Raw genomic sequence first — 144,179 nt, forward strand, 5'->3', positions numbered from 1 at the left:
GATGAGTCCACGGATCATCTTAATTAGTAATGGGATATTCACCTCCTGGTCAGCAGGAGGTGACAAAGAGCACCACAGCAGAACTGTTAAATAGCTCCTCCCTTCCCTCCCACTCCAGTCATTCGACCGAAGTTAAGGAAAGAAAGGAAAAGCCAAGGTGCAGAGGTGTCTGAAGTTTACAATAACCCACAACCTGTCTTACAAGAACAGGGCAGGCCGTGGACTCATCGTGTCAAAAAAGAAATACATTTATCAGGTAACCATACATTTTCTTTTCTTTTTTATGACACGATGAGTCCACGGATCATCTTTATTACTAATGGGATTCAATACCCAAGCTAGAGTACACAGATGATACGGGAGGGACAAGACAGGGAACCTAAATGGAAGGCACCACTGCTTGAAGAACCCTGTCTCCCAAAAACGGCTTCAGCCAAGGCAAAAGTGTCAAATTTGTAAAACTTTGAAAAAGTGTTAAGAGAAGACCAAGTTGCAGCCTTGCAAATCTGTTCCACAGAAGCTTAATTTTTGAATGCCCATGAGGAAGAAACAGCCCACGTTGAATGAGCTGTAACCCTCTCTGGAGGCTGCTATCCAGCAGTCTCATATTGCAAAACGTATGATACTCTTCAGCCAAAAAGAAAGAGAAGTAGCCGTAGCTTTCTGTCCCTCACGTTTTCCTGAGAAAATAACAAACAAAGAAGAAGACTGACAAAAGTCCTTAGTCGCCTGCAGGAAAAAATTTAAAGCATGGACTACGTCCAAATTGTGCAGAAGTCGTTCTTTCTGAGGAGGACCCAAAGAAGGAACAACAATCTACTGATTAATGTTCCGGTCAGAAACAACCTTAGGAAAAAATCCTATTTTAGTAGTAAAACTACCTTATCAGAATGAAAAATAAGGTAAGGGGACTCATACTGCAATGCCAAGAGCTCTGACACTCTGTGAGCCGAAGAAATAGCAACAAGAAATAAAGCTTTCCAAGATAACAACCTAATATCTAAGGAATGCATAGGCTCAAACGGAGCCCCTTGAAGAACTTTAAGAACTAAATTCAGACTCCATGGAGGAGTAACTGGTTTGAACACAGGCCTGATCCTGACCAAGGCCTGACAAAATGTTTGTACATCTGGTACATCTGCCAGATGTTTGTGTAACAAAATAGATAGAGCAGGGTCGGAGCTTGGCCACGCAGGCAGATGGCTGTGTTCTAAAAGAGCTCCAAACCTCTAGGGCAACATAGCTCTAAAATATGGCATAAACCCCCCAAATATTCACCCCCTCTAACTACTCTAATACTCCCCTGGGAACGCAGCACAAATTTTTTTTAAAAAAAGTGACCAAACCAAAATTACAGAGAACACAGCGGCTAGAGTGTTAACAGAGGGCAAGGCCCAGACTACAGGGAGCGAGCTGTCGGCTCGGTGCGACACCCACTAGAGTACAGACTTTTGGCTCAGCAGAACCGGATCCATATATCAGCCGCAACGGGAGGAAAATACAGATCGCTGCACTTTAGTAGCTGGGGTGCATGTGTCGCTTGCGGTTGAAGACCCGGCAGTTTAAAAAGAGTCTAAGTGGATAGCATTAGCAGTCTGGAGACTGGTCTGTAACTTGTGGGAAATCGTGAGCAACCCCATTATCAGACAGTTTGCCGGTTGGCAAGGGGGAGCAACAGAGTATAAATACGCAGGAGGAGCTGATACAACGATAGCACTTCTTTTTTTTTTACTCTTGGGGCCATTTTATTGCGCTGTGGCGTAGCTGTCAATTCAGTAATACAGTCTAAAGGTGAATACAGCTCAGCAGTAACCTTAAAGAAGTAAACTAACTCCACACACAATATCTACAAGAAGCCAGCAAAACAATATACCTGCTCCCCCTGCACAATTTCTACTTAATAAAATTAACAGTACATCTCTCACAGACCCCCTTTCCCACATGGTGCAGTGTACTATATAGATAAAGCCACTGTTGTCAGCTTTGCATATCATGATAAGAGGAACTGATGCCACTATATTATTAATCAAATCTATAGCACTGGGCACTAGTGAATAGGCATACTTAGATACTCTCAACTACCTGGTACATATAATCAATAAATAACTAATAGACTGCATACAAACTTTATGGTATAAGTCCATAGACTGCGGCGGAGCTAGTTAATAACTGCTTGGAGGACTTTTAATAATTGAACACCAGGGGAGTGTCTATATTCCTTATAAAGATAGCAAAGTAAGGGATTGCAAATATTATACAGAGAAGCACTTTGTCAAACAGACACTGGGGCAGTGAACTGGGTGATGCCTGGTAAAAAATCTGCTAAGGCAGAAAAAAAGCACTCCAGCTAGACGGCTGAGTAAATACCTCAAACAGTTAAACTAAGCTAAAAATTCACCAGCAGAAGATATGGCCACCCACCAGCAAACACAGACAGTACAACTGCACCAAACAGAGCCACAGGTTCAACCTTTAACTAAGGATTACCTGCAATACCTATCGTCAAAGGATGACATTAAAGGAGTCATGCAGGAAATGCGCAGTTTGTTCTGCAATCTCAGGAAGGATATAAATACCTTTAGAGACACGAGTGCAACAGGTTGAGGTTGCGCAGACGTCGACTGCTACTACAGTACAACAGAACCACTCAGACTTACAACATCAAGGTGAAATAATTCAGGCTCTGTCAGACAAGCTAGAAGACCTGGACAACCGGGGTCACAGGAACAATATCCGAATTAGAGGCGTGCCTAAAACCATACATCCACTGGCTATTGAGGGTTAGCTACAATCCCTCTTTCGTACCATCAAGGGAACTCCCTCATCGTCTGAGATCATTATGGAGTGGGCACACAGAGCACTGAGACCCAATCCCCCGCCTAAAGGACCACCCAGAGATATTAAAGTTTTTAAATTTCAAAGACAAAGAAGAACTTCTCAGATGTACTAGAGCCAAACATCCGATATATCATGTTAGTGAAGAGATCCAGATATTCTCAGACCTTTCGCCAGTCACACTTCAAAAAAGAAGAGAACTTGATCCCATCACAACACAATTGAGAGCAAATAAAATACAGTATCGCTGGGGCTTTCCAGCGTAACTGATCACATCAAATAATAATAAAACTGCCATATTCCGGCCAGGATCCGGCTTGCAGAGGTTCTATTCAGAACTATCACTGGAACAGCTGGGGGATCCCTCCTGAAATAATCGGGACAAAGAATCCTCAGGAACCCATGTACCAACTGTATTAGAATCTGGAGGAAATGAGTCCTGATGGAGACAAGGAATCTACACGAAGTTTACTGTCCACCTGTTTGTCAAGTTTCGACTTGACATGGTATCCTTTTCTGAAATATCTTTCCTACTCATTTAAGGTCGGCAACACATGGGACTTGTAAGATAGTACCTGAATTCCCATATTTGTATTTGTTATGTCAAATTGTTGTCGGAAGTTAGGTAATTGTACCTGTTTTTAATGTTACATTTATCAAATGGTTACTCATAATGAGCATTAAAATAGATTAAACAATATATATGTATATATATATATATATATATATATGAAAAAGGACATATATATATATATATATATACATCATCTTATAGGCAACCCTTCAGGGTTTAATTAAGCAACAATGCACATGCCACCTTAAAGATATGCTCAGAGTAGAATAAAGAGAATATCAATGTTCCCATTGTCCCTTTATACCCCTTTCCCACCCAAAACTCATCCATACTTCCCACCCCCTTTTTCCTCAGCCATCAATCCCTCTTACCCCCTTTTACCCTTTATTGCCATATATACTAGATATCCCGGATATCTTTTTTTTCTTGTTTATAGTCGTCTAGGAGAAAGTTCTGTTTTCAAGGAGCTATGTTAGCCTTAGGGTTACTACCCCAGTAGGTACTGGTTATGTTGATACACAAGCTTTTCCATTAGGGACACTTCCTTAGACGGTTTTGTCTGCAGGAGAGCTTATTTTTTATATTTGCTTGTTTTTATTATTTGTACTATTTATCGGGGACAGATCACTGTGTGCTAGACCTAACTGAACCTTTAATCCTCCTCCTTTACTCCCTTTCTTATTTTCCCCTAACTTTCCCCCTTTTTTTTTTTCTTTTTTTTTTTCCCAGAATGGATCACCACAAAAGTAGGTGGGGATCACATACACTCACACTCCCTACCGTCAACACCAAGGGCCTCAACAGCCCAGGTAAGAGATCCATTGCTATCAGAGACTTTAAAAATTCACATAGTCACATAGTATTTGTACTATTTGTACAGTAGACTCACTTTTGCAGGGGTAAAGAACCCAAGTGGGTTAACACTGCATATCCAACAGCATATTTCTCAACAGGTCCCACAAAAAAATGTGGAGTAGGTATATTGATTAACCATGCTGTACCGATTAAAGCCACACATATTGAGAGAGACTCCGAGGGTAGATACTTGGTCTTGGTGGGCACACTATATGAGCACCCTATCACTCTCAAGACTATATATGCACCTAATGTGGCACAACACAGTTCCTAAAGAAAATATCTAAAGTCATACTAGACCACGCAAAAGGACCGGTGTATGTGGCTGGAGATCTTAATCTCCCTTTGGAGCCCTACATAGACACATCGACAGGCACTTCCAGCATTCCTAACAGGGTTACTAAAAAAGTTAAAACTACTTTATCTGACTTATTACTTCACGATACATGGAGAACACTGAATCCGAACACTAGTGGTTTTACATACTATTTATCCCCACACAACAAATATTCACGCATTGATTATATTATTACTGACACAGGGGGACTAGATTTGGTGGCTACGTGCGATATAGGCTCAATAATGTGGTCAGACCACGCCCCAGTAACGTGCACAATCCAGTGGCCAGATGTACCTCCAACTGTGTATATTTGGAGATTGGATGAAACACTGTTAGAAAATCTGTTGATCACATCAGATATTCAGAAATCCCTTGCAGAATATTTTAATCTTAATGACCCGACCACACTTCAAGGTCAAACGTTTGGGAAGCACATAAGTGCGTAATACGGGGTGAATTCCTGAAACATAAAGCTAGATTGCTCAGGCAATATAGAGAAGTCCACACACAATTACTAAATAGTATCACTAACTTGGAAAGGAAACATAAGCAGGACCCCACGTATGAGACTACCAAACACTCACTTATTACAGCTAGAACTGAGCTTAAACACCACCTAGCGGCAGCATATCAGCGTAAGATGCTCATGATCAAGCAGCAATATTATGAGGGATGGAATAAACCAGGCAAATTGCTGGCTAGATCAATACGCAGAACACAACTCAAAACACATTCATTACTTGGAGCTGGCAGATGGTACCAAACTTAAAAGTAACAAACATATAGCTACAGCATTCCACTCCTATTATGATAAACTGTACAATATCTTGAATATATTAGACACAAGTGTACAGGCAGCACAGACAGCTACAAGAGGACAAGCAATAGATGAATATCTATCTAACATAGGGTTACCTAAGTTGGACAAAGCTAATTCAGATGTACTAGATGCACCCATATCACAGGAAGAGTTGACACAGGCAGTGAGAGAGCTGCCCAGCGGAAAAAGCCCTGGCCCAGATGGGCTCACAGTAAAATATTACAAAACATTCCTCACAACTTTGGCCCCACAAATGTTACAATTATTTAACAACTTAGGAGACAGTTCCACATTGGCAGACACAATGCTTGAAGCACATATTACGATTCTTCCCAAGCCTGGAAAGACACCTACGACCCCGGGCAATTTCCGACCGATATCTTTACTAAATACAGATATAAAGATCCTGGCTAAAATACTAGCAAGAAGGTTGAATACATACCTTCCTGATCTTATTTCAATGGACCAGGTGGGATTTGTGCCTGGGAGGGAGGCACGTGATAATACCACAAAAGTGTTGCAGTTGCTCAATTTTGCCAGAGTTGAGGGAGTGCCGATGGCTCTCTTCTCGACCGACGCGGAGAAGGCCTTCGACCATGTCGATTGGCTTTTCCTGCGTTGGGTTATGGAGGTGATGAACTTTGGTAGCTCTTTTCTAAACATGACATTTGCGCTATATACATCCCCTAGTGCTCGGGTACGGGTAAATGGTACATTATCAGAAGCATTCAAATATTATGAACGGCACCAGGCAGGGGTGCCCTTTGTCCCCCCTCCTGTTTGCCCTCTCAATAGAAGCCTTGGCTCATAAAGTCAGACATAACACTAAAATAACGGGAGTAAGGGTTGGAGACACAAAACATAAACAAGCTTTATATGCTGACGATATCCTGTATACTCTCACAAATGTTGACACGTCGGTCCCGGAGCTCCTTTCAGAAATAGAAACATATGGGAACCTTTCCAACTTCCATCTTAATCTAACGAAATCGGAGCTTCTTAATATTAGCATGCCCCCTGAACACATACAGCGGCTAAAATCAGAATTTAAAATCTTGATGAACACCAAACAATTACGATACTTGGGTATATACCTTACATCTAGGCCACAAGACCTATATAAAGACAATTATATGAGATTGCATGAGGAGATCACAAGAGATCTATCATCCTGGAAAAATAAGCCTCTCACATGGTTGGGTAAGATAGGAGTGATAAAGATGAACATCCTTCCTCGTAGTCTTTATTTATTGCAGACTATTCCGATCTCCCTTCCCAGGGAATATTTACCTCAACTACTAAAAAATAATGGTACAGTTTGTGTGGTCGAGTACAATACCAAGAGTTCCTAAGAGAACAATGTACTTACTAAAGGACATAGGAGGTCTGTGTTTCCCTGATTTGTCGGCCTATAGACAGGCCATACTATTACAGGCGCATAGTTGACGGCACACTGGCGTGGATTCCACCAACATACCGCCCCAAAATGCTAGGCAGATACCAGATAATCTCGGAAATACTACACGAATGGGATAAAGTAATAGCCACTAATGCCCATATTTCGTCTAGGACCTCCCCACTATTACCAATTATTGAGAACCCTGAGCTACCATACTATAAAATAAGAACTCGGCCCGGTAGACCATACCATCTCAAAACAGGCTGCTTATATAATATTCTAGAGAACGGGAAGTTATACACTCAACAACAGATGATTTCAGTAAACTGCAACATTTTCTCATCATGGTTAAGGTATAACCAATTGGTAAATTTTTTAACACACCACGCACACAAAGATAGACTGGGAAGGGACCTCACTCCATTTGAACACTTATGTATAGCAAACAAACCACAAAGGCGGTTAATCTCACTCATATACAAACAAATGACTGGAGCATCTGATAACCCTCTCCCTACATATACTAGAACTTGGAATACTTAGAACTTAATACAGACATCGAACAAGAGGCATGGCTCAAATCGTTCACACTGACAAAACACTCTTCTGTATCAGCAAATGTGCAATAAATTCACATGAAACTGTTGACTAGATGGTATCTCACAGTGGCCAGACTCCACAAGCTATATCCTATGGCCAGCCCATTGTGCTGGAGAGGGTGTGGGGAGACTGGTTCACTATTACATATATGGTGGGCCTGTCCGAGGATCTCGGGTTTCTGGTCTGGGGTAATAGCGCAGGTATCAGAGAAGTTGCATATCAACATTCCTTGCACACCTGACACAATACTTTTTCTACATATCCCAAAAATCAAAGAACCGCACGTACAGGCGCTCATGTTGATAATGCTCACTGGAGCTAAAAAACTAATCCCAAAAAAATGGAAAACGACAAATATACCAACATTAGAGGACTGGCGGGTGGTGGTGGATGACTTGCTGGTGTTAGAGAGATTACATTTAAAGACAAACCAGATGGTCACCTATGAAATAATGCTAGCCAGTTGGAAGGGAGCCCCTGTATAATCTGCAGGGTAATTGCGTATGCCCACATAGATCAGGTTTTTTTTTGTTTTTGTCCCCCCCCCCTCCCTACTGAAGATCTTTCCCTCTATTCTTCCTCATCATTCTATCAAACTAATGCCTCACGGAAATCTATCTAGCATGCTCTGACAGTCATCTGATTTGTTTAATGTTGTAAAATAACTGTTGAATAAGAAAAAAATATTGAAAAATCAAGCTTATGGATGAGACACAAGTACCTGGAAAAGTTAGACACCAGGATTGCATCTACATTGGGACTTTGCTACAACTCACAGGACACTAGAATAGCCAATTCTCTGGAATAAACCAGGCTGTATGGATTTTATTTTACCCATTGTACCAATAACATTTGTTGTCTCCTTTTTTTTTATTCTGTATTGCCAAAAGTTATGAACAATAAAGCTTGTTTGAAAAAAAAATAAAAAAATAAAAAAACCAATAAAGCCTTTAACCTTTTAAAGCCATTATGCCATTCTATTCTGTCATAATTACACTGGGCTTTAAAGCCGTTATGACGGAATAGAACGTCATAGCTAATGGCTGTCCTGAAGCCTTCTGTGCTTTCAGGATTTGATCGTGGTCTGGAGGGCATTCCTAGGGTTGTAGGGATGCCCCCCAGACGCAATCCAATAATTGAAATCTCGCGATCGCGTGCACAATTGCGTGGTTTCAATTTGTCTACATCGGAACAGTTGTTCCGATGTAGGCACTTTAGCCCCAACACGAAAGGGTTAAGCATTCATCACAAAAAAATAAATAAATTATGCTTACCTGATAATTTCATTTCCATCGTGGGGAGGAGAGTCCACAGCTTCATTCATTACTTGTGGGAAATAAGAACCTGGCCAGCCAAAGGCTTAAATACCTCCCCCACTTCCCTCATTTCCCAGTCATTCTGCAGAGGAAACAAAGAACAGTAGGAGAAATATCAGGGTGTAAATGGTGCCAGAAGAGCAAACTAAATTTATGTCTGCCCACTGGAGCAACGGGACTCTCCTCCCCAAGATAGAAATGAAATTATCAGGTAAGCATAATTTATATTTTCCATCTAAAGGGTAGGAGAGTACACAGCTTCATTCATTACTTGTGGGAACAAATACCCAAGCTCTAGAGGACACTGAATGAAAACGGGACGGCAAGAGGTGGACCCTAATCTGAGGCACCACAGCCTGTAAAACCGTTCTCCCAAAACTACTTCTGACTAAGCAAAAACGTCAAATTTGTACAATTTTGAAAAGGTATGTAAGGAGGACCAGTTAGCCACTTACAAATCTGCTCCATAGAGACCTCATTCTTGAAGGCCCAAGAAGAAGCCACAGCTCTAGGTGAATGAGCCATGATCCTCTGAAGAGGCTTATGTTCCGCTGTCTCAAAGGCCAAGCGAACCATGCTCCTCAACCAAAAGGACAAAGAAGTTTCTGCCCCTTGCGCTTCCTTGAATACACCACAAAAAGAGATGTAGTCTGTCTGAAATCCTTCATAGCCTGAAGATAGAACTTCAAAGCTCGAACGACATCCAAATTATGAAGTAACCTCTCCTTAGGAGAAGAGGGGTTAGGACACAAAGAGGGGACAACTATTTCCTGATTGATGTTACGGTTAGACACAACCTTGGGAAAAAATCCCAAACCAGTACAAAGAACAGCCTCATCAGAGTGAAAAACCAGATAAGGAGGCTCACATTGCAAGGCCGCCAACTCAGATACTCTACGTGCTGATGCAATAGCCAATAGAAATAGAACCTTCCAAGAAAGAATCTTAATGTCAACAGAGTGCATAGGTTCAAACGGAACCCTCTGCAACACCTTCAGAACCAAGTTCAAGCTCCAAGGAGGAGCGGATTGTCTAAAAACAGGCCTGATTCTAGAGAGAGCCTGAACAATAGACTGAATATCAGGAAGCTCAGTGAGCCTCTTGTGCAACAAAACAGATAATGCAGAAATCTGTCCCTTCAAGGAACTGGTGACAAGCCTCTTCTCCAGTCCATCCTGGAGAAAGGACAGAATCCTGGAAACCTTAACCTTGTGCCAAGGATATCCATGCTTCTCACACCAGGACAAGTAAGTCCTCCACACCTTATGATTGATGCGATGAGTGACCGACTTCCTGGCCTGAATGAGAGTATCAATCACTACTTCAGAAAACCCTCTCTTGGCCAAGACTAAGCGTTCAATCTCCATGCAGTCAGCCTCAGAGAATCCAGATTTTGATATTGAAAAGGACCCTGTAACAACAGATCCCTGCGACAGGGTAACCTCCACGAAGGAGACAATGACATCCCTACCAGATCCGCAAACCACGTCCTCCGTGGCCACGACAGAGCAATCAGAATAGCCGAAGCTTCACTACATGTGGCAACTGTGGAAAAATGTAAAAACTAGGTTAAAACCCCAAGGCACCGCCAAGGCATCTATCAGCTCTGCCTGGGGATCCCTGGACCGCGACCCGTATCTGGGTAGCTTGCAATTGAATCTGGACGCCATGAGATCTATCTCCGGAGTCCCCCATTCATGACAAATCTCCGCAGACACCTCGGGTGGAGAGACCATTCCCCAGGATGGAAGGATTGCCTGCTGAGAAATCCGCTTTCCAGTTGTCCACACCCGGAATGTGGATTGCTGAGAGCGAGCAGCTGTGGGACTCTGCCCAATATCTGAGAAACCTCCCTTATCGCTAGGGAGTTTCTCCCCCCCCCCTGATGGTTGATGTAAGCCACCGAGTTAATGTTGTCGGTCTGGAATCTGATGAAGCTGAACGACCCCAGAAGAGGCTACACCTTTAGAGCATTGTAGATCGCTCAAAGTTCCAGAATATTGATCGGGAGGAGAGACTCTACTCAAGACCATTTTCCCTGTGCCATCTTGGCACCCCAAACAGCTCCCCATCCTGCCAGACTCGCGTCCGTGGTCACAATCTCCCAGGACGGTCTCAGGAAGGGTGTCCCTTGGGACAGTTGTTCCAGACGGATCCACCAACGTCCGTTCATCCAGAGAAATCTGCTGGGAGGTCTGAGATGGAACCTGGCGAATGGAATGACATCAACGCTGGATACCATGAGTCCGATCACCTCCATACTCTGAGCCACAGAGGGACTGGAGTAGGACTGAAGGGCGAGACAGGCGGACGCAACCTTCCTGCGTTGCTGATCTGTAAGAAATATCCTCATAGATATAGAATCTATTATCGTTCCCAGGAACTCCACCCTGTTGCTGGGAATCAGGGAGCTCTTTCCTGAGTTTATCTTCCAACTGTGAGATTGGAGCAAAAGAAGAAGGGCCCTCGAGTGATCCTCTGCGAGACTGAACGACGGCGCCTGGACTAGGATAGGACGCCACAGCAATGCCTCTGGATCTGGCTACTGCAAGCAGCGCTCCCAGAACCTATGTGAAGACTCTCTGGGCTGTCGCCAGACCAAAGGGAAGGGCCACAAACTGGAAATGTTGGTCCAGAAATGCAAATCTCAGGAACCTGAAGTGATCCCTGTGGATTGGCACATGAAGGTAGGTATCCTTCAAGTCTATTGTCGTCATGAACTGACCCTCTTGAACTAGGGGCAGAATAGATCTGATCGTTTCTATTTTGAAAGATGATACAGCCAGAAACTTGTTTAAACATTTTAGGTCTAGAATCGGGCGGAACGTGTCCTACTTCTTTGGGACCACAAAAAGGTTTGAATAGTACCCTAGACTCCTTTCTGCTGGGGGTACTGTACAATAACTCAGAGAATAGAGATCCCTCACACATTCTAGAAAAGCTTCTCCCTTTTCTGGTCTGGAAGACAGATTTGACAGGAGGAATCTGCCCCTGGGTGGATGAGTTCTGAACCCTATCCTGTATCCTTGGGCGACAACCTCCAGAACCCAAGGGTCCTAAACTTCCTGCAACCAGGCCTCTGAGAAGAGAGATAATCTGCCCCCTACTTGGTCCGGAGACCGGTCGGGGGGCGCCCCTTCATGACGACTTTGTTTTGGCGGGCTTCTTGTTCTGCTTGGACTTGTTCCAAGACTGAGCTGGCTTCCAAGCACCCTTGGACTGATCCACATTTGCGGTGGGCTGCTGACGTTGGGCCTTGTCCGCACGAAAGGGACAAAAATTAGATCCCTTAGGCTTAACCTTCTTATCCTGCGGTAGGAAAGCACCCTTGCCTCCTGTCATTGTGGATATGATTGAGTCCAATCCTGGACCGAACAGGATCTTTCCCTGAAAGGGAAGGGATAACAGTCTGGACTTAGAGATCAAGTCCGCAGACCAAGACTTTAGCCACAGAGCCCCGCGGGCTAGTACAGAAAACCCTGAAACCTTAGCATTCAGGCAAATCATTTGCATATTGGCATCACATATAAAAGAATTAGCTACCATCAAGGCCTTAATTCTCTCTTGTATTTCATCGAGGGGAGTCTCCCTCTCGACCATATCAGACAGAGATTCGCACCAATATGTCGCAGCTCTGGCAACCACTGCTACCGCTGCTGTGTGCTGAAAAACAAACCACGTGCATTTTCCTTAGCATGCTTTCTAACTTTTTATCCATGGACTCTTTGAACGACGAACTATCCTCAAGAGGAATCATCATCCGCTTTGCGAGCATAGAGATAGCACCATACACCTTAGGGACGGTCCCCCATAGCTCGAGCTGAGAGTCCGGAACGAGGAACAGTTTCTTAAAGGAAGAAACTAATCTCTCCCATTCATTCTTAATAATGTTAGCCATCTTAACAGGAACCGGCAAGATCTGAGGTACCACCCTGTCCTCATACACTTTATCAAGCTTAGGAATCGATGGTTCCTCCGGACGTTTTGGTTCCGGAACCTCGAGAGTAGCAAGCACCTGCCTCAACAAAAAGCGCAAATTTTCCATCCTAAACCTAAAGTCTGGCTCCTCTGCAGACGGAGCTATAGATGACATGGATTCCGAGAAGAAACATCCTCCGAAGAGTCGGAGTCATCCCTGTCAGCGGATAAGCTTTCCGAGATATCCATAGGAGTATATGACTCCTGGGCCGGATCGCCATGTTTTACCCTACGCTTGCACCTAGCAGAACGTGGTAAGGCACTAATCACCTTAGAGACCGCCGTTTGTAGTTGATCCGCAAAGTCTGACGACCAACGGATTTCCCCTGAGGGAGAAATAGACATGACCTGTGGCACTGCATTTGTACTGGGAGATGAATGTAATGGACGCACCTCATGGGACGGGGAGCCCTCAGAGGTGGACGACTCAGTAGTACTAGAAATTCTCTACTTTCGAGAAGTCGAGACCGTATCAAGGCAAGGGGAACATAGTTGAGCAGGTGGATCTACCGGAACCTCCTCACAATAAACAGAGGTACTAGACTTAGTTAAAGAGGGAGTACACTCTAATTGCGTCAGAGTCTTCCATAGCTTGCGACTTTATTATGGATTAGTTATAAAATATAAACAATGGCACCTTTATAACCTCCAATGGCCGGGGTACTCACCACCTCCTAGGACCCGGACCACATAAACCGTTACGTCTCCTGCACGCCAGTCAAGCAAGGAAGTAGATTAGGCCACACCCGGTCAGAAGGAATGCCTCGCAGGACTGCCCCTGCACTAGGGAGAAAACGTGCCAAAACAGCCACGCAAATACTCCCGGAAGGAAACTAAAGCTCACCCATTGACACAATAAACAATATTATGTATAAACCCCCCCTGTTCAATAATCCCCTTACTGTTAACCCTTGATTCTATAAAGATAAGAGGCATCACACTGTGACCCTGTCTTCTGCGTTCTCATTATGTGTATAAAAATGAAACAATCTTAGCAGAATCTACGCCGTGGAACAGGAACACGGCCTCTCAAGTGTGACAGTGTAGTAGCATCGCTCCTGATATGGACTTGAGTGTAGGAAGCAGGCAGCGAAACACGTCAAGGATGATTGCTTATGGAGCTGTTAAAATGAGTTGGGATGGTTTCTCCCTGCATCTCCGGACTCTAACTTTCACCCAAGCTCTCACTGAGAAGCTGACAGGACTACTTAAAACTCCAGTCCCATTCTGAAGAGTACTATCTTCCATAAGAGACTACTCCAAATCTTCAGACACTTCTCTGCCAACCTCCTGTGACGAAAGGCAAAGAATGACTGGTGGAAGGAAGTGGGGAAGGTATTTAAACCTTTGGCTGGGGCTTCTTTGCCTCCTCCTGGTGGTCAGGTTCTTATTTCCCACAAGTAATGAATGAAGCCGTGGACTCTACTCCCCTTTAGATGGAAATATATATATATGTGGTAGCCGGTGGCCCAGCACTCCTTCCACATCAATGTTTCCAGTGCCTGGGTGCAATCCTCAAGTAATATGTATAGAATACTAGTAGAGAAGGAGGGCACTCACAGGACTTCATACATAAGATAATCTTTTATTGTAGTTGTAACATAAGTATAGTGTCGACGTTTCGGCCTTTTCTTAGGCCTTCTTCAAGACAAATTTCATAATCTAAAAACATAAACAAAAAGAATATGATAAAATACATTACCAAAGTGCAATGTCCAAGTATACACCAAATTGTGACCCTCCACCAAGAAGGACCATAATAAACCAAGTGAAACTTAAAAAAGGCTTCAACTGAGACAAAGAAGCCATGACATCCAGCTGCCAAGGGAGACGTGAGAAAAAGGGGAATGGAACAGACAATAGAAGGAAAAGAAAGCGAAAAATAGATGAAAGTGTGACAAAAAGAAAAAGAACCACATATGGAATTACCATAGTCCACATGGTACATAAGCTTCCCATATCAGTAATATGCTATAAAACACCTATTGGCTAGCTTATATCATTGTACACTAGCATATGAGTTAAAAACCATAGTAATAGTTCGATTAATAGACTCAATGGTGTCGGGACAATACATTACCAAAGTGGTTAATTGTTTCTATAAAGGTTACTGCCGTCACTGTATGACGGATCAATGTCGGTGTTTTGTGCACCGCTATTGTTATTTTTCCTAAAGGAGGTGTGATAACGGTGTGGGTGGTCCGTGGGTGGCGCCCACTATGGTACCTATCAATTGTCCTGACTTTATTTTCCACATGGGCATAGGCATAGGATTACACCTATACTGTATATACAGACTAATTCTTGCTCTGTTTGATTGGTAGGTTTATAGTTGAATTTGTTCTTTTGTGGATGTGGTACAAAATATAGCATCCCACTTATACTGATTCCATGAGGGATATGGATGCTATTACTGTATTGTTTTCTCTATGGTAGGTGTATAGACGCTGGAATGTGGGGTGAGTTGTACAATTTTGAGTCTTGGAGTTTGTTGCTTGTTGTCCCGACACCATTGAGTCTATTAATCGAACTATTACTATGGTTTTTAACTCATATGCTAGTGTACAATGATATAAGCTAGCCAATAGGTGTTTTATAGCATATTACTGATATGGGAAGCTTATGTACCATGTGGACTATGGTAATTCCATATGTGGTTCTTTTTCTTTTTGTCACACTTTCATCTATTTTTCGCTTTCTTTTCCTTCTATTGTCTGTTCCATTCCCCTTTTTCTCACGTCTCCCTTGGCAGCTGGATGTCATGGCTTCTTTGTCTCAGTTGAAGCCTTTTTTAAGTTTCACTTGGTTTATTATGGTCCTTCTTGGTGGAGGGTCACAATTTGGTGTATACTTGGACATTGCACTTTGGTAATGTATTTTATCATAAGAAAAGGCCGAAACGTCGACACTATACTTATGTTACAACTACAATAAAAGATTATCTTATGTATGAAGTCCTGTGAGTGCCCTCTTTCTCTACTAGTATTCTATCTATATATATATATATATATATATATATATATATATATATATATATATATATACACACAGTATATATTTATATATCACACACACATACATACATATACACACATATACTCAGGGCCGAACTGGGAAATGAGACCGGCCCTGGAAATTGGTATAGACCGGCCCAGCCACGCCCCCTCCAGCCCAGCCACACCCCCTCCAGCCCAGCCAATATAAATTCTGAAACTTGCCACTAAGAAATAATAAATAATGCTGCAGTGCTCCCCTTCCTGTTTTATTAAAACATTAGTACCAATGACAAAGCGCAGGGGGCATCAGGTATAGCAGCAGGCAGGGAGTGAGGAGGAGCACAGGGGGCATCAGGTAATTATGCCGCAGGCAGGGGGTGAGGAGGAGCACAGGGGGCATCAGGTAATGCAGCAGGCAGGGAGTGAGGAGGAGCACAGGGGGCATCAGGTAATTATGCAGCAGGCAGGGGGTGAGGAGGAGCACAGGGGGCATCAGGTAATGCAGCAGGCAGGAAGGGGGGTAAGGAGCGGCGCAGGGGGCATCAGGTAATGCATCAGGCAGTGGGCATCATGTAATGCAGCAGGCAGGGGGTGAGAAGCAGAGCAGGGGGCATCAGGTTGGTAATGCAGGAAGTGCAACAGTAACCATAACCACAATCACCCGCACCATATTAACCCCTGGTGTACCGGGTTTCCCAGCAGCAATTATTTCAGTACCTCCCAGGTCCCACCCGGTACATAATGTCCCCACATCATTAACTCTTCCTGCTCAACATATTGCAGATCATACTGCACATAAGGTCAAACGTACAGTATAATAGTTGGTATACTTGTACTCATCATTGGGGATTGTATTCTTTATAGAGACACATCACATTTCCCTTAGCAAAGTAACCGCAGGTTAGGCTGTACACTGGGTCGTAAGTATATTCTGTGGAAAATGTTACACTTATCTTAATGTGTATGTCAGCATTCACGTAGCCTTCAAACCTCTGACACTCTTATTGGGCATGACCTCTATAACAATTGAGTGGAGGAGTCCTCAACTGCCACGTCTTTTCTCATTGGTTACAGACGTCAAAGTCCGTTCCTTATTAGCCCACAAAAATCTTATGCTGAAGTAACAGAGTTATCCACACTCAATACAGTGTATCGGATCTTACCACAGATGTACCATAAATGTAACTTTATACATCCAACAGTCATATATAGTGTATAGCAAGTCTTACCACAGATGTACCGTTCTTTGCGATTGCTTGTGCTGCTGACTCTGCTGCGGATAACCACTGTGTCACAAAAGTCGAGAATCATGCATTATCCATAGTGTAATTCCACACAGCAATGTCTTGCTACAGGTGCAGACATAACAGCAAGCCGTCAAAATTTCAAAGCTGGTCAACCATGTAACTGATGGTTCCCACTCTTACAAGCCTAGGAGATAGTCGACTTACTCCATAGGTAAAGACACATAGGTGTCAAACACACAAAGAGACTGTCATTAACAAACACGCTGTGGGACCTTGTGTGCAGTTCTTACTGCGGTACAATTTCCTGTCTATTCGTCCATATGCATGAGTCCAGCTGGTTCTATAACTAGTTGATCTAATATATGTTTGCATTCTATATGGCTATGAAGTATCTGACCACATGCAGGCTAGTTACTAGTTGAAAATACCGTATATGTACTGTTTCAAGATTCCCCTGTATAGATATATGTATATATATGTTTGTTTGTGATACGCTTGCTCTATGCAGTGCTACAAGGCTTAAATGGGCGAATGCCAATTGGATTATTTAATAGTTTATTAAACTGATATTTATACTTATTTCTTGTGCTGCTTTTCCCTTCTTTCTTTAGGGTATCATTATATGCCCTAATTTTTCTTTCTTGGCTTTTACATATATTTTACAATATAAGGGAAGCACCGAAAAGAAACTAATAGCGGTATTAACTACTCTCTCTATTTCTCTATATAAATCAACATATTGCTTACCTCTATTGACGGTTGCGGTGGAGCAACCGTAACAAAGCACGCTAGGTGATACCGGTCAAACAGAGAATTACATACGTTAATTATTTATTCTGAACAAGCTGGTGGTAGGCACTATTCACGGACACTGAACTTCACTGAGACTCACTACTCTCTGCCTCTGCATGTCCTGTGACCGTCGTCTGGTCTAATGGTCTTCTTTAGTCTGTCCCTTCCACACGTGACCCCACGTGGCCTCTCGTTGCGGCTGATAATCACGCACCAAGGCTCCCTTCACTATATGTCACGTGGATGTGTGTGAGATGACTGACGAAAGACAGTCGACTCAGTGTGACGTCACGCCGGGCCGGCCCACCCCCGCATTGTGATTCCTCCCTGGCCGCCCTCATCCAGTGGCAGACTGAGCTGTGTGATACTGTGATTGACAGACAGACACACAGACTCAGTCTGATTGGCTTGCGTTGCGGTAGGTTGCGTTGCGGGCCGGCCCTAGCCAGAGGGGGTTAATTTAATATTGGTTACTTTGGTTAGACACAGTGAGAGTCAGAGTAGCGTGCCTCTAGACTATTAGCCATGTAACTAAACTAATGTATTACCGGCTTTGGCTTACTGCAAATAATCTCATTATCGCAAAATTTATATCAGTCACATCAAAATATTATTTTCTAATTAATTGCTGCTACTGCTGCCGGCCCACCAGGATTTTTCCCAGTATCCTGGCTGCCCAATCTGGCCCTGCACATACATACCGTATATACTATATATATGTGTATCTATCAATCAGAGGCGAAACTAGAATCCTCAGGGCCCGGTGCAACAATCCATGAAGAGCCCCTCCCCCTCATACATACACAAACATACATAGAAACACACTCATACACAGAAACATTCTCACATAGAAACACTCAGACACATACAGGCAAAAACATTCTCACAACACGAAACACTCCCTCTCTCTCACACACACAGAAACTCAAAAACACTCAGACACAGACACAACAAAATTCTCAAACAGAAACACACACACAAACATTGGAATTACCCAGAATGCTCCCTTTGCCATTTCGGATAGATAAGACTGGACACATATAGCCCAGCCGCCCCCCCCCCCAATTAGGGGCAATGGGTAGCTCAGGTTTTTTTTAGACTTAGGTTTTTTTATTTTGGGGGTTTTACTTTTAGGGGGTCTTTGTAATTTTTTTAAGGTAAAAGAGATGATTGCTTCATGGCAATGCCCTACAAAAGGCACTTTTAAGGGCTATTGGTAGTTTATTGTTAGGTTAGGGGGGTGTTTATTTTGGGGGGCTTTTTTATAGGGGTATTAGATTAGGTTTAATTGTTATTATTTTGGATAATTTTGTTTTTTATTTTTCGTAATTTTAGAGTTTTTATTTTTTTTGTATTTTTTTCTGTTAATTTTATTGTTTTAAAATAGTAATGTTAGGTTACTTTATAGTCTAAACAATTTTATTTCACAGGTAATTTTTTATTTATTTAAAGATAGTTATATTGTACATTTAATTTAAAATTTAATTTAATAGTTTAATTTAGTGTGTTGCGATGTGGGGGGCCAGCGGTTTAGGGGTTAATAGGTTTATTTTATAAGTAGCAATGTGGGGGGCTGGCAGTTTAGGAGTTAATAGGTTTATTTTGTTAGTAGCGATGTGGGGGGCCAGCAGTTTAGGGGTTAATACATTTATTTTATTAGTAGCAATGTGGGCCCCCCGGCAGTTTAGGGGTTTATAGGTTTATTTTATTAGTAGCGATGTGAGGGGCCAGCGGTTTAGGGGTTAATAGGTTTAATTAGTGTCAGCTATGTCGGGGGGAGCTGATTAGGGGTTAATCATTTTAGTTAGGGTCGGTGATGTTGGGGAGCGGTGGATTAGGGGTGTTTAGACTAGGGGTTTATGTTAGGGTGTTAGGTTTTAAGATAACTTTCTTTTCCCCCATAGACATCAATGGGGTAGCGTTCCGGCGATCGCCATTCTGCGATAGCAGGTGTTAGTTTTTTTCTAACACTTTCTTCCCATTGATGTCTATGGGGGAAAGCGTGCACAAGCACGTAAAGTCCGGCATTGGATTTTGTGGGTTATGGAGCTTATCGCACCATACCGCTCAACCCGGTTTTTCAGTAACTTGTAATGACAGCGCTATGGAAAGTGCTATAACGCTCATTTTCTGGCGTTATTTACACACCCAGTATAGTGCAAAACTTGTAATCTTGGTGCAATCTTGGAAAATAATATTTATTTATATTTAATTTATATTTATTTATAGCCTTCTTCTAGTGCATAATTAGAAATGGAGAATCACAAGATAAGGTTAACAACTCATAAACTTTCCTTGCTGAAGAGATTGCTAATAGTAAGAGTAATTGCCAAGGAAAAAGTAGATATCAATGTAATACAATGGTTCAATCAAAGAAGGTTGAATGCAAATGCATGGTTTCAGCTATTCACATACCAGGTGTGGACAATTGGGAAGCAAACTTCCTTAGCTATCAGTACCTTCACTCTGGCAAATGGTCTTTGAATACCTCCCTATTTCATGGCAGGTATAGGATTGTACATGTGATGGCTCATGGACTCTCGCCATCTTATGAAAAGAAAATGTATGCTTTCCTGATAAATTAATTTCTTTCATGATGGTGAGTCCACAAGACCCATCCTTGTTTTTTCCGTAATAGTTGGCGGCAATACCAGTTTTTACTTCTTTTATCCTGTTTTTCCTTTTCTACTTTAATTTTCTCCTTTCTGGTGGCCATATGTATAACTAAGGAATCCTGGGAAAGTGGGAGGGATTAAAGCTGTTTGTGGGGTGTTTTGCCTCCTTTTGTAGTACTGCACACGTGATGACTTGTGGACTCTCACAATCATGAAATAAATGAATTTATCAGGTAAGCATAAATGTTCTTTTAAAAAAAATACATTATCAAAAAATGTTTGCAGAAATACACAAAAAGGTATGACTGTACAGCAGTATACACACATATGCTGTGGATGCCCTGTGCAACTATATTCAAACACCACACGTTTATAGAGAGCTAATAGTGGCTTCTTTATTAAAAAATGAGCCATCATTATATAAATTAATCCCACTAACATAACCCTGGGTAGTTTTGGTGGTTAAAATCTGTAACACAGGGAATGCACAGAATATGTGCGTATGCAACTGATGTAACTTTTATTAGAGGCATTTCAGACAATACCAGCCAATGACAAAGCATTATATTGCAAATTAAAGGACACACAAGTTACATTTTATAAACAAATTTATTTTTTATTAATGTTTCACAAGGAATTATACAAAGTGCATTACAAACTCAAAATATCAAACAGTCCTTATTTTTGTCAAAGTGGCAAAATAATAATCATAATGTTCAGTAAAATAAACAAATACAACATAGCTTTATGTACATCATTGTTTAAGATATCCATTTTTAACCAAGTGAATGTTCTTTTTTAAAATATCTTTGTTCTTCACTTAGGGCCAGATTATGAGTGGAGTGCAAATGTCTGTATTTACCGTAAATATTTTACAATCCAAAGTTCTGCACATAGCAGAATATGTTCTAAGTATTTATACATGGATTTTCCTATATATGTATAGATATATACTGTAACAAGAAAATATCAGATATATGTAGAAATATGTATTTATGAATAAATGTAATGCAAAATATTAATATTTTCATGTTCAGTTAGCGCACATGAGAATATGTGATCGGGTTTGCATGAGAATGGGGTGTTAGGTTTATTTTCCACTTTTTTTTTCTTTATGGACTTCTATGGGGGAATACATGAACACGTACGCGAAATTCTAAGTTTGTTTTTTTGTGCTAGTCTGGATAGTGCACAAGCAAAAACAGTTTACTTTCAACTCATTATACGAGTGCTACCCGACACTTAAGTGTCCCTTTAATGTTTAAAATAACATTTTCTTTTGAGTGAAGAACAAAGATATTTGAAGCATTTCTTAACACACCTTCGGCTTTAGTGCAGTTGTCCTAGCGCAACTTTGGTTTAGCATGTAAACGATAATTGGATCCTTTTTATGCATCCCCCACACAATAGTCTATGGGGAAAGGGAGTTGGATGGTTGCGTTAAATGACCCCCAGATTTTAGTGCACCTGATTTTTTCACTTGAGCAATAACCTTTTACTTTCAACTTGTAATACAAGAGCAAGAATGCTATTGATTTAACTTGAGTAGAGTTAGAGCTCAATAGTGCTAATATTTTTGCGCTAAACTTGTAATCTGGGCCAAGATCAGCAATGTTCCAATTACCTTTTTTATTTTTTTTTCTCGTATTTTCCATTCCAGCTTGTAGAATGTTTACATTTTAGTTCACTGAAAGAGTTCAAACAACTTTTTAAAATACTATATTTTTTCTCTCTTCAGAAATACTCTGTATATCATCAAAACATATGTCCAAATGTCCTACCACTGAAGATGTATTAACATTCTGAAATGTAATCATAATCTTTGACATCATTAATAACAATTCATATAGATTCATTTAGCATGAATGGTGCAGCAGATACAATAGATGTGTGTAATGAAAAGAAAATCACTTGTTCTTGTAAAAAGAAAAAAAAAAAAAGGGGTCAGCGTTATGTTTACCATAATGTAAAGGTAAGTATTTTAAAAAATAAGTGTCTTTGTAAACTTTACTGAATTAAAGTGACCCTGTTTTTGAGATTATTTTTTTAAAAACAATTATTACCTGATCAGCCCTCGTTTACATTTAGATGGGCCAGAAACCTCACCGACAAATTAACCTCCAGTCACTTTAATAGGAATGCAAGAAAAGCACCTATATACAAAGGCTCTATTCCTTGTGGACATTGCAAAGTCTGCCAGTATATGGAGAAAAAAGAAATGATAAAAGACAGATTCAACAAAATATGGAACATTAAAACGCATATCAACTGTTAAAGTACAGATGTGATATATTGTTTATCATGTTCGTGTAACATCTATTATATTGGCATGACGACTCGCAAACTGGGTACCAGAGTGACTGAGCATCTTAGCAATATACGTAATGTCCAAAAAGATATGAACAAGGGCAAACAAATCACAAGTGTTGCTAGGCATTTTCACAGGTATCATGCAGGCAAACCTTGGACTTTTAAGTGCTGGGGATTAGAACAAATAAAGTCTGGTATAAGAGGTGGAGATAGTGAAAATATCCTACTTCAAAAGGAGACTAATTGGATTTTCAAATTGAACACCGTCATGCCTAAAGGCATGAACGAAGCCAATAACTATTGGGTATTTGTGTAATATAATAATTATCTCATTTCTGGTACTGATGCCCCTCATAATCCCCTTATAAGATGTGTCAAATCGTGAAAGCTAATCTATATACTACCCAGGTGTCTTACCATATACTCGTTCTCCCTGAATAAACCATCAGGTATTCGATCTGATATAGAATAAATATATGGAAATACAACTCTGCAATTCACACTGTCTATACACATTGCATAATGATGGTATAGGCTTTGCAAGAATAGTAGAACAAATGAATATGTAGAGCTATATTGATGTAAACCATTATCAAACAGTATATCAGTGTATACCTGAAAAGGTGATATGGGGATCAGTAGTATATAGAATTAACAATGAGAGAATATGTACTATATGGACTTATGCATAATGATTATTAATCATCATATAATTTTGTCCCGATTCTCTTCATTAATAGCTTATATATCGCAATAGAGTGCTGCCCAATATACACTGACTAATAAATCGAACCCTAAACATATCAGTGTGATATGTCAAATGAGAATATAACATATAGTGACCACCTTTGATATTTGTGTATTGACTAACCAGAGTTGTTCTAGCATTAATATAACAATAGACGAGTGGTTTCATATCTATTGAGGAATATACTAATAGATATGATTATTAGCACCCCAATTGGTTATGTATCAAATTAATTATGCTGGATAATGAATTGTTTAGTAAATGACACACATAGATACAATATCTACAGTAAACACTATTTGTTATAAAGAAACAATCTTATTCATATCGAATACAGAATATCCTATACACACTTAATCAATAATCAATTACTGACTTTTAGTCGCTTTAGTATCGATCTAACTATACAGATCACTTAAGTACATGCTGACTGTCAGTATTTTGAATCGTACAGAATAGGGAGGTATCAATGAGATGCCCCTTGACGCAATTGTAGCTAAGCCTATGCGATACTAAACACACAATATAGTTAACAGAAGCATGCTTGATGGGCTTATAGCGCAGATGTGTTATTATTTCTGATAAGCTGTGTTAAGGTGATGTGAGTAAGATTATAATAAGACAGTGAGTTCTATGACGTTTCTAACCCATAACAACACAAGGAAACCATGCCCTTAACTGTACGTCACTGACCATTCACGTTAACTTTACCATTTACCACACGCCCCTATCTTTTATGGACAAATATGATTGGGTATGAGAGGGGCTGGATCGGCAAACTGAGGGATTGAATAGTTTAATAATATCAGCTGTTTGGTTGGCGGAGCAGTGGGCGGCTTATGAACAGGCGTCCTTTGATTGGTTAGAACAAGAACCACAAAGTGTATATAACCGGGTGGCACCCAGGCTTCGGTTTGTCAATTTTTCTTACATTGAAAAAGGTTGCTTAAACAGCCGAAACGCGTTTTTTATTGTTATACCTAAAATATTACCTATGTCGCTCACCTGTCACCTGATGCCGACGGCTGCTGATATCGGCCAGGAAACAGGGGGTGTGATTGCACATAATTTGCTTTTAGTTTAACTCGACTTGGTACATATCCAGAGAATCTTTATTCTCCTTTTATTTTTAAATCAATCAGATTAAAAAGTGTATAGATTTTAAATAATCATTGTAATTTATCCTTTAGGGAAGAGTGCTCATTTTTAAACCCCTTCTTTTAGTTGTTTTTTCCCAACTTTTTGTATTTATTATTGTATTGTACTGGGGGGTAGCACCGGACCTGGTGTCTATTATTCCCTTCATAATACTCGCAACTAGTGCCAGCTATATTAAATTCCTTTTCATTAAAAAAAATATTGCACGTAAAAAGTTATAAGGGCTTAAAGATATGAGATATCAGGGGTTAGAAAAAAAAAAAGGTCAGGCAAAGGGTTTTAACATAGACATACATGTCTAAATATGTATGTATGTGTGTGAATATATACACACGCACACATATATATATATATGTGTGTGTATGTATGAAAAAACATATAAAAGCATATTTATACAATCATTCATATTTAATAAAGTGTTATAGTGTGTATTTACTGTGAATATTTCACATTCCAATGTTCTGCACATAGCTGAATATGTTCTATGTATTTATAAATATATATTCCTATGTATATTTATATATCTAGGTATAGATATATATTGTACCAAATTAGCATCAGATATACATAGAAATATGTATCTCTGAATAAATAGAACATATTCTTCTATGTGAAGAACATTATAATGTGAAATATTAATATTTTTATGTCGGGTTAGCTCCCTTGAGAATATGTATTTGGGTTAGTGTGACAGTAGCCCTTTTTTGCTTTATTGACCTCTATAGGGGAGTATCGCTTCTAGTGCAGTAAGTGCTCTAGCAAAAGTGCTAAATAGCGCTCCGCTTGTAATCTGGCCAATTATGTGCTTTCAGTCAAAATAAAAACAGAATTTATGTTTACCTGATAAATTACTTTCTCCAACGGTGTGTCCGGTCCACGGCGTCATCCTTACTTGTGGGATATTCTCTTCCCCAACAGGAAATGGCAAAGAGCCCGGCAAAGCTGGTCACATGATCCCTCCTAGGCTCCGCCTTCCCCAGTCATTCGACCGACGTAAAGGAGGAATATTTGCATAGGAGAAATCATATGATACCGTGGTGACTGTAGTTAAAGAAAATAAATCATCAGACCTGATTAAAAAACCAGGGCGGGCCGTGGACCGGACACACCGTTGGAGAAAGTAATTTATCAGGTAAACATAAATTCTGTTTTCTCCAACATAGGTGTGTCCGGTCCACGGCGTCATCCTTACTTGTGGGAACCAATACCAAAGCTTTAGGACACGGATGATGGGAGGGAGCAAATCAGGTCACCTAGATGGAAGGCACCACGGTTTGCAAAACCTTTCTCCCAAAAATAGCCTCAGAAGAAGCAAAAGTATCAAATTTGTAAAATTTGGTAAAAGTGTGCAGTGAACCAAGTCGCTGCCTTACATATCTGATCAACAGAAGCCTCGTTCTTAAAGGCCCATGTGGAAGCCACGGCCCTAGTGGAATGAGCTGTGATTCTTTCAGGAGGCTGCCGTCCGGCAGTCTCATAAGCCAATCTGATGATGCTTTTAAGCCAAAAAGATAGAGAGGTAGAAGTTGCTTTTTGACCTCTCCTTTTACCAGAATAAACAACAAACAAGGAAGATGTTTGTCTGAAATCCTTTGTAGCATCTAAATAGAATTTTAGAGCACGGACAACGTCCAAATTGTGTAACAAACGTTCCTTCTATGAAACTGGATTCGGACACAAAGAAGGTACAACTATCTCCTGGTTAATATTTTTGTTGGAAACAACCTTCGGAAGAAAACCAGGCTCAGTACGTAAAAACCACCTTATCTGCATGGACCAGATAGGGCGGAGAACACTGCAGAGCAGATAACTCAGAAACTCTTCTAGCGGAAGAAATTGCAACCTAAAACAAAACTTTCCAAGATAATAACTTAATATCTATGGAATGTAAGGGTTCAAACGGAACCCCTTGAAGAACTGAAAGAACTAGATTAAGACTCCAGAGCCTGAACAAACGCTTAAACGTCTGGCACAGCTGCCAGCCTTTTGTGAAGTAAAACAGATAAAGCAGAGATCTGTCCCTTCAGAGAACTCGCAGAAAATCCTTTCTCCAAACCTTCTTGTAGAAAGGAAAGAATCTTAGGAATTTTTATCTTGTTCCATGGGAATCCTTTAGATTCACACCAACAGATATATTTTTTCCATATATTATGGTAAATTTTTCTAGTTACAGGCTTTCTAGCCTGAATAAGAGTATCTATTACAGAATCTGAAAACCCACGCTTTGATAAAATCAAGCGTTCAAACTCCAAGCAGTCAGTTGGAGGAAAACCAGATTCGGATGTTCGAATGGACCCTGAATAAGAAGGTCCTGTCTCAAAGGTAGCTTCCATGGTGGAGCCGATGACACATTCACCAGGTCTGCATACCAAGTCCTGCGTGGCCACACAGGAACTATCAAGGTCACCGAAGCCCTCTCCAGATTGAACCTGGCTACCAGCCTGGGAATGAGAGGAAACGGTGGGAATACATAAGCTAGGTTGAAGATCCAAGGTGCTACTATTGTATCCAATAGAGTCGCCTTGGGATCCCTGGATTTGGACCCGTAACAAGGGACCATGAAGTTCTGACGAGAGGCCATCAGAACCAAGTCTGGAATGCCCCATAATTGAGATATTTGGGCAAAGATTTCCAGATGGAGTTCCCACTCCCCCGGATGCTCCTCCATCGCCAGGGAACTCCTTGTTACCCCCTGATGGTTGATATATGTAACAGTCGTCATGATGACTGATTGAAACCTTATGAATTTGGCCTTTGCTAGTCGAGGCCAAGCCTTGAGAGCATTGAATATCGCTCTCAGTTCCATTATGTTTATCGGGAGAAGAGAGTCTTCCCGAAACCATAGACCCTGAGTTTTCAGGGGTTCCCAGACCGCGCCCCAGCCCACCAGACTGGCGTCGGTCGTGACAATGACCTATTCTGGTCTGCGGAAGCTCATTCCCTGTGACAGGTTGTCCAGGGTCAGCCACCAACGGAGTGAATCTCTGGTTATTTGATCTACTTGTATCGTCGGAGACAAGTCTGTATAATCCCCATTCCACTGTCTGAGCATGCCCAGGTGCAATGGTCTTAGATGAATTCGTGCAAAAGGAACTATGTCCATTGCCGCAACCATCAACCCTATTACTTCCATGGACTGCGCTATGGAAGGAAGAAGAACAGAATGAAGTACCTGACAAGAGCTTAGAAGTTTTGATTTTCTGGCCTCTGTCAGAAAAAACCTTCATTTCTAAGGAAACTATTATTGTTCCCAAGAAGGGAACTCTTGTTGACGGGGACAGAGAACTTTTTTCTATGTTCACTTTCCACCTGTGAGATCTGAGAAAGGCTAGGACAATGTCCGTATGAGCCCTTGCTTTTGACAGAGACGACACTTGAATCAGGATGTCGTCCAAGTAAGGTACTACTGCAATGCCCCTTGGTCTTAGCACCGCTAGAAGGGACCCTCGTACCCTTGTGAAAATCCTTGGAGCAGTGGCTAATCCGAATGGAAGTGCCACAGGTAATGCTTGTCCAGAAAGGCGAACCTTAGGAACCGAAAATGGTCCTTGTGGATAGGAATACGTAGGTACGCATCCTTTAAGTCCACCGTGGTCATGAATTGACCTTCCTGGATGGTAGGAAGGATCGTTCGAATGGTTTCCATTTTGAATGATGAAACCCTTAGAAACTTGTTTAGAATCTTGAGATCTAAAATAGGTCTGAATGTTCCCTCTTTTTTGGGAATTATGAACAGGTTGGAGTAAAAACCCATCCCTTGTTCTCCTAATGGAACAGGATGAATCACTCCCATGCTTAACAGGTCTTCTACACAGTGTAAGAATGCCTGTTCGAAGATAATTGAGACCCGTGGAACCTTCCCCTTGGGGGTAGTTCCCTGAATTCCAGGAGATAACCTTGAGAAACTATTTCTAGCGCCCAAGGATCCTGAACATCTCTTGCCCCAGCCTGAGCAAAGAGAGAAAGTCTGCCCCCCACCAGATCCTTCCCAGATCGGGGGCCAACACTTCATGCTGTTTTGGTAGCAGTGGCAGGTGACTTGGCCTGCTTACCCTTGTTCCAGCCTTGCATCGGCCTCCAGGCTGGCTTGGTTTGAGAAGTATTACCCTCTTGCTTAGAGGGTGTAGAATTTGAGGCTGGTCCGTTTCTGCGAAAGGGACGAAAATTTGGCTTCTTTTTAGCCTTAAAAGACCTATCCAGAGGAAGGGCGTGGCCCTTTCCCCCAGTGATGTCTGAAATAATCTCTTTCAAGTCAGGGCCAAACAGTGTTTTACCCTTGAAAGGGATGTTAAGCAAAAGCGCTCTGCGCGCCACGATAGCAAACCCTGAATTATTCGCCGCTAATCTAGCTAATTGCAAAGCGGCATCTAAAATAAAAAAGAGTTAGCCAATTTAAGAGCTTGAACTCTGTCCAAAACCTCCTCGTACGAAGATTCTTTATTGAGCGACTTTTCTAGTTCTTCGAACCAGAAACACGCAGCTGTAGTGACAGGAACAATGCATGAAATTGGTTGTAGAAGGTAACCTTGCTGAACAAACATCTTTTTAAGCAAACCCTCTAACCTTTAATCCATAGGATCTTGAAAGCACAACTATCTTCTATAGGAATAGAAGTGCGTTTGTTTAGAGTAGAAACCGCCCCCTCGACCTTGGGGACTGTATGCTATAAGTCCTTTCTGGGGTCGACTATAGGAACTAATTTCTTAAATATAGGGGGAGGACAAAAGGTATGCCGGGCCTTTCCCACTCCTTATTTACTATGTCCGCCACCCGCTTGGGTATAGGAGAAACATCGGGGGGCACCGGAACCTCTAGGAACTTGTCCATCTTACCTAATTTCTCTGGAATGACCAAATTGTCACAATCATCCAGAGTAGATAATACCTCCTTAAGTAGTGCGTGGAGATGTTGAAATTTAAATTTAAAAGTTACAATATCAGGTTCTGCTTGTTGAGAAATTTTCCCTGAATCTGAAATTTCTCCCTCAGACAAAACCTCCCTCCTGGCCCCTTCAGATAGGTGTGAGGGTATGTCAGAACAGATATCATCAGCGTCCTCTTGCTCTTCAGTGTTTAAAACAGAGCAATCACGCTTTCTCTGATAAGTAGGCATTTTGGAAAAAAAATGCATGCAATAGAATTATCCATTACAGCCATTAATTGTTGTATGGTAATAAGTATTGGCGCACTAGATGTACTAGGGGCCTCTTGTGTGGGCAAAACTGGTGTAGACACAGAAGGGGATGATGCAGTACCATGCTTACTCCCCTCATTAGAGGAATCATCTTGGGCAATATCATATCTATGGCATTATTATCCCTACTTTGTTTGGACATTATGACACAAATATATCACATATATTTAAATGGGGAGACACATTGGCTTTCATACATATAGAACATCGTTATCTGATGGTTCAGACATGTTAAACAGGCTTAAACTTGTCAACAAAGCACAAAAAACGTTTTACAATAAAACCGTTACTGTCCCTTTAAATTTCAAACTGAACACACTTTATTACTGAATATGTGAAAAAGTATGAAGGAATTGTTCAAATTTCACCAAAATTTCACCACAGTAACTTAAAGCCTTAAAAGTATTGCACACCAAATTTGAAAGCTTTAACCCTTAAAATAACGGAACCGGAGCCGTTTTTACATTTAACCCCTATACAGTCCCAGGTATCTGCTTTGCTGAGACCCAACCAAGCCCAGAGGGGAATACGATACCAAATGATGCCTTCTATAAGCTTTTTCAGTGGTTCTTAGCTCCTCACACATGCATCTGCATGCCATGCTTTCCAAAAACAACTGCGCATTAGAGGGGCGAAAATGAGGCTCTGTCTATGACTAGAAAAGGCCCCCAGTGAAAAAGGTGTCCAATACAGTGCCTGCCGTTTTTATTAAAACAATCCCCAAGATTTAACAACTATTAAAAGTAATAATCTGCCAAATATACTTAGTAAAGTAATCGTTTTAGCCCAGAAAAATGTCTACCAGTTTTTTAAGCCCTAATGAAGCCCTTTATTCTTTTACTTAAACTAAGAAAATGGCTTACCGGTTCCCATAGGGAAAATGACAGCTTCCAGCATTACAGAGTCTTGTTAGAAATGTGTCATACCTCAAGCAGCAAAAGTCTGCTCACTGTTTCCCCCAACTGAAGTTAATTCCTCTCAACAGTCCTGTGTGGAAACAGCCATCGATTTTAGTAACGGTTGCTAAAATCATTTTCCTCTTACAAACAGAAATCTTCATCTCTTTCCTGTTTCAGAGTAAATAGTACATACCAGCACTATTTTAAAATAACAAACTCTTGATTGAAGAATAAAAACTACATTTAAACACCAAAAAACTCTAAGCCATCTCCATGGAGATGTTGCCTGTACAACGGCAAAGAGAATGACTGGGGAAGGCGGAGCCTAGGAGGGATCATGTGACCAGCTTTGCTGGGCTCTTTGCCATTTCCTGTTGGGGAAGAGAATATCCCACAAGTAAGGATGACGCCGTGGACCGGACACACCTATGTTGGAGAAAATAGTTTATGTTTTGTAATAGTTCAAATAATCTATATGCAAACTAAGTTTCACTGTAAATGCTATAGTGTTTCTTATAGTTGCTTATCTCAACACCGAAAGGTTGGCAAGATTGGCATGCGTGAAAAAGTTCACCTAAGCTAGTGGGTATTATTGGATATACATTAGAACTTCCCTGAGAAGTTTTCCCATTATAATACAAGTTACCCCCAGGAACTCCAATGGAAAATGTGATCACCATTGTTAATAAAGAACACAACTTTTAATAATAAACCTATATGAGCTGAGGGTTTATAGATATATTGTACATGTGTATATATATATATAAAATGATACTGTACAATAGTACATTATGTATTTTATATCAGTTATTTAAATAAACATGCTTTTTTACTTATGGCACAACTTTTTATAGTTTTACAATAGTGGGTTTAAAAAAAAAAAACTTAAAATACAAAACTGTTAAACATAATGAACACATTAATAAAAAAAGCATCTAAAACGCCAGAACAGCTCAGCAAAAGGGTTCTCAGCAGTTAAAGGGTTAAACTTGGGATTACTTCATACAAGTGCAGAGTTTTGAAAATCAAAAATAAAGTGACAGTTTTTAATTATTTTAAAACATTTATTTTGTATTCAATCAGTTAGCATATATAAGTGCTGCAGAATCTGTGCTTTACAAATAACTGATACTAATAATTATAATATGTGACAATGCATGAAGTCATAGTTGTAAAAATGGAATTTATTATCACTACTTACAGAAGTTTAGAATGAAGACTGTTTGCGGTGCTTATGAATAAATACATTACACGGATATACAATATATTGAATTGTATGCCTCTTCAAGGCAGGAAGAGCTTTTTTATCAGTGTATGTTGCAGTTGTAATGAATGTCCTTGTCTTTTACTGTAGATAATTCTGTTCAATTCTGTATGAATATCCAGCAAGTGACATTGTTCTCTGTGGCAAAAATAAATAATAAAGAATATTGTCAGTTTGTGATAACAAGATTAATCCTTTACTCGTGTTGTATGTTCTAAAAAAACACTCCTCCTAAAAGCAGAGCCCAAACCAAAACACATGTATTGGGTGTAGCTAAAAAAAATGGGGGTGGCTGTAGGAAGGGTGCTCGAAGCTTTATAAAATGTAAGCAGCAGCCCCAGTATTATAATAGCATACCCCCCAACTGTCCCGATTTCCGCGGGACAGTCCCGATTTTAGGGGTCTGTCCCGAGTTGCTAGCCATCTGTCCCTCATTGCTTCATGCATTAAATTCTATTGGGCCCATACTCAGAAGCAGCTGGCTTTTCTCTCCCAGGTTTATATACCTGTTAGATTCCCTGTGGAAAAGGAATGGTGTGTGCAGTGGCGTCACTAGGGTTGGTGTCACCCGGTGCGGTAAGTTATGGTGTCACCTCCCCCCCCCCCAGAAAGCAGACACACACAAGAACACAGGCACACACACATACAAACACTCAGACACACTTAAAAACATACTCGGATGCACACACAAACACTCGGAAACACACTCAGACACACACACACACAAAAACACTGAGACACACACACACACACACACAAAAACTCAGACACACACTTACAAAATATGTAAACTGCACTGCATTAATTATAAAGCGCATGCCTAGAGCTGCTCCCTGGCTCAGCAGAGCATCAAATGAAAGATAAACAGAGCACTCTAAAAATAAATCACTAAAGAAAAGGTTTAGGCGCAAACTATGAAAATTCTGCTCTCTGACTCTGTTCCAAGCCTGTCAGTGCACAGCCCCGGGCCGCGTGCCTACCGCTTCTTATGGCCAATCACCTCTGCACTCTGCCCACCCCCAGACCCCCGCCCGCCCTCCTACCTGTTCAGTGTGCACTTAGTGTACCGTAACCGTAATGGTCTGGTGGGCATCATACGTGGCTCCTTCACTTTAAAGACAGTGTCAAACAGTCATGCGGTCAGGTGCCAGGTATCCCCCTCATGATTTGCCAGTTCCCGTTTAGAGAGACAGCACAGCAGTGAGTGACTCCACTGCTCCACATGTCACTGAGCAGTGAGCACAGATAGGCAGGCAGGTTTAGGCTAGCAGCGCAACATTGCAAGCCCCACGGCATGCCCACAACATTCATAGCGAAATTGCTAGAAGCAAAGTACAAACAAGCAAAAGCAGCCGGGAAAACTATTTGTTGAAATTGCAGCACTGGCTCAAGGGGCAAAAAAATTGTGTGTCTACAACTTCCCCAGTCCCACCAATGTTCACAAATGCCAGCCCCTCTAATAAAAAAAAATCTATGCATCTCAACATTGTATTTCTTTGAATTTCAATAAAATAAAAAAAAAAAAAAGAAATTTTTTTTTTGTTTGTTTTTGGTGTCACCCCCTGGAGTGTGTCACCCGGGTGCGGCCCGCCCCCCCTCCCCCCCTAGTGACGCCACTGGGTGTGTGGTTTAAGCAGGAGTAAGAAGGCTGTATACCCTCTGACCTCAGGTAATGGTGACCTCTAACCTCTGGTAGTGATGGCGTCTAACCCCTGATGATAATACTAGCATGCCTTCAGTTTTATACGATGAGCAGTGCTAACACCAGAGTAACGAACAGTAGCAGCCTCAGACTGCCAGGTAATGTGCTTGCCAACCCCAGGACCCCATACAATGAGTTACAGATACCAATATATGATGTAGTGTGTGTGTCTATCTGTATCTATAAGTGTGTGTGTGTGTGTGTGTGTGTGTATCTGCATGTATAAGTATATGCTATGTAGTGTGTATCTGCATGTATAAGTGTAAGCTATGAAATGTGTGTATCTGTATGTATAAGTGTGTGTATCTGCATGTATAAATGTAAGCTATGTAGTGTGTGTGTGTGTATCTGTACGTATAAGTGTGTATCTGCATGCATAAATGTAAGCTATGTAGTGTGTGTGTGTGTATCTGCAGGTACAAGTGTATACTATGTAGTGTGTGTGTATCTGCATGTGTAAATGTATGCTATGTAGTGTGTGTGTATCTGCAGGTACAAGTGTATACTATGTAGTGTGTGTGTATCTGCATGTGTAAATGTATGCTATGTAGTGTGTGTGTATCTGCAGGTACAAGTGTATACTATGTAGTGTGTGTGTATCTGCATGTGTAAATGTATGCTATGTAGTGTGTGTGTGTGTGTATATCAGCATGTGTGTTTGCTATGTAGTGTTACTGTGCATTTTTGCTAACTTTAAAGACCAGAATTTAGAATATTAATGGGGAATGAAGAGAACAGTTTTAAAGATTCTATTATTAAATGTCCAATTAAGATAAAAATATTTAGCACTGTCTCTGCAAAGGCTAATTAAATACATAGCTCACATAGCTATACCAGTGGTTTGAGCTTGTGTTTGATTTGCTGCCTGAGAGTATTAAAAGATATGACTTTATTTAGAATTTTATTTATATTACTTTGGTCTTATGATTTTTTTAAGCCCCGTCCCTGCCCCTGCCAACCACATTTCAAATTTTTGCCGCGGGGGCTTGTCCCTCTTTTGCATTTTGAAATGTTGGGAGGTATATAACAGGATCACTGCTCACAAGCTGTCTTTTTACAAAATAGACTTGACAGGAATGTGCCAGTATAAATTAGCAGTTTCACAATATCCAGTATGGCCCCAAGTGTTTATGAGTATTCGTCAAACACCCAATGACAATAAATAGCAGCCTGTTTGCAATGGCATCATAATGTATACAGAAACAAAAAACAATGCAGCAGGGACTGCAGAGATCACAAATAATGACTGCCCTGCAGTGTCTAGGCAGTTCTGGGTCATTGAAAACTAAAAAATAAGCAAAAGCGGATTACAAAAATAAAGTATATCAGTTAAAGATTATGCCAATTTACTTAAAACAAACTTACACTGACATAAAATGGTGATTACCTGTAGCAGCACTTACAGTTCAACTTAACTTAAAGGGACAGTCAACCATAGAATTGTTATGGTTTTAAAAGCTAGATAATCCCTTTATTACTCATTCCCCAGTTTTGCATAACCAACACAGTTATATTAATGTACTTTTTACCTTTGTGATTACCTTGTATCTAGGAACCTTCTTCCAGCCCCCTGATCACATGACTGTGACTGTTTATTATCTATTGTCTTAAATTTAGCATTGTATTGTGCTAGATCTTAAATAACCCCCTGTGCCTGAACACAGTGTTATCTATATGGCCCACGTGTACTTTCTGTCTCTTTGTGTTGAAAAGAGATTTAAAAAGCATGTGATAAGAGGCAGCCCTCAAAGGCTTAGAAATTAGCATATGAGCCTACCTATGTTTAGTTCAAACTAAGGATACCAAGAGAAAAAAGCAAATTTGATGATAAAAGTAAATTGGAAAGTCAATTAAAATTAAAAGTCCTATCTGAATAATGAAAGTTTAATTTATACTTGACTGTCCCTTTAACTAAGACAATATCTCCACCCCCTTTTTATGGTTGAGGGTCTGTTTGAGCTGTACCCTCAGGTTAAAAAGCACTTTTAAGTGCAGGTTAATGCCACTGATCTCTTAAAGGGGCATGCATTTCTCTTGTGCCAGAAGAACAAGTGACTCTTTATTTGTAAGAGGGGAACCCTTTTAAATGAGAGGTCCTCTAGCACAAACAAGGGGTAGATAGGGGCTTTCTTAGAGCCCCTCAGGGGTAAACAGCATGTTTAAGTACAGCAGCAGGTTATTGCCACTTTAAGGATGATCACCTGCATCTTAAAGCCGTTTCAGGTGTTTATTACGGTATGCCTGGTAAATATTAACTTTTGCTTTTGTGCATTGAAATACTCATTGCAATGCTATAGAAATAAATGGAGGTGATCTAAGGCATAATAAATATAACAAATTGGGATAGATAAATAAAGTATATGACAAGTAGTCAATGTTTCATGTGTGTATGTATGTTTTACATGTAAAGATAACACTGAAAGTGTATAGCATAGAACTAAAACTTGACTCAATCATTATCCGTGATGAATAATTTCAGTGAGGGTCCTCACAAAAAATCTCTTACCTAAGGGAAAGTACAGATCTGTGTTATCTGGAATTAATACTGTAGAGCATGATAAATATTACCCATTGATATGAGCTAAAAAATGCAAGCAGTACGGATTGCACAAAATAATTGTTGGCATCCCATACTGCTTGCATAGCTTGTAATCTTGTCCTATATGTATTGTGAACTTGTATAGTGCTACAGATAATTTGCATGTTTAATAAATAAAGAACAAAAATACTAACTTATGCAAACACTGGAGGGAATCTGACACACAAGTGTTCAAAAAACATTGTATTGAATGAACCTTGAATTTACAATTAATATGGCAGCTTTTTATAATTTTGTAAGGCCCCTTTAAAGGATTACTTTCTGTTATCATTTTTAAGCTAAACAACTAACATATTAAAGTTAATAAACATTAATTAAAACCTACTGACCTATATTTTCTCCAAAACGAAGTTTCATAACGTTCTAAAAGTTATATCTTTTATTCGCCGATGATGTCACATTATCCTGCCCACTATTTTCAGCACTGCATGTTCAAAATACTTAAACCAATAACTTTGTGTTTAAAGCTCCATTTTGAAACCTAGGTATTGTAAGCGGATTGGTACAGAGCAAAGGATACCCATGGAGTGGGTTTGGTAAACAATTACATTTGCAGACAAGATTTCTGATATACGGTAGAGATATGTTAATGAAATGCTATTGATAAAAAGCGTATTTGGGGTAGTTAGTTAGTAACAGGCATAGAAAATATTTACTTACAGTGGCCCTTTAACTAGTTAATAATTGGCATTCTAGTTTTAAACAATGTAGAATACAAAAAATTGTTCTACAATATTTTCTAGTTACTGAACCCATTGCCATTTCTAATGAAATAGAAATGGTTGATAAATAAAGGAACATTGGGATTTTCTTAGGGCCACTCTGCCACACATGCAATTTAGCCCTAAATTTATTCATAATATCTTTTTCCCTATATTCAAAGCCTTCAGCACAGGTAAAGGTCAACGGAATTCTTTCCAAACCTTTTCAAATTAATAATGGAACAAGGCAGGGGTGCCCGCTGTCCCCTCTCCTATTTGCCCTTTCTGTTGAGGTCCTAGCACAGAGAATAAGGAACAACATTTTGATCCCGGGCATAGAAGTGTGGGGGGGGGGAGGGAATATAAACTTTCTATGTATGCGGATGATATCTTTTTGACTCTCTCCTCCCCCTCTACGTCTTTGCCAAGCGCTCTAAGGGAGTTCGTGGATTATAAACAAGTTTCCAATTTCCAATTAAATCTAGAGAAATCGGAACTATTAAACATCTCTACACCAGCCTTGAAGCTGGGTCGTGCCTTGAGAGGCTGCCCCTTAAAAATACAAAAACATTAACTGAAATACCTAGGCATATTCCTGACACCCACACCAGACGAGTTGTTTGAAGCGAACTTCACACCTCTGTTAGACACCATAACCAGGGATCTTTCCTCCTGGAAATCGAAAAACATCTCTTGGCTGGGGCGCATTGGAGTGATAAAAATGAACATCCTCCCCAGGATACTATACAACTTACAAACACTTCCAATCAATTTGCACCTTGCCGTCATCAAAAAGCTTCAAGCAGCTACAGATATATATATATATATATATATATATATATGGGGTAGCGTTAAGCCAAGAGTAAGCAGAAATACATTACACCTTACCAAGGAAAGAGGGGGCCTGGGTCTGTCAGACTTATAATTGTACAGGAAGGCCATCGCTCTACAGCATCAAGCTGAATGGTGTGGGAGCTCTCCGGATAAGTCATGGATTCCGCTTTCTAGAGACATTCTCGGGGTGGACAACCTAGGCTCTCTGAGCTGGTTGCCTTCCAAATCCAGACCCAAGAAAATAGATAACTACCCGATTCTAGCGGAGTTCTATTCTCAATGGCAGAAAATCCTAGCTACACACCCATATATATCGTCTGACTATTCGCCATTGACACCCCTTCTAGGCAACCCAGAATTGCCTACAAGCAACACACATGCACTCCGACAAACACAGGAATAACTATTTATCATTTCACAACAGGAAATAAAGTGAAAACCCTTTCTGAACTACAAGAATCTGGCACATGTATCTCCTGATTCACTTATGCCCAAATCAGGCACTATGTTGACAACTACATACACAAAACAAAGCTCCTCAGAGATCTCACCATATTCGAAAAGCTGTGCCTCTTAAACCCACTACCTAAACATTTAATATCACTCACATACAGGTTACTCTTAAATACTCCTCCCTCATATACCCTAAAATGGAATGTAGAACTAGATACCAACATTTCTAACGAGGATTAGAATAAAATATTTATAAACCACACAAGATCTTCCGTCTGCCAAAATCTTAGAAATGAATTATAAGTTTCTATCGAGTTGGTACCTCACTCCTCAGAAACTTAGAGCGATCTACAAAAACTTGGATGGTAGATTCTGGAGGGGGTATGGGGAGACAGGCAGTCTAACACACAACTGGTGGGGATGCAATAAAATAAAGGACTATTGGTTGGGAATTCTCGGGATCATGGGAACTAAGTTAAATACAATAGTTCTTAACTGCCCTCAAACACTTGTTTCACGGTCTCCCTAAGCTGAGAGACAGGTACAGATGAGACCTACTTTTTTTAATGTTGAATAGTGCAAAACTGCTGATACCCAAGAAATGGAGATCTCCTATTGTTCCAACTGTTGAGGAGTGGAAAACGCAAGTGGATCGACTCTTACATCTAGAAAAATTCAGATTAAGAGATGGGAGGGTAGATATTCATCAATACATGGTACAAACATGGAAGGGAAACCTCACATGAGTCTCAGGTACAATAACCAGACCTGGACGGATAGGACTGCTGCGGGAGGGGAGGAAAGGGTGAGAGAGTGGAGGGGTGTATGTTTTTTTTTCCCCCTCATTGCTCAAGAATCAGTTTTTACTTCTTTTCCAGCTCTTGTATTGTTTATATGTTGTTAAGCTACAGATTATCTGTACAAAAATGTTCTATTATGTCTATAATGTTTAATATAGAAATAAGAAAATGAAAAACTTTTAAACTTACCTGGAATTGAGTTCCTGATTTGAACTGCTGAAATATGTACAAGTTATAAGCATTGTCAGGTTCTCATATGTTATGTACATAATGGACAGTGCCGGTCTGCAAAATGCCCTAATATGATTCTAATGTAAGATATCTTGTACTGTCAAACAGATCAATAAAGCTCTTTTAAAAATAAAAAAATAAAAGGGACAGATTACGAGTGGTGCTCTAACAGTTACGCGCAAGCAATATCTGGTTTATTGCAGCTATTTGCATGCGTCTGATGTAGTGAACATTTAAGTTAAGAGAGTGCAATTGCGATTTATGCTAGAATGATTACCTCATCCTCAGAGCACTGGTTAACTGTTTCGCAAAACACATCAAAAATACATTACAGAGTACAGTTACACTCATAACACTGTCTAATAAAATAATTAAAAAAATATTGCACAAAAAAGTTATAAAGGCTAAAATATATGAGGTCTCAGGTGTTAGAAAAAAAAAATGCAGGCAAAGGGCTTTAACACAGAGATACATATATATATTTATTTGTGTGTACATAAATACTTATGTATAAATATATATATAGAAGTGCATTGGAGCCCTTTGCAGTTAAGTAGATGAAAACATGTAAAAACATATTTATGCAATATTCAGGTTATACTGTGTATTTACTGTAAATATTTCACATTCTAATATTCTGCACATAGCAGAATATGTTCTATGTATTTTTAATTAGATATATATATATATATATATATATATACACCCAGGGCTTGAAATTTCCAGTGGTCCAGTAGTCCCGGGCGACTTTGAATTAGCAGAGAATGACTTTGGGTTTGCACATGAGTAGGGTCTTAGGATTTTTTCCCACTTTTTTTGCTCCATTGGTTTCTATGGGGCGATTGCGATATTCGAAGTTCGGCTTTTTTGCTCGCATTGGGTAAGCAAGTGAGTGAAAACTTTTTTATTTTTAACTTGTAACACGAGTGCTACTTGACTTGTGCAAAACGCTTACGTCTAGCAGAGTTAGTGTGCGAGTGGGAGCGTTAAATACTGCTCCACTTGTAATCTGGCCCAAAATAAGTATTTTTTATTTTAATCTTTTTGAGTAATATTTTTAAGGTTGATAGAAAGAACTTTATAATTTTCTAATGTCATAGTATATATGACAATAAATTCATGTAATCAAATCCATTCCAGGAGAAAATGTTCTTACGTTGAAGGGAACATGTTTAAAAATACAAGATCTTCTTGTTGGTAACATTTTTACTTTATACAACTTTCTAGGAAGGATTCCTTGTTTTCTCTCTTGCCAATTATTTAATTCTCATGATTCATATAAATCAGAAGATCTTAAGTTATCAATTTCACCTTAAAAGTAGAATCAAACATTCTGTGAATACTATGAGTAAGCAGTATGGTTACAAAAAATAATTTGTTTGGTTTAGAAGAACCACCGGCAACACTTATAATTCTGAAGGCTATTCACCTGGAAGGCCAACATCACGTTCTCTAGTTAATTGCCAATGATAGTATTTTAGTCACATCTTGAATGTCATACCACCACAGTAAACACGCTGTAAAAAGAAAGAGAAATCTATCATTCAAAAACAGCCATTGATTGAAGTTTGTTATAAAAACCGCTGAACTACAAGAGTTTGTTATAAGAAGTTGAAGTTTGTTATAAGGCCCATTTGATTTCAAGAGGTAATTTATGAAAAGATTGCCCAAACTTATTTATTCAAACAAACTTGTCTTGAGGACCAACACTTCATTAACATGGTTCAGTTGTTAAAACAAAAATTCAGTCCACCCAAAAGAGCAAATGTTGCATGGAACATTATTGGATAAAGGCTATGAATGAAACTGAAGAACCCAGTTCAGTAGTGGAAAAACATATAACCTGAATCTTGATGGATGGACCAACATCCACAATAATCCTGTTGTAAGTGCTCACATATCAAAACAAAATCAAATGTCTCCCTAACAGAAAAGGGTATTTTAGGAAACGCCCACAAGCTAAATACTTGAAAAGTTTTCCAGGAAATGAGTAAAGTCACAAGCTAATAAAATATGGTTGCAGTACTTACTTGATTAATCTCCCAGCCAAAGACTTCAGTGGACCAGAAATAAAGGCTAATTTGTATGAAGTTTCATTAGGAGCTCTAAAAAAATGCAGTTAAAAACACCATTATACTTGTGGTGCAGTTCGGTAGTGCACTGGTTTTAGAAATGTATTTTGAGCTAATTAGATGTTTTTGTACAAAAGTGAGAAGAAAAAAAACAAACTTGGCAAAATTACTGGAATTCTGAGAAATGTTGAGCATATTTTGCCTTAAACAAAATGCAAGGCAATAGCCATTGCTTTTCTGATATAGCAATCCCAGAACACAATGGAATGTCCTTGGACAGCCCCTAATTTTTGTCTGCGAGATTGCCGAAGCAATTTTCATTCTATCCAGCAACATAACAAAACAGGCATCTGAATGTGTTTTCAACGTATTGCAGTTGTAATTACTGTGTATCTGAGTTGCGCCTTCTATGCGAGATATAATGCACTTGGCTTTTTACCACAAATATAAATGGTAACAGTATGAACAAGCACTGGCGATCTGCTATGAAAGATAGATGAAGCCTCAATAAGTTTCAAACATAGGCTTAGCCCACAGCAGCATAACCAGGGTCTATCAACCTAGCCCACTATCTCCAGCTCATTTTACATTCTTAATCCTCTGAATTGATCCTTAGATGCTTAAGAAACAGATCTGGTAATGATGTGGGTATCCAGCCATCATTGCTTCATAACTCCATAAAGCTAAAATAACCTCCAGAACTAAGCATGGACCATTCAAGAAACATATGTTTACTGAAGTTTTAAAGAAAGTCACACTGATGAGCTGGTGGAAGTCACTTATAGAAAAATTAAACCTCTAAAAATGCATGTAAAAAGTAATTAAAGCAATAAACAAATGTTTGCAGTAGGAAATACAAAAATAAAGTAAAACCTGCAGCCTCAAATCAGTCTGCTTATCAAAATATGGGGTCACCACACCATGACTGTCCAAGCCAATCATTCCACTAATGGTACATTATTATTATTATTATTATATGTATCCCAAATCTACAGATAGAATGCACTTGTGCCACCTGATTTGCTTGTGCACACCCTGTCCATATGTATAGGGTTTCCGATTGGCTGGTAACATCATTTTGTGGGATGGGAAAAATGACACAAACTAGGCATCTATTGCACATCTATAGCATGAAATATATTTGAATTTGTTTAGTCATGTTTTGCAAGAATTTTGTCACCATCCCCATGAGTTTAATGTCTTTTTGAAGCGAAACTGCAAGAAAGTTAGAAAAATGTAGGCAATAACATATACATCATTTTTTTTTATATTGCAGTAGGAAAAAAAAAATCAAAAATATGCCCAACACCTGGGCACTGTTGTCGCCCTAAAATTTAATTCTGGCACGTACATTTTGGGATCTTGGACCTGTTCTTATTATCTCCTCTGTATCCTAGATAATCACAGGTATAAAATTGTGTGCATGCACCACTAGCACTGTAAAAAGACAGTGATTTTCTGCATCTTTCTAGTGGGAGCAGTCTAAAAGAAGAGTTACAGTGGCATGACACAGGTCCCTGTTACTTAGGAGATAGGTGCAAAGATCACAATTGCACCTCTCCCATTTTCCCCATGTGCACATACGCTATGCAAGTTTTCAGCTCTTTACAAAAAAATGATAATACTAATAACAAATACAGCATAACCGTTTCACTTGGAGAAAAAAAAAGTTTCTGCTGTTGCCTAGAACAGCAACCAGAGAGGACTGCATTGTGTTTCCGTGCATTGCAATGTAGCCATGGGATAAAATTGTGCCCAATTGTAAGAGTTTGGATTTCCACTGGCGCTTATAAATTAAGCTAGGATTTATGCTACCATTATATGTGTAACTTATCTAAGTGAAATATTATAAGTGATTCTGATTTGTATCAGGTGTAAAAACAATAGTATCTAAGTGTCTCAGACAACGGATACTTAGGATTTAAGTCCTATGTGTTGACTGGTATAACATTTTCTTAATGTTTTGTAAAGAATAATATTACTAAATCTGTAATTACAGATGATGTGGATAGTGTTCGTGAATAGGTTATGAGGAGTAAATAAGTGTAAGTGAAGCTAGTGACGATCCAATTAACAGTGATTAGAAATGGATATAAGTATATCCAAAAAATAAAGAAAGATATATAAGTGTTAAAACTATTTTATTAAACTAAATTTACTGTCAACAATAAAACTTTAGGATTAACTAAAAGGTATATGGCAAATAAAACAAATAAAAGCAAATAAAACAAGGGACGTCTCCCTATGAACTTATTTCAGTAAGTCGAGTGACTTGACAGTATATGGTCTCTGAATATAACTTGATAAACAAAAAATGCCACCTTGGGATTAAAGCAAGCTGTAAGGTACCTTACAAATGTCTGTTGGGAATCGTGTAAGTGCCGATGTTCTGTGAGCTTCCTTCTCAGTTTTGTTCCTTTGCGGCTTAACGTGAGATAACAAACAAGCCTCCGTTCCTGATTGGTGGTTAGGGGTCACACCTCTCTTAGGATAGGCTGTGACTGTGCACGCTGGATGTTTAGCGTGTTCAGATGTAATTGATCTTTTTCAAGATGTTTGAACTGCAGCTGTAAAAAACTTTTTTCTTCTGCACTTTGGTGTGCGGTGTTGGGGATCCACTGTTAGAAAGAAAAGCTGTGCTCCACTTTCTCGCTGATCAGATCCTTGGTCCTCCTTGTGGTTTTGGCTCCTAAATCATGAAAATTAGAGAGTCCACTTGAGGGGCTGGATTGCAGCTTCTTGGAGTTTGTAAGACTTTCTTTAAACGTGGTTGTAGAAAAGTGGTAGTAGAAAAGTCTGGAGTAAAATCTACGCGTTTCACCCTCATAATCTATTCACGAACACTATCCACATCATCTGTAATTACAGATTTAGTAATATTATTCTTTACAAAACATTAAGAAAATTTTATACCAGTCAACACATAGGACTTAAATCCTAAGTATCCGTTGTCTGCGACACTTAGATACTATTGTTTTTACACCTGATACAAATCAGAATCACTTATAATATTTCACTTAGATAAGTTACACATATAATGGTAGCATAAATCCTAGCTTAATTTATAAGCGCCAGTGGAAATCCAAACTCTTACAATTGTTCTCAACCTAAACTACTGAGGAGGAGGAGTTTCCCCCATCCACCAGGCATACAGGATTTTTTAGTAAGCGCCAACCCTCTATTCACTATATCAATAAAATTGTGCCCCACAAGCAATCTTGCTGTTCTAGGCATGCTGTATAGGTGAGGAGGTTAAGTGGGAGGGGCTGCTCGGTGCTTACTCTTGTTTTTAAGAAACTGCCAGTGTATCTTGAGCAATGTTATCTCTAGGTTTGTTTAAGGCTGTTGCAATTTTTTAATAGGGGACTAATTAGTATTGTTTTGTTTCTTCACGCTCCTACCTGATTACTGAAGGCTGTTTCAAGTAAGAGTAACATACTAAGTAAAATAAAATGTGTGGCTTATATAAATAGTGCCCGCATTAATCAACATGTTCAGGTCAAATGGGTACCTGCCGCCTAGATTAAGAACATATTTGGTGAGTATTGAAAAATGCATAAAAAACCATGATGTTGCATTTTTGTAGCTCATTATGCAGGTGCTGGTATTATAATCATATCTGAATAAAAGGAGATTTGAAGCAGGGCTGCGCAGTCTGGCTTTTACAGTGGCGCCTCATGCAATTGTTGTCATTCACATTGCTTGTTCATTTTAGTAGATACTGACAGTATACATGCCTTCTGGTACAGGTCTTGATAAACCCACACCCCAGGACGCCTTAAAAAAAAACTGTCCTGGTGCCTGGATTTGTGAACCCTTAACATACCTTCTATGATGGTGGCATTTTGCTTCTGAAACTGGAGTACACATGGTGCATGCTGAGTACTATAGTTCTCCCCAGCTGCTGCTCCATTAGAGGCCATAGGCCTGAATGCCTGTGGCGCAGTGAAGTGGAAAGCAGCCAACACTTCTCTTCAGGTCCCCGACGTATTGACTTTCTGCAAAGGGGACAGTTCTGCATATGATCACATGAATTCCATGTATTTGCTGCATTGAGTCCAGGAGCTGCTAAATATCTCAAGTGCTCCATTTAATTGTCAGGTCTTGCGTGATTAATAGCTGCATGATATCCAATGCTTCAGAAGATTGCAAAGGCTCCATTTATTGCCAGGTCCCACAGCATCAGCAGCTGCATAGGTACCAAGTACTGCAGAAAATTGCATGTGCTTATTTAACTGCTGCGTCCTGCAGCATCAGTAGATCCAATGAGACCCCGCACTACATGCTGGGTCATGCAACATCGGTAGCTGCATTGGGACCCTTTGCTGCTTTAGATAATACACACACGTCCAAAAATGTCTGGCTCCTGTTTTTCTGATGGCTCTTAAATTTTCAATAACCTTGTCAAACCCTGTTCTAGTGCTCCATACTTACCTGCTAGTACTCATTAATGTAAGGAACACTGACAGTGAGTGCAGTGCACTGTTTATGTTGTGAGTGACATTCCCAGCCATATGTGCATGTGTACAGCAATCACAGGCTTACTGTCATAACAGACTACAGATTAATGGAAAATATTATAGTACTTATCTGCTCTTTCTAAACACGTGTATTTCAAACATGGATTCAAAGACTGTTGAAATGTTAACATCACTTTTAACAGTAGAGGAATTTACAAATCCGGAATTCCAAAATCCAAACTTATTCTGAAAACCAAACTTTTAAATTTTAAAAATACAATAAAAAAATAATATATATATAAAAATAAATTATTGCATCAAAAATGACATATTCCCCCATTTGTAAAATTTCTTCTGCCTGTGTCCTTGGTTGGATTTTTGTTTTCTAAAATGCAAATAGTCTAAATTTATTTAAAACAACAAATATTACTTTTCTGATTACAGTACTGTACTATCTTTCTGATGGTACTATGTAAAGTTATATAAAACTCCCTTTAGGTTGAATGTATAAGCTATATAATGACATGTAAATATTGCCTAAATGACATAAAATGTTCCCATCCCCTCTCCAAGCGGTCCCATTTTATAGATGTAAATATTCCAAAATCCAAACTTTTCTGAAATCTAAACCTTTCCCAGTCCCAAGTTTAGATAAAGAGTTTTCTACCTCTATGAGTTTCTGCATGTATAGAAAGAACATGTTTCCTCCCCTTGAGCGCCTTTATCACAACCTTGCTTGTGCAAACTCGTGGTAACTAACGTTTCTTATACTTTCAATGACAAGCACAACATGGAAACTCATGCTCATATTAGAAGGCTATGGTTAAACCTTGGACTTGAGCAATCACATAAACGCTGGCTATATTAACTAAAGTGAAAAGCTCTGGTAAATAGGGTTGCTACCCAGCCGGTAATCGGCGATTAGGAGCCGGTGCCGGCATCAGTAAAATACTGGCAATGCAAAAGCCAGGTTTTTTTTTTTTTTGCTGCAGCAGCAACCGTACTATACTAAAACGGAATACAAAATACTTGTAATAAAATAATTAAATTGGGAGCAACTATTTTTAGTTGTGCTCATTTGAACCGTTTCCATAACTGCCAGAATTCTCATAACATAGAATTAAATGGAGCGCTTCCACCATGACACATCATGTGCATAAGTGGACTAAGGCGTATGTAAAACACTGAGACTAAAACAACACGTAATAATTGAGCGCAGCTATTAGCGCAGCTATTAGCCCTGCGCATTGTTATGTTACAGTCGAGGCGCATGCGCTTTGGGGCAAAATTAAGATCTGGTTGCCAAGGTTACTGCTGCTGATCTGAAAGCTTGACGTTTAGTTGATGTTTGCTGTATAAAGTCTACTTTAGGAATCCGGGCGATATGCTGTCTGTGTAAGACGCCCTGTGGAAAGACAGGGATTTCTGCTTCGATATATCGCCACAGTAAGTGTTGCATAGGTTATGCTTTAACCCTTTGAACAGCAGATGTGCTGCAACGCATTGACAGCCAAGAATGTGTGTATGTCGTTTGTGTTAGTGATGTGAATTGTGAAAGTGGATGTTAATACAGCCATACTGCATAACCTGATGCAATAATGTGTATAGAGAACATCTTTAGCTGTACTTGTCAGCTTATGATTATCCAGCGCAGGGAGATCATAGTGAAGAAGTGTCTGTCTGTGGCCTAGATTCCAGTCTTTTAGTACTGATGACCAAATTCATAACACATGGGGTTGCGAGATCCATACTTTTTCTCATTTAAATGTATGGCAATTAAACACATAACTCAAGTATTCATTTGCCATAAAAGGGTGTCTAAAGTCATCTGTTGCTTTGACTCCCTGCTGCAAAGGGGAAAGCTCTCTTAACAGAGGAAGTGTATTTTCCTATATTTTCTATATGGTTTTAAAAAAAGATTCCATGCTTTTGTGGGTTATTCTCTATATATCAGAATCTATGCTCAGGCTGTGTAGCTTATCTTCTAATAATAATATCACTTTATAGGAATAATTTGCAGCAATGCATTACAGATCAACTTATCTCATACAGCAACATCTGGTAGAAGAATATGAAAGCTTCAGAGTAATACTATAGCCGTTAGAACATTTGCATACACCAACAGGTGGGACATTTTGCAACATTGAGTGAATCTGCCTCTTTTTTGCTCCACCCTTTTGTGGCTCCGCCCTCACCCATGGCTGGTATTTTTTTGAGGAAAAGGTGGCAACCCTACTGGTACAGCCATTGTGAATGCTTATACAGGACTTCATAAACCACAAAACTGGCCTATTAGTTTTTTATTTTTCCACTATTTCAAGACCTTTTACAAAGAACATTGCTTTTGTGCTTAGAAAAAAACACACATGTCAATTTTAGATGAACTGAAAGTAACAGTGTACTGTAAATTTAGTTTCCCCTTGATGTGTTTACAAAGACCAGTATAGGTGGAATACAGCTGACAAAGGCAGCTATTTCAAGTGACAAAATAATAAAAAAAACTTAATACACTCCAACATGTAAAGTGGACTATTGGGAACACATTAAAGGGGAGAAAAAAAAGGAGGTACACTATCCCTTTAAATTATACAATGGTCAAGATTTAATAAGGCTATTTTTGAAAGTACCGTATTTAACGATGTGATGACAATAAAATACAGAACTTGTGAAAGCAAAGAGAATTGTTTTTTAAAGGAAAAAACATTGTTTAATCCATTCCAGCTGGGACATTATAGGTATACAGCACACGTGTCTGTGAGGTGTTCTGTATATGCTTTATACTGTAAAAATGTGCCTTATACATTTTTTCTAAGTTTGTTTATTGTTAGAAAACATGCTTTGTATTTTGGTGTGTTTCTGGATTAGAAACAAGTTTAACAGTACGGGATATTAATATCCATCATAAAAAATAAAATTGGCCGAGGCTTTTCCCAGTCACGTGAGTTTTTAAACATTTCTCCACCATAAAAATCTTTCGTAAAAAGGTGCAATTTCTAACATTGAAACTAATGAGCAGCTTCTTTCTCACTGTACAAATCAAATTTATGAAAATTGTATCTCAATGTGATGACTGCGCTTATGCAAACCCGGGTGGTACAGTGAGACTGCATAAATGCGGTTACAACAGCTCAGTAGCTTGTTCTATGACAAATTACAACCTGGGAGCAGCCCCTTTTAGCCCAATTATACTTCAGTCAGCATAAATGCGGTTGGTAGAGTGAGATCTAGTTTTCATAAACACGATTTGTACAGTGCAATATAGTTTTTATAAACACGATTGGTAGAGTGACAAAATAAAGTGTCTCAGTTTTAATCTGAGAAATGGTGCCTTATTACAAAACAAGTTTTACTGTGTGAGAAATCTTTAAAAACGCAATACCATGACTGGGAAAAGCCACAGCCATTAATGTCCCGTACTGTTAATCTGGCTTCTAAACCAAAAACACTCCAAAATAAAAAATGTTTTTATAATTAACTTAGTAAAAATGCATATGGGTATTTTTTCAGTATAATGTATATAGTTAACTACCCATACAAACATGAACTGTATTCCCATAATGAACAGCTCAAATGAATGTTGTTTGCTTTTCTTTTGGAAGTGAAAAGTTTAATTTCATAAATGCAAATTGCTATTGTCCTTTCACACTGTACAACTCAATGTAAACATATTGTAAGGGATGTTTCTGCTGAATGACCATTGTATCAGTGATATGCATTTGAATAAGGTATAACTGGTAAGTTCCTTGTAATTTCAAAATGGGAATCACAGTTTAGTTTCCACTCTGGTAGGTTGTGCTTGAACGATACTAACACTCTAGAGGGAAAACTTTGCTTCCAACTTGTAATACAAAGGCAGAGATGGTGGGAACATATTTGTGGTAGTAGTTTCACCTGTGTGCAATGTATGCTTGAAATCTTGTGCAAAATACCACTCCACGTGCAAGCTAGGCCTTTATGTTATGGTCTCAAAATGTTGTGGGTCCCTTATAGATGTAAGATAGACTCTTACTTTCGAAAGCTTATTACTAGAAGCCAACAATAAGAATAAAATGAAGCATTGATGATTTCCTTACCTTGTTCTTCTGTCACCTATCAGCTGTATAAGGTTTTGCAGATAGGGAGAAGGAGAAGAAGGCCTCCTCTGCAGCTCATTTTCATCCACTTTACATAGGCTCCAGAAGATATCTGCTTCATTAGGGATTTTTGGAAAGACATATATTCTGTCTGCACTGATTGGGTTTCGAGTAGAAGGTCCATCCTCTACTATCAGATCATCATTACCAGCCTCCATATTCTCTTTTACAAGATAGTTCTGGATAAAGAAAAGCTTTGGTTTTCCAACCAAAGATGGACATGAATGACCAGTGAAAAATGTCTTCACCTTGTCAAAAGAGTATCCAGGGACACCTTCATCAATGCAGAACACAGAATCTGAGCTTCCACGGCTAATCAAGAAACACACAAGCAAGTCATATGATTTGAGCTCTTCCATTTTTGACACTTTCATGAGAGTGGTATCCAGGTCACTTATGGTAACGTACATAAAACGCATGACATTGAAACTCATAGATGTAAAGGTTTTTTCAAGCAAATCTGCAGAAACAAAGGATTGGAAAAACATGTTGTAGTCAATTGAAAAAAGATATAAACATATGCAAAATGGTTTCATTTCGGGATTTTGAACAATTTCTTCCTTAACTACAGTATTGAGACTTTTCTAAATAATGAGTATTGTTTCAAACCAGATCTACAACAGAGCCCATGTGATTCATTGTCTACTTTGTTATTTCAGGTCCTGCAGTTCTACAGGGCATCCATGACCCACTATACTGCGATAAGCCAAAGTAAACCACTCTCCTTACATTAAATAGAGCAGTTAGCATGGTATGCATGCCGAGTCATAGAAGGAAAAAAACAAAACAACTGCCTGACGTGAAGGGAGGCCAGACAGTAATGATGAAGCAAAACATTTATTTAGTGAGTCTCAAGTTTTCTAAACACATACCTGCTCCATGTAAGTGCAACGTTTTATATAATAAAAACAAACAATAAGTGTTATTCACCCTAACATGAAAGGATATGGTAATACATTCAGAGGTGTAGTCCATACAGGAGCAAATACTCGTTAGCAGTAGATGTCAGTACTTTAATGATTTCTCAAGTTTTCTAAACACATACCTGTAATGAAAAGTTTGATATACTGTACACATTGCAACTTATCATTTACTGTCCTAGCACACACTATTGATACAGTAAAGATATTTATGGTATGCATTCATTGTAATCAATAATGACAGACATCATTTACTATTTCACCCACATCCTCAATTTAATCATTTCTTTTAGTTACTCACCTGCATCATTTCCAACACAGTCAAAGATAAGGCAAACGCCAGCAGGATTATGTGTGAAAACATATCTGTCTCCAGTTCCCTGAAAAACAAATATTTTAAATGGTGTAACTATTTTATAGAGAGAAAGAAACAGAGTTCGTGTTAATTCATTTGTCACTCGGGAGATAGTAAAAATGTATATTATACAGTCAGTAGAAATTAGTCTTCAATAACCTTTTCATTATGCTTAAAATGGCTTAACAATTCATACTGCATTTAATTAAAATAAGAAATTACCTGCAAATACAATAGTCTAGCCCTGCTTTCAGTGATGTATTATGCTGGGATATAGAACTAGCTGAAGAACCATTACTGCTGCTCCAGTATCCAGTGCTCAAACATTATGGGGTAGATTTATCAATCAGTGGATGCTGCAATCTACCCCTGAAGTTTCAGGTCCGCCTAAAACTTAAGTTAAGAAGCAGCGGTCGTAAGACTGCTGCTCATTAACTCATCCACCACCTCTGAGGATATGATCGGGATGATTTACATCCCCTGCTCGCAAATGGCGAGGGGTGGCATTGCACAAGCAATTCACCAGAAATGCTTGTGTAATGATAAATGCCGAAAGTGTATGCTATTGGCATTTATCAATGTCAGGCGGATATGATCCGCGACTGCGAATCATGTCCATCTGCCATTTGTTAAATCTACCCCAATGGGTCAATCTGGTAACTCAGGAATAGGGCATACAAGTACCTGTAATAAAGTTCAGAAATGTAATGAAGATAAAATTCACTTTACTTTGCAATCAAGCTTACAAAATACCACTTTAGGCCTACTACAGCATGGACTGGAAATATAGGGCCCCTTTAAAGAGACATTATAGTGGAAAACATTAAATGCGCTATTTCGTTAGAGTGTGTCATTTTAACACAAGTGACCCTGCAATGTTACATGTTTAACCCCTGTTAAAGTATCACTTGGGAGCTGCAGAGCACTGCTGGTTTTACGTGCAAATAGCTGCTGACCTAATCAACAGCTGTAGTCACATGACCCAGTTCTGCGACTAGTGTTGATTTGTGGACTAGCAGTCTTGATCTCATAACCAGCAATTTCCTGCGACTCCTGAGAGGTACTTTAATGTTTAACTCCTTTGCAAGAGTTAACATAGCATTGCAGGGTCGCAAGTGTTTAAATGATATGCTCTAATAAATTAGAGCATGTCATTTTTCCACTATAATGGCTCTTTAAGTAAAGAGAACAGTTATACATCCATCTCTGCAGAACAATGCACTGGTTTCAGAATCATTCTTATGTCTTAATTCTTATGATTTGTTTGCACTTAGTTTATTTAAAGTACCTTAAAGAGGCATTGAACAGAATGCTATGCTCTAATTCTTCAAGCATGTCGTTTTTGTATTAATGAGCCCAAATTGCTGAGCTTAATCCCACAAAAAGGTTAAACACATAGGTCCCAAGCAGGACAAAGCCAGCTGACACTCCTGATTGGCTGACTGGCAGTGTCCTGCTCAGAAGCAGCAAGGCTTGCAGCCGCAGAGCAGGCATTTATCTATGTGTTTAACCCCTTTAAAAGGTTAAACAACTTTTATTAACTATTTTTTCAGGGAACAAAAAAAATATCAACATTTTTAAATGCTATTGTATTTTTTATCTAATATTCCTGTGCAGAATTAAAAAACAAAAACAAAACATTGGACAGTTGGGAGCATACAGGAACATTACTATCTATAGCTTAGAGCATCTGGAAATATAAGATAAATGAAAACTTAGTAAATTCTGAGAATTCTGACGCAGATATTGAAAAAAATTCTCACTAATTAAAAGGGATATGAAACACAAAAACATTTTTTTTTGTGATTCAGCATACAATTTAAAAAAGTTTCCAATGTAATTCTATTATCAAATTTGCTTCTTTACAACTGTATTCTTTGTTGAAGAGATGCCTAGGTAGGTGTCAAGCACTACATGGCAGGAAATCGTACTGCCATCTAACGCTCTTGCAAATGCATTATATTCTTGCAAAACTGATGCAATATAGCGTTTCAGACTTGTGCCCGCTCCTTACTTTTCAACACACTCTAATGAATGTATTTTTTTTTAACTATAGTGACCCTTTAATTGCTCTATTTAGAATTTTTGATTGAGTTTTTTGAATAAAAAATGTTTTCCAAGTGAACCGGAATCTACCCCATTATAATTTCTTTAGTCATATCCTTTTTGTCCCTGTCAGAGAACAAGAGATAGGGTGTAAATTATGTGATAGTTTTTATGCAATAAAAAACAAAACGGAGCTCATTCTGCAGACCAGACTGGCAATGCTTCAAGAGAGGCTCGGCCATTTCATTTATTTTACTCTGTTTTTGTGATAAACAAAGACTTCAACGGATTCTAGACAGTTAGCCACAAATGTTAAACATTAGTGGAAAAGAGGAAGTGGCAGGTTCAACCTTTGTTTATCTTTTATGCATATTTAAAGAAATAGATCATTCAAATTTAATTCCCCACTCAGGGCCAGATTACAAGTGGAGTGGTAACGCTCCCGCTCAAGCGCTAACTTCACTAGAAGTAAGTTTTTTACGCATGTCGAATAGCACACGTATTACAAGTTGAAAGTGAAAAGTTTTTTGCTCGCACGATCACCCGTTGCGTGTAAAAAGCCGAAGTTAGAATATTGCGTGTGCGTTTACACCCTACTTGCGCGCAAACCCAATCATATATTCTCAAGTGAGTTAACCTGACATTAAAATATGAATATTTCACATTCCAATGTTCTTCACATAGCAGAATATGTTCTATTTATTCAGAAATACATATTTTTACATATATCTAATGGTATTTTGGTACAATATATATCTATACATCTAGATGATTATATATAGGTGTCGCTATATACAAATATATATAGGAATATCTATTTAAAATACATATGACATATTCTGTTACGTGCAGAACATTGGAATGTGAAATATTTACAGTAAATACAGTTAAAACCTTTATTAAAAATGAATATTGCACAAATATGCTTTTACATGTTTTCATCTACTTGACTGCAAAGGGTTCCAATGCATAATTACATACATAAATACATATGCACACATACACACATTATATATATATATATATATATATATATATATATATATATATATATATATATATATATATATATATATATATATATATATATATATATATATATATATATATATATATATATATCCAAAACACCAGATCTCGCCCACAAAGGAAAACTGCCTGGGTGCAATTTTGTAAAGAATATTTAGCCAGGAAAAAATGCACTCTCAGGACTTTCACAAACAAGTTACTTTTATTTCTGTAACGTTTTCGGAGGTCTTGCCTCCTTCATCAGCCTGATGAAGGAGGCAAGACCTCCGAAAACGTTACAGAAATAAAAGTAACTTGTTTGTGAAAGTCCTGAGAGTGCATTTTTTCCTGGCTAAATATATATATATATATATATATATATATATATATATATATATATATATATATATATATATATATATATATATATACACACACACATACATCTTTAGACATATATATGTATGTATCTCAATGTTAAAGTTATTTGCCTGTCTGAGACTTTGAGCCTTTATAATTTATTTTCATATTTTTTATTAGATGGTGTTATTTAAAATGTATTTTTGACATGTTTTGTGACACTTTTTTGTTGTGCAAAACAGTTAACCAGAGCTCTGAGGATGCAGTAATCACGCATTCACGTTCAACTTGTAATATGAGCGCTAAAGCCTACGCGTGCAAAGACCTGTGATAGATCCCTTATCGCTTGCTCGTAACCGTTAGCGCGCCACGCGTAATCTGGCCCACAATGTTTAAATGATGCATAGTAAAAAATAGTTTGCAATGTACTTTCATTATTTATTTTGAAACCTTTCTTTTAATTTAACTTTAATTGAACTTTTTTAATTTTTTTGTTGACTTCACAAGCCTAACCCTGTTGCATTCTACACAACAGAAACTCACTTTTATCTGTGCTTAAAGAGACAATAAAAAAAACCATCTAAATGACTTTAGTTTTAATAACCACAAATTAGTTAAACACATTAGTAAAGTCATTCTCTGGAGCTGCAAACCTTGCAGATGTCAAGCAGGACTGGACTTGGTGATTGGAGGTGATTGTGTGACTCAAGTGATGATTTTGATACCCTTTAAAGTATAAGTGTGATGTTCAGGCTTTTTAATTATTTTTAATAATTCACACTAAAGTAAATGGCATTTCTTACCAAACAGGAAGCCCCAGACTCTTGCACTGGAACTGTACCTAGGTGGACAAAAGAAATAAAGTAATATGTTTAAACATTGTTGAATTTGAAACACTGTCTGATACCTGTACTGCATATTTCACACGTTCCTAAAGAAACTCTGCTAGATGTTTAATGCACATTTTTAGAATCAGAACAACATCCCGCCAACACATTAATTCAAGTTACAGACTTGAAGACTAAGGCCCTGATGATCAAACAATCAACGGACCAGGGGCGTGTCTAAGCAACGGCCAAGAACAGTCGCAGATTATTAAGCTCCTAACAAAATATTGGTTTTACCTCGATTATCTACATATCAGACAGTCTTCAGTAATGTAAGATGGGTATATGTATCCTATAAATCTCCTACACATCGATCTGAGCCAGCTGTTAGCGGTTTACACAGCCTAAAGATCCAAAAATCGGACAGTGCCTGATATTGGAAAGAGGCCTCACTACATTGCCTATTAGGATTCCCCCCCCCCCCCCACACCGGTTCCTCTGGGTAAAACAGGAATATCTCACTGTTGATCAGGGATGGCGGAGTACTATTTCACTATTTCCACTCTTCTGGCAGAAATTAATGATAAGGCAGAGAAGGGTTTAAATGATCTCGCAGCTATAATTAAACATGGCCACGTGGAGGAAGATACTGAAACTATCGCCCAACAGGAGGCCACTACATCTATGGCATCCCCAATCCCACCGGTAGCAGTGCTGATTAAAAAAGCTGATACAGAGTTCCTGGAACTGATTACAGAGACCTACTACAAGATCCCGGAGCTTCCTCCCTACACAACCAGAGCAACATCTGAGGAACTTCTACAGTCTGCGCGGCATTCACTAGGAAGGCTTCAGGATATGACAACTGCCTGGATTGAGGTGGCCGATCATCCGGGCGGAGGTCAGCAAGTGCCGCTTTCAACTTTAGCGCCTGAGAGCCCTGCGACACATGTTCCCACTACAGATGGAGTTGCAGAAGCCTTGAATACAGTGAGCGGTGTTACTACTGGTGCTACAACCTCTTTCATAGACTCAGTTCCTCAATGCACGGCATCTCTCTGGGCATGGCGTGTAGCTCCACATTGGTTCCTGTCCGTTTGTTGGCTCCATATGGGGGAGACAGGGTCATGGATATCCACTATAGTGTTTTCTCTCTGTTGTACCGTGACCGGTATAGGATAAACTTCTTCTAGTGCAGGCCGGGAGGCCTGGGAACTGTCTATCGTTCCATAGCAAGTTGAATTTTGACTAGCCCACAGGTTGTAGGTAATTGGTTTTAGATGCAAGACTGATTAATATACAAAACACATCCTACCATTTTCTTCCTATTGCTGGGTCACTCATGATGGCCACAGGCCTGATTTCCTTGTCGGCATTTTATTGCGGAGGGAGGGCCCTATTTGAAGTGTGCTTACACGGCGCAAACAATGTGCTCATTGAAACAAAAATTTTTTCAAATACTGCCGTGGGGACATACATTTTACTACACCTACATTAACTAACTCACTCAGGCGATGTCTCGGCAGCTGATAGCTGGCAAGACAAACATGGCCGCTACCCTGCTCGCAACCTGCACTTCACTACTTTGTACATATCAATCTTGTATCGATGTGTCTAAAGCAAAGTGCAGGCTACTCTCACTAGCAGGCCTCGCTAACTCCCCCTAAATGCCTATAACTACGTCATGCCTACGTCATTCCCCTGCTCGCTACCTCCTACCAACCGCCTACACCTATGTCACGCCTAACCTACACTCCGCCTACCCCACCCATAAACTATACTATAAGTAATGAACTATGAAGCTATGTCGCTAAAGTTATCATCAATGTTTAAATAATGTGTCACAGAGATGCTCTAAAACCCCGGCGGCCGACCGTCAAAACCTCCTTGGCCTATCCAGGCTCCTGGAACTCAGTGCTGGATCAGAATTAAGCCCCCTACCGCTGGCGGTGGCCAGCCTTTGTGGCCAATCAGGGATCTTGGAATGCAGCACCGGATTGCCGCTACTTAAAAAGGGGTGTCGATTGAGTAGGGTACTGGAAATCAAGTCGGTCTTTTAGTATGTTGTTGGCAATTTGATGAGGCACCTAGGGATACCACTTGTTTAGGGGTGCTACCTTCTGGGGGAAATGAGGGACCTCTGCTTCTTGGTTAAAGCAACTGATTTGAAAGGCTTACTTGGAGGTGGGAAAACCCCACAAACTTGTGTTACGGCACATTCTACTAGATCTGTTTCCACTTCTTGGGCCGTCAGAAATTAAGCGTCCATTGCACATATTTGCAAAGCTGTTACTTGGTCTTGTCTCCATACTTTCACGTTTTTGTCTCTTCAGAGGCCGCTTTTGGCAGAAAGTTTCTCCAGGCCTCAGTGTCTAGTCCATGACGTGCCTGCTTAACTTTTTTGTTCCATGCCTTTTTCATAGTATAGTGGACAAGCTTGGGTATTGGATCCCAAATGTAATGGCTCATGGACTCTCACCGCCTTATGAAAGAAAACTTCATTTAATGCTTACCTGATAAATTTATTTATTTCATGGTGGTGAGAGTCCACGAGACCCTCACAATTTTATTTTAACTGACAGTTCTGGCATGCATCTCATTGCCCTGCTTTATTCTTTCTGCTCTTCTGTTCTGTCTTGGCTATAAGGCAAACCGAGGAGAATCAGGAGATAATAGAGAGTTGGACCTATCAGTCTTCCTGTAGTTATATTAGGTGTTTTTGTATTCCATCCCAGGATACATATATAGTATTATCAAGAAGTTGAAATATTTTGAAATATACATTGTTCTTTTCCCATGTATATACTAAATAAGGGAAGCAGCCTTACAGTTTCTACATACAAAAATGTATATTTATTCATTTATTTTTGTATTAATTTTTATATTTTTTATGTGTGTATATATATATTGTATTTTAATATTTGAGATAGTATGTATTAACATTGTGTTTACATAGACACAAAAATTTCAAGTACACTTATTATCCAAATATACAAAGCATTGAATACATATTTTCATTGTCCACTAGAGGGCATTGTTAAGTATACATATTGACAAGAATGAACAGGTAACCAGTGATTGATTGGATATGCCTTTAAATCAAGGCTCAGGTGTATTGTGAAGTATGCATGATTAAGGGATAACGTTGCATGTTATGCTGTCCATGAAAGTTTAATAAAGGACATTTTATTTAAGGTGCTGTGGAACTGCCTTTTTGAGAATCAGGAGATGGGAGGGATTAAAGCTCTTGATGTGTTGGGTAATCTTTGCCTGCCTCCAGGTGGAATGGAGTTTAATCCCAAATGTCATGGCTCATGGACTCTCAACACCATGAAAGAAAGAAATGTATCAGGTAAGCATAATTTTTTTTTTCCTCAAAATAATCCTGACCCTGCTACTCTCCAGCCTGACATCATGTTGAGCTGTTGCGGTTATTGTTATAAAATTATTTCATCCTTAGCTTTATTGAATATATCCTCAATCCAATTTAAGATCTCATTTTACACTTACAATGACAGGCTCTTACCTTTATAATCATGATTCTCATTCATTTGCCTCTGTAATTTAAATGAAAAAATATATATTAATAACTTGAATTTTACTTAACTTACACTATATAAGATTATTTTGCCAGGTTATTATTTTTATGTTGCAGTTTTAAATACATAGGATATATAGATGATAAAGAGCAACTGAAAAATCTATGTTTGTTATCAACATAAACTAAAATTATGAAGGCAGATGTGAACTATTAACTAGTAACCATAAAATATGTCTCTGAGAATAAATATCTACTTTTTTCCCTTGCAGGTATGCGTTTATTATGACAACATATTATAAATGGACTTCCCCTATGCAAATACTATTTTTACATTTATATATCAATAAAGGTGCTAACAGATTTAAATAAGATTAAGTAGAGGCCTGTGCAAATATTTTGAGATACATAGAGTAATGGAAATTAGTCAAGCTTTTTTGAAGACATTGATCATAATATTGTTAAGCCTGTATAAATCTATTTAAAAAGACTCACCGTAATTGGAGCTGGGTGATGGAACGCTCTTTGGGGCGAGGGTGATGCCTCAATTGCATTTATGTAATGACTACTGAATGCTTTCTGATCTAAAATGAACACATTTACAGCAGTTTAATACAAATATAGCACACGTAAAAACGTAGTTACAACAGATGAACCATGGAAATAATGCACAGTATTTAATACATCACTCCACGTACTCTTATTACCATTTAAATTAAAGGGATATGAAACGGAAAAAAAATTATTTTGTGATTCAGACAGATCATACCATTATGAAAAAGTTTCAGATTTACTTCTGTTATTAAATTTGCTTCGTTCCCATGATATTCTGTGCTGAAGAGATACCTAGGTAGGCATCTGGAGCACTACATGTCAGGAAATAGTGCTGCCCTCTAGTGCTCTTGCAAATATATAATATTCTTGCAAAACTGCTGCCATATAGTGCTCCAGAAATGGGCCGGCTCCTAAGCATACGTCCCTGCTTTTCAACAAGATACCAAGGAACGGAGAAAAATTGATAATAGAAGTAAATTAGAAAGTTGTTTAAAATCATATGCTCTGTCTGTATCATGAAAAAAAAATGTTTGTGTTTCATGTCCCTTTAAGTTACACATAATGCACGTTCCTGCGTACATTTTAAAAAAAAAAAGAAAAGGAAAAAGGACGGCACTAAAAGCGGAGTGTGAGACAAAGGGAACAATATATATATATATAGCCAAACAAACTGGGAACAGGGGAGGGGTGCACAGGTATATGTAATCACCCAGAGAAATACAAGACATGGAAGGAGACTGCGCTCCAAGACCGGACCGGGTACATATCCAATGACTCTGCAACATCCCAGCCCTGGGTGCTTAAATAGCACTCCCAAAAAGCTGTGCTGTCACCAGAGTCACAGGCAGTTAACCCCAGTCCGGAATGGGTGCAAGAAACATAGGGGGATTAGAAACAAATAATAATACAACACATAGAGATACCCAGCACTGCCTCATTTAGATTAGACAGTGCTTCATTTAGATTAGACAGTGCTTCATTTAGATTAGACAGTAATGAAATAGCATAAACCTGCCACCTAAAAATGCCACCTTAAGATCGGTGTACACTAGAAACAATAATAGTAAGTATTTAAAAATGAATTATTTCATAAATCAATGTATATTATGTATTTTTTATGAGACCTTGGGAGACGTCCCTACTATAGCTCATTATTGGTCTTCTTCCTCTTTTTAATTGTATAAACATCAGAAATTTATACACTATAAGGGCGATTTTAGTCTTAAAACATTTTATATATTTTCACTGATATTGGACATCATTAAATATATTTTGCATTTTATCTATATAATCGCCGGTTATGCTTTTGTTTAGATAGAACTCTAGCTATCCTCCGCCTCTCAGCACTTTTAGCTAGCATATAACTAGCACATTAGTCATTAGGACTCACATTATCATGCACTACACATTGTTCACATGAACATTTCATTTCTCACCCCCTCACTTACTGCTATATAGACTCCACTTTAGTTAATCGAGTAATACTGGTTTAACTTGTCCTTTAGCCTGAGCACCTGCGTTATTCACAGAATCAATTGGTAATAGGATTTTTATGCTCCTCTACTCCGGTTGTTTGAAATATTTCACAGTGTGACATATAATTTCACTTATCACTAACACCTATTCAGGTTCTCCCTTTATTAGAAGCTACTTTTCGTTATTGTTGACTATAACACATATATATATATATATATATATATATATATATATATATATATATATATATATTGTTCCCTTTGTCTCACACTCCACTTTTAGCGCCGTATTTTTTCCTTTTCTTTTTCTAAATCTCCAATTTCTGGTTATCCTTGTGGAGGGATTTCCCTGGACTGGCTGTGAGTGTCATTTTAGCGCAACACTCTCCTTCTTTCTGTTTTCCTACATTTTTAAAAGGCAGCTGTGGGTCAATAGGGTGTATAGGACCTTGATCTCTGTACTCATTGCCACACGCGAGAGACAGAGACTAAAGTGTGGTATAGATACAGAGAACTGCTTCAGCCTCTCTTTTCCCCAATGGCAACAAGCAGCCAGTTACACTCATATGGATCAGGAGATATAGCCTCTGATTCACTGTATTATATGCTCTCGAAAATATGTGCATAAAAAGGAAACTGCAACAAACAAGTATGAATTCATTAAAATATGCAAAACAATAAAATGCATGCTGTTTGACAGGAACCAATGTAATTACAGTATCTGGATTAGAAGAGATGGTTAAACTTAACACATCACTTCCACTGTACCTTGGGGAAGGACAACAGCATTTCTTTTATTTACCTTATAATATAATTTTAATTTACACTTAAAGGGACACTGAACCCAATTTTTTTATTTTCTGATTCAGATAGAGCATGCAATTTTAAGCAACTTTCTAGTTTACTCCTATTATCAAATTTTCTTCATTCTTTTGGTATTTTTATTTGAAAAACAAGAATGTAAGTTTAGATGCCGGACCATTTTTGGTGAACAACCTGGGTTGCCCTTGCTGATTGGACAGCACCAACAAACAAGTGCTGTCCATGATTCTAAACCAACAATTTGCTGGCTCCTTAGCTTAGATGCCTTCTTTTTCAAATAAAGATAGCAAGAGAAAGAAGAAAAATTGATAATAGAAGTAAATTAGAAAGTTGTTTAGAATTGCATGTTCTCTCTGAATCATGAAATAAAATATTTGGGTTCAGTGTCACTTTAATGTTCAATACATTTATTCTACAACAAAGGATTTTCTCAGTCTGTTTCAATTATAAATGCAAACCCCCAAATGAATCAATGATAATAATAATAATATTGGGTAAATATTTCAGAGGTCATAGTGCAGTTCTGCCTAAACTTTTTTGTATTGAGATTGGCAACTTATGGCAACTCACACTTATGCTAGAGAATGCCTCAAAATAAAATGAGGTTACTATTAACAAATTTAATTTAACTGAATACATATACTACTCAGATTTACAAAATATGGTACAAAAACACATACATTTTATTTTAATGTAGGTGCCACACAAAGAAAAACATTGGACGGCTGGACGTGGCTTGCATGTTATAATTTAGGAGGATCTGTAACAGTGGCTTGCTTCATAGATATTTATCCCTGATTTAAAGCTAGATTGTATACTTATAAATATTATATAGGTGGAGCTTAATGTCCAATTTATGGCATTTAAAAAGGGACATGGTAGCCAAAAAATAAAATACTGAAGCTTTTATAGTATACTGGTAAAGTAATCTCAGGTAGTTTAGGGGTTAAGAGAGAATACACTGTACAGTATTTCATCTTCTGGCTACAGTTCCCTTTTATGGATGCCCTGTTCTCCATTTGTTCATTTGTATTTGATAGAGCAGTTGCAAATAAAAGTAAGAGAGAGAATAACATACAGACTAAACATTGTGCTTTGTGAAGGAGAGGGTCTATCACAACGCTGAAATGTATACACAGAGGGGAAGCAAGAAAGGGCAAATGCCGGTCTGGAATTTTGCATTTCATATCCAAGTACCCACTTGTGTCCAAGTACCCACTTTTTTTTGCTGCCAATAAGCCACCATTATAACAATTACAATCTTACTCACTCTTACCTGCTTGTTTGTATTTGAGGAGTTTGCTTTTTAAATCCATTCTCTGAATAGTTTGCAGACATCCCTCTAATAAATCTACTTTGTCTGGTCCAAGCAAGTTCCTTTTTTCTAGTTCAGTTACTAGAGACAGGAATGTCTGAGGGAATAAGTTCAATTATTAGTTATCTGTACCACATGGGCTACAAGCATGTTATGTTTATTGTACTAACTTGGCAGCTTGTCAAGTAACTTTTTTTTTTTTACAAAATTACAAAAAAATGTCATCAATTAAAAGGGAAAGTCAACTCAAAAAATGTTATTGTTTAAAAAAAAAATAGATAATCCCTTTATTGCCCATTCCCCAGTTTTGCACAGCCAACACGGTTATATTAATATACTTTTTACCTCTGTGATTACCTTGTATCTAATCCTCTTCTGACAGCACCCTGATCACATGACTTTTTATTTATTTATTTATTTATTTATTTATTTATTTATTATCTATTGACTTATATTTGTGTGTCATCCACAACCCACGGGCATGAGCACAATGTTATTTACATGGCTCACATGAACTAGCACTCCCCTGTTGTGAAAAGCTAATAATGAAAGCATGTGATAAGAGGCTATCTTTAGTGGCTTAGAAACAGGCAGCAATTTAGAGGTTTAAAGGTTATACAGTATAATAATATAACAATGTTGGTTGTGCAAAGATGGGGAATGGGTAGTAAAGGCATTATCTATCTTTTAAAAAAAATAACAAATTTTGTGTTGACTGTCCCTTTAAAGGGGGAGGAAACACCTTTTAATAAGATTTTTTCTGTAGTCCTACAATAAACTACAGCTATTTGCAACCGATTGCAACATACTGTACATTTTAAAAAGATTGATTTCAAGCTACACTATTATAATAATATCATTCTATTTTTGACTACAGTGTCCCTTTAAGGGAGATAAGATCAAGGGGTTTAAAATACTTCCCTCCCATCCAGCTCCACATGGATGCATTTAAGTTTTGAATAGAAGCATTTTTGTAATATACATGAATTAGCAAAAATACTTCTAATAAAAGCTATAGCTGTTTCAAATGTGTATTTAAGTATGCACCGTGCACCAGCATTTTAAAAACAGCACTTGTTCAGAGAGCCTAATGTGCTTGTACCATCTGGTAATGACTCAATTTGTTAATTGCTGACATAATACAATCCCCAGTGGATCTCTGAGCAGCTGCAGTATTTAAAATGTGGGTGCAATGACAATATCTAGCTCTGCTTCACATGCACGTGCAGAGAAAAATGTTAGCACTAAAACAGTGATAACTTTTACTAGAAGCATTTTTGCCAATACATGTATAATGCAAATATGTTTCTACTCAAATAAGCAATTCATCTATGTGAATTTAAATTTTGACCGGAATATCCTTTTAAGCTCCAGCCTGCAGCCTGCCTTGTGACATCACCACATACATAGTCACCGACATCCTCAGATTCCCCTGGCGATGCCGGTGAGAATTCAGCCTTCATGACTTAGCTGTCATTTGCAATATGGATGACGACCAAGTGTTATTTTTGTCATGAAATGAGCACATTTCATTGTTTAAAGGTGTGTTGTCATAGATTTTGATGTTAAAGGGACAGTCTTCTCCAGAATTTTTATTGTTTAAAAAGATAGATAATCTCTTTATTAACCATTTCCCAGTTTTGCATAATAAACATAGTTATATTAATATACTTTTGACCCCTGTGATTACCTTGTATCAAAGCCTCTGCAGACTGCCCCCTAATTTCAGTTCTTTTGACAGACTTGCATTTTAGCCAGTTTCCTCTCATAAGTAACTCCATGGGTGTGAGCACAATGTTATATATATGGTACACATGAGCAAACACCCTCTAGTTGTGAAAAACTGTCAAATGCATGGAGATAAGAGGCAGCCTTGAAGGGCTTAAAGTTAGCACATGAGCCTGCCTAGGTTTAGCTTTCAACTAAGAATACCAAAAGAAAAAAGCAAATTTGATTATAAAAGTAAATTAGAAAGTTGTTTAAAATTGCATGTCCTATCTGAATCATGAAAGTTTAATTTTTTTTTATTATTATTTATTTATTTTTTAAATATTTTTTTTTTACTTTTTTTTTTTTCATATCCCCACGACTTACACTTAGGTTAGTGGATTACCTTTCCAACAGTGGGTCTTGGGGGTCTATAGCTGCTTAGATGCCTGAGATACAGGCTTCTAAGCAGCATGCCCCCTGCTCCTATACTTAACATTGTGAATTTTAAATAAAGAGCGTGGCGACATCATCACGTCATTGCGCGTGACGTCACCATGCATAACGTGAAGCCCCGGCGATGCCTGTCACTATGGGGTAGGAGCGGGTGGGAGTCCCCAATTCTCCCTCAAGGCGGGAGAGTGCTAGCGATGGCTCTGAAATGACAACGGAGCATGTGTGCTGTGTGCATATGGCCAACAGGAGTTTTTAACGGGGTAAAGGTCTTAAAAAATGTTTTTAGCAATTGTATGCAGAGACTGTTGACCAAAGTGTTTTCTGAAGGATTGAAATTGTTGTCAGTTTCTGTCAGATACAAGTCATGAAAAAACTCTAAAAAACTGTTTTTCTAATTAATTGTAATAACTGTAAACCTGTGCACCAAGCTTATGGAAGAGACTGAAATATACCCAATATAATTCTTACATTCCTCTTTTAAAGTGACACAGTACTACATAAAAATGTTTTCTCTTGTTAAGTGTATCCAGTCCACGGATCATCCATTACTTGTGGGATATTCTCCTTCCCAACAGGAAGTTGCAAGAGGATCACCCACAGCAGAGCTGCTATATAGCTCCTCCCCTAACTGTCATACCCAGTCATTCTCTTGCAAGCCTCAACCAAGGTGGAGGTCGTAAGAGGAGTGTGATGTTTTATACTTAGTTTATTCTTCAATCAAAAGTTTGTTATTTTTAAATGGTGCCGGAGTGTACTGTTTATCTCAGGCAGTATTTAGAAGAAGAATCTGCCTGCGTTTTCTATGATCTTAGCAGAAGTAACTAAGATCCATGGCTGTTCTCACATATTCTGAGGAGTGAGGTAACTTCAGAGAGGGAATGGCGTGCAGGTTTTCCTGCAATAAGGTATGTGCAGTTAATATTTTTCTAGGGATGGAATTTGCTAGAAAATGCTGCTGATACCGAACTAATGTAAGTAAAGCCTTAAATGCAGTGATAGCGACTGGTATCAGGCTTATTAATAGAGATACATACTCTTATAAAAATGTAATATAAAACGTTTGCTGGCATGTTTAATCGTTTTTATATGTATTTGGTGATAAAACTTATTGGGGCCTAGTTTTTTTCCACATGGCTGGCTTGAATTTTGCCTAGAAACAGTTTCCTTAGGCTTTCCACTGTTGTAATATGAGTGGGAGGGGCCTATTTTAGCGTTTTTTTTGCACAGCAAAAATTACAGACACAGACATCCAGCTTCTTCCTGCATGATCCAGGACATCTCTGGAGGGCTCAAAAGGCTTCAAAGTCGTTTTTGAGGGAGGTAAAAAGCCACAGTAGAGCTGTGGCAGTTGTTGTGACTGTTTGAAAAAAACGTTTTTTGTCTTTTATTATTCCGTTTTGGGTATTAAGGGGTTAATCATCCATTTGCAAGTGGGTGCAATGCTCTGCTAACTTGTTACATACACTGTAAAAATTTCGTTAGTGTAACTGCCTTTTTTCACTGTTATTTCAAATTTTGACAAAATTTGTGTTTCTTAAAGGTGCAGTAACGTTTTTTATATTGCTTGTAAACTTGTTTAAAGTGTTTTCCAAGCTTGCTAGTCTGTTTAAACATGTCTGACACAGAGGAAACTACTTGTTCATTATGTTTGAAAGCCATGGTGGAGCCCCATAGGAGAATGTGTACTAGATGTATTGATTTCACCTTAAACTGTAAAGATCAGTCTTTAACTATAAAAGAAATATCACCAGAAGATTCTGACGAGGGGGAAGTTATGCCGACTAACTCTCCCCACGTGTCAGACCCTTCGCCTCCCGCTCAGGGGATGCACGCTAATATGGCGCCAATTACATCAGGGACGCCCATAGCGATTACCTTGCAGGACATGGCTGCAATCATGAATAATACCCTGTCAGAAGTATTATTCAGGTTGCCTGAATTAAGAGGCAAGCGCGATTGCTCTGGGGTTAGGAGAAATACAGAGCGCGCAGATGCTGTAAGGGCCATGTCTGATACTGCGTCACAATATGCAGATCATGAGGACGGAGAGCTTCAGTCTGTGGGTGACATCTCTGATTCGGGGAAACCTGATTCAGAGATTTCTAATTTTAAATTTAAGCTTGAGAACCTCTGTGTGTTGCTTGAGGAGGTATTAGCTGCTCTGAATGACTGTAACACAGTTGCAGTACCAGAGAAATTGTGTAGGCTGGATAAATACTATGCGGTGCCGGTGTGTACTGATGTTTTTCCTATACCTAAAAGGCTTACAGAAATTATTAGCAAGGAGTGGGATAGACCGGGTGTGCCTTTTTCCCCACCTCCTATATTTAGAAAAATGTTTCCAATAGACGCCACTACACGGGACTTGTGGCAGACGGTCCCTAAGGTGGAGGGAGCAGTTTCTACTTTAGCAAAGCGTACTACTATCCCGGTTGAGGACAGTTGTGCTTTTTCAGATCCAATGGATAAAAAATTGGAGGGTTACCTTAAGAAAATGTTTATTCAACAAGGTTTTATTTTACAGCCCCTTGCATGCATTGCGTCTGTCACGGCCGCGACGGCATTCTGGTTTGAGGCCCTGGAAGAGGCCATCCATACAGCTCTATTGACTGAAATTATTGACAAGCTTAGAACACTTAAGCTAGCTAACTCATTTGTTTCTGATGCCATTGTTCATTTGACTAAACTAACGGCTAAGAATTCCGGATTCGCCATCCAAGCGCGTAGGGCGCTATGGCTTAAATCCTGGTCAGCTGACGTGACTTCGAAGTCTAAATTACTCAACATTCCTTTCAAGGGGCAGACCTTATTCGGGCCTGGTTTGAAGGAAATTATTGCTGACATTACTGGAGGTAAGGGTCACACCCTTCCTCAGGACAGGGCCAAAGCAAAGGCCAAACAGTCTAATTTTCGTGCCTTTCGAAATTTCAAGGCAGGTGCAGTATCAACTTCCTCCGCTTCAAAACAAGAGGGAACTTTTGCTCAATCTAAGCAGGCCTGGAAACCTAACCAGTCCTGGAACAAAGGCAAGCAGGCCAGAAAGCCTGCTGCTGCCTCTAAGACAGCATGAAGGAACGGCCCCCTATCCGGCGACGGATCGAGTAGGGGGCAGACTTTCTCTCTTCGCCCAGGCGTGGGCAAGAGATGTTCAGGATCCCTGGGTGTTGGAGATCATATCTCAGGGATATCTTCTGGACTTCAAAGCTTGCCCTCCACAAGGGAGATTCATCTTTCAAGGCTATCTGCAAATCAGATAAAGAAAGAGGCATTCCTACGCTGTGTGCAAGACCTCCTAGTTATGGGAGTGATCCATCCAGTTCCGCGGACAGAACAAGGACAGGGTTTTTATTCAAATCTGTTTGTGGTTCCCAAAAAAGAGGGAACCTTCAGACCAATTTTGGATCTAAAAATCTTAAACAAATTCCTAAGAATTCCATCTTTCAAAATGGAAACTATTCGGACCATCCTACCCATGATCCAAGAAGGTCAGTACATGACCACAGTGGACTTAAAGGATGCCTACCTTCACATACCGATTCACAAAGATCATCATCGGTTTCTAAGGTTTGCCTTTCTAGACAGGCATTACCAATTTGTAGCTCTTCCCTTCGGGTTGGCTACAGCCCCGAGAATCTTTACAAAGGTTAAGGGCTCACTTCTGGCGGTTCTAAGACCGCGAGGCATAGCGGTGGCTCCGTATCTAGATGACGTCCTGATACAGGCGTCAAGCTTTCAAGTTACCAAGTCTCATACAGAGATAGTTCTGGCATTTCTGAGGTAGCACGGGTGGAAAGTGAACGAGGAAAAGAGTTCTCTATCCCCACTCACAAGAGTCTCCTTCTTAGGGACTCTTATAGAATCTGTAGAAATGAAAATTTACCTGACGGAGTCCAGGTTATCAAAACTTCTAAATGCTTGCCGTGTTCTTCACTCCATTCCGCGCCCTTCGGTAGCTCAGTGTATGGAGGTAATCAGCTTAATGGTAGCGGCAATGGACATAGTGCCATTTGCGCGCCTTCATCTCAGACCGCTGCAATTATGCATGCTGAGTCAGTGGAATGGGGATTACACAGATTTGTCCCCTCTGCTAAATCTGGATCAAGAGACCAGAGATTCTCTTCTCTGGTGGTTGTCTCGGGTACACCTGTCCAAGGGTATGACCTTTCGCAGGCCAGATTGGACAATTGTAACAACAGATGCCAGCCTTCTAGGTTGGGGTGCAGTCTGGAATTCCCTGAAGGCACAGGGATTGTGGACTCAGGAGGAGAAACTCCTTCCAATAAATATTCTGGAGTTAAGAGCGATATTCAATGCTCTTCTGGCTTGGCCTCAGTTAGCAACACTGAGGTTCATCAGATTTCAGTCGGACAACATCACGACTGTGGCTTACATCAACCATCAAGGGGGAACCAGGAGTTCCCTAGCGATGTTAGAAGTCTAAAAAATAATTCGCTGGGCAGAGTACCACTCTTGCCACCTGTCAGCAATCCATATCCCAGGCGTGGAGAACTGGGAGGCGGATTTTCTAAGTCGTCAGACTTTCCATCCGGGGGAGTGGGAACTCCATCCGGAGGTGTTTGCTCAGTTGATTCATCGTTGGGGCAAACCAGAGTTGGATCTCATGGCGTCTCGCCAGAACGCCAAGCTTCCTTGTTACGGATCCAGGTCCAGGGACCCAGAAGCGATGCTGATAGATGCTCTAGCAGCGCCTTGGTTCTTCAACCTGGCTTATGTGTTTCCACCGTTTCCTCTGCTCCCTCGACAGATTGCCAAAATCAAATCGGAGAGAGCATCAGTGATTCTGATAGCACCTGCGTGGCCACGCAGGACTTGGTATGCAGACCTAGTGGACATGTCATCCTTTCCACCATGGACTCTGCCTCTAAGACAGGATCTTCTGATACAAGGTCCTTTCAATCATCCAAATCTAATTTCTCTGAGACTGACTGCATGGAGATTGAACGCTTGATTCTATCAAAGCGTGGCTTCTCCGAGTCAGTCATTAATACTTTAATACAGGCACGAAAGCCTGTTACCAGGAAAATCTTCCACAAGATATGGAGTAAATATCTTTATTGGTGTGAATCCAAGAATTACTCATGGAGTAAGGTTAGGATTCCTAGAATATTGTCTTTTCTCCAAGAGAACACAAGCGTCTGGCAGAGGTTCCAGACGTCCAGGCATTTTGCCAGGCTTTGGTTAGAATTAAGCCTGTGTTTAAACCTGTTGCTCCCCCGTGGAGCTTAAACTTGGTTCTTAAGGTTCTTCAAGGAGTTCCGTTTCAACCCCTTCATTCCATTGATATTAAACTTTTATCTTGGAAAGTTCTGTTTTTGATGGCTATTTCCTCGGCTCGGAGAGTCTCTGAGCTATCTGCCTTACAATGTGATTCTCCTTATCTGATTTTTCATGCAGATAAGGTAGTTCTGCGTACCAAACCTGGGTTTTTACCTAAGGTGGTTTCTAACAAGAATATCAATCAAGAGATTGTTGTTCCATCGTTGTGCCCTAATCCTTCTTCAAAGAAGGAACGTCTTTTACATAATCTGGACGTAGTCCGTGCCTTGAAGTTTTACTTACAAGCTACTAAGGATTTTCGTCAAACATCTTCCCTGTTTGTCCTGGACAGAGGAGAGGTCAAAAAGCTTCGGCAACCTCTCTTTCCTTTTGGCTTCGGAGCGTAATACGCCTAGCCTATGAGACTGCTGGACAGCAGCCCCCTGAAAGGATTACAGCTCATTCTACTAGAGCTGTGGCTTCCACCTGGGTCTTCAAAAATGAGGCCTCTGTTGAACAGATTTGCAAGGCTGCGACTTGGTCTTCGCTTCACACTTTTTCAAAATTTTACAAATTTGATACTTTTGCTTCTTCGGAGGCTGTGTTTGGGAGAAAGGTTCTTCAGGCAGTGGTTCCTTCCGCTTAATCCTGCCTTGTCCCTCCCATCATCCGTGTACTTTAGCTTTGGTATTGGTATCCCACAAGTAATGGATGATTTGTGGACTGGATACACTTAACAAGAGAAAACATAATTTATGCTTACCTGATAAATTTATTTCTCTTGTAGTGTATCCAGTCCACGGCCCGCCCTGTCCTTTTAAAGCAGGTCTAAAATTTAATTAAACTACAGTCACCACTGCACCCTATGGTTTCTCCTTTCTCTGTTTGTTTTCGGTCGAATGACTGGATATGACAGTTAGGGGAGGAGCTATATAGCAGCTCTGGTGTGGGTGATCCTCTTGCAACTTCCTGTTGGGAAGGAGAATATCCCACAAGTAATGGATGATCCGTGGACTGGATACACTACAAGAGAAATAAATTTATCAGGTAAGCATAAATTATGTTTTTATTTATTTTTTGTCATTTTGCATGAAAACAGAGAAATTAAATCAGTTTAAAATTAAATTGCCACAGCTATATCAGTTGTGTTTTCCTACTGCTCATTGGCCAACAGGCACTTACTTCTAAAGGGACATTAAAATACTAAACAAATGCTAGATAGAATTAAGCATTCAAAGAAACGATTAGTCTGAGAATAACTTGTAGATGTATTTTTAAAGTTTAATTTGCTGTTTAAATATTGACAAAATAAGTGTAAAGTATTAATGTCTATAAATCAATGGGAGCTGCCATGTTGTAACTTAGGTTACCTTATCTGCTGTGGCCAATTACGGACAGTTATAAATAGGTCACTAGAGTGTGCAGCCAATGGCTGTGGGGAATATAACAGTGTTCTGCACTTCCATTTCTAACAGGAACTGAAAAGCTCACAAGCTCAGAATGGAATTACAGGAAAAGGGGGCAAAATAAATAATGAACGTAAATTGCAGAGCTTTTGTTATATATATATATATATGATATATCATTTTATATTACCATCTCAAGGTGTTTCATGTCCCTTTAAAATTGTCAGGTAGTTCCTGCTAATGCTCATTGGTACTTCCCACTATGTTTCATATAAATTTGTTATGATCTGATTTACCACATATTTAAAGTGAATGTAAACTTACGATGTATTGAAAACTCTTAAGCATTTCTGTAGTGCTTCTTAGTGTAACCGCTATGTACTTTTTAATAATCGGAGTACGATTTTGGAAATATATATAATGTAAATATTATGCCGTTTGCATTCAAACTCCTCCCAGACGCTACTTCCTAGTTCAGCACTGTGTGACATATAGAGCGGTCAAACCCGCTCTATACGTATCTCTCAAGCGTGCTCCCTATTAACAGTGGAACTGCGCATGTGCTAATCTCCGCTCTCTGCTTATTGAAACGTAGAGAGAGCAGCAGACTTAACTTCATCTTCTATTGCAAACATTATAGCATTACTTACTTGGATACAATCTATTTCCAATCTGAGGGCTAGAGAGCATGCACGACGTGTGAACGCGCATCTAGACTCAATAGGAATCATTTTGTTTACCGCATGCGCAGAAGAAACGCATGATGTTTCAGGAAAGGGGTTGAACCCCCCGGGGGGAAACAATGATTGGCTATTTGAATTCTCATGAATTGTCAATCAAAAAGGCAATATGGTGGGCAGAGGAACTCAGCAAAGAGCGACAGTATTAAAAGGTAAAACTTTGGCAAAATTATTACTTTACAAATAAAATGATGAATTAAAGTATAACTATTTTGGCTAAAAGATTACTATGGTGTTACCGGATGCACTAGACTTTACATTCACTTTAAATAAAAGCCCCTTACCCAGCAAGAAGGTGTTTTAAATGGTTACTACGTATGTATGAATGTATGTAAACATTTTAACAACTTAGCCTATTATTAAAGGGACAGTAAAATAAAATAAAATGTTCATGATTCAGAGAGAGCATGCGATTTTAAACAACTTTCCGATTTACTTATTATCTAATTTCCTTTGTCCTCTTGGTATCCTTTGTAGAAAGGCATACATAGGCCGGCTCAGGAGTAGTAATGCACTACTGGGAGCTAGCTGCTTATTGGTGACTGCACATATATGCTTCTTGTCATTGACTCATCTGAAGTGTTCAGTTAGCTCCAATAGTGTATTGCTGCTACTTCAACAAATAATACCAAGATAATGAAGCAAATGTGGCAATAACAGTAAACTGGAAAGGTGTTCAAAATTGTAGGCTCAATCTAATCAAATTCATGAAATAAATATTTGAGGTTTTATGTCCCTTTAATTGCAATATAAAATACTTGCCTTGTTCTGTAGCTTTCCCACATTTGTCACCTTATTTTTCAGCAAAAAACACAGGGAATCAAAATCAGACTCTTCCAGCTGTCCATTAATTTCTACCATGAGCACTCTGCAAACAAAAAGTCACATAAAATGGAAGTCAATATCAACAGCAATTTCAAAATTAAATTAAATTTAGCAAAAGTAATAGTTTATTTTAATTAAAAACAGTAATGCTTTCTCTTATGAAAACTGAATAAAAGATAAAATGTAGGGCTGCAACTAACGATTATTTTCATAATCGATTAATCGGCCGATTATTTTTTCGATTAATCGACTAATCGGATAAAAAGAGAATCAATAATAGTTTTCTATGTTTTAAATAAAATCCACATAATGAGTGTTACAAATATAAACTTCAGACTAAGGGCTCCATGTACTAAGCAGTCAGCGAGCTACCCGCAACAAATCTCTCCGCGTCTAAAATGACGGATGAATTGACGGCTTAGTACATGGAGCCCTAAAACTTTACATTAACACAACTGTTTCTTCAATTTTTAAGCAGCAGAGCACAGTTTTATAATTAAACAAAACCACAAACTGTTTGAAAAGAGGTAGAACTAGAAATAGTTAAGACTATCACTGTTAATAACATTCTGTTCACTCTTTCAGAAACTTTGCATTGAAATGCAAAAATCTCAACATGTCCACATGCTTCTGGCTAAGGCTGGTTCTCTGTTTGCAGCTATATTTCCTCAAAGGCTGTTGAGGTGTATACGTAGGGTTTTGCTAATTTCACCAAAGTGGGATATTTATCTTTGTTAGCTGTTCACCAATGCTAAGTGTTTTCTACCTTGGCAAGGGGCCTCTCAATAAAGTAACCCTTGACTTCATTCTAACATAAAAATATCTTGAATATCTATATGCAATGGTAAATAACCAGCTATAAGGTTAGGGGAAATGACTAGTCCGCTCTAATAATAACGAATACATACTTATAAAGGTTGAATCTGGTACATATTATCACAATTTATTAAAAATATAAAAAAAAACAATAAAAAACAAGATCAAAAGCGCTAAGGACTGTATATCAATAACAGGACAAAGCCTTACACATTTATTTTTACAGTACATATAATCAGCAATAGCAAGCAATACGCTAATAATTGTGCAAACAGATAATAGTGCACATCAATTTAAATAACTCCCATCAATCTAGGGGCAAGGTGTTAATAACAAGCTTGGCACTATATCATGAAAAGCATAGTTCCAAATCACCAGATTTAATATAAACAATCCAAATGATGACTATTATATCTGGGTTGCACATAAGCCAGGGGTAGTTGTAAACGTATACTGTCCTGAAAAAGTGAAAAGTAGACGTCCTTTAGTCTAAGGACATTACCATAAAACACAATACCATATGCAGGAGTTCATTGGAGTGAAGCAGCTGGTGTTGTGCACAGACCAACTAATTGCAAACCAACTAATCGATTATGAGATTATGAGATTTGTTGACAACTATTTTCATAATCGATTATTATCGATTATGCCGATTAGTTGTTGCAGCTCTAATAAAATGTGTTTGACTTTAGGGAGTATAGCAAAAGCTACTAACCTATGTATAAGTGCCACTGGATATAAAGTACAGAGAATTAAAAAGGTATGTTTAAAGGGCCAGCCTACTCCAGACTTTTTATTGCTTAAAAAAATAGATAATCCCTTTTTTTACCCATTCCCCAGTTTTAAATAACCAACACAGTTATATTAATATACATTCTACCTCTGTGATTACCTTGTTTCTAAGTCTCTAAAGACTGCCCCATTAGTTCAGTTCTTCTGACAGACTTGCATTTTAACCAATCAGTGCTGACTCATAAATAACTCCACGGGAGTGAGTACGTCATCTAAATGGCACACATGAACTAGCGCTGTCTAGCTGTGAAAAACTCTCAAAACGCAATGAGATAAGAGGAGGCCTTCAAGGGATTAGAAATTTGCCTACCCAAGTTTTGCTTTCAACAAAGAATAACAAAAGAACAAAGCAAATTTGATGATAAAAGTGCATTGGAAAGTTGTTTAAAATTGCATGTTCTATCGAAATCATGAAAGTTTAATTTTGACTATACTGTCCCTTTAAGAGATGCTTTAACAATAACTGTTTTGACCTGACAGAAAAAGCTGCAGGCAGAAATGTGGCCAGACCTCCCAACCCGGGACAATCTCACAAGATCTGCTTTTATGCCTCTTCAAGCAGCAAATATTTATATATTCAAGTCACTCTTAGGACTGTCACATTTCCATCTCAGTGCAATAATTGGGCTTTTATCAATAAATTAGATAGATAAATTAAAAAAAATTTAAAAAAATCACCAGTAGAAAGAATGGACAGAAAATTTTAAAACAGAATAATTAATGATAGCAGAATTTGTTCACCAAAATTTTTTTTTTGTCAAACATTTGTGAAAAATTTTCTCTCTCTTGCTATAGAAGTAGCTACATAATTTGTCTCTTGGCCAACAAAGTCTAAAATATTTTCTTCCTGGCCCTTTACAGAAAAAGTTTGCTGACCCCTGGCTTGCTTAGATCATAGGAGGTGGTCATTCACATCTGAATGTATAGTTGATTAAAGCAGGTGGTTCAGTGGGTTTTCAATGGGTGCATCACTGGGCAAAATCATGCAAATGTTGCTTTTAAAATTTTTCATACATAGATTACGTGTGGATTACAGCATTGCACTGGTAAACTTAGTTTCATTTATGATTCTGCCCGAAAGAATTTTTAAAGTCATGCAAGAAGAAATGAAACTTACTTTATTTTGAAGGTCTTTGATATAATTAATATAAGCAATAAAATTTGTGACAGCTCCACACTAAAGGGACATTAAAGTTATTTTTTATATATGCATCAGAAATAAATAACGGCATTGAAAAATATCTGTATATAAAAGAAATGTTTAAAAAAACATTCAGTTATAAAATTTGCATTGGTTTACAGTTCAGAAGTGTACCACTTGAAATGTCTAGGGAGGATGTACTGTATATCTTATCTCCTCTGCTATGACTAATTAGAGACAGATATAAATGAGCTCCTGCTCATATCAAGCAATTACTGTGCATGATTTAGAAGATTTATGAGTTCCAATGCATACAATCCTTGCCTGGTTGGGGGAGGAATAGTGGGAAAACTGCAAGTTGTTTCACTATGCATAATCAAACCCTTTATGTGAAATAAGTTTAATATCTTCTAAATAGTTGATCAAATTATGAATAACATTTTTTGGCACCCAGTATTTTGTTCCCATTCATTTATTAAAGAACTAGTCCTAAAGCCCGTTCACACTGGCCATTTTTTGTGCTCTCCTCCCCCCCTCTCTCTTCACCCCCTCTCCCCCCCCCTCTCTCTCCCCCCCTCTCACTTCACCCCCTCTACCGCCCCCTCTCTCTCTCCCCCAGCTTCGGACAAACACACTTGGCCTTTTATATTATAGGATTAGCATTGGGTAGGACAAGTGTGCGGCATTTCCATCTTGGGGATACAAATCTATGTATTGACAGTTGCTGTCCATCAATTCTCTATGGAAACAAAAACAAAAAAAAAGACACTTTACCTGTACTTTGTAACAATCTGGTCATTGGTATTTAGAAACAGTTCTGCATCCCGTCTTGACAAATGTAGATATCTTTTGAGGAGATCAAAACGTTTCACGTGATACAGCAATTCTACTAGACCAATGGGTTGTAACAGGTTGTTCTCTTTGAGCTCATCAAACAAGTCACGCACATTATTTACACTGGAATAATCGCAGCATAAATACAGTATCTCTTCTTTTTCTCCACTATCCAATTGTTCTGCAATCTGTAAAAGCAACTCACTGGAATATTGTGTCTGAAAGCTCATTCCAGCATTCAAACGTTCCGATCTATCTTCACTTAGAACTTTATAATAAGATGGTTGCAAATAACACACTTCATGTATAGCCATCTGTTAAATGACAAAAAGATGTGACTCAGTAAATCACATGTATAGAATAAGGTACTTGAAACCCATTGAACACCCACATAACGTACTGGTATTAGTATATATTTAATTTTTTTTTGCTCACCCATGAAAAAGTTTAAACAAAATTTTGCATAGTAATTTAAAAAAGTCCACAAAACCTAGTATGTAAATAGAAAATTACCATCAGAGAAAATCAGTCCCCACAAAATGTACTTTTTTATAACAATGCATAAATTACCTTTACTTGCTTGAGCAGACTTGTTTTTTATTGCATTAATAATAATAACATATATCCCAACATTTTTAAATTCAAAAGAGGGGCAACCCCCCCCCACCCCCGTGGCAAAAGTGTGATATGTGGTGGGCAGGAATGGGGCATAAAAAATCATAAGACCAAAGTAATATAAATAAAATTCTAAATAAAGTCATATATTTTAATACTCTCAGGCAGCAAATCAAACACAAGCTCAAACCACTGGTATAGCTGCAGAGACAGTGATACATATTTTTATCTTAACTGGACATTTAATAATAGATTCTTTAAACTGTTCTCTGCATTCCCCATTAATATTCTAGATTCTGGCATTTAAAGTCAGCAAAAATGCACAGTAACACAAGCTACACATATACATGTACACACATTCAAATACACAGAAACACACACTACACAGCATACACTTACACATGCAGATACACACACTACATAGCATACACTTATACATGCAGATACACACATTACATAGTATACACTTATACATGTAGATACACACACACACTACATAGCATACACTTATACATGCAGATACACACACATTACATAGTATACACTTATACATGTAGATACACACACACATTACATAGTATACACATACATGTAGATACACACTACATAGCATACACTTATACATGCAGATACACACACACACTACATAGTATACACTTATACATGCAGATACGCACACATTACATAGTATACACTTATACATGTAGATACACACACACACTACATAGCATACACTTACACATGCAGATACACACACACTACATAGCATACACTTACACATGCAGATACACACACTACATAGCATACACTTATACATGCAGATACAGACACACACTACATAGCTTACAATTATACATGCAGATACAGACACACACTACATAGTTTACACTTATACATGCAGATACACACACATAACATAGCTTACACTTATACATGCAGATACACACACATAACATAGCTTACACTTATACATGCAGATACACACACATTACATAGCTTACACTTATACATGCAGATACACAAACACACTACATAGCATACACTTATACATGCAGATACACACACACATTACATAGCTTACACTTATACATGCAGATACACACACACATTACATAGCTTACACTTATACATGCAGATACACACACATTACATAGCTTACACTTATACATGCAGATACACAAACACACTACATAGCATACACTTATACATGCAGATACACACACACACACACATTACATAGCTTATATTTATACATGCAGATACACACACTACATAGCTTACACTTAAACATGCAGATACACAAACACACTACATAGCATACACTTATACATGCATATACACACACACACACACATTACATAGCTTACACTTATACATGCAGATACACACACTACATAGCTTACACTTATACATGCAGATACACACACACACATTACATAGCTTACACTTATACATGCAGATACACACACTACATAGCTTACACTTAAACATGCAGATACACACATAACATAGCTTACACTTATACATGCAGATACACACACATTACATAGCTTACACTTATACATGCAGATACACACATCACATAGCTTACACTTATACATGCAGATACACACACACACACACACTACATCGCTTACACTTATACATGCAGATACACACACACTACATAGCATACACTTACACATGCAGATACACACACACTACATAGCATACACTTATACATGCAGATACACACACACATTACATAGCTTACACTTATACATGCAGATACACACACTACATAGCTTACACTTAAACATGCAGATACACACATAACATAGCTTACACTTATACATGCAGACACACACACACATTACATAGCTTACACTTATACATGCAGATACACACACTACATAGCTTACACTTATACATGCAGATACACACACTACATAGCTTACACTTATACATGCAGATACACACACATTACATAGCTTACACTTATACATGCAGATACACACACATTACATAGCTTACACTTACACATGTAGATACACACACATCACATAGCTTACACTTATACATGCAGATACACACACACACACATTACATAGCTTACACTTATACATGCAGATACACACATAACATAGCTTACACTTATACATGCAGATACACACATAACATAGCTTACACTTATACATGCAGTTACACACACATTACATAGCTTACACTTATACATGCAGATACACACACATTACATAGCTTACACTTATACATGCAGATACACACACACATCACATAGCTTACACTTATACATGCAGATATACACACATAACATAGCTTACACTTATACATGCAGATACACACACATTACATAGCTTACACTTATACATGCAGATACACACATCACATAGCTTACACTTATACATGCAGATACACACACACACACACTACATCGCTTACACTTATACATGCAGATACACACACACACACATTACATAGCTTACACTTATACATGCAGATACACACACACATTACATAGCTTACACTTATACATGCAGATACACACACTACATAGCTTACACTTAAACATGCAGATACACACATAACATAGCTTACACTTATACATGCAGATACACACACACATCACATAGCTTACACTTATACATGCAGATGCCAGATACACACACATTACATAGCTTACACTTATACATGTAGATACACACACTACATAGCTTACACTTAAACATGCAGATACACACATCACATAGCTTACACTTATACATGCAGATACACACACATTACATAGCTTACACTTATACATGCAGATACACACACTACATAGCTTACACTTAAACATGCAGATACACACATAACATAGCTTACACTTATACATGCAGATACACACACACATTACATAGCTTACACTTATACATGCAGATACACACACTACATAGCTTACACTTATACATGCAGATACACACACATTACATAGCTTACACTTTTACATGCAGATACACATACATTACATAGCTTACACTTACACATGTAGATACACACACTACATAGCTTACACTTAAACATGCAGATACACACATCACATAGCTTACACTTATACATGCAGATACACACACACACTACATCGCTTACACTTATACATGCAGATACACACACACACACACACATTACATAGCTTACACTTATACATGCAGATACACACACATTACATAGCTTACACTTATACATGCAGATACACACACTACATAGCTTACACTTAAACATGCAGATACACACATAACATATCTTACACTTATACATGCAGATACACACACACATCACATAGCTTACACTTATACATGCAGATACACACACACACATTACATAGCTTACACTTATACATGCAGATACACACACTACATAGCTTACACTTATACATGCAGATACACACACACACACACTACATAGCTTACACGTATAGATGCAGATACACACACACATTACATAGCTTACACTTATACATGCAGATATACACACACACACACACTACATAGCTTACACATGCAGATACACACACACTACATAGCTTACACTTATACATGCAGATACACACACACACAGGAAAATCGGGACATTTGGGGGTATAATAATAATGCACACCATAGTTTTTCTGGCTTGATGTGATTTTAACTTGCACTAGCGGTGTACAGCTTGGCTCAATGCCAAATAAGCAATTTTAAATTTTGGAATATAAACTGTACTTTATACTTTTTCCTTGTGTCTTGATAAAAGATATAGCACTTTGTGCATTTTTACACTGTGGACTTCCTTTGTTCCTTGGTTACAATATCATTGTGTTTTTTACTTTAAGAAAGCAGGTAGATGGGACTTTAAACATTGCCTTCCTTTAAAGTGAAGGTAAACTTTGACGAACTAAAGCCCGTTTTTTAAAAATACTATTAAAAACAGGGGCACTTTCATTCATCAAAGTTTTAGAAAGCAGCCATTTTGATTAAAAACTTACCTTTCTTCTTATCACAACCAGAGCAGCTTCCCCCATTCGGAGATCCTCTCTTCACACGTCATCAATGACGTGTGAAGAGAGGATCTCTGAATGGGGGAAGCTGCTCTGGCTGTGAAAAAAACAAAGGTAAGTTTTTAAACAAAAACAGAATTTATGTTTACCTGATAAATTACTTTCTCCAACGGTGTGTCCGGTCCACGGCGTCATCCTTACTTGTGGGATATTCTCTTCCCCAACAGGAAATGGCAAAGAGCCCAGCAAAGCTGGTCACATGATCCCTCCTAGGCTCCGCCTTCCCCAGTCATTCGACCGACGTAAAGGAGGAATATTTGCATAGGAGAAATCATATGATACCGTGGTGACTGTAGTTAGAGAAATTAAATCATCAGACCTGATTAAAAAACCAGGGCGGGCCGTGGACCGGACACACCGTTGGAGAAAGTAATTTATCAGGTAAACATAAATTCTGTTTTCTCCAACATCGGTGTGTCCGGTCCACGGCGTCATCCTTACTTGTGGGAACCAATACCAAAGCTTTAGGACACGGATGATGGGAGGGAGCAAATCAGGTCACCTAGATGGAAGGCACCACGGCTTGCAAAACCTTTCTCCCAAAAATAGCCTCAGAAGAAGCAAAAGTATCAAATTTGTAAAATTTGGTAAAAGTGTGCAGTGAAGACCAAGTCGCTGCCTTACATATCTGATCAACAGAAGCCTCGTTCTTGAAGGCCCATGTGGAAGCCACAGCCCTAGTGGAATGAGCTGTGATTCTTTCAGGAGGCTGCCGTCCGGCAGTCTCATAAGCCAATCTGATGATGCTTTTAAGCCAAAAAGAGAGAGAGGTAGAAGTTGCTTTTCGACCTCTCCTTTTACCAGAATAAACAACAAACAAGGAAGATGTTTGTCTGAAATCCTTTGTAGCCTCTAAATAGAATTTTAGAGCACGAACTACATCCAAATTGTGCAACAAACGTTCCTTCTTTGAAACTGGATTCGGACACAAAGAAGGCACAACTATCTCCTGGTTAATATTTTTATTAGAAACAACTTTCGGAAGAAAACCAGGTTTAGTACGCAAAACCACCTTATCTGCATGGAACACCAGATAAGGAGGAGAACACTGCAGAGCAGATAACTCTGAAACTCTTCTAGCAGAAGAAATTGCAACCAAAAATAAAACTTTCCAAGATAATAACTTAATATCTACGGAATGTAAGGGTTCAAACGGAACCCCTTGAAGAACTGAAAGAACTAAATTGAGACTCCAAGGAGGAGTCAAAGGTTTGTAAACAGGCTTGATTCTAACCAGAGCCTGAACAAAAGCCTGAACATCTGGCACAGTCGCCAGCTTCTTGTGAAGTAAAACAGATAAAGCAGAAATCTGTCCCTTCAAAGAACTTGCAGATAATCCTTTCTCCAAACCCTCTTATAGAAAGGATAGAATCTTAGGAATTTTTACCCTGTTCCATGGGAATCCTTTCGATTCGCACCAACAGATATATTTCTTCCATACTTTATGGTAAATTTTCCTAGTTACAGGCTTTCTAGCCTGAATAAGAGTATCAATGACAGAATCTGAGAACCCACGCTTTGATAAAATCAAGCGTTCAATCTCCAAGCAGTCAGTTGGAGTGATGCCAGATTTGGATGTTCGAACGGACCTTGAACAAGAAGGTCCCGTCTCAAAGGTAGCTTCCATGGTGGAGCCGATGACATATTCACCAGGTCTGCATACCAAGTTCTGCGTGGCCACGCAGGAGCTATCAAGATCACCGAAGCCCTCTCTTGATTGATCCTGGCTACCAGCCTGGGAATGAGAGGAAACGGTGGGAACACATAAGCTAGGTTGAAGGTCCAGGGCGCTACTAGTGCATCTACTAGAGTCGCCTTGGGATCCCTGGATCTGGACCCGTAGCAAGGAACCTTGAAGTTCTGACAAGACGCCATCAGATCCATGTCTGGAATGCCCCATAATTGAGTTATTTGGGCAAAGATTTCCGGATGGAGTTCCCACTCCCCCGGATGAAATGTCTGACGACTCAGAAAATCCGCTTCTCAATTTTCCACTCCTGGGATGTGGATTGCAGACAAGTGGCAGGAGTGAAGCTCCGCCCATTGAATTACTTTGGTCACTTCTTCCATCGCCAGGGAACTCCTTGTTCCCCCCTGATGGTTGATATATGCAACAGTCGTCATGTTGTCTGATTGAAACCTTATGAATTTGGCCTTTGCTAGTTGAGGCCAAACCTTGAGAGCATTGAATATCGCTCTCAGTTCCAGAATGTTTATCGGGAGAAGAGATTCTTCCCGAGACCATAGACCCTGAGCCTTCAGGTGTTTCCAGACCGCGCCCCAGCCCACCAGGCTGGCGTCGGTCGTTACAATGACCCACTCTGGTCTTCTGAAGCTCATCCCTTGGGACAGGTTGTCCAGGGTCAGCCACCAACGGAGTGAATCTCTGGTCCTCTGATCTACTTGGATCGTCGGGGACAAATCTGTATAATCCCCATTCCACTGTCTGAGCATGCACAGTTGTAATGGTCTTAGATGAATTCGCGCAAAAGGAACTATGTCCATTGCCGCAACCATCAAACCTATTACTTCCATGCATTGCGCTATGGAAGGAAGAAGAACAGAATGAAGTACTTGACAAGAGCTTAGAAGTTTTGATTTTCTGGCTTCTGTCAGAAAAATCTTCATTTCCAAGGAGTCTATTATTGTTCCCAAGAAGGGAACTCTTGTTGACGGGAATAGAGAACTTTTTTCTACGTTCACTTTCCACCCGTGAGATCTGAGAAAGGCTAGGACAATGTCCGTATGAGCCTTTGCTTGTGGTAGAGACGACGATTGAATCAGTATGTCGTCCAAGTAGGGTACTACTGCAATGCCCCTTGGCCTTAGCACCGCTAGAAGGGACCCTAGCACCTTTGTGAAAATTCTTGGAGCAGTGGCTAGTCCGAATGGAAGTGCCACAAACTGGTAATGCTTGTCCAGAAAGGCGAATCTTAGGAACCGATGATGTTCCTTGTGGATAGGAATATGTAGATACGCATCCTTTAAATCCACCGTGGTCATGAATTGACCTTCCTGGATGGTAGGAAGAATTGTCCGAATGGTTTCCATCTTGAACGATGGGACCTTGAGAAATTTGTTTAGGATCTTGAGATCCAAAATTGGCCTGAATGTTCCCTCTTTTTTGGGAACTATGAACAGATTGGAGTAAAACCCCATCCCTTGTTCTCCTAATGGAACAGGATGAATCACTCCCATTTTTAACAGGTCTTCTACACAATGTAAGAATGCCTGTCTTTTTATTTGGTCTGAAGACAATTGAGACCTGTGGAACCTTCCCCTTGGGGGTAGTTCCTTGAATTCCAGGAGATAACCTTGAGAAACTATTTCTAGCGCCCAAGGATCCTGAACATCTCTTGCCCAAGCCTGAGCGAAGAGAGAGAGTCTGCCCCCCACCAGATCCGGTCCCGGATCGGGGGCCAGCATCTCATGCTGTCTTGGTAGCGGTAGCGGGCTTCTTGGCCTGCTTACCTTTGTTCCAGCCTTGCATCGGTCTCCAGGCTGGCTTGGTTTGAGAAGAATTACCCTCTTGCTTAGAGGATGTAGAATTCGAGGCTGGTCCGTTTCTGCGAAAGGGACGAAAATTTGTTTTATTTTTAGCCTTAAAAGACCTATCCTGAGGAAGGGCGTGGCCCTTTCCCCCAGTGATGTCTGAAATAATCTCTTTCAAGTCAGGGCCAAACAGCGTTTTCCCCTTGAAAGGGATGTTAAGCAATCTGTTCTTGGAGGACACATCCGCTGACCAAGACTTCAGCCAAAGCGCTCTGCGCGCCACAATAGCAAAACCAGAATTTTTCGCCGCTAATCTAGCTAATTGCAAAGTGGCGTCTAAGGTAAAAGAGTTAGCCAACTTAAGTGCTTGAACTCTGTCCATAACCTCCTCATAAGAGGATGCTTGATTGAGCGACTTTTTCTAGTTCCTCGAACCAGAAACACGCTGCTGTAGTGACAGGAACAATGCATGAAATTGGTTGTAGAAGGTAACCTTGCTGAACAAACATCTTTTTAAGCAAACCCTCTAATTTTTTATCCATAGGATCTTTGAAAGCACAACTATCTTCTATAGGGATAGTGGTGCGTTTGTTTAGAGTAGAAACCGCCCCCTCGACCTTGGGGACTGTCTGCCATAAGTCCTTCCTGGGGTCGACCATAGGAAATAATTTCTTAAATATAGGGGGAGGGACAAAAGGTATGCCGGGCCTTTCCCATTCTTTATTTACAATGTCCGTCACCCGCTTGGGTATAGGAAAAGCTTCGGGGGGCACCGGGACCTCCAGGAACCTGTCCATCTTACATAATTTCTCTGGAATGACCAAATTGTCACAATCATCCAGAGTAGATAACACCTCCTTAAGCAGAGCGCGGAGATGTTCCAATTTAAATTTAAATGTAATAACAACGTCAGGTTCAGCTTGTTGAGAAATTTTTCCTGAATCTGAAATTTCTCCCTCAGACAAAACCTCCCTAGCCCCTTCAGACTGGTGTAAGGGCATGTCAAAACCATTATCATCAGCGTCCTCATGCTCTTCAGTATCTAAAACAGAGCAGTCGCGCTTTCGCTGATAAGTGGGCATTTTGGCTAAAATGTTTTTAATAGAATTATCCATTACAGCCGTTAATTGTTGCATAGTAAGGAGGATTGGCGCACTAGATTCACTAGGGACCTCCTGAGTGGGCAAGACTGGTGTAGACATAGAAGGAGATGATGCAGTACCATGCTTACTCCCCTCACTTAAGGAATCATTTTGGGCAACATTATTATCAGTGGCATCATTGTCCCTACTTTGTTTGTCACATTCATCACATATATTTAAATGGAGAGGAACCTTGGCTTCCGAACATACAGAACATCGTCTATCTGATAGTTCAGACATGTTAATAGGCATAAACTTGATAACAAAGCACAAAAAACGTTTTAAAATAAAACCGTTACTGTCTCTTTAAATTTTAAACTGAACACACTTTTTTACTGAATATACGCAAAAATATGAAGGAAATGTTCAAAATTCACCAAAATTTCACCACAGTGTCATAAAGCCTTAAAAGTATTGCACACCAAATTTGAAAGCTTTAACTCTTAAAATAACGGAACCGGAGCCGTTTTTACATTTAACCCCTATACAGTCCCTGGTATCTGCTTTGCTGAGACCCAACCAAGCCCAGAGGGGAATACGATACCAAATGACGCCTTCAATAAGCTTTTTCAGTGGATCTGAGCTCCTCACACATGCATCTGCATGCCTTGCTTCTCAAAAACAACTGCGCATTAGTGGCGCGAAAATGAGGCTCTGCCTATGACTAGAAAAGGCCCCCAGTGAAAAAGGTGTCCAATACAGTGCCTGCCGTTTTTTTAATAAAATTCCCAAGATTAAAATAACTCTCCAAAGTTATAAACCATTAAATATGCTTATAAAGAAATCGTTTTGGCCCAGAAAAATGTCTACCAGTCTTTAAAGCCCTTGTGAAGCCCTTTTATTCTTATATTGAAAATTAAGAAAATGGCTTACCGGATCCCATAGGGAAAATGACAGCTTCCAGCATTACCAAGTCTTGTTAGAAATGTGTCATACCTCAAGCAGCCAAAGTCTGCTCACTGTTTCCCCCAACTGAAGTTAATTCCTCTCAAACAGTCCTGTGTGGAAACAGCCATCGATTTTAGTAACGGTTGCTAAAATCATTTTCCTCTTACAAACAGAAATCTTCATCTCTTTTCTGTTTCAGAGTAAATAGTACATACCAGCACTATTTTAAAATAACAAACTCTTGATAGAAGAATAAAAACTACATTTAAACACCAAAAAACTCTGAGCCATCTCCGTGGAGATGTTGCCTGTGCAACGGCAAAGAGAATGACTGGGGAAGGCGGAGCCTAGGAGGGATCATGTGACCAGCTTTGCTGGGCTCTTTGCCATTTCCTGTTGGGGAAGAGAATATCCCACAAGTAAGGATGACGCCGTGGACCGGACACACCTATGTTGGAGAAACGACTGCTTTCTAATCTTTGATGAATGAAAGTGCCCCTGTTTTTAATAGTATTTTTAAAAAAACGGGCTTTCATTCATCAAAGTTTACCTTCACTTTAAACAGGAAGTAAAAACCCTTATAAGAAAAAAAAAATCTATTTCAAAGTAACAGTTTCAGACTTACTGTGAAATTCTGAAAAGTTTCACTACCCCTTAGGGTCATGAGAAAAATGAGACAGTGCAGTTTAAAAAACAACAACAACAACAAAAAAAACAGAATTTGATACTTTAACAGACTGGGATAGTATAAAAAAAAAGACAATGGTGTGGGAAAAAAAAAAAAAGTAAAGTACCAGTTAGACAAAGCAGTCAGGAACAAAAGGAGAAAGACAAGGTATAGTTAGAAAAATTAGAAAAAAGGTAAAGACGGATAAAGAGGGAACACAAGTACATTGGAGAAGAATTTCAAAATTAGACAAAAAAAGTGGTTTTGCGCAGGGCTGTTGCTAGGTTAGAAAAAGAACAGAGACTAAGTTCAGCCCTGTTATAAATTCAATGGCTCCGCCTCAAATCCATTATTTGTTTCATCCTACTCGCACAGCCTTGTTCTAGACCCCACACCCTGACTATTTGTATGGATATTAATCACATACCTTTAACCTAGAACAGTGATCTCACGGTTATAAAAATATTTATTATATGACCTTCAATGAGGCAACAAAAAGCTAATAATATGATTTTATTAATGTAATCCTTAGCAGCCTGGATTTCATTGAACTGCTCTACTGGCGAGGAATGTGGGAAGACTGCACAATGTATTCATTGCTAAGAGACACAAAAGTGAAGAACACCCCGTAGAGAAGTGTAAATGTTGTGAATCCAGTGTCAGAGGTCTTGATAAGCAGGAGGCACTGTAAGAACACAGCAGTAAGTAAAAAGTGAGGGTCAGAAGGAGGTGGGATTCCTGTTTAACAGTTTGTGTAACGTTTCTGCCAGTCGTTAAATGGAAGAACTTACTTTTAACAGAATTGCTAAGAATCACATGTTAATTCATACATAGTTGATAGTCAGAAAAAAATACAGTGTCAATATGCTGCAAAGCAATCAAGTAAGTATATTATGTGAGTATTAACCCCTTAATGACAACTGACGTACCAGGTACGTCCTGCAAAAACTAGCAGTTAGTGACAATGGACGTACCTGGTACGTCAGTTGTCTAAGAGAGTGCTGGAAGCGATTGTAATCGCTTCCAGCAGCTCTCAGGGTATTGCAGTGATGCCTCGATATTGAGGCATCCTGCAATACCCTTTAAAAAGCATCCGATGCAGAGAGAGCCACTCTGTGGCCCTCTCTGCACCGGTAGCGATGGGGCCGTTCGTTGGTGGGTGGGAGCTTACAGGGAGGAGGGTGGGCGGCCCATCGCTACCCGGCATCCGGTTCCTTCAAGTGCATTGTGCACGCCGGATGCCGGGAGCGTGCGAGGGGGCCTGCGTGCGCGCGCGCGCGTGCAGCAATCACTGCCACCAATGAATTTTGTTAAGAGGGAGGGGGGCAGCAAACTGTAAATTTTTTTTAATAATAATAGGATCTGGTAGGGTTAGGGGGGTGGGGGTACTGGGGGGAGCAGCTACACTACAGAAAAAATGAAAAAAAAACATTTAAAAATAAAAAAAAAACACTTTATTTTTTGGGGAAAACTGGGTACTGGCAGACAGCTGCCAGTACCCAAGATGGTGGCAATTAGGTAGGTGGGGAGGGGTAGAGAGGTGTTTGGGGGGGATCAGGGAGGTTGGGGGTTAAGGCAGGGGTCCATCACAGCTGAATAATTAAAAAAAAAAACAAAAAAAAAAACACCTTTTATTTTAGTACTGGCAGACTTTCTGCCAGTACTTAAGATGGCGGGGACAATTGTGGGGTGGGGGAGGGAAGAGAGCTGTCTGGGAGGGATCAGGGGGTGGGATGTGTCAGGTGGGAGGCTAATCTCTACACTAAAGCTAAAATTAACCCTGCAAGCTCTCTACAAGCTACCTAATTAACCCCTTCACTGCTGGGCTTAATACAAGTGTGGTGCGCAGCAGCATTTAGCGGCCTCCTAATTGCCAAAAAGCAACGCCAAAGCCATATATGTCTGATATTTCTGTACAAAGGAGATCCCAGAGAAGCATTTACAACCATTTGTGCCATAATTGCACAAGCTGTTTGTAAATAATTTAAGTGAGAAACCTAAAATTGTGAAAAATTTCACTTTTTTTTTTATTTGCTCGCATTTGGCGGTGAAATGGTGGCATGAAATATACCAAAATGGGCCTAGATCAATACTTTGGGTTGTCTACTACACTACAGCTAAAATTAACCCTTCAAGGTCCCTACAAGATCCCTAATTAACCCCTTCACTGCTGGGCATAATACACGTGTGGTGCGCAGCTGCAATTAGCGGCCTTCTAATTACCAAAAAGCAACGCCAAAGCCATATATGTCTGCTATTTCTGAACAAAGGGGATCCCAGAGAAGCATTTACAACCATTTGTGCCATAATTGCACAAACTGTTTGTAAATAATTTCAGTGAGAAACCTAAAGTTTGTGACAAAATTTGTGAAAAAGTGAACAATTTTTTTTATTTGCTCGCATTTGGCAGTGAAATGGTGGCATGAAATATACCAAAATGGGCATAAATCAATACTTTGGGTTGTCTTCTAAAAAAAAATATATACATGTCAAGGGATATTCAGGGATTCCGGACAGATATCAGTGTTCCAATGTAACTAGCGCTAATTTTGAAAAAAAGTGGTTTGGAAATAGCAAAGTTCTACTTGTACTTATTGCCCTATAACTTGCAAAAAAAGCAAACAACATGTAACCATTGGGTATTTCTAAACTCAGGACAAAAATTAGAAACTATTTAGCATGGGTGTTTTTTGGTGGTTGTAGATGTGTAACAGATTTTGGAGGTCAAAGTTAGAAAAAGTGTGTTTTTTTCCATTTTTTCCTCATATTTTATATATTTTTTATATTAAATTATAAGATGTGATGAAAAAAATGGTATCTTTAGAAAGTCCATTTAATGGCGAGAAAAACGGTATATAATATGTGTGGGTACAGTAAATGAGTAAGAGGAAAATTACAGCTAAACACAAACACTGCAGAAATTTAAAAATAGCCATTGTCATTAAGGGTAAGAAAACTGAAAAATGGTCCGGTCATTAAGGGGTTAAAGGGATACTAAACCCAAAATTTTTCTTTCATGATTTAGATAGAGCTTACAATTTTAAGCAACTTTCTCATTTACTCCTATAATCAATTTTTCTTTAATCTCTTGCAATATTCATTTGAAAAAGCAGGAATCTAAGCTCAGGAGCCGGCCCATTTTAGGTTCAGCACCCTGGATAGCGCTTGCTGATTTGGTGGCTACATTTAACCACCAATCAGCAAGTGCTACCCAGGTTCTGAACCAAAAATGGGCCGGCTCCTAAACTTAGATTCCTGCTTTTTAAAATAAAGATAGCAAGGGAACAAAGAAATAAATGATAATAGGAGTAAATGAGAAAGTTGCTTAAAATTGCATGCTCTATCTGAATCATGAAATAAAAAAAATTTGGCTTAGTATCCCTTTTTAAGCATACCCACTGAATTTCCCATAGCTCCGCCCACTCTGCGCTACACCAGAACACACAACTGCACAGAATTATAAATACTGACTTATTTTAAATAATCTGCAAACTGCAGGAGGTCCACAAATGCCAGTGCTCCAAAGTAGAATGTATTATTTCATCATACTTAAAGGGACAGGCTACACTAAAATTGTTATTGTTTAAAAAGATAGATAACACCATTACTACCCATTCCCCAGCTTCGCACAACCAACATTGATATATTAATATACTTTATAACATTTAAACCTCTACATTTCTGCCTGTTTCTAAACCACTACAGACAGTCTCTTATTGCATGCTTTTTTATTTGCTTTTCACAACAGGAGACTGCTAGTTCATGTGGGCCATATAGATAACAATGTATATTAACCCAATGAGTTATTTAAGAGTTAGCACAACACAGTACTTAATGCAAGTCAATAGATAATAAATAAAAAGTCATGTGATCAGGGGGCTATCAGAAGTTGCTTAGATAGAAGGTAATCAGAGAGGTTAAAAGTATATTAATATAACTAACTGTGTTGGTTATGCAAAACTTAGGAATGGGTAATAAAGGGATGATCTATCTTTTAAACAATAACAATTCTATTATAGACTGTCCCTTTAACAATAATAACTTAAAAGTGCAGCAGACTCAAATGCCAAAATATGCAAATCAATATATAACGTGCATAAGACCAACAATGACCTTGTATCTGACTCCTACAGTCTGTGGATATTCCTGCCAAACTCACACCTCAGGGCAGATTTCTACAATGAAGGCACAGACTCCTGGAACAATTACCATGAGACAGAAGGCAAAAAAACTAGGATTGTCCCAGGAAAATAAGGACAGTGCGAAGTATATAAATGTGCTTTCACAAACAGATGAGTACTTAATGTATTATAAAAAACATATTATAAATAAAGAACATTTTCTAAAGGTTCAGTGTTCTGCATCACTTTCAAGGGCTTGAATCAGTTTGTAACTTTCTGAAATTAAATTTCTTGTAAGATTACACAGAACACAAAGTAGGTTTGAATATTACGAAAGTGAAAGATTACATGAAAAGTAATACGGGGAATTACATCAGTAAAGTTTGTGGAAACTACAAACCACCCACTGTTATTCATAAAGGCAATAACGTAATCTCCACTGGAACAATGTCTGGGAGCAAACCTGTTTTTCTGAACACTGTTAGAAAACACTTTGAGGCCTAGATATCAAAGTGTCAACTGCAAATACGCCGGAATTCCGCATCACAATTGTTGCAAGATTGATCCGACCTAGTTATCAAAGCCTACAGACCGGCAAATGTTGAAATTCGTGACTAACATATGATCCGCCGGTCTCAATCCGACGCAGATTGATGCTTACGTCATTACAGATGTTCCGAATACACATTCGGCTCTATCTGAAACTTTTTCCCAGTTATCAAACTTTTAACAGGTACGCTCGCGGCTATTCCGACCCAGCATACCTGGTTTTCAATCCGCCACCCTGGAGGCCGTGGATGCCATAGAAATTAATGGGAGTCTGAAAGCAGCGAAAGATTATGTTCGATGCTGCAAGACAAATAAATTTAACCCATTGATTTCTATGGTAGAAAATAAGTAACGTTTACACCTAACACCCCAACATAAACCCTGAGTCTAAACACCCCTAATCTGCCGCCCCGACATTGCCGCAACCTAAATATAAATGTATTAACCCCTATCCCGCCGCTGCCTAACATCACCGCAACCTAAAGTTATTAACCCCTATCCCGCCGCTCCCCAACACAACCGCCACTAAATAAACGTATTAACCCCTAAACCTCTGGCCTCCCACATCACTACCACTAACTAAACCTATTAACCCCTAAACCGTCAGCCCCCCACATTGCCAAAAACTAAATTAAGCTATTAACCCCTAAACCTAACAACCCCCTAACTTTAAATTAAAATGACAACATCCCTATCTTAATATAAATTAAAACTTACCTGTAGCATTAAAATAAACTATTTTAAACTATTCATTAACCTACCCTTTTATACTACAATTAAATTAAAATACCAATTAAATAAACTAAATGACATATTAAAAAAAACCTAACCCTACTCAAATTATTTAAATATACCATTAAACATTATTAAAAGTACTAAATTACAGGGGGGAAAACAAACACTAAATTACAAAAAATAAAAATACAAATTATCAAAAATTAAAAAGAATTACACCTAATCTAATAGCCCTATCAAAATAAAAAGCCCCCCCCCCCCAAATAAAAAAACCCTAGCCTACAATAAACTACCAATGGCCCTTAAAAGATATCAGCACTTTTACCTGTAAAAAAAATAAAAATCCTATCTAAAACAACCTAAGCTCCCCATTGCCCTGAAAAGGGCATTTGTATGGGCATTGCCCTTAAAAGGGCATTTAGCTCTTTTACATGCCCAGACCCTAATCTAAAAATAAAACCCACTCAAAAAAACCTTAAAAAACCTAACACTAACCCCTGACGATACACTTATTTCTTGAAGTCCCGCTTGAAGGATCCATCCAGCCGGAGAAGCCCTCATCCAGGCTGCAAGAAGTCTTCATCCAGACAGCATCTTCTATCTTCATCCATCCGGCGTGGAGCGGGTCCATCCTGAAGACATCCGGCGGGGAGCATCCTCTTCATACGGTTGCCGCCGTAAACTGGAACTTCAATGCAAGTGACGCCATCCAAGATTGGAACAGCCAATAGAATGAGAGCTGCTCAAATCCTATTGGCTGATTTAAACAGCCAATAGGATTTTAGCAGCTCTAATCCTATTGGCTGATTGAAATCTTTCAGCCAATCGGAATGCAAGGGACGCCATCTTGGATGGCGTCACGTGCATTGAAATTCCAGTTTACGGCGGTTACCGTATTAAGAGGATGCTCTGCGCCGGATTTCTTCAGGATGGACCCGCACCGAGCCGGATGGATGAAGATAGAAGATGCCGCCTGGATGAGGACTTTTAAGGGCCATTGGTAGTTTATTGTAGGCTAGGGGTTTTTTTATTTGGAGTGGGGGGCTTTTTTATTTTGATAGGGCTATTAGATTAGGTGTAATTCTTTTTTTATTTTTGATCATTTGGTTTTTATTTTTCGTTTTTTAGTGTTTGTTTTTTGTAACTTAGTGTTTGTTTGTTTTCTGTAATTTAGTACTTTTAATAATGTTTAATAGTATATTTAAATAATTTGAGTAGGGTTAAGTTTTTTTAATATGTAATTTAGTTTATTTAATTGGTATTTTAATTTAATTGTAGAATAATAGTTAGGGTAGGTTAATTAATAGTTTAAAATAGTTTATTATAATTCTACAGGTAAGTTTTAATTTATATTAAGATAGGGATGTTGTAATTTTAATTTAAAGTTAGGGGGTTGTTAGGTTTAGGGGTTAATAGCTTAATTTATTTTTTGGCGATGTGGGGGGCTGACGGTTTAGGCGTTAATAGGTTTAGTTAGTGGTAGTGATGTGGGAGGCCAGAGGTTTAGGGGTTAATACGTTTATTTAGTGGCGACGGTGTCGGGAAGCAGCGGGATAGGGGTTAATAACTTTATTTAGGTTGCGGCAGGGTCAGGAGCGGCAGGATAGGGAGTTAAACGTTTTAGTATAGTGGCGGCATTTAGTGACAGGGTATGCATAAAGTTGGGAGAAAGCAGAATAGACGCGAAATCGATGACTGCTAGTTAACAACAGTCCGATGCTCATCGCCCCGTACTTGGTGCACGTCTTTTTGACGGCTTTTCTCATAAATAAGGAGAGCGTATTGAGATCTGCGGCTGCGATGTTAGGCAAGCATATTGATGCCGGCGAATGCAATATAGTTGACAGCTTAATAGATATCCCCCTTTTTCAACAAAAGGAAACCATGGAATGCACAGATGCTAGTTTTTTTTTAATTATATAATTTGTATTAGATTTTCAAATCTAATACTGTAGGGAAACATAAAGTAAGCTTACTTAGTAAGGCAGAATTGACTTCAATAAAATCATTACCTTGTATCTATCTATAGTATATATTTAAAATACATTATAATCCTAAAGTTACTCATCTTGAAATAATAATAATAATTGATTAATTTTTAATTATGTAGCATGAAGCTGTATATTCATGGAAAAAAAAAAGTATTTAGCACCCACCTAATAAAGACAGTGAAAGTTTCACAGCTCGTCGCATACACTTCATTTACCGCCACTGAGTGAGGAGCCCTGTTGCCGCCAAATATGTGCGGACACTGGGAGGGACAACTCACTCATACTTGCTAGTTGCTCCATCGGTTTCTCCCCTCCCCAAAACGCTGGCATAATAACGGCACTTCAGCAGCCGCTCAAACTACAATCTGCAGTCATAAAACAAAGACTACATAGGGTGTGTAGTACACCCTACAGTTCCCAATGTGAGCCTCCCAGTCCCACACACACAGCTCTCAGTGTGCGAGTGTCACGTGACAGCTGGCTCTCACTAGTACACTGAAAGATGTGCGATTAGCAATGCTATGGACTGGGTTGTGTGTGGCGCTGCAGGCACTGCAGACAGAAAGGGGAAAATGCTATAATTCTATCTATCGCCCAGCAGTTAACATGGAATTTATTTTTTAAGACAAATCTGCAGTGGAGTTGTGGAGCCTGGATAATTATTATTAAATAAATAAATAAATCTATCTTTTTATTAAGCCAAAAAGATTCATTTATTTAATTTGTTAATTTTTTATTTCCTTCTTTCTTTTGGGGGTTCACGTGCGGCTGTGCGCTTATGGAGGAGCCTCCACTGACATAAACCCAAATGTTTCTTTCATTATTCAAATAGAGCATACAATATTTAGATTTACCGCTTTTATCAACTTTGATTCATTCTCTTAAACTCATTGGAAACATATTAGGAGAACATTTTTGAGTAAACTGTCCCTTTGACCAATACGTAAGTGACAAGAAAAAAAAGAACAGTATTGAGATAATTAGCAAAAAAAACTCTCTGAGCACTCCCATCTCAAAATCTATTATATTGCAAAATGTATAATAAGAATGAGAAACACAAATTCTCAAAGTTAAAGGGACACTGAACCCAATTTTTTTTATAGAGCATGCAATTTTAAGAAACTTTCTAATTTAATCATATTATCAATTTTTTTCATTCTCTTGCTATCTTTATTTGAAAAAGAAGGCGTCTAAGCTATTTTTTGGTTTAGAACATAGAACAGCACTTGTTTATTTGTGGGTGAATTTGTCCACCAATCAGCAAGAACAACCCAGGTTGTTCACCAAAAATGGGCCGGCATCTAAACTTACATTCTTGCTTTTCAAATAAAGATATCAAGAGAATGTGATATGAGTAAATTAGAAAGTTGCTTAAAATTGCATGCTCTATCTGAATCACGAAAGAAAGAAAAATTGGGGTCAGTGTCCCTTTAACCTTCAAAAATACATACCTTTTTGACAAGGATCTATACATAAAACAATACAGGAACTACTGAAGGCCAGCAATGGGCCAAAATGAATGACACACTGCACTTGGTTATGGCTCAAGAGAGCCCAAATCGGAGGGAGCATCATGTTCACCAATGTACACAACAATAAGCCACATAGTCACAATATTATATATAGAACAGATTACATAAATATAACAAAAGATATCATGGCAAACATTATAAAAGTCCTGACCGTTTTGAAAGTAAATGAGTAGAGGTTATCTGTTACATTTCTTTTAAGGTAAAATGTGAAGCCATTATATGCAGAGTTCAAATGATCATCAGAAAACTACAAGTGCAGCAGTGGCCAATAAAACACAAGTTCTATTCATAATATAACTTACAGAACAACTTCAAGAAGACAAAATATAAAAAGGTCATCATTTAAAAAAGGGACATGAAATCCCCAATAGTTTTTTGTTTTTTTTTGTTTTTTAATTCAGACAGAGCAAACCATTTTAAAAAAAAAGTTTCCTAACCACTTCACTACCAGGACATTCAGAGAAAAATCTACCCAAAATACCAGAGAATATTTAGCATTTTAGCTTTTTTTTTTATTTTTTTTTTTTATTTTTATTTTTATTTACTTCTCAAAACTATATATATTTTTGATCTAGGCCCATTTTGGTATATTTCATGCCACCATTTCCATGTCAAATGTGTTCAAATAAATTGTTAACTTTTTCACAAACTTTGTTTCTCACTGAAATTATTTACATAACGCTTGTGCAATTATGGCACAAATGATTGTAAAGGCTTCTTTTTTCAGAAATAGCAGACATATATGGCTTTGCAATTGCTTTTTGGTAATTAAAAGGCTGTTAATTGCAGCTGCACACCAGACTTCTATTATTTGCCAGTACCTATAAAACACACACACACATATATATATATATATATATTTTTATTTTATTTTTTTTTCTGTAGTGTAGTGGTCCTCCCACCTTCCCAGATCCTCAGTTAGGGAACCCCCACCCCCTTGTTTTGTAGTGTAGTTGCCCCATCCCTCCCTCTTGTTTTATAGTGTAGCAGTCCCATCCCTCCCTGCCCCTTTATTTATTTTCTGGAGCGTAGGGCCCTCCCACTCCCTCCCTCCGCTGCAGGATTTATGTCCCTTTAGTTACCTTAACTAAAGAATATTGGCCTTGTTGTGTGGTGTGAAAAAAGGGGTATGCCACAGTTATTACCACTCTTTGTTCTAACACTAAGATGTTCAAGGATTAAAGAGTGGTCAGCAAGGACTTGTTGGGGCCCTAACCATACATCTGGTGTCAGGTGAGTTAGAAGCTGAGGTGAAGCGTCATCGCCTCTGTAAAGCCACATAAATTCCTGCACTATGGACTAATGAAAACTGAAGGGAGCTTGTTGTGGACCCACATCAAGGCTGTCTCATTAAACAGATATTGCCAAAACCTTCACAAGTATAGGGGCCAGAATACCTCATCTAAGTCTTTACATATTGACTTTGCACCATTTTATAATTTCTAGAGGGATCACCACCTCCAAAAGCTGACTTATAAACCCACCTGAAAATAGCGTATTGTTAAGACCTAATATAGAGTAAATTCCTCTCAACCTAATTTGAAGGGGAAAAAATGGAATGTATTATCGAAAAATGTTATGCTACAATGTGATCGGTCATGCAAAGATCTACAATGTGATCGGTCATGCGAAGATCTTTCATTCTTATGTACTGTACTCTTTCTTGCCCTGTAAGTCCTGTATTCTCCTCACTCTCCCAGATCAGAAGTCTCCCCATGGCCACAGTATTACTCACTTCCTCTCTGTAATTCGTCCAAGAAAGATGCAAGAGGTATCTCTGATAGATCCACAGCCCTGGAAACTTGATCCTTATAGCTTTGTAATAAATCTTTGAACTGTAGGGGGAAAAAAAAAAAAAAAAAAAAAAGAGTCCTGCATTCAGTGAAAATGTATGCAGTGGAAAGTGAGATAGCACTGTTTTCAGCAGATCCCAAAGAGAGGGACATCTGGGGGTACAAGGATGAGGCCAGTTCCTCTAAACATAGCCTCAGAAAGTTCAGAAATACTATAGCTGGTGAGAAAGAGATACAGAAACCAGTTCAGCAATACATAGGGAGTCACAAGTTGCATAAGTGGAGTGTGGAAGGCACACATATCCAAATATATTCAACAAGTTGGCTCCAGCTGTTCCCTAGCTATAGAGGCCATTGTGCAAACCCAGATATTTTAGATACAAAAATTGCACTCTCCAACCACTACTGGGGGCGATTTTTGTTGCTGCCTCTTGTTTACATATTTTTTCTCTTGAGAACACTGCATCTAATTTGAATGAAAAAAAAAAAAGTAAAGGAACTACAGTACAATGACCCTTAAGCTCTATGGCTAGTCCAAAGGTAACTGATCTTCCAATACTAAAATTCAAATACACAAAAATATTTTATTCAATTTATGTTTCAGAAATCCATGACGCCATAAGAAACTGCAAGTACAAATTTAACAGCCTCAATCTAATCGACCTTCTTAGAGAAAAAAATAATAATTTGAATAAAACTTTAAAAAGGAACAACAGCTGACTTATAAACCCACCTTAAAATAGCGTATGGTTAAGACCTAATATACAGTAAATTTCTCTCAACCTAATTTGAAGGGAAAAAAATGGAATGTATTATCGTAAAATGTTATGCTACAATGTGATCGGTCATGCGAAGATCTTTCATTCTTATGTAGTAAAGAAAAATAATTTGCTTTAAGGAAGAGATCAATCAGTAAATACTGAGATAAAATGATATTTTAGCACATCAGTCAGATATGTTAGCTCAACCTACTTCCTGTTGTGTTTTCTTTAACAATCATTTATTTCCATGACATGAAAGTGAGTAAATGTATTATAAAATATTTGGAGTCTGAAATCAGGACATTCCTATTTAAAAACATTTCAGGGACACTGGTGTTGTAGCACTTCGTTCTAGTAATTCAATGTCTTTTGCTTACTAAAAAAATTTTTTTTTTAAATGATGCAGATAAAACAAAATATCTTTCTTTTAAAAGAATAGAGCATTTAATTAATTCTAGAATGTCCCTTGCCAGAGATACATAGATATGCTTATAATTTATAACCATTATTTACAATACAATAAAGCTTTATTTGTTCACTTGTGGTAAACAAGGAACAGATATAAAAGTAAAAATTTATATTTTTGTTAGGGAAGGAGGGGTAAAGTTAAATTAAAATACTGCATAAATATTGTAGCGATGAACTATGGTCAATTTATTACTCCCCTGTTCCTTTAACTACAGTACATTATGAGTAAAAGAGAGACCAAACATCAGAATGTGCAGTACAGCTCTACTGGTATATAAAGTGCACGGCCTAATTAGAGTTTGTGAACACATCAGCACTACTTTATATGAAGATACAGCTAAAATGGATAATAACACAACACTTGTGTTATCTGGCCAGTACTGTACTTAAAGGGCACGAAAGTTCAGGGAATGCAAATTTAAGAGACTTTTTTATTTTATTTACTTCTTTAGTCAAAGCTACTTCATTCTTGTGATATTCCTTTTGTATACCTAGGAAGGGTCATGGGCAGCAATGCAGTACAGGGAGCATGCTGGTGACTAGTGGCCCTATTGTGATCTGAATCCATCCTGATAACTGATCAACAATATGAATGCCACACCAAGTATAAAAAAGGATTGAATAAAAATAAAAGTATGTCATCAGAGCTCTTAAAAAGCTGAAAATACTCGGGGTCTGATGATCAAAAACTCACTGGCATGGAGAAAAATCACGCAAAATCTTTGGCGGCTTTTTTTTAGCATGATATTGTAATCTAGATGTCTTTCCTTCACACCCAAAACCCTGCATATAGAGAAACAGACCTCAAGCTAAAATTTGCTTTATTACATTCTTTGAAAGAACTCACAGTACTGACGAGATGTCTTGGATAATCTCAACAGAAGGGAGAGCGTTAGATCATCAGGTTATTAGAATCTCAATAACATTTCTTAATGCATGTTTTATATAAACAAAGAGTCAAACCTGACCAGAAGAGTCTTGTGTGGATCAGCTTTAACTTATACCTCTTGAAAATTATGCCTTTTATAGGCATTTACTTCCCTTTTGTTATACATAAAGAAACTCCCCCCTCCCTGGTATCTCATTAAGTAAATGGGCATTTTTAAAGGTTATCCCCTAAAGCTCCGATTTTGATATTTAGAATTTTTTTTACATTAACAAGAGTAAATTCCTTTTCACTTCAGCAGTTTATTGGGCTATACAAACAATGATGGCAATTATCTCAGCATGCACTTCCACGTCATCCATCAGACCATTTGGAAAACACCTTACAGCCCATCAATTACAATGGGAGCCAACAGATGTTTAATATAAAACGCAGTTTATATATTTAACAGGGGTAGATTATAATCTTTCTCTGTCAGCCTGAAAATGAAATTTTCTACTAACAAAAATAAAAATCCAGCTAACACATACTTTAAAGGGATAGACACTGATATTACAGAATGTTAGTTCTACTGTCACATGATTTATTAGCATCAAAAGTCCTTTACTAAGCATGGACAATAAACTGATTGCAGATAGATTAGAAGTCTCCTAGCAACACTTCAAAGAAAAAAAATGGGAGGAAGTAATGGACCCCTCACAAATTAAGTTAAAAAAAGAAATAAAAAGGTAAATCCTTTTTAAATGATGAATGATACATATTGCAATGAAACAGACTAGAAAGTGTAGTGTAAGTTTACATTTTCACTGTGTCTTATAACTGCACCTTAGAACTCCATTTAATCACTTAAACCTAAATAGCATAGATCTATGCCATGCGGTACATAGCCCATCATACCGCATAACGTAGATCTACTTTGAAGATTCAGGAAGCTCCAGCAGTCTCGGTTGTCAAGTGACAGCCCAGAGCTGCAGGCATCTGTCTTCATATTGTAAAAGAGCATTATCAATCCTCCGTTACCATATGAAGGCAGACTGCAAGATCATTACAGATAGTGACATGTGTGTGTCAGGGTGCCAGGAATCAGACCGAGACGAGAAGTGCAAAAATAATCACACCTTTATTAATAGCAAAAAATAATAAAAAGTCCACAAGTCAAATAACAAGCCAGGAGTCAAAACCAGAGCTGGTAGTCAGACGAGCCGAATCAGGAGCCAAAGCGAATAGTCAGACGAGCCGGAATCAGGAACAAGGAAAACAGTAGAGTCAGGAACAAGCCAGGGATCAGGAACCAGGAAGGACATCAGGCAGTCAGGTAATACACAGGAACTCTCATAAACAGGTCTGAGACAATGTAAAGGCAAAGCATACTGAAAAGAGGCCCTTTAATTAATAAGTGATGACATCACAATTCTGAGACTGCATCCTGTCTCACATGGATGATGCATATCAGTCTGGCCATAAAAGGAAGTGCAGGAAATGAGCAGCATCCCCCACAATGCACCATAGTCAGGAAGAGAGGTGAGTAAAATGGCTGCCAGTAGCACATGGCAAACAAAACAGGGAAAAACCCTGACAGTGTGTCACTGTCTGTAACAAACTCAGTTGTTGCTAGCAAAAGTTGTGGGAGGATTGGAAAGGCGGGTGGGTAACCCAGCAGCAGAGGTGGGAGGGGCCCTACACTGCAGAAAATGTGATGGTAGAGTGAGGGATGTGGCACTGCAAAAAAAAAAATGGTATGGGGTGAGGATCCTTAAATAAAAATCGCAAGGGGGGGGGGCAACTACACTACAGAACAAAAATTATAAATAAATAAAAATGATTAAAAAACAACTTTAAATTGGATAATGGCAGACAGCTGGCAGTATCAAAGGTGGGCGCCATTAGTGGAAAACAGGGAAGGGTTAGAGAGCTGTTTGGGAGGGATTAAGGAGGGTTGCGGAAGGATCATGATACTGCAGAAGAAAAAACTGTCTGTACATGCCAGGAGGGTAATACATACATTACTATACTATTTCCCTTATCAGCTAACTAATTAACTCCTTGACTGCCGGGAATTTTAGAAGTGTGGTGCGCAGCTGCAATTAGCAACCTAATTACCAAAATTCAATGGCAAAGCCATGAATGTCTGCTTTTTCTGTCATGATTGTACAAGTGGTATGTAAATACTTTCAGTAATCACAGTTGGCTGTGAAATGGTGGCATGAAATATACTAAACTGGGCCTGGATCAATACCTTGGGTTATCTATTTAATAACAAATATATATTTTTGATAGGTAAAAAACACAAGGTTCTATTTCTGTTTAAATGGAGTGATAACAAAAATGTATGTTTTTATCTGAAATCCCCTGTAGCAAAGGGGTTAAAGGCATATTTTTTTTTATACATCACGATTTGCAGAGGGATAACATTTGTTGTCCTGAAGTTTAGAAATGAACCACTCACAGGCTGTTTATTATTAATTATTGATATATTGATATATGAGGAAACCTGCTAAACACTTGTATTAAGACGGATTTAATTTTTAATTGTAAACCATTATTTAAAAGGACCATTTAATACAGCAGAATTGCATAAACAAATTATAATAAAAAGATAATTAAACTTATTGTAAATTTAAAATGAGCAGAAGTTTTCTGCCAAATTTGAAAGTTTTCTTTAATTTCACTGTCCCCTGTATCAGATGACCTTCAACCAATCACAGACTCATGTTACGTATATGAGCTGTGAACTCTGCTTTTCATCAAAATGATACCAATAGAATGGAGTAGAACTGATGATTGAAGCAAATTTTTAAAGTATTTTAAAATTGCAGGCTATGTTAGAATAAACTAAATTTTAATGTTGATTTTCATGCCCCTTTAAAACACAGAAAAACAGCCTTGGTACAAGTGTGAGCAATGAGTGGTAAAGGAGATAACAGATCAGTAACAATAAACTTCTCAAAGACAAAGTCAAGTGGATTAAAAAAAAAAAAACACTCAAAAACTTTTAAATAGCTGATCCTGTCTGTGGTATCTGTGCCTACAAAGAGAAATTATATACTTAAAAGGGACACTAAACCCAATTTTTTTCTTTTGGGATTCAGACAGAGCATGTAATTTTAAGCAACTTTCTAATTTACTCCTATTATCAATTTTTTTTATTATTTTGCTATCTTTATTTGAAAAAGAAGGCATCTAAGCTTTTATTTTGGTTCAGTACTCTGGAGAACACTTTTTTATTGGTGGATGAATATATCCACCAATCAGCAAGGACAACCCAGGTTGTTCATCAAAAATGGGCCGTGTCTAAACTTAAATTCTTGCATTTCAAATAAAGATACCAAGAGAATGAAGAACATTTGAAAGTTGCTTAAAATTCCATGCTCTATCTGAATCACGACAGAAAAAAATTGGGTTCAGTATAGGCTATAGAAAAGCTGTGTAAACATAGCCAGCAGAAGAAATAACACTCCCAGTGGGAGGTAGGAGAGATTGGCAATAAAATGTTAATGTTCAATTGTCCTCTCTAAGTACTGAGCTTTGGCATACAGACAGAGAAAATATAATAAAAAAGGAAAAATCCACAGACTTGTTATTCCATAAAGATGAAAAGTTAAAAATTATTTAATCAGAATAAAAAGTGTACCTCCATAGAGAAAAAGTTAGCATTTGAGCTAGAACTTATGCGTTTTCGACCTGAGCCTTGATCATGGACCATGATGTTATATGATTAAGGCTCATACTGAAACATGTAAGACTGAAAAAAATGAGAGTGTGTGAGCTAGGTTTTACACGTTTCGGCGTGAGCTTTAATCATAGACCTGTTAGACACAGTCGATACATCAAGAAAAATAAATTTTCTAAACGTTCTGATACATTTTTCTAGAAAAAAAAGTTTACGAGCCTGAACTAAAGTGTTAATCACAGAATCTGAGAATCATCTATTAATCAGAATTAAGCGTTTAAATTCCATTCTATCAAGTTTAAGGACTTTAGATTTGGATGGAAGAATGGACCTTGGCCTAAGAGGAAGAGGCCACGGCGGGCAACTGGACATTCGGACCAGATCCACCTACCAAATCCTGTGAGGCCATGCTGGGACAATCAGAATTAGAAATTACTGTTTTTATCTTGAAAATGACTCTGGAAAGTAGGATCAGAAGAGGAAACAGGTAAGCAGACTGGAAGGACCAAGAAACTACTAGAGCATCTACTACTTCTGTCTGAGGATCCCTGGACCTCGCAAGGTACCTGAGAAGCTTGTTATTCAAACGAGAGGCCATCAGACCTGATGAATAGACCACTCTCCTGGATGTAGAGACTGACGACTGAGAAAGTCTGCCTCCCAGTTGTCCACACCTGGGATGTGAATCGCAGTAATCTGACAAGAATTGGCTTCCGCCAAGTGAGTATTTGAGACACTTACAGCATAGCCAAGAAACTGAGTTCCCCCTTGATGATTGACGTAAGCTACTGCTGTAACACTGTCCGTTTGAAAATGGAGATAAGGCTGCCTTTTCAATAGAGGCCAAGACAGAAGCGCCCTGAAAAGTGAACTGAGTTCAAAAATATTACTTAGTCGTCTCGCTTCCCGAGGATACTTACCCCCCTGTGTTGTCAGAAACCCCCAGACAGCTCCTTAACCTGAAAGGTGTGCATCTGTGGTGATCACAGACCAGGTAGAATGAGCAAAAGAAGCCCCATAATAGACTAGTGATTCAGTCACCAAGTTAGGGATAGGTGTGTTCTGGAATCTAAGAATATCACTTGGGATGTCTGCGTATAATTCTTGCACCATTGGTGCAGCATACAAAGCTGAAGAGGCCTCATCTGAAGTCCAGCGAAACAGAATTGCATCCAAAGCTGGAATCATGAGACCTAGTACTTCCATTCACAGAGCCACTGAAGAGAGAATGATGACAGAGAATGAAGGTTCAGAGAAGCTGATATTAATTTTATTCATCTCTGTTCTGTGAGGGAAAGAGTCATGGACACTGAATCTATTTAAAAACCATAAAAGGTAACCTTTGTCTGAGGAATCAAGGAACTCTATGGTAAATTGATCCTCCAACCATGTCTTTGAAGGAACAATAGTTGTTTTGTGTGATAGTCTGCTAAATGAAAAGATTTACCAAGATAATCATCCAGGTAAGGAAATACTGCAATACCCTGAGCTCTGATTACAGACAAAAGGGCACCCAGGACTTTGGTAAAAATTATTGGAGCTGTAGCTAGACCAACTGGAAGAACATGATAATGCTTTTCCAGAAAAGCAAACCTCAGAAACTGGTGGTGTTCTAGGTGAATTGGGATATGAAGGTAAGCATTCTTTAAATCTATTGTGGACATAAAGTGACCTTGCTGAATAAAAGGCAATAGTCCTGATAGTTTGCATTTTGAAAGATGGTATTCTTACAAATTTGTTTAAAATTTTTAGTCTTCCTTCTTTGGTACAATAAAGAGATTTGAATAAAATTGTGTCCCCCCATTCCTGCATATCAGCATTCCAGGATTTAAGCCACAAGGCTCTCCTGGTAAGAATAGCTAAAGAAATGTTTTTGATATTAATTTTCATAATACCAAACACTGCATCGCAAATAAGATTGTTTGCACTCTGAAGCAAATGTAACAGATTAGAACTTTCAGGGTCAGTAGAAAACTGTAGAAATCCCAGTTTCCTGTCTAAAGGGTCTTTAAAAGAAGTAATGTCTTCTAAAGGAATAGTTTTACAATAGATTAGACCATTCCTTAGCAATCATATCAGAGACAGCATCAGGTATAGGGAAACTCTAAGGGAGATTAACAACAGTTTTAAATAATTAATTTAAACGATTACAAGGTCTATCATCAGGAGGTTTAGATTTTTCGACCCCTAAAGTGACCAAGAACTCCTTTAAAAGAGAACAATGTGTTCAATGAGGGAGCCTCACTCTCAGAGGGAATTTCATTGTTTGAAGATATTTCAGTATTCTTTGGATCAGGAGTTCAGGACATATATTACTAGTAGAAGGTAAATCTTGAAGTGACCTTTTTTCGCTTATTTGAAGGTGGTAGAGCAGACAATGGCTTTGTTATAGCGATGGTTCAGACATTTTTCATTGCTGGAGGTACTCCATCTGCATTTATCAGTTAGGAACAGACAGTAGGTGCATTAGTACACATAGAAACATCATTAGAGTGATCAGTATGCGATAACAAATCTAAACATGAGCCACATAAATGAGCTGAAGAAGGTACTTCAGTTGTTTTACAATAAGGACACTTAATATTGGTAGAAATTTGTTCAGAAGACTTCCTATGGTAAATTTAGGGACAAATTGGTGCTGCTTCATTATGGCAAAAACAAATTAATGCAATAAGCACTATATTATTAACCCCTTAAAGCAAGCTCTTTCAGGAAAGGAAAAATATGCCCCCTTTATATAGTGTTGCATGGACATTAAAACACTAAGCAAATGTAGACTAGGTAAGCATTAACTGTCAGGGTGCTCAAAATATAGTTATCATTTTATAATGAGAGACAACACGCCATTATCCAATGTGCGCACATCCGAGAGACGTGCACTAATCCGATATGCATATGATTACACGTGGACATGTGCTAACCTATGAGGCTATGGTTTGATGTGTGCTAACCCCACGTGCGTTGTACTAGGGTGCACTAACCCAACGAGCATATTTAAACTGCCAACAGATGCGTCACTGAATAATCCAGCACTTTGAAAACAACATTCCCCAAAGACAAATCGGTACGATTTTGGGTATTTCACCTTCTACAGTACAAACTATAATCAAAAGATTCAAGGAATCCGGTCAAATTTCGGTACGTAAAGGGCAATGCCGAAAAACACTTATGATCGCGTATGATCTCCAATCCCTCAGACGTCACTGTCTCAAAAGCTGTCATGAATCTGTAATGGATATCCTGACGTGGGCTCGGGAATAATTTGGTGAACCTTTGTCAGTCATTACCATTCGCCACTGCATCCACAGATGCAAGTTAAGGCTTTACTATGCAAAGCTGAAGCCATACATCATGTTTTGTGGTACGACAAGTCAACATTTCAAATAGTTTTTGGAAAAAACAGCCGTAGTTTTCTCCAGGCCAAAGAGGAAAAGGACCATGCAAGCTGTTATCAGGGTCAGGTCCAAAAGCCAGCGTCTATCATGGTATGGGGGGGTGTCAGTGCCCATGGCATGAGTAACTTGCACATCTGTGAGGGCACCATTAATGCAGAACGATAAGTATTCTTTTTGAAGCAACATATACTGCCATCCAGACATCGTCTTTTCCATGGACATCCCTGCATTTTCCAGCAGGACAACGCCAAACCACATTCTGCATGGATTACAAGCTCATGGTTTCGTAAGCAGAGGGTGGGTGCTAGAATGGACTTGCCTGCAGTCCTGATCTGTCTCTGATTGAGAATATGTGGCACATTATGAAGTGCAAAATAAGGCAATGAAGGCCCCATACAGTTGCGCAGCTGAAGACATGCAAAAAGGATGAATGGGGGGAAATTCTGGTTGCTAAACTGGTGTCTTCTGTGCCCAAATGCTAAAAAGGGCAGTATACACCAATTTTCATATAGCTGCATGCAATAGACAATACTATAAAGAAGAATATACACAGATACTGATCTAAAAATTCAGTAAAAAAAAAACACTTTAAAAACTTACTTAGAAGCTCCCAGTTTAGCGATGTTGAACTGGTTAGCTGGAACACCCGCTGAAAGTGGTTGTATAGCAAATAAAACAAACAATCCCCCCCTTCCTCTGCATATCAAAAGACTCTTTACACAAACAGGAGCAAGCTGGAGTAGGTATACATCAGTATTCTCCTAAAACTTTGGGGCTTGGTTATGAGTCTGAAAATCAACACAATGTTATTTAAAAATAAAAAAAATAAAAAAGTATACTTTTGCTTAAATGCTGTATAGGCTATATAAATTGGTCATCTGCAAAACATTTATGCAAAGAAAAATCTAGTGTATAATGTCCCTTTAATAAGCGTTATTCAAAGAAAAGGTGACAGTTGACTGTCCCAACTTTTTTAGAGTGTGTTGCAGTCATCAGATTTCAAATTAGTGTATATGTTTAAAAATGCATTAAATTCACAAAGTAAACATCACATAATGTGTTACTAATGTGTTTTCAATATAGTACAGGGTGAAATGAATTTTCAAATGATTTATTTATTTGTTTTTGTATTTTTCATACTGTCCCAACTTTTTCAAACTTGGGGTTGTAGATGGTGGAAAAAAAATATCATGGTAAGCTGTAGTTGTACCCATGAGTTTAATGTCCATTTAAACACATAAGGGGACTAAGTTTAAGGGACAGTAAACACCTTGAGATTTGTATATAAAATGTTTAGTTATTCATAAATAACCAAATTTGCTATATATTTTCATTATTTATTTTGTGCCTTTCATGTAATTTATCTATTCCTAATTCTAAGAACATGAAATTGCACCCTCCTGACTTCATATCTCTCCCTAATTGGCTTTATGAGATAATAACTGCAAAATAATGAATTTTATACTAAGTGGCTGCCAATGTTGTCTAAGAGCTAAAGCCTCCAAATAAGGCAAATGGTGGGTATATCTTGGCTATTGAAATACCATTCCAGAAAAAAAGAATGCAAATTTATTTTAACATTTTTAAATAGATGGTAAATCCAAGTGTATAACAAAGGCTAGGATTTACCATCACTAAAAACAAACAATAGCTTCAGTCATCATTTACTAAACAAATTGTGTTAAACTCACCCCATCTGTGCCGTGCATGGATACAGAACAGCCAGTTGACACGCGCAGCTATTTGTTTAGAGGTGGAAACATTACCTCATTGAAGAAGAGGCTGAGTTAGAGCTATACATGCGGCACTGATAGGGTGACAAACTCTTTATTTTTAGTAAATGATGACTGAAGCTAATATTTTATTTTAGTGATGGTAAATCCTAACGTTTGTTATATGCTTGGATTTACCATCACCTTAAGAATTGGCTGATATGTTATTGGGTAAAATCTGAGTTTAGCGTTCTAAATTATTTTCTTGGCAATACAGCATTATTTTACTCAGGGGTCAAGTCCTACAAAAAAAAAGTGTGAGAACTCACCAAGATTTCCACCCTCTTACAATAAATATTGTTTTACACACACACTGTATTTATATGTATATAATCTATACACTTTGGTTACTAAAAGCAAATTAAAGTCAATGAACGGTTGAATGGTTGCGTTTGGGCCTGAAACTCCACCTCTGTCACAGTCTAACTCATTTAAGGTGCAATAGTAGTATTTCTGCTGAGGGGAGCTAAATAACCCCAAGCAAGCCACAGAGAAGTGTAAGCAACATGTGCTACACACATTGCGGGGTGATAACACAGTATTACGTTTAGTGTATTGTAGGAAGTGTTACTGCCTATTACTAGAAGATCTCACTATCCTTCTGACCAGAATATGCTACAGCTCCTCCCACCAGCAGTGTTTACTGAAGTCTTTCTGTTCTCTGTCCAGAGGGAACATGGTTCCACCTGCAAAAATAGTGAAGGAACTCCGTTCCCATGCGTTCCCGCTCGACTTGACCCCTGATTTTACTTCAATATTTGGTATGGGGGTTCACATGAGGGCTGCTGACAATACTGCAGTGTTTGTGTCTCCAGGAACAAAAAGGGGAGACATATTTTGGGCTTATAACGTCCCTGTTTTCCCCATAGACTTTCCCCAGCCAGCCAACTCCGCTCGCCTTCATTGATACATTATATTAAACCTGCAGCCTACAGTTTTTTATTCATTTCTGCAGGTTTTTATACATTTGTAACTGTTTACTGTACACAGATTAAAACAGCCCTGTCAGTACCTACTGTACAAACTGCTGAGAAAATAATGCAAACAGCACAGCCTTAAAGGGCAGCTCACCGCCTGGTCACACAGTCTTAAAGGGACAGGCAAAAAAAAAAACACACAGCCTTTAAAAGGTCAACTTGTACCACATGCACGCATTCTTAAAGAGACAGATCACAGTAATGTTCACATAGTGCAACCTTAAAAGGCAGATCGGCACCCGCTCACACAGTCAAAAAGGGGCAGGCAGGCACACTTAACCTTTAGTGGGTGAACTCACGCACAGTTTTAAAGGGAGTGATAACAGTATGCATCCGCAAGTGATGCACACTGACTTAAAAGGGGTACTCTGTCTTAAAGGGACAGTGGCATGTGCACACACACACACACAGCACTCAGAGCCTTTAAAGTGACAACTTGCACCACATGCACACAGTCTTAAAGGGACAGATCACAGTAATGTTCACACAGTGCAACCTTAAATGGCAGCTCAGTACCTGCTCACACAGTCTTAAAAGGGCAGGCACACACAGCCTTTAGTGGGTAAACTCACGCACAGTTTTAAAGGGAGCGATAACAGTATGCATCTAAGACTGTGTGTGTGCGCGTGGCACAAGTTGTCCCTTTAAAGGCTGTGAGTGCTTTGTACACGCCACTGTCCCTTTAAGACAGAACGTCCCTTTAAGGCTGTGCTCATTATGTGCAGATGCATTCTGTTTTCACTCCCTGTAAAACTGTGCGTGAGTTCGCCCACTAAAGGTTGGGTGTGCCTGCCCCTTTAAGACTATGTGAGCAGGTGCTGAGCTGCCTTTTAAGGTTGCACTGTGTGAACATTACTTTGATCTGTCACTTTAAGACTGTGTGCATGTGGTGCAAGTTGACCCTTTAAAGGCTGTGTGTTTTTGTTGCCTGTCCCTTTAAGATAGTGTGACCAGACAGTGAGCTGCCCTTTAAAAGGGACACTAAACCCAATTTTTTTCTTTCATGATTCAGATAGACCATGCAATTTTAAGCAACTTACTAATTTACTCCTATTATCAATTTTTCCTTGTTCTCTTGCTATCTTAATTTAAAAAGCAGGAATGTGATGCATAGAAGCCGGCCCATCTTTGGTTGGGACCCTGGTTATGCTTGCTTATTGATGGTGTAATCCTCCAATAAGCAAGTGCTATCCATGGTGCTGAACCTAAAATGGGCTGGCTGCTAAGGTTTACATTACTGCTTTTAAAATAAAGATATCAGGAGAACAAAGAAAATTTGATAATAGGAGTAAATTATAAAGTTGCTTAAAATGTCATGCTCTATCTGAATCATTAAAGAAAAAACATTGGGTTCAGTGTCTCTTTAAGGCTGTGCTGTTTGCATTATTTTCTCAGCAGTTCATACAGTAGGTACTGCCAGGCCAGTTTTAATCTGTGTACAGTAAACAGTTACAATTGTATAAAATCCTGTAGGCTGCAGGTTTAATACAATGTAGGTGAGCAGAGCTGGCTGGGGAAAGTCTATGGGGAAAACAGGGACTTTATACCCCAAAATATGGTTCCCCTTTCTGTTCCTGGAGACACAAACACTGCAGCATTGTCAGCAGCCCTCAACTGAACCCCCATACTTCAGATTGTACCTGTTATTTGTATAGCAACACAGCATAAATGCCTTACAATTACAGGGCGTGGGTGAATTAATTTGCTTCCGCATTCGCACATTTGTAAAGAGTGACAAAGCATCCTGTGTCTCAGGAACGGCTACATTCTACATTCTTTGTTTATTTATGGCTGTACAAATATCATTTCATCATAACTATCAAAAAACGTCATCACCCACCGCCACCAGAGATTATTGAAGGAAACGAGAATCATTATATGATGTAATTTATTTCATCTGGATTAGCTATAAATATCTCAATAGATCATAACACAACCATTACAACTTCCAACAATAATCTGACTTTACTCCCACTAGATGCTGTTTATGCATATTTGTCATATTCTGTATCTCTACAGCCATAAACAGTTTCTGATGTCCAATGTCCATACGCTAGTTGTTTTACTTTCTACTTCCATTTTGTCCCTAACAGTTCGTGCATAAAACAATACAAGAACCTTGTGTACTCCCATAACTACTGTATAAGTTGTCAGAAGAAGCCAAACAGACCCCCCCATAAAACAATATAGAAATAGAAGTTTCTGTAAAACTAAAGTACTCACCTGTAAAATTTGCTGATAATTTTATATCCGTGTTCTGTCAGTTAAAGAACGGTAGCGGCTAGATTCTATCCCTCTAAAGGACACTCTGACATCACAGCAGTCACGTGACTGCAGTGATCACATGGTACAGAGAGATGAGTGAGAAAGCAGAGAAGTGCGGGAGACTCAAATCGAGGACATTTTTTGCTTTCCTTCTGCTGCTGTCTGTGTGTTTGGCCAGGAGTTGTTATCTAGGCTTATGCTGGACATGGAAGAAGCACTAATGTGAAAAAGGAGTGAGAAGAACGTCTTTTCATGAAGGAAGAAGCTGGGATCCTGATTATAGGCTGCTTTAAAACAGCCAGCCAGAGATTTGTAGATTGTCTTTTTTTTCCAACTCTGAATAATGGGAACCTCATCTGTGCCTAGGATTTGTGCTAGAAACAGGAAGAACTGGTTGTGGGAAAATATTACACATGGGGCCCAACATTTGTTTTTATTCTTTATTTTCTAGGAGAGAAGCTGTTATCTGGGACTGCAGATGAGCAATGGGAAACCACTAAGATAAGTAAAACTGCACTTGGGGTCTTGTTTATGTTTGTGGGGGTATCAGTTATTACATAATTAGTGAAAGTCAGCTACAATTGTTAAGCTGTATATTTGAAGCTTGCATTTAAAATGGACATTATATATATCTTAACTACCTTCTTTATGTGCTGGTGTTACTACACTATGACACCAAGGGGATTATGGAAAGGAAGGGGTTAATGGCTGTTCTGTGTATGACTGATGGGGAATAGTTATAGTATTCTGTGTCACTGGTATGAATGGGCATTATTCTCTCTTTCCCTGTGTGTAAATGTCTGTGTGTCTGTCTCATTATGTATGTGATTTTCTCTGAGACAGAGACACAGAATGACAGACACACAGTGTACTTTTCTGTGTGTCTCTTTCTTTCTGTGTCCCTGTTTGTGTGTCTGTCTCTCCCTCTTTGTCACTTTTCTCGCTCTCTGTCACTCTTTTCATACTTTCACATTCTATCTGTCACTTTTTTTCTGTCTCTCATTTTCTCTTGTCACTCTTTCTCTGTCATTTTCTGTCTGTCACCCACGCTGCCTCTCTCCCTGTCACTCTTTCTCACTTGATGTCACTCTTGTTGTCCATCTCTTGCTGTCTCTCTCGCGCTGTCTCTCTCTCTCCCTTGCTGTCTGTCTCTCTCCCTTGCGGTCTCTCTCTCTCCCTTGCTGTCACACTGTTTCTCTCTACCTTGCTGTCTCTCTCCCTGTCACTTGCTGTCACTGTTCCTCTCTGACTATTCTATTTTACACTCTCTCTCTGTCACTAGCTTTCTCTCTCTTGCTGTCACATTCTTTCTGTCTCGCTGTCTCTCTCTCTTGCTTATAACACTTGCTGTCACTCGTCTTTTTCTTCTCTTTTGCTGTCTCTCTCAGCCATCTCTCTCTTCACTCTCTCAGCCGTCTCTCTCTCTCTCTTCACTCTTTCTCTCAGCCTTCTCTCTCTCTTGCGCCTCTCTCTCTCTTGCGCCTCTCTCTCTCTCTCTTGCGCCTCTCTCTCTCTTGCGCCTCTCTCTCTCTCTCTCTCTCTCTCTCTCTCTCTCTCGCGTCTCTCTCTCTCTCTTGCGCCTCTCTCTCTCTCTCTTGCGTCTCCCTCTCTCTCTCTCTTGCGCCTCTCTCTCTCTCTCTTGCGCCTCTCTCTCTCTCTTGCGCCTCTCTCTCTCTCTTGCGCCTCTCTCTCTCTCTTGCGCCTCTCTCTCTCTCTTGCGCCTCTCTCTCTCTCTCTTGCGCCTCTCTCTCTCTCTTGCGCCTCTCTCTCTCTCTCTCTCTCTCTTGCGCCTCTCTCTCTCTCTCTTGCGCCTCTCTCTCTCTCTCTCTCTCTCTCTCTTGCGCCTCTCTCTCTCTCTCTCTTGCGCCTCTCTCTCTCTCTCTCTTGCGCCTCTCTCTCTCTCTCTTGCGCCTCTCTCTCTCTCTCTTGCGCCTCTCTCTCTCTCTCTTGCGCCTCTCTCTCTCTCTCTTGCGCCTCTCTCTCTCTCTTGCGCCTCTCTCTCTCTCTCTTGCGCCTCTCTCTCTCTCTCTTGCGCCTCTCTCTCTTGCGCCTCTCTCTCTCTCTCGCGCCTCTCTCTCGCGCCTCTCTCTCTCTCTCTCTCTCTCTCTCTCTCTCGCGCCTCTCTCTCTCTCGCGCCTCTCTCTCTCTCTCGCGCCTCTCTCTCTCTCTCTTGCGCCTCTCTCTCTCTCTCTCTCTTGCGCCTCTCTCTCTCTCTCTTGCGCCTCTCTCTCTCTCTCTCTTGCGCCTCTCTCTCTCTCTCTCTTGCGCCTCTCTCTCTCTTGCGCCTCTCTCTCTCTTGCGCCTCTCTCTCTCTCTCGCGCCTCTCTCTCTCTCTCGCGCCTCTCTCTCTCTCTCTCTCTCTCTCTTGCGCCCCCCTCTCTCTCTCTCTCTTGCGCCCCCCTCTCTCTCTCTCTCTCTTGCGCCCCCCCTCTCTCTCTCTCTCTCTTGCGCCCCTCTCTCTCTCTCTCTCTCTCTTGCGCCCCTCTCTCTCTCTCTCTCTCTTGCGCCCCTCTCTCTCTCTCTCTCTCTCTCTTGCGCCCCTCTCTCTCTCTCTCTTGCGCCCCTCTCTCTCTCTCTCTCTCTTGCGCCCCTCTCTCTCTCTCTCTTGCACCCCTCTCTCTCTCTCTTGCGCCCCTCTCTCTCTCTCTCTTGCGCCCCTCTCTCTCTCTCTCTCTCTTGCGCCCCTCTCTCTCTCTCTCTCTTGCGCCCCTCTCTCTCTCTCTCTTGCCCCTCTCTCTCTCTCTCTCTCTTGCGCTTCTCTCTCTCTCTCTCTTGCGCCCCTCTCTCTCTCTCTCTCTTGCGCCCCTCTCTCTCTCTTGCGCCTCTCTCTCTCTCTTGCGCCTCTCTCTCTCTCTCTCGCGCCTCTCTCTCGCGCTTCTCTCTCGCGCGCCTCTCTCTCGCGCCTCTCTCTCTCTCTCTCTCGCCTCTCTCGCCTCTCTCTCTCGCCTCTCTCTCTCCCCTCTCTCTCTCTCTCTCTCTCTCTCTCTCTCTCTCTTGCGCCTCTCTCTCTCTCTCTCTTGCGCCTCTCTCTCTCTCTTGCGTCTCTCTCTTGCGTCTCTCTCTCGCCTCTCTCTCTTGTCCACTTGTCTTCTATTTAATGTGTAAATGTTAGCGGCTTCTATGGTCATTACAGAGAATTCACCATTTATAATCCCTATGCATCATATTGATGAGGAAGCAAAATAACCTGCAGTCCCTGCTGCAGCTCTCCCAGCCCTTATAAATGTCCTGTTTTGCTGAGGACCACCTGACCATGCCCTGATTTGCTTACTACCTGCCCTGCTTCACTCTGTCCTTTCTGGAGGAATCTTTTAAGGTTTGAAGTTTAATAGGGAATGTTAGTGTAATAAAACATCATCATTCTGTACTAAAACGCCACTGGAATACCTATCTTATAACACCTTTCAGTTACTATAAGAGATGGGACAATAAACAGCTGTATAAGCAAGCTGTATATGGGCAACATGTTTTGCAGTATGTGATTTAGCTCTGTCCCTATCCCTATACAGGACATGACCACTAAGGGGCCAATGTCCTTTAGCAGTATGTGATCTAGCTCTGTCACTGTGAACAGGCTAATTCCCATCCCTATACAGGACATGACCACTAGGGGGCAAGATGTCCTTTAGCTGTATGGGATCTATCTGTGTCACTGTGAGCGGGCTAATTCCCATCCCTATACAGGACATGACCACTAGGGGGCAAGATGTCCTTTAGCAGTATGTGATCTAGCTCCGTCAATTTGAACAGGCTAATTCCCATCCCTATACAGGACATGACCACTAGGGGGCAAAAATATCCTTTAGCAGTATGGGATTTAGCTTTGTCACTGTGAGCAGGCTAATTCCCATCCCTATACAGGACATGACCACTAGGGGGCAAAATGTCCTTTAGCAGTATGGGATTTAGCTTTTTCACACTGAGTGAGCTAAATCCCATTCTCAGAAAGGACAATGTCCTTTAGAGGGATAGAATCTAGTCTCAACCGTTAAAGAACAGACTGGTCTGTGTGTGGGTAGGTTGTGTTTTGTGAATGCTGACGTATATTGCTTTGCACACGCGAGGACTGGAGTGGCTGGCACTCAGCTTTGTGGGACGGTCGGTGTTGTCACGGAATCTGGGGATCTATTTGATAGATCCCCAGGATCGACACAACAACTGATAATATTATTGTATCACAACTGTTGAATAATATTACTACTTGGCAATGGGTATGTAAAATACGAGTAACGAAGGTTGGGTAATGTTGTTTTTAGCGCCTATTGAACAGCCCAGTGAATATAGCTCTGGTTTTACGTTCGTATTATCTGTTTGCATTGCAAATGAAAGTAATTTGTCTTTTATTAAGAGATTTTTAATTTTCAGAATGGGGCGTGTACATAACAAGCTTTACTCTGCAACTGTCACAAATCTGCTTCAGGTTAGATATACTGCAGTGCAAAACGACTGATATATATTTTGCTAACAAAATGACAGTTGCTTGCTATCGTCATCTCTATTAACAAAGCCTGATTGGCTCCCTAAACAAGGCAAGTGGCGGATGCAGTCTATGTATTGAACAAGGTGTTAATATATTTAAACATTAAAAAAAAATTGTAATTACCATGTGTTTATGGTCCCTTTTACAATGACTAGTTTACATTACTGCAGTTTTGAACAAAATCATATACTTTGTAGTTTCACACTTGGAACAAAACTGAAATGTAACCCTTTTATGGATAGGTTAAGTAGCAGTACTCTTAAAAGGGTTATGATACCCCCCCAAAAAAAATTGTGATTCAAAGTAACAGCATACAATTTTAAAAGTTTCCATTTTATGTCTATTATCAATTTTGCTTTGTTCCTGTGGTATTCTTTGTTGAAAAGACACCTAGGTAGGTGTCTGCAGCACTATGTAGCAGGAAAGAGTGCTGCCATCTAGTACTCTTGCAAATGGATAACATTCTTGCCAAACTGCAGCCATATAGATATCCAGATACCAAACGAATGAAGAAAATTTGATAATAGAAGTAAATAAGAAAGTTGTTTACAATTGCATGCTCTATTTGAATTATGAAGAGTTCATGTCACTTTAAGACTGCAGCTATTTAAAGGGACAGTCTAATCCAGAATTTGTATTGTATAAAAAGAAAGATAATCCCTTTATTACTCATTCCCCAATTTTGCATAGCAAACACTGTTATATTAAAGTGAAGGTAAACTTTACAAGGTTCGATTATTGCAAATGTAAATACATATAAAATTAAGGGTACTTTAAGTCATCAGTTTTGTTATTTTTATATATTTACCGAGTTATCAGCTTTTTTCTCCCCAATTCTAATCGTTAGACAAACAGCCCGTTTTTTGTTTTTTTTGTGGTAGTCCGGTCACGTTCTTCATTTAGTCAATAGTATGTCTGGCCGTTAGGCGACCGTCATTTGACGTCATAACATTGATTGACGCTCTGCGCATGCGTCGGCTTTACTTCCTCCCCCATCCAAGCCGGACTCGCTCCAGATTTCAGTCACGCAGGCGCAAATTACATGTAAGGCGCGGTGTGCGCATGCGCAAGTTGTCCGTCCATCGGGAACGCGCTTTTGAGTGAAAACCCCAGAAATACACGGAGGGAGGAGCGACCGGCCGAGAACCTAAATACAAACAGTTTGTTATACAATCATATATATGCTAATATTTTAAAAAAAGTTAGCGATCTTACTATATACTAGATGGTTAATATAATAAAGCTTACAAAAACGCAAAACTTTACCTTCACTTTAATATACGTTTTACCTCTGTGATTACCTTGTTTCAAAGCCTCTGCAGACTGCCCCCTTATCTCAGTTATTTTGACAGACATGCATTTTAGCCGATCAGTGCTGACTCTTAAATAATTCCACGGGAGTGAGCGCAATGTTATCTATGACACACATGAACTAGCAGTGTCTAACTGTCAAAATGCACTGAGATAAGAGGCAGTTCAACGGCTTAGAAATTAGCATATGAGCCTACCTAGGTTTAGCTTTCCACAAAGAATACCAAGAGATGAAAGCAAATTTGATGATAAAAGTAAGTTCTATATCATAACGACACACGTTAGGGATGCCCACTGTCTCCTATCTTATTAGCACTAGCAATTGAAGTATTGTCATCTAAAATTAGACTAAATGATAACATCTGTGGTATTAATATAGGGGATATGAATTTTAAAATTTCATTGTATGTGGATGACGTGCTTTTTACACTCTCTGAACCAATCCAATCTACCCCTATAGTCCTATCAGTACTTTAGCACCTATGGCCAGTATTCAAATTTCTCTATAAACCATGCTAAATCCGAATTTATGAGCTTTGGACTAGATAAATTTAATCTCCAGCTAATTAATCAAAATAGTAATTTAAAAATACAATCCAACACCATAAAATACCTAGGGATTATGATAGCTAATACCCAGCATGACCTAATAAAATTGAGCTATGGAAAGCTTTTGAAAGAAACTACTGTGGAAATAAACAGATGGAAGCATAAGCCCTTCTCCTTGCTAGGTCGTATTCACACAGTGAAAATGACTATCTTACCAAGCTTGTTATATTTATTTCAGACTCTACCAATTTCTCTTCCTATGTCTTATATTCCTAAGTTTCATTCTTTATTGAATAAATATATATGGCATGGAACCACTCCGAGAGTATCTAAGGCCACCCTCTCCCTTCCAAAGGAAAGAGTGGGGTTAGGAGCGCCATGTTTATTAAAATATAGGAGGGCATCAATATTACAAAGAATAGTAGACTGGTGTAAGAATAAAAATCATGAAGAATGGGTACAGCTAGAGCATAATTTGCTACAGGATAAGCAGCTGGGGGGGTGGCAGATGTTGGCTACCATTGAAAAGCTGGCCTAAAATATTTCAAAACTACCCTATAATACGTGAAGTGTTACAGACATGGAAAGTCATTCTCAACCTTAAAAAACAAATCTCATCAATCCCATCACCACTTACACCAATTATACTGGAAGAGTCTTTACCGTTTGGTGACTATATAGGACTTCTCAATATGAAAACCTTACATGATACATTGCCATTTTATACACTTATGAATGGCAAAAAATTAAAGTCTAATTTGGAGTAAATTAACAGTGGGTAGAGTTATTTAACCATTGATTTAGATATCTCCAATTTAAAACCTTTTTACAACACATCCAAATAAACAAGATCTGATCAGACAAAGACTACCATTTGAATTATGTTCAGGGAACTGATCAGACAAAGACTACCATTCAAATTATGTTCAGGGAACCTCCCAGCTAGGGGTATATTATCACTAATGTATAAAATACTAATATCATCTACATCTTCAAATTTGCCATCATATACAAAGGGGTGGTCACGTGACCTTAATAGTCCACCTTCTAAGAAGGAATGGAATATTATCTTTCAACGTAATGCCAAAGCATCAATATCAGCGTCCATTCTAGAAACAAAGTATAAATTATTAATGAGATGGTATTTTAACCCTATTAGAGTTAAAGGGACATTAAACACTAAATATATGCTAGATACAATGGTGCATTCAAGGAAAAGATTAGTCTGAGACTAACATGTAGATGTATTTTTTAAAGTGTAATTAGTTGTTTAAATATTGACAAAATAAGTGTAAAGTTTTAGTGTCTATGAAACAATGGGAGCTGCCATGTTGTAACTTGGGTTACCTTCTCTGCGGTGGCCAATTAGGGACAGTTATAAATAGGTCACTAGAGTGTTCAGCCAATGGCTGTGTGGTATATAACAGTGTTCTGCACTGCCATTTCTAACAGGAAATGAAAAGCTCACAATTTCAGAGTGGAATTACAGGAAAAGGGGACAAAATAAATATTGAAAGTATATTGCAGAGTTTTTTCTGTATATACAATTTATCATCTTCAGACCGATGTTGGAGAGAATACGGGGAGAAAGGTACTCTTATATACATATGGTGGACATGCCCGAAAATATCTAATTTCTGGTCTTTAGTGGAAATAGAGATAAACAGGTTACTCTCGATACAAATACTGTTAGAGCTCACAACAATGCTACTTCATAAACCTATACCGAAAATATCAAATGTACATGATAGGCCAGTAATCATTCTTTTGAATAGCGCTAAACAGATAATACCTAGATACTGGAAACAAACTAAAACTCCAACAATATCCGAATGGCAATCCCAAATACACCACACAATTGTAATGGAAAAACTACACTATCAGTTAATGTATCAGACGGAAGCATATTATAATCTAGTAACTATAGTACAGGTAAAACTATAGGATGTCATACTTTGTATATAACCTTATGTAAAAATAGACACAATATACAGTTAGCTAAAATACTATATTGCAGAAAATGTTATATTTATTTAACCACGGGTTACCTTGTTATGTTTTTTTTTTGTTTTTTTTTTTATAAGCTTTATATACACTTTATATTTCTAACTAAATGTCAGTATATTTATAAGAATTTTCAATAATGCTGTTCAAATAATATATCAGCCTATGGCAGGGTTATAACTAGGGTTGCACCGATACCATTTTTTTATGACTGAGTACAAGTACCGATACTTGTTTTCAAATACTCGCCGATACCAATTACCGATACTTTTTTTTTAATGTCATGTGACAGTTTACCAAGCACAATACAGACTAATTATTTAAGATTCCTTCTTTATAATTATAAAGGGCTGTAATTCAAAAGACATTATGAAATAATAAAAAAGTTCACTAAACATGTTTATAAATAAAAAATATTACAATAAAATATTACATTTAAAGGGATGATACAATTGGGTTGTAGGGCTGTTATGTAACATCAATCTGACATTTGTATGGAGGTTCGACTCTAAGTTGAACAGTCTTTCACTTTCCACACTACTGCATGGGGCAGAAAGATATTTTTGGGCCATTTTAGCCAGAGCTGGAAATCTGTTTATTAACTGCCCAGTACTTCAGGGGTTTGTCTGAACGAGGTACAGTGATCTCTCCTACAATAATACAAATAACAGCAATTTTTATTGTCAGAACAGTAGTAAACAATTTTTAGTTTAGTCTCCACTCCAGTTTAAAATTAAATGGGAACATGCAGTTTGAAAAAACGCTACAAGGTAGCATATGGGTATGAAGTAGAGGTATTGGTTTAAGTATCGGTGCATTTGCACGAGTACAAGTACTCATGCAAATACTTGGTATTGGTACCGATACCGATACTAGTATCGGTATCGGTGCATCCCTAGTTATAACACAATATATTTAAATAATTATCCTTTAAAATAAACCCTCAATCAATATGCATCTACTAAAAATTATAAAATGAATACAAATATCTGAATACTTTTTATTTAGTTAATATCTATGAACATATTGAAATATATTTATAATACCAGAATATGAAACAATATTATTTGCATTTAAAACTATTAAAATATGCTATCCTTCTTACAAAGCCCAGAAAAGTTTACCTTTAAAAACCAGCCTTATTTACAAATAGCCTTTCATTCAGTTAACACAATGAGACTAAAATCTTTATCTTTTAACATCCAAGCAATACAATCCTAACAGTGCTTATAAACAATTGGATAATATATATATTCCGCTATTTAGTTGCAATTTATTCTAATACAATTCTAATTTAAAACTAAAAATACATATATACTTGCTGTGAACAATTGATTTAAAGGGACACTGTACCCAAAAATTTTCTTTCGTGATTCACATTGAGCATGAAATTTTAAGCAACTTTCTAATTTACTCCTATTATCAAATTTTCTTCATTCTCTTGGTATCTTTATTTGAAATGCAAGAATGTAAGTTTAGATGCCGGCCCATTTTTGGTGAACAACCTGGGTTGTCCTTGCTTATTGGTGGATAAATTCATCCACCAATAAAAAAGTGCTGTCCAGAGTACTGAAACTAAAAAAAAAGCTTAGATGCCTTCTTTTTCAAATAATGATAGCAAGAGAACGAAGAAAAATTAATAGGAGTAAATTAGAAAGTTGCTTAAAATTGCATGCTCTTTCTGAATTACAAAAGAAAAAATTTGGGTACAGTGTCCCTTTAAATGAATTTTGTCGCATACAAAAGATAAACTTTTAACAATACACAGGCTTATGAAATAATAACTTGAAATACAAACTGCTTCTTTAAATCTATTTGCTACAGCAATTTCTTAATACATTACCCAAAATGAACGCCAAATCGATATCCAATATTCCTTGATAGGACTATTTTCACCTCAGAAAATACCAATAAGTATAATTTGCAGTCAATGAGAAAGGTAGATCAGCTTTGCTTGAGTAAAGTGGTATCTCACGCCCAACAAACCAGTTACAAGTTTAGCTCAGCAGAAATCTGTGTCCCTTTCTCTTTCTTGCCTTAAGCTTATATGGGTTTCTCCATCATGGGTGATAATAATGGGTGGCCCTCCTTGTCCCTTCTGATTGGATATTTTGAATATCTGATCCGATTGGCCCTTAACGGAGCTGAGCATGTTCACCATGGCAACGCATCTTTTGAACAGTTAGATTCCCTTAACTGTCCTACTGGATTTCTGCCACTCGGGGGCAGTAGACATATAACACAGCAGTATATTTAACTATCCAACATTTCTAAACATTTTTAACAAGCTAATTATTCTCATAAAATGGTTATTTAATCAGACCATAATTCTCTCCATCAATCACATATAACCCCAATTATAGATGGGTAGTATTAGATTATTTTTCTGATTATTCTGATACCAAATATGTTATATTATTAACATTGTATTGTATTAAAGTAACTTATATTGCTAATTATTGGCTTAAAATCCATTACAATTTTATTAGTATCCTGGCATTTATATACAAATAACAGCCTATTTTGAATTCAGTATTGTATTGTATTCCAACATGACTATGCCATATTTCACGTTTCTAATGGATCTTGCAAGCATAAATCCTTTCTATGCAGATCTGAAATAAAATTTATTAGTTATTTCTTTTTAGGTCCAAAAATACTCTTAAATAATACAGATGCTAAGACATGTTATGCTTTCAAATATATATATACACATTCACATCTATGCATTATCTTGTATTTATCTTTTTTTTTTTTTGGCTCCATCTGGAAAACAGGAAAGCATGTTATATATATATATATATATATATATATATATATATATATATATATATATATATATATATATATATATATATATATATATATATATATATATGTAATTCAAATATGGGATTATTACAAATTTCATTTAATCTTTTAACAATGGTTCCCAAGAGTATAATTTAAAGCATGTGTTTTCACTGTGTGTTATCCTCCCCTAGACGCAACGTCTAACATTGTAACATATCTCAGCCTAATGTCACTATCCCTTTAAGACTTCCTTCTCTGACTGCTGCATTTGGGCAGTATTTACATTCAGCTTGCTTGCCTGCCTGATTAATCATTCATGCACCTGATTACCTCAGCCTCTTTTTAAGCCTTCTCAGGTCTAATGTGCTTTGCATTAACTTTGAAGTTGTGATCCTGAACAACTGAGATCTGTGACTGTTTCTAGCATGAATTTACCAACTATTCCAAGATACAGCATTTTCTATTACCTATGCTAAATATCATCAAACCGCAAGTATCAAAAATAATCCCATTCTGTTTCCTGGACACAGCTACTTAACAAACTCTGAACTTTATTATAAATCAAGTATGCTTTTGCTTATCATCACTCTCTAATTACAATAACATCATCTTACTCAGAACTTTATAACTATTTCTCTGCTTCTAGTTGTCATTGCTGAAATATCCTGCAACAAACCTAGTTTGCATATATATGCACAAACAGTAATTAATGCCTAAGACTTACAACTTGTCTCATTTGTGTTACTCTGCTTATACTGATATACAGCTCTACATAATATTATTAACTGTGAACCTGCAACAAACCCTGGTTTGCATATATATGCACAAACAGTAATTAATGCCTAAGACTTACAACTTGTCTCATTTGTGTTACTCTGCTTATACTGATATACAGCTCTACATAATATTATGAACTGTGAACCTGCAACAAACCTTAGTTTGCATCTAAGTGTCAAACTTCAACCTGTTTACTCTGAAGCCTGTACATTCCACATTGCTATATATTTCTCTCATTGAATCCTGCAGCTACTCCTGTTAACTAATTATAACTTACAGTGAAGCCAGAATATATTGTATACAAATAATTGCACTCTCCATTAATTCTTCAATAACTTCTAGCAACTATGAATCACAGAATTTCATCTATCCACGTCCAGGATACTCTTCCCCGGGTCAGGGGTCTGTGTCTCCAAATCCCTACCACTGCCCGAGGGTCTGTGTCCTGAGCGCATGTACACCGGATCATGACAAACATTATGTATATTCAAGTGTCAGCGTTGCACAGCAGGACTCATTTGCACCTGAGTGTGAGGCTAAGGTTTTCCCAAGACATGTCACTTTAAACTAGACTAACAGGTTCCTCTGTGAGGAGTAGGGAGTTTATCACACATTTCCAGGTAGAAAAACATATTGTATCCTGAGATGGCTGTTAAAGTTAAATAAGCCAAATGTTTATTTCCCTCACTGGGGTGTTGAGAATAATTTTGCATACTAAATGGGGGAAGAGCTGAACATGAGTTTGCACTTCCAATTAAGAGCAAATGCTTCCCTTTTGTTTCTTGGGACATCTGTCTGCAATTTTAGTCTTGAGATATGCTCAGTAGGGGAGAATTAACCATGATTGAAGTCAGTTTGTCTGAAAGAAATTAATCATTTTCTACTGACCAGTCAGATCTGAATAAATATATATATATTTATTAACCTTAAAATACATGATTAAAATATATATTTATTAACCTTACATATACCTTGACATAAATCCCCCTTCCAATTTTAAATAGATGTAGGACACATGTATTTAAATTGGCTTAAAGTCAATGGTATTTGGTGAGGATGTTGACCGTACACATCATAGACAGTCTTCTATGTAGATAGTCTTTCATTTTTGAGCCTTCATGTTCATCAGCTAGGCATCTTTAAACTACAGTAGGTCTTTAGTGCATTTGGGAATATGACACTTCATTCTCCCTCTATGACTTGTAGTTGGGACCTGGGATGACATGCCCGCAATTGATTGATATGGACTCATTTATCTATGAAACTTTCATTTTTGGGGATCCGTATTTTATAGGCCACTGGAGATATTTTGTTAGTAATGACAAAAGGTCCTTTCCATGAGGGAAGAAATTTCTTCTCCCTAACCTGATCTCTTCCAAAGTTATAAAGATAAACTTTATCATTTATTTCATATTCCTTTTTGTACGTTTTGAGATCATAATAGGTTTTAGTGGCAGTTGCGGATCTTTCTAAATTCCTTTGAGCAAATGCAAAGGCATATTGCAGGTGCTTTCTTAGGTTCTCCACATATTGATGTGTATTGGCAGCGTTTATCAAATTTTGGTCTGATGTACGGTACAGCAGATGCTGAGGTAGAACCATTCTACCAGTCATCAGTTCAAAAGGTGACATCTTGGTAGCACTACTTGGAGTTGCTCTTAATGCCATTAGGACTAGAGGTAGTTTTACATCCCAGTCTTTACCCATTTCACTCACAAACTTTTTGAGGATTTTAACAATGGACTGGTTGTAACGCTCTACGCCACCACTTGAGGCAGCTCTATAAGTAATATGGAGCTTTCTTTTAACCCCTAGTATTTTCCACATTTTTGTCTTCACTTCGCTAGTGAAGTGGGTTCCCCGATCTGACTCGATTCTTTGGGGCAAACCAAATCTGGAAAATATATGGTTGATGAGCAATGCTGCGCATGTTTCAGCACTATTGTTAGGGGCACTGATGCACTCTACCCATTTAGTGAACAGGCATGTCACGGTTAACATGTATTTGTTACCTCTTGATGATCTTGTTACTGGACCAATAAAATCAATTTGTATATCTGACCATGGCATTACCACCCCCCTCTTCTTCAATGGCGCTCTATGCGTTGGCGCAGTGGGTTGGAACTGTGGACAGATTAAACACCCTTGACAGTAGGTTTGAACATCTTTCAACATGTGTGGCCAAAAAGCGTAATCACGCACTATTTCATACGTGAGTTTGGCACCACGATGACCAGATGTGGGAGCATCATGGGCTTGTTGAAGCATTAGACCTCTGAACTTGGTGGGTACTACCCATTGCTGAATGCCAGTTTTGGAGGTTCTAATTAACAAACCATCCTGTAACTTGAATTGTGGTCTTGATTTCATTAAGATTCTAAGATCTTCTTTGCAAATACAATCATCTTTTGATATGGGGTTGCTTTCAGGATCTTCTATGTGTTTATAGAAGATGCCTACAATGGGGTCTTCTTTTTGACTAGTGATCAGGTCCTCACTAGGAGAATCCTGACTCCATTGTACCAAGTTAGGCTCACTCTGTTGTTTTGCCTGGTTTTTGGTAATGGCTTCTACCTGAATTGCACCCATTAAGTGGTCAATATTAAGGAGTTCTCCAGTTATTGCTCCTTGTTTGGCTAATGAATCCGCAAGATCATTGCCTTCCTTATCAGGACCTAGAACTCTGGAATGACCCTTGGTCTTTTTCCAGTGTATGGTTAAATCATTGGATACCACCAGATTATCAATCTCGCAGAACAACTTGCCATGCTTGACTGGTTTGTTATTGCTTTTCTGCATGCCATTTCTTTTCCAAGTTGGCAGGTATTCAACAAAACTGTCACGCACATAATTTGAGTCATTTATGATCACAAATTCATGAATATTATGTTCAATAGCCATTTCAATGTTTTGAGAACAGCAGTGAGTTCTGCAACTTGACTGGATCTTGGTCCAATGTTGAAACCTATAGATATATTTGAGAATCCATTTGCCCAAGTTATACCAATGCCAGCAACTAATCTGCGCTCATTATCAATAGTGGCATGGTAAGAACAACCATCAACATATTTTTTTTAATTATTTTTTTTAAACAAAAAGGTGCAACAGCACTACACTAGTGTTAGGGGAGATGCTATTGATATAGGATTAGATTTCCTTAGCTGGAGTGCTTATGCATGGTTAGACTAGAAAACAACATCAACATAGAAGTTGAACAAAAGTATGCATTTTTATAGCACTTCACTCTCCCAATAAATAACTGTAATTATACCATCGAAATGGGAGATATGATTAGGTGATAGAAGTTAAAATATAGCCTTTATTGGTTTATTTAAAATTGGAGGACAAACAACAACAACATAAAATTTAAAAACGCAAAAAGTTTTAGACCAATGGAGCTTATATTGGCTAACACGTAGATATATTAAATATTGAAGTGATTATCAGATACATGGGGGGTTAGGTTTCTTGTAGTTGGGGTTGGTATAATATCTGGATTATCAACTAGATAATGTAGATCCCCAAATCAGAATAAATAAGGTTACCCCTGCCAGTGAGACAAATATGGTGATATAATGTCTTTTATCAGTGGCTCAAATGTGTAAAGAGTAGATTGGTTGTGTATTTTCACTTGTACTAGATATTAGATATACTTAGATCAGTGTAAATACTTATAGCCTTATATTTACCAATAATTTATTGGCACAGGGTCTTTAGTTCACATTAGTTTAATTAAAAAAGTGGTTTACACAAAGTGTTTGGTCAATAGCTCATATAGTTCAATTATCAAGTATGATGGACCATTCTTGTTTGATTGTTAAATCACTTCTAGTTCTCTTCTAGTATGATAAAATAACTCTTATCAAAGATTCATAACATCCACTAGTTACACGATTGTTTATAAGGAACATAAATTGTCTATTTAAAATAGAAGCTGGTTATCCTTATATACTTCACCACCTTTATATATTTTTAGTTATGCTGTCTTGGTGCTTAAGTTAACATGCACAGTTCTGTGGCATTCAGTAGTAAGGTCACTTAGTGATATTCTGGTATTCAATATCACATAGTATATTGTTATGTCTCTTGTCAGTGGCTCATAATGTCCACTTTTAGATAAGAAATTAAAAATAAAGAGAATTTTTTTTCATCAGCTTGTGTTCATGTTTTTTGTATACTTTTAGAGGTTTATTTGAAATGACATGTAGTATAGTATTAATACTTAATTTGAATGTCATAAGATTACACTTAGCTCTGAGTGTGGCTTTAAATTAACAGATTCATATTGTGATATTATTGCCGGTTTTGCACCATATAATTCATCTGATTATCTGTTTTTCAGCGTACAAACTTAATGGTTACTTTCAAAAATGGCGTTGAGCCTATATTTTGGCCCGTGTCTATTCACCTTGGCTATTCACCTTGATTTACTAATGCTGGTCTAACGGCTATATGACTGTATCGATAAGTACTAGAATGAAATATATAGAAAATAGTATCTTTTGTCAACCCCTATCTATTTTAATTGTGGAAAGTTTAGACCGTTGAATTCCCAATATGGGCCCAGACCAATGATATTTAGAAAGACTATATTGCTACCGTAGAATTTTTAATGTTAATATCAAGTGGTACTATTTAACTTAACTGATACTAAGTTTGATGTGAGCCAGATACGTTGTCCTAGACAATCCGGGCAGTGATTTATATATTTAAATGTTGAACTAATTACAAACCATCAACGTTAACTTAAATTTAGTGGCCGTAATAAGTTAGCTCAGATTTGAGCAATGTGTAAAGGATTTTGACACTTACTTGGGGCTAACAATAGCACTCGATACAAAGTTTACAAGTGATGGTAGTTATTAAGTAGCAGCCTGATAAAATCCACAACAAATGTGCATTAATACTTATAGATAACAACAAGGAAGCTCCCTGTGCTGCTCTTGACTGCCTGCTAAATAATGTTAAACCTTTAGTGCTATCTATTAGACTACTCTAGAGCTCATACTATTTTCTATATATTTTATTCTAGTACTTATCGATACAGTCATATAGCCGTTAGACCAGCATTAGTAAATCAAGGTGAATAGCCAAGGTGAATAGACACGGGCCAAAATATAGGCTCAACGCCATTTTTGAAAGTAACCATTAAGTTTGTACGCTGAAAAACAGATAATCAGATGAATTATATGGTGCAAAACCGGCAATAATATCACAATATGAATCTGTTAATTTAAAGCCACACTCAGAGCTAAGTGTAATCTTATGACATTCAAATTAAGTATTAATACTATACTACATGTCATTTCAAATAAACCTCTAAAAGTATACAAAAAACACGAACACAAGCTGATGAAAAAAATTCTCTTTATTTTTAATTTCTTATCTAAAAGTGGACATTATGAGCCACTGACAAGAGACATAACAATATACTATGTGATATCGAATACCAGAATATCACTAAGTGACCTTACTACTGAATGCCACAGAACTGTGCATGTTAACTTAAGCACCAAGACAGCATAACTAAAAATATATAAAGGTGGTGAAGTATATAAGGATAACCAGCTTCTATTTTAAATAGACAATTTATGTTCCTTATAAACAGTCGTGTAACTAGTGGATGTTATGAATCTTTGATAAGAGTTATTTTATCATACTAGAAGAGAACTAGAAGTGATTTAACAATCAAACAAGAATGGTCCATCATACTTGATAATTGAACTATATGAGCTATTGACCAAACACTTTGTGTAAACCACTTTTTTAATTAAACTAATGTGAACTAAAGACCCTGTGCCAATAAATTATTGGTAAATAATATAAGGCTATAAGTATTCACACTGATCTAAGTATATCTAGTACAAGTGAAAATACACAACCAATCTACTCTTTACACATTTGAGCCACTGATAAAAGACATTATATCACCATATTTGTCTCACTGGCAGGGGTAACCTTATTTATTCTGATTTGGGGATTTACATTATCTAGTTGATAATCCAGATATTATACCAACCCCAACTACAAGAAACCTAACCCCCCATGTATCTGATAATCACTTCAATATTTAATATATCTACGTATTAGCCAATATAAGCTCCATTGGTCTAAAACTTTTTGCGTTTTTACATTTTATGTTGTTGTTGTTTGTCCTCCAATTTTAAATAAACCAATAAAGGCTATATTTTAACTTCTATCACCTAATCATATCTCCCATTTCAATGGTATAATTACAGTTATTTATTGGGAGAGTGAAGTGCTATAAAAATGCATACTTTTGTTCAACTTCTATGTTGATGTTGTTTTCTAACCATCAACATATACCCAAGGTAATGTTTGACAATGGTCCTCATTGTATATCTTATATGGGGAAAGCAATTGTTCCTCCAGGAAATCATCTTCTGATAATTCTTCCCCGGGATCTCTAGCAGTACAGTCATGGAGCTCGGCAAGCCCCTGTGCGACTGGATTCTTTTTATTCTGCTTGTAGCGAATTTCTAAGGGCCAGCCTTGTAAGGATAGAGTCCACGCTGTTATACGGCTATTTAACAAATTCCCATCTCTTATTCTCTCACTTTGCAAATATAGCAAAAGGCTGGTGGGCCATTTCTACAATAATTTTCTCGCCCTGTATATAGCTGCGGAAATTTTGTAGAGCCCATACAGTAGATAATAGGGCTTTTTCGCAATCGCTACATTTTATCTCTACTGGGGATAGGGTTTTGCTCGCATAAGCAATGGCTTTGCTTAAATTATCATGCTTTTGGTATAAAACAGCACTCATGCTTATATCTGTGTAACCTGTCTCTAAGAAGAAAGGTTTACCACCTTCAGGGTACACTAAGCAAGGTGCTTGAGTGAGTTTTCTCTTCAGCTCTCTGATGGCTGTCTCTTGAGACTCACTCCAGTGCCATTTCACCTCCTTCTTTAGAAGAAGTAGTATTAGTTTAGCTAACTCTGCATAATTATCAATGAATTTGCGAGAATAATTTGTCATACCCAGGAAGGATATCAATTCCTTTAAGTTAGTTGGGTTTTTAGAATTTACTATAGCTTCCACCTTTTTCTTCTGAGGATTTAACCCTTCAGAAGTAACTTCATGTCCCAAGAAGTTTACACGAGTGCGGCACCATTGAGCTTTCTGTAGGGATAATTTGACACCTGCCCTTTTAAGTTGGCTGAGGACGTGTTTAAGCTCTGCGATGTGTTTTTCAAAGTCTGTGCTTTTGATTAAAACATCTTCAACATAAGATAAGGTCCCGCTTTCCAGTGCATCAGGCATAGCCTTATGCATGAATACAGCAAATTCATGTCCAGAATTTATGTATCCAAAAGGAAGTCTCTGAAATGCATATTGGACCTTTTGGAAGGAGAATGCCAGCTTATACTGGTCCTCCTCATGTACCTTGATGGTCCAATATCCCTGTGCACAATCAATGGCAGTGAATATTTTGGATCCATGCCTCTGTGCTAGGCACTGGTCAATATATGGCACAGGCCAGCCAGACATGTACACTCGTTTGTTTAGCTGTCTTAAATCAGCACACAAACGCCATTGTCCATTGGGCTTGAGAACACCTAGAATAGGATTATTATATGAGCTGTGCACCTGTCTGATAATACCTCTTTCTTCCAAATTCCTTATGATTTCTGCAAGAGAATCATATGAGGCTAAAGGAAGTCTGTATTGTTTGACAAATACAGGTGGTGCATCGGGATCTGTTTGTATTCTTGCAATGTGCAAGTCTGTAGTACCACAGTCATAAGAATCCTTAGCAAAAATATCCTTGTACTCCATCAGGAGTTCTCGCAGCAGTTGGCGTTCATCATCACTGGAACAGCCATTAGCTAAGGATATTTGTTCCTCGACTATTTGCTGAAATCCTGGAAAGATTTTAGGCTGTCCTATTTCATAGGCTTCTTCCAACCTAGAGGTGAGATCCCCTTGATTATGGTTTACATTCCCCCCATGACTCTGGGAATTGGGGTAATCTTGCTGTTTGATTGGCTGATCAAACACTAGAGAGGCTTCTTCAATTTTACAGATGCCTTCCTCTGAGCTGAAGTGATAAATAGACTGAATATTAAATAGACCCTCTGGCATAGATGCAAAGGATTGTTCTATTAATTGTTCGTCAGTTAAGTATCCTTCAGGGATCAGCCTAATTACATTATTCTGGAATCCAAAAGTGTAATAACTTGATTCCAGTGCATATCCTATGGTAGTTCCCTTGGATAATGTTATATCCTGTGGGGTCATGTTATGCACAATAATATGTATTGGAACAGTTCCAATATTCACCATAGGAGTGTAGGTCACTGTGACACCCAGATTTTGTATTCTATGGGAGAGGCAAATTAGTGTTTCAGAAGTTTTTAATTTCTGACCTCTCTTTACCTGTAAGGGTAAAAGAAATTTATCAGCCCCAGCAGGAATTATAACATCGCTAGATACCTGCATATTCACAGCATATGACAATTTCTGGTTTGATTTCAGGGCTGCATTTTCATCCTGAAATACTTCAGGGTCCCCCTTTAACCTGCTCCAGAGGCAAGAATTAATCAAATCTATTTGTATGGCATATCTATGTAAGATATCATTGCCAATGTATATTTGATTATGGGGAGTATTTAAAACCAAAAACAGGTGCTTCACTGACTTATTACCTATAGAGACAGATAATAAGCACTTAGCTGTGATGCTATAGCTTTCAGACCTGTTATCCAGGTTGTGGACACAGTGGTCTTGGGGAGAAAGATATTTAATCACTTTAGGTTCAGCTATCTGTGCTAATAAGCCTTCGCTTATATAGCTAGCTTCCTGTTTTAAACTCAACATGGCATATTTTGTTGTACCAAGGTCATGCATTTGTATAGGGATAAATCGATCCTCTTTAACTCTCTCAATCCCTGTGAGGTATTGAGCGTGGCCTCCCCCCTTAGGGATTCTATGATCCTTCTTGTGGAGAGATATGGTTAATACATTGCCATCTAGGGAAATATTCGCTATCTTTCCAGGCCAACTTTTAAAAGTATTACAATCAGAGCCACTTAAAGGAGTCTGATCATCTATTTTTAAAATAGTGATTTCAGGTACAGAGTTATTCCTGAAATGAATCTCCACAGCATCTGGCTTCTCTTCCACTACGTGACAATTATATCGGGGGCGAGATATACCAGATTTCTCATAATTGATAGGCCTTTTAACTTGTGACCAAATTACATTATTTATGCAATCAATTATGGTGCTTAATCGCTTCAGGAGATCACTACCAATAATTAACCGATCAATTGGCAGATCCACTATAATGACAGGGTGTCTTATGACCCTGTTCCCCAATTTAAATTTTAACTAGGGAGTACCGTAAACTTTTAGAGAGTCACCCCCAACTCCTATTAGAGAACCATCAAATTGTTTTATTTTAGGTTTGTGGGGTGTTAGCTCATTTAGCTATGTGTAGTACCTGTGGAATAAAATAGTTGCCTGTGACCCAGTATCAATTAATCCCATGATAGGGTTGGAGACTGAATCTTGCAGCTCAGCCAATACATAATACTTCCTGCAGTTTCTATCATTTCACACATAAAATTTGCATTCTTGTACATCTGTGGGCTTCGCCACGTGTTACCTGAATCCGCCGTGTCATTCGATGCAGAGGAAACTTCGTACCTACCTGTTTCCCCCATGACAAGGTCAGCTGGGTTCTTGTGTACTGCATCTGTGGAAATAAGATTAAGAGAACACTGCAAAGGGAAAGCTTGGTTAATGCTATTAGGCCGAGGTTGCTCGTCATCACAGCTAAATCGTCTGTTTTCGGTCTGTGGGGAGAGAACATGATTAGTATCATTGACATTTATCATTACATTTTGTATATCTCTGCCCTCCCTTTCAGGTGATACTGCAGTATTTATGACTCTGCCTGTAGTCCACTGCTGACCACTGGCTGTACCCCTAAAAAAGTATTGTTCGGTTGCTGAGCCGTAGAAGGTTGACTCATATTAGCGAATTGTTCACTCAACCGATTTAGCTGGGTAAAAAGCATATCTACCTGATTGTACAAGTTACCTCTACTCCTGGGTCTATCTCTTGGTGCCCCATAATAGTGATTCCTGGACCATTGGGTTCCCCCAGGATCAGGGCCGCTATTTTTATTTTGGCGTGGTTGCCCCTGGGGTTCAGCTTGTTCAGCGTTATGACTTTGGGGAGCAGTATATATTTGGGGTGTCTGGTTACTCTGAGAATATATTCGCCGTCTATTGTGTCTACCTTTGCGTGGGTACCAATTATTTGGTGAGTATTGCAATTGTTTGTCGATGACACAAAGCGACATTTCATCAATAATGCATATTATAAGGGGCCAAGATTTCAGTATTAGTTCGTCTCGCTTTTTGGGAGTTTTGCATTGATTAATCATTAATAATTCTTGGAAGAATTAATTTTTTTCATGCCACATATTATTATTATTGACGGTAATATTTTTAGCCGTAGTTTCAAGCATATCCATAAAATCATTTAATTCACCCGCAATATTAAACTTCTCTTTAATGTGACTTATGACATCTTTCTTAAGGATCTGACCTTTTGTAAGGGGTATTGTTATGGGACCATTTTCAACGCTATGTACAGAATTAAATGAGTCACTTCTGGCTACAGACATTATTATATTGGTTTAGTATTTAGTTAAATTAAAATGCTAATACAATTTTTACCAATAAAAAGAGAGAAGAAAACAAAAAACTTATATTCTCAAAAAAATAATAATATTAATTTTGAAATATGAAAAATTAATATTTTTATGAATTTTGGAATATGAAAAATATTTTTTGATGAATTCTGAAATGTGAAAAATTAATATTTTTGATTAATTTTTCAAAAATTAATCTTTAACAATATTTCAAAATATCAATATCAATCTTCAAAAAAAAAAACTTTTTTATTTTCAAAATATTAATTTTGAAATATGGAATTTTTTTTCTCTCTTGTATAATAATTTCTATTTACTACAAATATATGATATCAATATGATGAATACTAATAAATCTCATGCAAGTGCCTCCATACAATATGTATACAGTATATTTATAAGAATTTTCAGTAATGCTGTTTAAATAATATATCAGCCTATGGCAGGGTTATAACACAATATATTTAAATAATTAACCTTTAAAATAAACCCTCAATCAATATGCATCTACTAAAAATTATAAAATGAATACAAATATCTGAATTATTTTTATTTAGTTAATATCTATGAACATATTGAAATATATTTATAATACCAGAACATAAAAAACAATATTATTTGCGTTTAAAACTATTAAGATATGCTATCCTTCTTACAAAGCCCAGAAAAGTTTACCTTTAAAAACCAGCCTTATTTACAAATAGCCTTTCATTCAGTTGACACAATGAGACTAAAATCTTTAACTTTTAACATCCAAGCAATACAATCATAACAGTGCTTATAAACAATTGGATAATATATATATTCAGCTATTTAGTTGCAATTTATTCTAATACAATTCTAATTTAAAACTAAAAATACATATATTCTTGCTGTGAACAATTGCTTTAAATGAATTTCTTAGCATACAAAAGATAAACTTTTAACAATACACAGGCTTATGAAATACTAACTTGAAATACAAACTGCTTCTTTAAATATATTTGTTACAGCAATTTCTTAATACATTACCCAAAATGAACACCAAATCGATATCCAATATTCCTTGATAGGAATATTTTTACCTCAGAAAATACCAATAAGTATAATTTGCAGTCAATGAGAAAGGTAGATCAGCTTTGCTTGAGTAAAGTGGTATCTCACGCCCAACAAACCAGTTACAAGTTTAGCTCAGTAGAAATCTGTGTCCCTTTCTCTTTCTTGCCTTAAGCTTATATGGGTTTCTCCATCATGGGTGATAATAATGGGTGGCCCTCCTTGTCCCTTCTGATTGGATATTTGGAATATCTGATCCGATTGGCCCTTAACGGAGCTGAGCATGTTCACCATGGCAGCGCATCTTTTGAACAGTTAGATTCCCTTAACTGTCCTACTGGATTTCTGCCACTCGGGGGCAGTAGACATACAACACAGCAGTATATTTAACTATCCAACATTTCTTAACATTTTTAACAAGTTAATTATTCTCATAAAATGGTTATTTAATCAGACCATAATTCTCTGCATCAATCACATATAACCCCAATTATAGATGGGTAGTATTAGATTATTTTTCTGATTATTCTGATACGAAATATGTTATATTATTAACATTGTATTTTATTAAAGTAACTTATATTGCTAATTATTGGCTTAAAATCCATTACAATTTTATTAGTATCCTGGCATTTATGTACAAATAACAGCCTATTTTGAATTCAGTATTGTATTGTATTCCAACATGACTATGCCATATTTTACGTTTCTAATGGATCTTGGAAGCATGAATCCTTTCTATACAGATCTGAAATAAAATAAGTGTTATTAGTTATTTCTTTTTAGGTCCACAAATACTCTTAAATAATACAGATGCTAAGACATGTTATGCTTTCAAATATATATATATATACATTCACTTCTATGCAGTATCTTGTATTTATTTTTATTTTTTTAGCTCCATCTGGAAAACAGGGAAGCATGTTATATATATATATATATATGTAATTCAAATATGGGATTATTACAAATTTCATTCAATCTTTTAACAATGGTTCCCAAGAGTATAATTTAAAGCATGTGTTTTCACTGTGTGTTATCCTCCCCTAGACGCAACGTCTAACATTATGTATATTCAAGTGTCAGCATTGCACAGCAGGACTCATTTGCACCTGAGTGTGAGGCTAAGGTTTTCCCAAGACATGTCACTTTAAACTAGACTAACAGGTTCCTCTGTGAGGAGTAGGGAGTTTATCACACATTTCCAGGTAGAAAAACATATTGTATCCTGAGATGGCTGTTAAAGTTAAATAAGCCAAATGTTTATTTCCCTCACTGGGGTGTTGAGAATAATTTTGCATACTAAATGGGGGAAGAGCTGAACATGAGTTTGCACTTCCAATTTAGAGCAAATGCTTCCCTTTTTGTTTCTTGGGACATCTGTCTGCAATTTTAGTCTTGAGATATGCTCAGTGGGGGAGAATTAACCATGATTGAAGTCAGTTTGTCTGAAAGAAATGAATCATTTTCTACTGACCAGTCAGATCTGAATAAATATATATATTTATTAACCTTAAAATATATGATTAAAATATATATTTATTAACCTTACATATACCTTGACATAAATATGAACTATTGTTATTAAGGAGTATCCTTTGGTTGGTGGATGTGCACCCCACGGAAGCTACAGGGTATTTTGTGGACCGTCATGAACTTCTACACTTTAAATGTGGGACAAGATATTTAGTATATACCATAGCTGAAATATTGCGGTTATTGTTTAGAATTGTTTATGTTTATTTTATTTTTATTTTTTATGTGACGTGTGTATTTGAAAGTGTTGAATATTGCTTGTGAAAGAAAAAAAAGTAAATTGGAAAGTTCATGTCCTATCTGAACCATGACAGTTTTATTTAGACTAGACTGTCCCTTTAACTATCGTTTCAGTCTGCTTGCACATCAACAGCTTCATAAATGGAGCCGTTTTGAGATTGTTTAATTATGTTTAGGAAAATAAAAACCTTTGCAATATACTTTATTTATTTTGCCTCCCTTTTCTTGTAATTTATGGTTGACAATTGCGTTTTTAATAATGAGAAATTGCAAAGCACATATGTCCTTAAAGGACTAGTATATAGTCAATTTGCATAATCAACAAATGCATGATCAGTATTTAGCCACCAATCAGCAAGTGCTACCCAGGGTTCTGAACCAAAAATTGTCTGGCTCCTTAGATTAGATGCCTTCTTTTTCAAATAAAGATACCAAGAGAATGAAGAAAAATGATAATAGGAGTAAATGAGAAAGTTGCATGCCCTATCTTTAAAGAAAAAAATGTTGGTTTCATATCTCATTAAGCCACTTGAGTTGACCATGCACCCCCAAGAGATGTCATAAATTAAGAAACTACCCATCAAGGACAGAGCTCATGCCCCTTGCTAGGCAACACAAGTAGCTCCACTGCAGAGAGCGTAGTATTCAGGCTCCACAAATGAGAAGGAAGGAATTTAATCCAATAACATCTTTATTGAGATTTAAGGGAATACAGTATAGATGGGCTTCCCTTGCTCTCTTCTGGTTATACATCAAGGGGAGAGACAGATATGCAAGACCCCAGAGGACATTACAGCTCTATGCTCAGAATTTAAATCTAGATCTTTCAGCTAACCTTGACACCTCATTTGATGACCAAACTTTTTGATCCTCTGGTGTATTTAATATTACAAAATATTCCAGTGTTTAACATTAAGAAGGAAGTAGAGAGTTGAGTGTGTGTGAGTAAAGCTCTCACGTTGATCAGAACACTGCAAGGTTTCTTTTGGACACAGAGACTCTACCACCTTTAATGTATACATAACCAAAAGTGCATAACAAACTGAGGGCCCCATCTGGATGCCCTATAGTAACGGGTATTGGTTCACTTCTCTCTAAGGTTTCCATATATTTGAATATACAAATAGTCTTACATTTTTATCCAAGTTCATACATAAAACACTAAATGCAATATACAATGATGCATTTAAAGAAAAGATTAGTCTGAGAATAACATTTTGATGTATTTTGTAAAGTTTCATTAGCTGTTTAAATATTGACAAAATAAGTTTTAGTGTCTATAAAACAATGGGAGCTGCCATCTTGTAACTTAGGTTACCCATTCTGCTGTGGCCAATTAGAGACAGTTATAAATAGGTCACTAGAGTGTGCAGCCAATCGCTGTGTAGAAAATAACTGGTATGCACTTCTACTTCTAACAGGAACTGAAAATCTCACAATTTCAGATTAGAAATACAAGAAAAGGGGACAAAATAAATAATGAAAGTATATTGCAGATTTTTTTTATATTTATGATTTTATGTAACCATCTCAAAGTGTTTAATGTCCCTTTAAAGGGACAGTTTACTCAAAAATGTTCTCCTCTTTAATTTGTCAGTATATAGCAGGGTTATAATACAATGTATTTATTCTTTAAAATAACCTCCAATTAAAATGTATATACAAAACAATTGAAATTAATATTTATTCCTAAATTCTTTAGATTAGTTAAAATTTATATACACATATATTTATGTAGAGACCAGATTATGAATCAAATTATACACGCTTATGCTGTTATAATATTCTTTACAAAGATCATAAAAAACATACCTTTAAAATTAACTTTATTCACAATGAATCACATTAAAATACCACAATAAAATACCAGAGGTTGTATATATTATTAATGCAAACCGCCAATTTATATGCCAATTTATCTGAGCTGAAATAAACTTTTATTTAACTACAATAAGGCAAATTCTAAAATATATATAAAGCTGCAAATAACTTAATACACACCAGAGAGATTTACTTACAATAATAAGCCTGACTTAGAGATATGCAATACAAAGGACCTTTATCTAGCAAATAAATTACTTAGCACTAAACATGACTAGTTTTAAACTACATAGGATTATGAACATAAGCTTAAAATACAAAGTATGCTCTTTAAATAACTAGCTGCAATCTAACTGTAGCAACAAAATACCTTTGATTTAAAATATTAAATATGCAGTTGCTTATAATTTATCAGGTCACCAGTTTGAGAATTCAGTTAATATCCAAATATGTCTATCGTCATATGTTTTAGGGGAATTATGCACATTTGTAAGATAATTAATCATGATAGTCTCTTATCCACAAAGAGTGTCCCAAAATATTTGTCTTACAGAGAACTGTGTTCGCACACTGGTCTCTCTATAAGCAAAAATGGCAACAAGCAGGATTGCAAACAGTCACCAAGAAAAAAATTTCAGCCAAGATCCCTTTTCTCTGTGTGCAGGGAGTTTTTGTCTGAGATAAATTTCCTCCCCATTTCTTAATCATTCGATAGATTTGGATACGACCTCTTCTCTGATTGGCTACTGGGAGATGCCATTTTAACAGCCAAATGCCTTTTGGTTGTAATACTGGATTTGGGCCATCAGGGGCAGCAGACAAACAGTTTAATTTTCAACACTGCTATACAAAATGCCTATTTGTATATACTTTTAATCTCCTAGTTTTAATAATTATATGTTCCATATATGGTCCGTTTAATATAATTTATTCTGAGTATTTCAAGCTTAAGCATAAATATATTCCACTTATAATATCTTAAAAATGCTTTAAAATCATATTTTCTATGAAAAGATTTAAAAGGATTATAATACCTTCATCATGGACTCAATTACTTTCTCAGTTATCATCTTAATATCACATACATACCTTGAGATCAGCATTCAGATTTCACATAATTATATCTATACTGGACTATTATCCCATATTAATATAAACATTGCATATCTGTACATCTCTTGCTGAGTGTATAAAAACATATGATACCATCCATAGCACCAATTACATATACACCTATTAGATGCCTGAAAAATATAAGAATATGCTATCCATTTTGAAACAAGTTGATTAAACATTTTATATTGATTATATAGCTACTCATTAAGTTTAGCAAATACTTATCTAATATGTTACTGTGAGGCATTTCTTCTCAGGATATATATATATATATATATATATATATATATATATATATATATATATATATATATATATATATATATATATATATATATATATATATATATATATATACACAGTCTGAGTATTAATTAAATCTTTGAGAATTATACAGTTCATATAGATGAATTTCTAACTTCTCTTTTTAACACCAATATTTAAATTCTTATATACTTTCAGCAAAATATGTCTCTCTGTTTTCTCCTGCTATTTTCCATTTGAGACGTACGTCTGAGCTTTGTGTATTTGATTCAGCAGGTACAAATTTGTATCAAAGTGGGAATAGTCACTTCTCCCTGTAAGAATGGTTCTTCTCTGCATACACTTAAGCCTTAAATAGTTTTTTTTTATAGACTGTCTGCTATCTCCATATGGGGTCATTACCTGATAATTACATTGAGGAAAGATCAGGAAATTAAATTTGAGAGCCATGAAATGAACTGCCTTCACTAATTGAACCAAATGTTTTTCTTTTGTTCTCACTTGTCTTAAAGGGACAGTACAGGTTTATTTGTGTGTATGAAGTAGCTGGTTTTGTGCTTTTAAACCACAGCCTATTACAATGCGCTGAGCTTCAGGTAATATCAGATCTCATTATGTTATCACTTTGTGTACACAGACTTGCTTCCTTATCTTATATTTGTCTAGAAAACTATAGCTCAGTACATAGAGAGAACAATGGAAAATTATAATTTTATTACTTAACTATCCTGCCCCCCACTGAGAGTGTAATCTCTTCTGCTGGCTGTGTTTACTTGTTTTTCAATAGAATATACTCCAGTATATAAACTTTCAGTATAGGTTAGGAAACCACAGGCTAAATCAGCTATTTCAAATGTTAAAATAGGGGTAAAGGAGCTACTTGTAAACAATTTAAAACACTCCAGCAGGTAAAATAAATCATTGGGAACATTTTAAAGGGGAGAATTTTTTTGGGTGAACTGTCCCTTTAAGCAGTGATAAGGAGGGGCTGTAGTGAGACCAATTCATATCAAATTAGATATTAGCTCAAATTAAATATTACAATCTGTGATACATCTGTAGTTTAGTTAATGTTACTTCAAAGGTACCCTGACAAATTTGTTCCCAATGATCCACTTTACCTGCTGGAGTGTAATAAATTGTTTACAAGTATTTCCATTACCCTTATATTGTCATTTGAAATAGTTGATTTAGCCTGTGGTATCCCCACCTATTCTGAAAGTTTCTGGTCTTAGGTCCAAGCTATAGATAAGCTGTGTAAACGCAGCCAGCAGAAGAAATTACACTCATATTGGGGTATAGAAGAGATAAGGTTATACAATTTACATTTTCCAAGTATTGGTCTTTGTATTGGTCTTTGATTTATGGACAGATTTAAGATAAAGAAGCAGGTATATGTGCACCATGTAATAAAGTAATGAGATCTGATTATACCTACAAGCTCAACCCAAAACACAATCCACTATTTAATATACACAAATAAACCTTAAAAAGCAAATTCTCATACATTTAATACTCTGCAGCTGGTATAACAAGTCTACTATTTTACAGTATACTGTCCCTTTAAGGATACTGGCGATTAATTAATACATTGCAGAATATTGTACTTCAAGAAAATAAAGGTATTCTTTTTAGTATGGATGTAAGGGTATTCTTTTTAGTATGGATGTGGTTAGCTTATATATTTTTATTACGCATGAGGAAGGTGTTGGTTGAACTCTTGCTTTGTCAAGTAACCTGAATAAGGGAAAAATAAATGTTATGACTTAATAAATATCGTCCTGAGATGTAATAATTTTTTTATCCCAGGATGACATATATTCAGCTCCAAGGTACAGCCATGCGTTCAATGTGGCCGCAACGTATGCAAATATTTTCATGAATGTGTATGAATAATATTTTGTTTATAATCATACTTTATTTTTACAATATGGCGCCACTTGGTGGCAATATATTGAGAATATTTTTTGAATATGGGTGGGCGACATTGAAACCCTATTGAAATTTGTAGAGGACTTGAATTGTTGCACACAACAATATTCACTTTAAATTGCAGTTTAGCAAGGAAATAATTGATTTTTGGCAGCTTATAAGTGTAATGATGGGATTGTGATGGATTTATTCACCAAGGCAACAGATTGCAACAATCGTCTAAATATACTAGTGTGCATCCACATACATTAGTTAATTCATGAGTGAGGTGAATTGTCTCTGAGGATAAGAAAGGCTGAGGTTAGGTTGCATGAGATGGGTGCACAATTTTTGGAAAGGCGTTATCCTTCAGATCTGATCCAACAAGAAATGGGCGAGGTCTTCCCCATAGTAAATTACTGGAATCACGGAAAGGAGAAAAATTAAACGCACAGAATGTTTTTTTGTGAGCAAGTATTTTGATTTGAGCAATAGGGTTTATAAGATATTGTGTAAACATTGGAGCATGGTATCAATAACCCTAATGTACTTGAATTTACAAGCATGCCCATGCCTGCCTATAGAAGAGCAAAGAATTTAAAGAATGTTTTGGTGAAAGCTGATATAGGTCCTAAACTTAATCAGAGACAGACATATATAGGGGCAAAGAATATGGGTTTCTTTCCATGTTTAAATTGCTCGAACTGCAATAGTCTTATAAGGGGTT

At 38.1% G+C, this 144,179-nt stretch overlaps 1 protein-coding gene across 5 annotated transcripts; it reads right to left on the reverse strand.

Annotated features, from left to right (window-relative positions):
• Nucleotides 1–31,718: 31,718 nt before the first annotated feature.
• Nucleotides 31,719–112,987, reverse strand: CFLAR (CASP8 and FADD like apoptosis regulator). Of its 5 annotated transcripts, XM_053698706.1 has the most exons (12): nt 112,886–112,975; nt 98,676–98,775; nt 77,080–77,453; nt 73,494–73,599; nt 63,107–63,242; nt 59,474–59,562; nt 58,967–58,997; nt 55,417–55,454; nt 51,146–51,224; nt 49,865–50,384; nt 40,689–40,776; nt 31,972–32,077 (listed from the first exon to the last, which is right to left on the reverse strand). In XM_053698706.1, exons 3-11 carry the CDS (start codon nt 77,451–77,453, stop codon nt 40,755–40,757), a joined length of 1,395 nt encoding a protein of 464 aa, XP_053554681.1. In that variant the 5' UTR covers nt 98,676–98,775; nt 112,886–112,975; the 3' UTR covers nt 31,972–32,077; nt 40,689–40,754. The 5 variants fall into 5 exon arrangements, with proteins under 5 accessions (XP_053554679.1, XP_053554680.1, XP_053554683.1 ...); XM_053698704.1 differs by lacking the exon at nt 40,689–40,776 and having other exon boundaries at nt 31,719–32,077; XM_053698705.1 differs by lacking the exons at nt 40,689–40,776; nt 98,676–98,775 and having other exon boundaries at nt 31,719–32,077.
• Nucleotides 112,988–144,179: the final 31,192 nt, after the last annotated feature.

The sequence above is a fragment of the Bombina bombina genome, chromosome 1 (genome assembly GCF_027579735.1).
Source record: "Bombina bombina isolate aBomBom1 chromosome 1, aBomBom1.pri, whole genome shotgun sequence".
In the NCBI taxonomy this organism is placed as follows: Eukaryota; Metazoa; Chordata; class Amphibia; order Anura; family Bombinatoridae; genus Bombina; species Bombina bombina.

Coding starts and splice junctions, on each gene's coding strand:
- CFLAR (XM_053698705.1), bottom strand. CDS start 77,453: ATGGCTATACATGAAGTGTGTTATTTGCAACCATCTTATTATAAAGTT. Junction 51,225..55,416: donor AGTCTGGGGCTTCCTGTTTG/GTAAGAAATGCC, acceptor TTTGTTTTTCAG/GGAACTGGAGACAGATATGT. Junction 32,078..49,864: donor ATAGGTGACAGAAGAACAAG/GTAAGGAAATCA, acceptor TTTTTGCCACAG/AGAACAATGTCACTTGCTGG.